Source organism: Rhinolophus hipposideros, assembly GCF_964194185.1.
Source record: "Rhinolophus hipposideros genome assembly, chromosome: 11".
Lineage (NCBI taxonomy): Eukaryota > Metazoa > Chordata > Mammalia > Chiroptera > Rhinolophidae > Rhinolophus > Rhinolophus hipposideros.
In genome coordinates this window covers 3032337-3176515 of record NC_138057.1, presented here as the reverse complement: position 1 = coordinate 3176515, position 144179 = coordinate 3032337, and the positions used below count along the sequence as shown (strand labels likewise).

General features: G+C 42.9%; 1 protein-coding gene across 2 annotated transcripts; it reads left to right on the top strand.

Annotated features, from left to right (window-relative positions):
- The first annotated feature begins 42148 nt into the window (after positions 1 to 42148).
- Positions 42149 to 134677, top strand: SYK (spleen associated tyrosine kinase). 2 transcript variants are annotated; one of them, XM_081066434.1, is made up of 14 exons: positions 42149 to 42230; positions 79530 to 79982; positions 82096 to 82256; positions 93159 to 93297; positions 96423 to 96504; positions 96891 to 96940; positions 98613 to 98681; positions 106418 to 106505; positions 107694 to 107871; positions 121216 to 121425; positions 122224 to 122413; positions 127833 to 127973; positions 128640 to 128752; positions 134035 to 134677. In XM_081066434.1, the coding sequence occupies exons 2-14, from the start codon at positions 79569 to 79571 to the stop codon at positions 134105 to 134107; spliced, it is 1908 nt and encodes a 635-aa protein (XP_080922560.1). In that variant the 5' UTR covers positions 42149 to 42230; positions 79530 to 79568; the 3' UTR covers positions 134108 to 134677. The 2 variants fall into 2 exon arrangements, with proteins under 2 accessions (XP_080922560.1, XP_080922561.1); XM_081066435.1 differs by lacking the exon at positions 98613 to 98681.
- The last annotated feature ends 9502 nt before the right edge of the window (positions 134678 to 144179 follow it).

Genomic DNA, 144179 nt, shown 5'->3' with positions numbered 1-144179 from the left:
CTATCTCTTTGTTGAAATTCTCACTAAGTTCCTTAAGCATTCTTATGACCAGTGTTTTAAACTCTGTCTCTTGTAGGTGGGTTGCCTCCATTTCATTTAGTTCTATTTCTGGAAGATTTTCCCTGTTTGTTTGCTTTTTATTATTTATTATTATTATGTAGGACATTTGTCTTTGTTTCCTCATTCTGGCTACCTCTCTGTGTTTGCTTCTATGTATTATGTATTATGTAGATCTCTTATGTCTCTCAGTCTTTGCTGGTTGGACTTATGTAGTATGTATCCTGTGTGGTCCAATGGCACAGTCTCCCTAATCTCCTGTGAGTGTTTTCCAGGAGTGTCCCTTGAGTGTGTTGCATGTATTATCTTGTATTTGAGCCTTGATGGCTTTTGGTACATCTGTGGGTGGCATTGACTCCCATTCTTACTGACTGAGAATTGGTTATGCCCACACTCTATGAGCCGCTGTTTGGGGGCTGACCCCTCACAGGGGGATCTGCCCCAACAGGCTATTGCACCTTTTGAGACCACCCTTTGGGTGTGCTGCTTGTGGGGCTAACCAACTAGTTCTCTAATGTGGTCTGAAGCCGGCCCCTGGTTGTGTTGCTTCTGGTGTCTCTTGGGATGAGGTCCTTTGCAGTCCAATTTCAGCCTTGCTTGTGACCAGTCTGGGGCTACCTGGTAGGTGCCACAAAGCCATATGTGGTTGGTAAAATTAATTTGTTTGTAAAAAAAAAAAAAGCCTAGTCTTACTAAACATAGCTTGATTATTTATATAAATGTAGTAAGAATAGTGATTCTATGCATATTCTCAAATAGGACATTTCAGTCAAAGATTTTGTAAGTTATTGTTAGCTTAAAAAAGAAGGAAAAGGTTTTTTGTTAAATCTGGTAAACAAAATATAATGTTATATGAGAGTTTGATTTTGTCAGTAATATTCACTTGTCACTAATATTTCCTATTTAAAAAAATATCTATTTACTTTGATTCTACTCTATTAGAAAACATATTTTACAATAAAAGTAAGGAATGGGAATCTGTAGGAAGCTCATGCTGACCTTCTCAGGACCAGTTTCTATCTATAGAGTCAAAGCTCTGCACAATGTTGTCACCTCCTTGAAAGATTTCCCAAAGGAGTCTGAAAGAGTTCAAAAGGAAAAGAAGCATCTGTAAACCTAACTTTTTTTTTTCAGAAAAGCACTGAAGTGAAATAATGAGGCACACCTGGAATTTGCTGAGAAGAAAGGATGGAGTTGTGACGCAGCACATAGTTTACCTTGCTGTCTCTGATTCTGTGAGCAGTTGTTAGGCAGTGATGGATTGAATGCTTATAAAGGCAGTGCCGTACTTTGCTCCCAGAGATGTTAATTACTGGTGCGTCGTGGATTGGGAATGTAGAATTGGTAGCCATTATTCATTAGTCCACGTGATAAATTACTCTTGACATGTCACTCATTGAGTAAATATGTATTGAGTATTTGTTGCCTTCAATGGGAAACTAAGATGGATAATACAAAACTTCTGCCATTGGCTGAGGTAGCTTGAAGTGTTAAGGAGCAACTTCTTAAGTAGATGTGGCCATAGCAACAAGGCCAGGGTAATTAATTGTTCAGTGGTACTTGGGAAAGCAAGTGAGTTACTGTTTCAATTGGATCTACAAGAAGTAGAAGCAGTTTACCAAGCAGTTAAAAAGAGAGTGAGTCACTATCAGGCAAAGGAACTCAGCAAAGGAAAAGCCACACAGCTGCCGGAGAGCTGGACCCCTGTGGATGGGTGGGAAGACTTGGATGGTTTTCCAGCCAGCAGAGGCTGGAGAAAGCGAAGTTCACTGTGACCGTATGGGCTGGGAAGTGTTTGCTGAAGCAGCCCAGGTGCGGGACTTGTGGTCCCAGGAGGAAATGCTTGCTGGGTCCTCATGGAGCATGCAGGAGAGGTCAAGGTCGTCCCTCACACCCAGGTTGGGGAGAACTTGGAGCCCTCGCCCTGTGGAGAGGGCACACGTTGTGAGGCCAACACACAGCCCTGGTGAATGACTGTGGACTATGGAGAATTGCCTTCCATCCCTGATTTGATGGACTGCTTGACTATTTGGTTGGGAACGTACCACTACATAGTGGAACTGGCGATGTTTACTTCCTGTGTCTTGCCTGGCCGCCAGCAAGACTGTGGTGCAGGAAGACCCCTTGTTGGGCTGGTGGCAGATGCTTGCTTTTTGCAACTGGACCAGCTGCCATCAAGAATATGTAAGCACCTTGGTTGTGAGCCACTGTTGTTCCAGCACAGAACCCTGAGAACCCCTGGCTGTGCCCAGGAAGTAGGTGGACATAGAGGGACACCCCCTGGGACTTTACTTGAAATGGACTGAAACTTTTTCTCGTGAGCTGGGTTCCTGACACAGGGACCCTCACAGAAGACGCTTGTCGCGTAGATTGTGAGGCAAGACCCTGGAGAGGTGGAGCGTGGGGACAGAGTCCAAGAAAGCAGTTTCCAGGCTCTTGACCTCGCGTGGAAAGGTGCTAGCTTGGTTATTAGATGGTCATCAGCTGTAATCAGATGGCCATCTGCTGTGTCTGGGTGGCCATCAGCTGTTACTGGTTAGCCATTAGCCACTAATATACCTGCTGTGGCCACACTAGGGGGTTGGTTGGTTGGTTCGCAGAGAAGCAGACAGTAGATTGCAGATTGTGTTACCCCTGCTTCCTGTATATCTAATGCAGCCGCCAATGGGAAATAGTGGTATGAACCCCCTACCCATGGTTCCGTGGATGTTCCTTTTTGGCCTCACTATATTCTGTGTTCTTGTGCGGGGAGTGGGATGTGAGCCCCTGCATTACATATGTCTACATGGACCAAACAAGAAATAGAGTCTGAATGCTGTTTAAAGTTAATAGATAAACAGTGGAGAAATTGAAACAATTCATGTCAAAAATTAGAAGTAGGTGAAGACAAGTAATATAGCAGGTAAAAACAATAAAGTAAGCTAAAATGGCATCATTAAGAATGTTCAGTCAATGTGTGAAGTCTAAAGAAACAAACTGAAGAACTCAAGAAACAGAGCAAAAACATATTTAGAGCTATGGGAATGACCACTAGAAGAATTAAAAACAATCTCTCTCTCTCTCTCTCTCTCTCTCTCTCTCTCTCTCTCTCTCTTTTTCTCTCATTTTTGGTTAGCTTGTTTGTACTTTGGTTTTGCTGGAGTACAATGTCCAGATATAGAAAGCATCTTTCTGAGGCCTTGTTTATGGAAAATTCCCTTTGCTGTCTCTCACAGAACAAGATTACATTTTCTGGAAATTAAGAAGCTCTAATCTGTTGATATTCTTTCAGTGGTCTGTGCTATAATGTTTTGCTTCCTCTCTTCAATACTGGTTGGACTCAGGGGTGGAGAGAGTTAAGCACATGTGCTCAACCAACTGCATTGAACCAGAAATTCCGGAGGTGTATGTGTGCATGCTTGTGATGCTTTCTCAAAACCAAGGACATTGTTGTTTCAGACGATGTAATCAAAATGGCGGCGTGAGGTGAGCCTCTGTAAAGCTCCCCTAAAATTTACAACTAATCGAACAATAATAACTCCACAAAGGACTTCCTGCACAGCAGACAGGCAAGACGAAGAGGCCCACTACTGAATTCACTAAAGGTGGGAGAATTGTGCGAGCATGGAAAGAGGGAAAGGAGAAGAGCGGAGAGTGAGCCACACAGGCACAAAATACAGACCTAGCTCAGTGCTCCGAGCTCGGTGCATCCCAGAACGATCGCCGCTGTGGGAGAGGGAAGAACTCTGACTGCTAGGGCTCCGCTTACGGTCCAAAGGGCTGAGGGGGCAGCATATAACACGGCTGAACCCAATGCTCATGGCAGAGACCTCGGAGAAAAGACTGACGGAAGAAGGCTGAAAACGGTGGTTTAAGCCCTCACTGCCAAGCAGAGAAATGAAGCCTTAGGCACTGAGACTAGCCTCCTCCTCCCTACCCTCCCAGAGCTCACCCAACCCCCACCTGCCCAGTGCTAGAAGTGGAACAGTAGCAGTGTCAGATCAAAAGAACAGAATATTTGCTCTTCTGAAACTGTGGTCCACAAACACAGATTCGCAGCCCAACTAGTTCTAGCAAAGGAAAGGGATGTGTGGAAGCAGGACCAGCTGTGGTGGTGGTCGCCACCATTGCTCTGGGCCACCTCTCACAACTCACCACGCCCCTGGACCCACCTATCTGGGTGGATCCCTGCAGGAGTAAACAGAACTGCTGAAACATATGGGCTCTGAATCTGGTGCAGAAAGAGCTTTGGAACTTCAGAAGCTCTCCGCATACCCACACGGACACTGCGCCCTGTGATCCAGGCAAACTATTAACTGAGAAGAAGCCCGTCTCCTTGGGAATCCCCACATTGTGTGAGAAGCTGGAATAGTGCAGAGAAAACATAGCACTACTGTGTGAGAGAGGAAAAAAAAGGCTGCAGTAGGAGAGAAAATAAAACATTCTACCAACAAGTATTGGAAAACAAAAGAAAGACCTCTAACTACCAACCTGTTGCAGAAGCCATTCCTGTAGATGTCTAGGAAGAGAAATAATAAATCAGTAATTGCCATGAATAACCAAGGCAACAAGACAGCTTAGAAAGAAAGTGAAAAGTCTCCAGAAAAGGAACTTAAAGATATGGAAATGTGTGACTTAAATGACAGAGAATTCAAAATTGCCATTCTGAAAAACCTCAAAGAGATGCAAAAAAACACAGAAAGGCAATTTAATGAACTCAGAAACACAATCAAAGAACAACATGAGCATTTTATAAAAGAGATCGAAATTTTAAACAAGAACCAAATGGAATTTCTGGAGATTAAGAACTCAATAAGAGAACTTAAGAATGAAATAACCAGCTTAGGTAGTAGAGTTGACCAGATAAAAAAAAGAATCAGTGACATCGAAGATAGAAACCTAGAAATACACAGATTTAAGAAGAAAGAGACTTGAGACTAAAAAGACATGAAAGAACTCTACAATAACTTTCTGACTCTATCAGAAATATCAATATAAGAATAATGGGCATACCAGAAGGAGAAGACAGAGAGAAGGAAACAGAGAATATATTCAAACAAATTGTTGATGAGAACTTCCCAAACTTGTGGACAGAACTGATCCTCGAATCCAAGAAGCAAATAGAACACCTAATTACCTCAATCCCAACAGGCCTTCTCCAAGGCACATTGTATTGATGCTGTCTAAAATCAACGACAAAGAAAGAATCCTCAAGGTAGCCAGGGAAAAGAAGACGGTAACCTACAAAGGAAAGCCCATTAGATTATCATCAGATTTTTCAGCAGAAACTCTACAAGCCAGGAGAGAGTGGAACCAAATATTCAAACTATTGAAAGAGAGAAATTATGAGACAAGAATAATATATCCAGCAAAGATATCCTTTACATATGAAAGAGGAATAAAGACATTTGCAGACATACAGAAGCTGAGGGGATGTTCTAATGCACTACCTGCACTACAAGAAATACTAAAGGAGGCTATTCGACCACCATCAACAGGGACAATTTGTGGCAACATAAAAAAAGGGGAGAGTAAAGCCCTGTGGAATATGGGAATGGAAAAAGTAATATGGGAATGGAGAATATGAGAATGGAGAAAGTAAGCATGCTGAAGAAAATGGAATGCTCTAAATATCAAACTTTCTTTTACATAAACTGAAGGGTAGCCACTCAAAAAAAATCCAGAACTGAAATATATACTGTAATAAAAGAAGAAACAGAGGGAAACATCATAGAATACCACCACACAGAAATAACAGACAACAACTAAAAATCAAAGAAACAATGGAGACACAGCCTTACCAGAAACCTAATATATAGAACGACAGGAAATCCTCACGTATCAATAATCACCCTAAATTAAAATGGATTGAACTCACCAATAAATAGTCATAGAGTAGTAGATTGGCCAATAAACTTAACCCAACCACATGGTGTCTCCAAGAGACACATCTCAGTACAAGGAAAATCATAGCCTCAAAGTGAAAGGGTGGAAATTGACACTCCAAGCAAATGGTACCCAGAGAAAATCAGGTGTTGACATAATGATATCAGATGAAACAGACTTCAGGTGAAAAAGATAGCAGGAGAAAAGACGAACATTTCATCATGGTAAAGGGGACTATACAATAAGAAGACATAACAGTCATCAGTATTTATGTCCCCAAACAGTGAGTACCGAAAATACCAAGCAACTACTAAAAGAACTAAAGGGACAAATTTACCAAAACACAATTATATTAGGGGACTTAAATACATCATTGACAGCTATGGATAGATCATCCAAACAGAAAATAAATAACAAAATAGCAGCCCTAAATGACACATTAGATGAAATGGACATAACTGACATATATAGAACACTTCATCCTAAAACATCAGACTATACATTCTTTTCGAGTGTACCTGGAACATTCTCAAGGTTAGACCATATATTGGGACATAAAATGAGCCTCAGCAAATTCAAGAAAATTGAAATCATACGAAGCACATTCTCTGATCACAAGGCTTTGAAATTGGATATCAACTGTGAAAAGAAAGCAGGAAAAAACACAAATACATGGAGATTAAACAACATACTTTTAAAGAACGACTGGGTCAAAGAAGAAATTAGAGGAGAGATCAAAAGATACATAGAAACAAATGACAATGAAAATACATCCTACCAAAATGTTTGGGATGCAGCGAAAGCAGTTTTAAGAGGGAAATTTATATCATTACAGGCCTATCTCAAAAAACAAGAAAAATCCCAAATAAATAACCTCATGTTACACCTTGAAGAACTAGAGGAAGAAGAACAAGTGAAACCTAAGGTCAGCAGAAGAAAGGAAATAACAAAAATCAGAGCAGAACTAAATGAAATAGAGAACAAAAAGACAATAGAAAAAATTAGTGTGACAAAGAGCTGGTACTTTGAAAAGATTAACAAAATCAACAAACCCCTGGCTACACTCACTAAGATAAAAAGAGAGAAGACACTAATTAATAAAATCAGAAATGAAAAAGGGGAGGTTATCACAGACACCACAGAAATACTAAGGATCATGCAAGAATACTATGTAGGACTATATGACACCAAATTCAATAACCTAGAAGAAATGGACAAGTTCTTAGAAACATATGGCCTTCCAATGCTGAACCATGAAGAACTGGAAAAATCTAAACTGACCGATCACCAGTAACGAAATTGAATCATCCAAAATCTTCCCAAAGCAAAAGTCCTGGACCAGATGGCTTCACTAGTGAATTCTACCAAACCTTCAAACAGGATCTAATCCCAATCCTGCTCAAACTCTTCCAAAAAAATTGAAGAAGAGACAGTACTCCCTGGCTCATTTTATGAGGCCAACATTACCCTGATACCAAAACCTGGTAAGGAAAACACAAAAAAAGAAAGTACAGATCAATATCTCTGATGAATACTGATGCAAAAATCCTAAACAAAATTCTAGCAAATCGAATACATCAATGCATTAAAAAGATTATTCACCACACGACCAAGTGGGGTTCATCCCTGGGGCACAAGGATGGTTCAACATCCGCAAATGCATCAATGTAATACATCACATAAACAAAATAAAGGACAAAAATCATATGATTATATCAATTGATGCAGAAAAAGCATTTGACAAGATACGACATCCATTCATGATTAAAACACTTAATAAAATAGGTATAGAAGGAAAACACCTTAACATAATAAAGGCCATATACGACAATTCTTCAGCTAATCTCATAATTAATGGTGAAAAACTGAAGCCCTTCTCTCTACATTCAGGAAACCGACAGGTCTGTCCCGTATCACCTCTGCTTTTCAACATAGTGATGGAAGTCCTTGCCAGAGCAATCAGGCAAGAGAAAGAAATAAAAGGCATCCAAATTGGGAATGAAGAAGTTAAATTATCACTCTTTGCAGATGACATGATGCTATATATAGAAAATCCTAAAGACTCCACCAAAAAGCTGTTAGAAACAATCAACGAATACAGTAAAGTTGCTGGCTACAAAATCAACGTACAAAAGTCCATTGCATTCCTATATACTAACAATGAAATCTCAGAAAAAGAAATGTGAAAAACAATTCCTTTTGCCATTGCAGCAAAAAAATAAAATACCTAGGAATAAAGTTAACTAAGGATGTGAAGGACCCATATGCTGAAAACTGTAAGACACTTTTGAAAGAAATGGAAGAAGACACAAAGAAATGGAAAGACATTCTGTGCTCGTGGATTGGAAGAATCAACATAGTTAAAATGGCCATATTACCCAAAGCAATATATAGATTTAATGCAATCCCCATCAAAATCCCAATGGCAGTTTTTAAAGAAATAGAACAGAAAAATCATCAGATTTGTTTGGAACCACAAAATACCCTGACTAGCCAAAGCAATCTTAAGAAAAAAGAACAATACTGGTGGTATCGCACTCCCTGACTTTAGCTTGTAATACAGGGCTACAATAATCAAAACAACATGGTATTGGCAGAAAAACAGACACATAGACCAATGGAATAGAATTGAGAACCCAGAAATAAAACCACATAAATATGGACAGATAATTTTTGACAAAGAAGCTAAAAACATACAATGGAGGAAAGACAGCCTCTTCAATAAATGGTACTGGCAGAATTGGATAGCCACGTGCAAAAGAATGAAACTGGACTGCTATCTGTCACCATGTACCAAAATTAATTCAAAATGGATCAAAGACTTAAGCATAAGACCTGACACAATAAACTGCATACAAGAAAACACAGGTACTAAACTTATGGACCTTGGGTTCAAAGAGCATTTTATGAATTTAACTCGACAGTCAATGGAGATAAAAGCTAAAATAAACAAATGGGACTATATGAAACTTAAAAGCTTCTGCACAGCAAAAGAAACCATCGACAAAATAAAGAGGCAACCGACTGAATGGGAGAAGATTTTTGCAAACAGTGCCTCTGATAAGGGGCTAATATCCAAAATATATAAGGAACTCCTGAAGCTCAACAACAAAAAAATAAACAACGCAATTGAAAAATGGGTAGAGGACCTGAAGAGACATTTCTCCAAAGAGGACATACTAATGGCAAATAGACGTATGAAAAAATGCTCAACATCACTAATCATCAGAGAAATGCAAATAAAAACCACAATGACATATCACCTCACCCCAGTCAGAATGGCTATCATCAACAAGACAAATAGTAACAAGTGTTGGAGAGGCTGTGGAGAAAAAGGAACCCTCATCCACTATTGGTGGGAATGAGACTGGTGCAGCCGCTATGGAAGTCAGTGTGGAGGTTCCTCAAAAAATTACGAATAGAATTACCATATGACCCAGCAATCCCTCTCATGGGTATCTACCCCCAAAAATCTGAAAACATTCATACATAAAGACACATGTGCTCCAATGTTCATTGCAGCTTTGTTTACGGTGGCCAAGACATGGAAACAACTAAAATGTCCTTCAATAGATGAATGGAAAAAGAAATTGTGATATATATACACAATGGAATACTATTCGGCGGTAAGAAAAGATGATATAGGAACATTTGTGACAACATCGATGGATCTTGAGATTTTAATGCTAAGAGAAATAAGTCAGACAGAGAAAGCAGAGAACAGTATGATTTCACTGATATGTGGTATATAAACCAAAAACAACAAAAGAACAAGACAAACAAATGAGAAACAAAAACTCATAGACACAGACAATAGTTTAGTGGTTTTCAGAGGGTAAGGGGGTTGGGGGTGGGTGATGAGGGTATGGGGGATCAAGTATATGGTGATGGAAGAAATACTGATTCTGGGTGGTGAACACACAATGAGATTTATAGATGATGTAATACACAGGTGTACAATTGTACACCTGAAATTATGTAATTTCACTAACTATTGTCACCCCGATAAATTTAAAAAAAAAAGAAAAAAAAAGAAACCAAGGCTATGAGCCTTGCAGACAGCCCGTGTGTGAATCAGTGACCCTGACACCGTACTCTGCCAGGTATTCTGGGGTACACTGTAGTACCAGCTAAAGAAAGCAGCTCTTGAGGATTTACTTTAAAAAAAAATGGTAAATTTTTGTGTGCATTGATTTGATTTTTAAATCAGGCCCAGCTGTTTTACTGGACAGAGAACTAGGTAAAAGACATTGCCGGATGTGTTACTGCAAAGGGTCAAGTGTGAATAAGAAACAGAGGAACTCTGGAACCTCTTTTGACTTCTGTTCCTGTCATTTGAAACTGTGAAACAAAAAGTAGTGGAGAAGTAGTTACAAACAGGATCTGAGTGAGGCAGCCTGGGTTTGAAGCTCAGTGGACACCACTCATGCATCGTGATTAATTTAAACAAAGCACTCATAATAATGCTTGGCACATAGTAAAAAACCAACCAGTGTTATTAGACAGACCAGTTCAGACATACCATGAAATAACTATTACCATTTATAATGTGCCCTTGCCAGGCAGAAAGTGGTCATCCAAAGAGAATGCTGGTCAGTGCTGAATCCAAGCACAAGAAGCTCTCTCTCCAGCAATGTCTGTAAACAGTGCCCTGGCCCAGGAAGATGGAAGAACCAGCTCCCTGCGGAGATGATCTGGAGACCCTGTTTATTTTCTTTGGATTGTCATTTTTATTAGCATGTTCATTAAAATGATGTCAGCTCTAATTCCAGAATGTGAATTCAGTCATTCCCAACAGATCCTTTGGTATCTTGAGAAAGTCCCAAGTTACTGTCAGATGTGGACAGTACACCCTTTGCTGTCCTCCTTCCCCCAGAAGCAAAGCAGAGATGAGACCCCTAGGAGGAGTTTATCTGGCAGGTGCAGGGCAACTCAGAGGGAAGCCAGGAAAGGGAAGGGCAGGGACTTGAGAAGGCAGCAATCGAGGGTCATGACCTGGCCAGCACCACTGCAGGCCCGTAGAACTCCACCCCACCAGGATCTGCACACCTCAGAGATATCCCAGAGGAGCAAGGGAGCTGCATCTTCATACACCAGCCCATCAGGTGTGGTGGAAGCACAGCAGAGCTGCTCACCCCCAGCCCTCAGACTGTGGGGACATGGACAAAGGACTTCCTGAGGCTTAGGAGCCTGCTCTCAGGCAGAGAGGAGACACAGATGGAATTGAGGTAGAGCCCACAGGCCAGGCAGGTGTGTTGGCCACCCATCAACAGGTTCTGCTATATTTATGTTTAGGGAGAAAGTCCTGGATCCAGGTGAAGACCACTCTTCTACAAAGGTGACCTGGACATACCAACCTCACCAGGTTTGCTGGGGCTGACATTGAGGGCAAGAGAAGGAAGGAAGAGCACAGGCTCTACAAGCAGACCGTCGGGGCTGAATCTCTGCTCGGTGATCTTGAGCAAGTTGCTTATTATCTCTGTGCCTTACTTTTCGCCCCTGTAAAATGGGGATGATAATAATAATTCCCTGGTAAGATTGTTGTGAGGACTTAATGTGTTCATATAGATAAAGCACTTAAAAAGTACCCAGCCATAAGTGGGTACAAACATTTTTTATTCTGTCTTTTGTGAATGGCTTTTGTTTATAAATGTGACATTGTGAGTGCTCAAAGGTTTTAACAGCAACACATTCACTATAATGAACCAAGAATTGATGAAGGCATTGCTGTGAAAATAACAACATGGCATCCCTCCTGTCATAAACTGGTATCCAGAGAACTAGGGGAAGGTGACTCGCCAATTAGCTGGAGGTAGAGGTCACTTACAGAATAGCTTTGTCACTCGAAGAGCCCCCATTAGTTTATGTGATAATCTGACATTCAGTTCTGCGTCCTAGAAGCTCGTATAATAGATATAAAAGAAAATAACCTAGAAAAAATGAAGTCTTAAAAACAACTTGTGACATGCACAAACTCTTTAAATTGGTCATTTTCAAGGCATTTTACCAGAGCTAATGCCGGGCAACAGGGCTCCACTGTGCCCTGTCATTTAGTGTCACCAGCGAAGGTGTGCTCTGCCATCAGTTCCAGCAAAGGCGAAATGTTTCTATAATAGGCATGTTAATAACTTCTATAAATAGAGGTGAGAGAAAGCACAAAACCTTTATCACTTTTTTCATGCATGGGATAAAATGAGAACTCTCTATTTAAAAAAATAAAAATTAAAAAATTAAAAAAGTCTTTCTAATGCTTTCCGAAGAAAAATGTTCAAATTGTATCTCCTAATAAGATAGCATTTCATCTGAATCTATTGCTATGCACTCTTCCACGTCCTCTCCAGGTGGATTCCACCCATCCCAGATGAGGCTGGTTTTTGCCAGAAGCTCCTGTGAGATTCGCAGTTCCCCACCCAGAGGATGGAAGGGCACCGCCCTGAAACTACACTGCCCTCTGCTGGGCATCAGAGGCCCATCAGGCAGGAAAATTCTCTGGAGGAGTTATTCTTCGTTTTTAATAAACTTTATGAAATGTATACAGGAGCTTTGCATGAAAAGCAAAGTTGGACTGTAACAGTTGCAAAGTCTCTCACTCTTCAGAGGCAAAAATTAAGGGTTAGTGGGAGAGTTGGACCTGGTGGGACTGTAGGGTTTGCACAGACGGCTGGGGTTTGGAGTCACACTCAGGCAGGGTCCCAGCTTTCTGCCTGTCCCAGTTGTGCCAGCTTGAGCAAGGTGGTCAACACTTCAGTTTTCTTATCTGTGAAATGGGATAATCATAGGGATACCCAAAGATTAAAAAAGAAACTGTATGCAAAGTCACCAGCAGAGTGTGTGACATTTAGTATTTCAATGAACATTGGTTATCATTATCACTTCAATCTCCTCCTTTGTAGGGTAGATGTTGAGGAAAATTTGCCTTCATTGGTTGATGTGAGCTTTCATCTGTTAGCTTTTATCTGTTCCTGCATGTGAGGTGATTTCTGGGCTGTGATCAACAGTTGAGTAAATTCCCCCTTTGGTCTCATTCACCCAAGCAGGGGAGACATGAGATGAGGTTTTCTGTTTGGTCTCATTCTCCTGAGCAGGGGAGACATGAGATGATGTTTGTTGTTCTGTCTGTGCTGTGAGGTGATGGTGAGCTTAGAGTTAAACAAATTCTTGATCTGGAGTTGAGAGAATTCCCTCTTTGTTCTGTCTGTTTCACCCACATCAACAGATGAAGTGAAAAAGTAGCTAAGTTATATCAGGACGACGTGACAGGCATGTTGCCAGGCTTTCGAAGACCTTGGACTGATGGTCCCAAGCAAGAACAGTAGATACCGCTTGTCCGGATGAACTAGCCCTTCAGCCAGATAAGTAATATGTTTTCTTTTTTTTTTTTTTTTTATCAATGACTGCCGGACCCTCCTGGAACTGGCCATTCCTTGAGAGGGGAGGCAGGAACACAAAACTTGGCTCTGGGTGCATCTAAAGAGATATATAAGATAGACCTCAGGAGGATTGATTGACTGATTGCTGTCTCAAGGGATTGCTATTCAGAAGATTTGCCGTTTCAGGACTGCTTTTCAGGATTGGATTGTTGCAGAGGAAGGGATCGGAACTTGTCTCAATGAACAGTAGAGACTTCTTTTGTTGGTGAACTGTCATCATTCTAGCAACTTTGGGAACTTGTATGCAACTTGCATCTTGCACTCTCAGAAGACTTCCTAACTTCCAACAACAATAACAATAACAACAACAGCAGCAGCAGCAGCCTTGGGAACTGACAAGCAGCGGTGTGGGAGACGCCTGAGTTTCTCTCAGCTACAGACCTGGCAAGGCTTTGATTTATGACTATTCCAGTGCTGTTCCCATCGCCCCCCCACCCCCAGTTTGGTGGGTTTTTGACATCTACTGTAATAATTACTATCCTATAAATCTTATTACTGCTTTTAGATACTCCTTACTGATGTTATTTGTGTATTTAGCCAAGTGATTTTTGATCAATAGTAAACATATGTTGAGGTCTCTTAAACTTATATGTATGTATATTCCTTTGACATGATATTGTTATCAATGTATATAGTTTAGTCTTAACCACCTTTACTTTCTGTTGTTAGTACATTCTATTAATTGCCTTTGTCTTTTATTATTGCATATTGCTAAATAAATTAATTAGATATTAAATAAATAAATTAGCCCCATTCTAGCGTGTGTCTCCCCCCCCTTTTTCTTTTCCCCGCTCATCATTATAGCCTTAAAGAAGCAGAAACTCAGAGGACTTGATCAAGGGTCCCACGGTCATATGTCTGCGTAAGGATGAAGGAGGGGTAATCTCAGGCCAGAATGCCCCATCCTCCCATGTCTGAGCTCCCATGAGCTCCTTTCACTCCTCAACCTAGTTGCTGCCTCAGCAGACACCTGGCCTTGACCCTTTGCCTGACCAAGCCCATCAGCCCACATAAGGAAATGTTGCCTTCTCCCCCAGCAGAGCAGATCCCCAGAGGTACTACAGGTGCTATTCTGCAGAGGGCAATGTGAAATTCTCAAAGTGGGGAGAAAATTCCATGTGCTGTGAACAATTGGGTTGGGGCAGTGGAGTCTGATGAGAGGGGCCATCAAGTGAGTAAATTTACTGAACTGTAGGAAAGTTCAGTCATTCATTTTTGTATTCATTCATCTGCAAGTATTTATTGAGTACTGCCACTTGCCAAACAAGTCTTCCCGCACTCACACTGAAGAAAAGAGCATGAGGGGCAGGGCTGCAGATGGGGCCTGCAGCACCCTGGAGCACCTGGTGGGTGGACTGCTTCCCCTTTCATGTGGTTTGTCACACCCCAGTGTGACCGAAACTCATACTAGGGCATTCCCATAAGATCCTGTGGGGTGAGCAGGCCCTCCAGTAAACAAGTCCGACAAAGTGAGGGTGCATCGTGACTTCAAACCTTATGCCACCAAAATAACACAGGTGCTAGCTAGCAGGAGCCATCCATTCATTGTCTCAGCACCAGTGGTTGTCCTTTTGGGGTCCTTCCAATAGATCCCATAGGTAGAGCACTGCTGAGGACTGAACCCTTGCAGCACCCGGGGGCCATTGCACTAAGACAGCTCTAAATCACCACTGCTGATGAGTTTGGATTGGAATTCCAGAAACAAACCCAGCTCAGCCACTCACAACCTGTGTTCCTTCAGAAGAGTGTTTTATCTTTCCTGTCTCCAACTTCTCATCAGATCATGGGAATGATAATTTTTTGTTTGTTTTTTATGCAAAATTGTTGTAAGAACTAGACAGTAAATGTCAAGCCCTAGTTGCCTACAGAGAAGGGTGCTAAGTCAGTGGTAGTCCTGTTATTATTTCATACCTACACAAAATACAACACACGTGCACTGTGTATACAAGTATGTCAGTTTATAGCACACATTGATGCATATGAAAATATGCATGCCAATTTGTGTTTCTGTGTATAAAATATTTAATCTAATACTGGAGAAGAGGAAAGAATGTACCTTTTCAAGATTATAAGAAGTAAATATGTCTACTCGGCCAAGCGAAAATTTAAAAAGATACCGCTTTGGGTCATAAAGCAGTTGCTTCTTAACTTTGAGAAAAGGGAAATCTATTTTATTAAAAGCTATGAAGATAGCCACTAAATAAAAACTGAGATTTACAGTTGTTTTTTGAGGGATGAAATTAGTGTTTCTCTTCATTTGTTTTCTTAAATATTCTGAGCAAATAAAAGAGAAATCACATCTATCAGCATATATTTTTAGACTGACTTATTTACATTTTTCTGTAATACAGGAAGTTAGAACCATGCTGTAAAAATGCACTGCTACTGACACACTTGGCAATCATCTCTTCCCCCCGCCCCGCCCCCACCTCCCAGAAGATACTGTTCTTCTACTATGTTATTGTTCTGCTACTTTCAGATGGACAAGTGAACTCAGGATGGCATTACAGTGACAGCATGAGGGTATTACAGAGGCAGCCAGCCTATCATCTTAGGTGCCAGACTCTTCAGCTCTGTACTTCCTAGCTCTCTGACCTTGGGCAATTTCTCCACCAAGCTATGTCTCAGTGTCCTCTGCTGTAAAATGAAGATAATAGCACCCCAATCTTATTTATTTCAGGGTTAAATTAGTTAGTACTTAGAGAATAGCACACAGTACTGTTTGTAGAATAATGCTTTTGACTTTATTGGACTTTTAAAATTTCTTTAACTTAAAACAGACCCTAAGGTTTCTTGGAGAAGTTACACTTGACAATAAGGGGATAGGAAACTTTCTCAATCAAATGCATCTGTGGAATATCTATAGTTAACATCACACTTAATGGTGACATAGTGAATGCAAAATAAGATTGGGAAAAAGATAGGAATGTTGACGCTCACCAACTCTATTCACGATGTACTGGTCTTAAGCATTGCAATATGGTGAGAAAAAAGAAATAAAATAATTTAAAAAAAAACAAATATAGGAAGAATTAAACTGTCCTTATTTGCACATGACATAATTGTTTACATCAAAAATCCTAAGAATCTACAAAGAAACTACTATAATACATAAGTGAATTTACTAAGGTCTCAGGACACTATGTCAATCTACAAATTTTAATTACATACCGTATTTTGCCATGAATAACATACACATTTCCCCCAAAATTTGTGAGAGAAAAATAAGGATGCGCATTATACATGGATAGTACTAATTCCATATCTATATAAATGTTTTTAATTATTTTATTTATGCTAAAAAAAGTGTAAAAAAAGTTAAAAGTGTAACTCTAGAAATCAATAACGATATCCTTATGTAAAATAATACCCTGGAATACAACAATCGGTTTTGTTAAATTTACGGCAAACTTGCAATGACAAAGAATTCTTGACCTTCCATGATGCATAAATATCATAAATTTGTTACCAGTACATAACATTTCTTGTACCTTGTATCTATTCTTGTGTTTATAATTATTTGTTTCATAAAATTTCTTATACCATAATATGTTAAAAAAATAAATACAAAAATTCTTTTATAATACAAAGAAAAACAAGTACCTAAATGTAAACAAATAAAAATTTGAATTAAAAAACTAAAATGAAACATTTTTTCCCCTGAAAGTTGGGCCAAAACGTGGGTTCACATTATACACAGGAGTACATTATACATGGCAAAATACAGTAACTATGTATTATCAACAAGTATAATAAATAAAATTTCCAGAAGCCTATGCCATTTTACAATACTATAAAGTTCTTAGAAACACATAAATGAAGTTTTGCAAGACCTGCATACTCAAAACAGCAAAACACTGCCAAGAAAAATTAAAGTGGACCTAAATTAATGGAGAGATATACTATGTTGATCGATTGGGAGATTCAACCATTAAGGTGTCATTTTTTTCAACTGTTAATGTATCATTTCTTCCCAAAGTAATTTATGGAGTCAAATGCAATGCCAATCAAAACCCAAGAAGGGTTTTTGGGTGGTTTTTTTGTTTGTTTGTTTTTTTGTTTTTTTAGGAAATAACAAGCTATTTCTCAAATTTAAATGGAAATTAAAAGGTCCTAGAATAACCCAGTCTCAAAAAAAGAAGCAGTTACGGGAGGACGGGTGGCTCAGTTGGTTGGAGCACAGGTTCTCAACCACAAGGTTGCCGGTTAGACTCCCTCAAGGGTTGGTGGGCTGCACTTAAGATTGAAAGGACAACTTGACTTGGATGGAGCTGATGAGTCCGGGGAAAAACACACTACTGTTCTCCAACAAAAAGTCGTGGAAATACACACTGTTCCCCAATAAAGTCCTGCTACCCTTCCCCAATAAAATCTTTAAAAAAAAAAAAAGAAGAAGCAGTTACAATACAACAAAATGAAGCAGTTACAATACAAGATTAAGTCTTACTGTGGTAGTACAGTAATCAAAACAGCATAGTATTTGTGCAAGGATAAATAGATCATTAAAAATGAATAGAAATTCCAGATATATACAGTTATTAATAAGTAATTTATGACAAAGTCATCAAAGCAATTCAAAGAGGAAAAAGAAATTTCCTTCAAGAAATGATGCTGGGCGGCCGGATGGCTTAGTTGGTTAGAGCGTAAGCTCTTAACAACAAGGTTGGTTGCCAGTTCAATTTCCACCTGGGATGGTGGGCTGTGCTCCCTGTAACTAAGATTGAAAATGGCGACTGGACTTGTAGCTGAGCTGCGCCCTCCACAACTAGATTGAAGGACAATGAATGATGGGTCCTGGAAAAACACACTGTTCCTCAATATTCTCTAATAAAAATTGAAAAAGAAATGATGCAGAAAAATTGGATTACTACATAGAAAAACAGAGCACCTTATTACTATCTTAAACTATTAATTAATTCAACATGGATCAGCATTTTATGAAACCTAAAACCTATAAAATTTCTTAAAAAATAGAGAGAATCTGGTGGAGTAGGCAAAGAGTTCTTAAACTGGACAAAAGTAGCACTCAGGTTAAGAAAATTAATCAATTTGACTTAATCAAAATTAACAACTTTTGTTCATTAAAAAACAATAAAAGAATGAAAAGGGAGAGGGTGCTTGCCACATGTGTGTCTGACAAAGAACTTGAATCCAGAATATATTTTTAGAAGTCCCACAAATCAATAATCAAAAGATGAAGAGTCTAATATTTTTTAGGGGCAAAATACTGGACAAGCAGTTCATAAGAAAAAATAATGGAAGGGTCAATAAGAGCACAAAGGTATGTTCAACAATCATTGGTAGTCAGAGTAACTACAACCAGTGAGATATGTATCAATGAAGCCAGACATACAAGAGTACGTTAACTGTATGATCTCATTTAAATAGAGTTCACAAACAGGGAAAACTAATCTAAGGTGATAGAAATCAGAATTGTAATTGACGCTGGGAGAGTGGAGACTTGCTGTAAAGGGCCAATTTGTTGGTGATGGAAATTCTGTCTTCATTGTGGTGGTGGTTATTTACCTAAGTACGCACATACACACATTTGTCAAAACTAATCAAAATATGTACATGAGGTTTTTGTATTTACTGTATATGAACGATGCTTCAATTTTGTAAACAGATTGAGGTCATCCCAGTGAAATTAAAGTTTTATAATGCTATAGTTTCCCATGTTTAAAAACTTTTTAAAAAATGAGATGCAGTTCCTCTCCTCATTAAATGCTTCCCATGGCTTCTCTTTGGCTTTCTTACAAAATTAAAGTATTTACTGGGATTTATGAGGCCAACCTAATCTGACCTCACTCTTTCTCCCCACACTCTTCTCCCGTTACTCACCCTCATGCTCGCTGCAGTCAAATACCCTGACTGAACATTCCAGGCCCTCAGCACTTCCCTTTCCCTCTCTTTAGAACACTTTTGCCCCACATCTTCCCATAGATTGTTCATGCATGAATCTCTTCATTCATGCACGTGGGGTTGTCTTCACTGCAGAGACACCTTCCCTGACATTCTGTCTCTTCCTTCCCACTGCCCGTACTTCCTCATAGCACTAATTCTACCTGAAAATCAAACTGCATATTTATCAGCTTACTTGTTGATTGTCTATATGACCACTGAATTGTCAGCATTAGGAGACAGAGACCTTGTCTGTCCTATATCCCCAGGGCGTAGAATTGCCTGGTACACAGTAGATGGGGCACACACACACACACACGTACACACATACACGTGCACATGTACACATGCACACATAACACACATACATATATACACACATACAAAACATACCTACATACACACATGCATGCACATACACATAACACACACACACATACACACATACACGCATACTCACAGACACACATGCTGGCTGAACAAGGAGAGTGGGCAGAGCGATGTAATGATGACTTTGCATTGGTATGTTTACATAAAGTACTCACGTCTTCTACTGGAAAGTTGAGATCTTATAAACCTCTCCATATAAATCTCTACAAGAAGGTTCTGTTTCTCATGTGGGTGACTTCCACTTTTCATAGGAAAGATTACACAATGTTTTGAAGATAAAAAAATGTGCCAAGTTCATATTCAGGTTCAGCTGCTCTGGACCTCAACTGGGAAAATAAATATTGATTGGCTAAGAAGTATCCGGCTTGGGTCATTTTGCTTGAAAAATAAAAAGATTATTTCAATTATAGCTCAGTAAGAAAGAGACAGAGACAGAGAGAAAAAAAAAACACAAAGGAAGAAAGATAGAGTAAAGAGTGTTTAATTTGTAAGACTCCATCTAGGAAAGTTTTCTGGTAAGTTGTATAGATGCCATATCAATTTGCCTTGATGGCTAGATGTACCATAGTTCAATCAGTAATAGTCTTATCCACTATACATTAATAATAATATCCTTCATCAGCAATAACTAGGATCTTTTCAAAGGCCAAAGTTAACTGGATTTTACAAAAACATAGCATGCTTTCAAACAATGCTCCTAAGACTTGTAAATATACAAGAAAATCTAACACCTAGGCACACTTCTGAATAGCTATGCAAAAATAGCTGTGAATGTGAAACATAAATGTGACCACCATTCTAATTTGGGTGTTTCTTTGATCCCACAAGAAGAATGATAATCACCTCAGTTTCTCCCAGCTTTTCTGATACCATTCCAATATGCACCCTGGACCTCAAGGACTATTTCTGGTTTTTGTTTCCAGATAAAGGAAGTCACAATTCCTGGTACCTGGTGTGCTCTGATCACATGGAGGACTCAAGCTGTCACCCCTGATGACACTTCCCTATTCTCTTTTTGCTGAAATTACAATAACATCCTTATTATTTGTTGAACTCATACAAAGTGGTTAGTCTGTGTTTTGGACTGTGAAAATACATTACAGATGTTCTGAAGCAATTGTACTCTTACTCTGATAGCTGTTCTCTGGTTGGTATATATATATATATATATATATATATATATATATATATATATATATATATATACTCTCAGCTCCAGGAATATTAAAGAACAAAATTGGAAATGAGGGATCTAGGAGCAGAGAGATCTGGGTTCAAATCCTGATTCTACAACTTCCAGTCTGTGTGTCCTTGGGCATGTTGCTTCCCCTTCTCTTCTACAGGAGCTTCACTGTAAAATGGAAATAATCATGGAACCCACTTCACAGTCTATATTAAAGAAAAAGTTAGATAGTTAATTTTTATCTAATTTAGCAAAGTGTCTGGAGATTTCATATATAGATATTTAGTATCTCTTATAAACAAAAGTCTATGGTAGGTGCTCATAGCACATTGAAAAGAGGGAAGTGGTCTCTCTTGAGTAAAAGAAGCCATAGAAGTTGTTATGTACACTAGAAAAAAAAAAGGAACTGGAATCTAGAGAGATATAAATAAAATAAAATAATATTCATTGATGTCAGGGGTCTTACACAAGTTACCTCTTTTAGTTTTCACAACAACAAAATATAATAGCATATTGTTCAGGATACTTTCAATTGCTAGGGATCTAAACTTAACTTAAAATGGCTTAAGCCAAACAGAAGAAAGAGCAAGGGAGGAAGGGAGAGAGAAGAGAGAGACAGAGAGAGAATGAGATGTGTTGGCTAGCATGACTGAGACACCAAGGAGTTTTGATACAGCTAGAAGACCCACAGGTTAAATGATGTGTGAATGGTTTTCTCTCTTTCTTTCTCCACTCTCCCAGCTGCAGCTACATCCTTCTTTCTCCTTATTTGTATGCCTCATTCCCTCCTACTTCAGACAGGCTTTCTCCATGAGCCAAGAAACATGGCTCTGGAAGCCCCAAGGCTGTATTCTCACAACACACAATCCAATGGGAGGAGGGGCCCTTTGCCATGAGTTCTATGTCAAATCTCAAGGAAGCGTCTAGGTAGGCCCTAACTGAATTACATGCCCACTATTTGTCCAGTCACTTGGCTTAAGCACATGAGGTACCCTGACTGGCACTAGAAAATGAAGAAGAAACTAAGCCCAAAGTTAGCAGAAGAAAGGAAATAAAAGTAAGAGCAGAAACAAATGAAATAGAAATCAACAAAACTAATGGCCATTTATTGGGGTTTTTTTGAAAAAAATTTAAAAAATCTATAGACCAGAGCTACAGTAAGAAAAAAATAAACAAAATCATAAATGAAAGAGGAGACATTACAACTGATGCTTCAGAAATAAAAAGCATTACAAGAGCCTATTATCAACAATTATATGTCAACATTAGATAACCCAGAAGAAATGGATAAATTCCCAGAAACATGTAACCTATCAAGATTCAATCGTGGCAACCTAGAAAACCTGAACAGACTAATAATGAGTAAAAAGATTTAATCAGTCATCAAAAACCTCTCAAAAAAGAAAAGCCCAGGACCAGATGGCTTCACTGGTGAAGTCTATCAAGCATTTGATGAAGAATTAACACTTACCTTTCTCCATTCTTCCAAAAAAATTAAAAAGGAGGGAACATATTCTAACTCATTTTATGAGGCTAGCATTACCCTGATACCAAAACCAGAAAATGGCACTACAAAAAAAAAACTACGGACCGATATCTCTAATGATTATAGATGAAAAATTATCAACAAAATACTAGCAACCTGAATTCAACAGCCAATTTAAAGGATCAGACACAATGATCAAGTGGGATTTGTTCCAGGGATGCAGGATGGTTCAACATATGCAAATCAATGAAAGTGATACACAACATTAACAAAATGGAGAAAAAAATCACATGATCTTAAAAAATGCAGAAAAGGCATTTGACAAAATTTAACACCCTTTCATGATAAAAGCACTCAAAAAACTAGAAATAGAAGGAAATGACCTCAACCTAATAAAGGCTATATGTGAAAAGCCCATAGCTAAGATCAGGAACAAGACAAGGGTGCCCCCTCTGTACCGGAAGTCCTAAGAGAGCCCTCCAGAGTCCATGCTCTTGACTGCGCTGCTATGCTGGTGGCCGCAGTCTCTAAACTAGACTTGTGACAATGGACAGTTCAGCTTTAGCTGCAGAAGGCAGGCTTCACACCAAAGGAGAGCAGTCTTAGAAGTGAAAGTGTTGATCAATATGAGAGAAGACATCATAAAGATTAGAGTTCTGCAAAATGGAACAAGAAAACCTAAAACTACTCTGATCCTGATGCAGCCCCCTAGAAACAGAATCGCTGGATGGCCCATGGATGGAGCAAACAGGCCCCAAAGCAGAGATGAGTTGCCAAGGGACCCACATGTAGTCTGTTGGCGCCCACACTGGGATGAAGCGTGACTGCCACTGCATGGGGCTTGGAAGCGGTCCTGTCCCGCTTTCCAAATAGAAGCACAAATCCCCAACACTAGGCAGCTCATGATGGGCTAGTCTGCCTGAGTCCCACAGGGAAAGGATGTCTAAGCTAAGCCCAGGCTGGCCCTAGAGAGTGGATGGAGGCAGAAACAGCTGTGTTTTGAGAACAGAACAAACATCCGGATGGAGGGTGAGCGAAATCAACTCCCTCCCCAACATCATAGAAGGATGTCATCTGGAAACATTAGAACATGTAGTTTCTTCAAACCAACTTTCCCTCACTGTTTTAAAAAGGGAAACAATTTTAAATACAAAAGCACATGCTCAGTGTGAAAGCTCAGCGGGCAGGAGGAAGCTGCCCTCCCTGTGGCATAACTGCCACTTTGTATGAGGGGGTTTTTTTTTGGAGGGGGGGCGAGTTTTTAGGTTTTTGGCTCCTGACTTTGATTTCTAGGCATCTTTAGCTAAACACCCCCTCATGTTTTCCTCACCCACCTGTTCTCGCCCACCAGCCTCCAGGGCTCACTCACAATCACAAGGTAAAAAGAAGGGGTGCCTTGGCAATGCCCTGCCTGAGGGTGCGCTTCTGTCTTTCCTGCCATAGCTCCAAAACTGTGTACTTATGCTTCTTGACTTTGCCTCTCCTCTCCTCTCCTTCAGCCACCAAGCTCCCTGCCACGTCCCTGATTCTCAGGACAAGTTAAACTAAACAACCAGTGATTATATTTTTAATCATTACAGTGAAAAAGTCTTTGTTGTTTTTGCTGAATTTGATTGTCACAGAAGGAATTTATTTGGGACTTAGGAAGAACTTTCTAATTATGAGAGTTTTGTCTAAGAAAAATTACTAAGGGTTTTCTTCTGTCAATATGGACGGAGCATTCATCCAAAGGTCTTTAAAAGCACTGAAACGTAAGCAGGGGCATTTTTAGAATCTCTTTCTTTCATGTGGTTTTTATGTTATATATATAAAAAAAAGACCTGAAAGGAATCTTCAAAAGCAGAAGGTCCTCCCGTCTTCTTGCTATAAGAACCTAAGTGTCAATGCAATACGGTTGGTAGTGAATTTTAAACACGAAAGACACTGAGTGCAGCGAGGGATCCCAGGCTGGATGCTGACACAGAAAACGGCCATTGTGGAAAAGCTGATGAAGTCTGAACAAAGTGTGCAGCTTAGTTAAAAGCATTGTACCAGTGAGAATTGTTCCGTTCGATAAGTGCTCTGTGGTTATATCAGATGTTCGCATCGGGGAAGCTGGGAGAAGGATGTGTGGTGCCCATCTGCACATCTCCGCAACTTGTCTGTAAATGTGAAATTATTACCAAGTCAAACTTTAAAAAAAAAATAAAGAACAGATTTCCATTTATTAATATATTTCTGAGTCAAATTTGTCTTTCATATTGAGTAATAATACATTTTTAATCCTTTGACATGTATTTAAAATAAGATCTCCATTCAAGATTTCCAAAGATTAAATTAACCCACACACTTCTTTCTCATTGCCATATATGAGATATAAACGAAAAATTTTAAACAAATAAAATCTTTATATAAGTTTAAAAGAACTTAAAGTGAACACCACACATTGATACAAAAAGTAATGTTTGAAGCTGATATTCCTATGTAAATAAGTTCACACCATCACTTTTTGAACACAATCACCCTCTGAAAAACTTTATCTCATAGCAACACCTCCAAATGCAAGAAAACGAAACTTTCTGTTTGCCTTTTATGTTTTCATGTTTCCTTCTTTCCATTATTACATATGAAAGAGCAAGAGTGGGCAAGCCTACAATAAATATTTCATATTTAAAATAAAAATTAATATAAATCCAGACATAATCTGGCTTCTGGGGAGTGTCAGGCAAAGTACGGAGTGGGGGTGGGGGGACCAGGTCCCTGAAAGGACCACATGGAAAAGGAAGGCAGGCTTGTGACCAGGGACAGCCTCAGTGGGCTCTGAGGGGAATGAGACCCACGTTTCTTTTTCCTATGACCAGGGTAACCCCACTCAGAAAAACTGCTCAGTTGGAGGTGACTTGAACGTGCTTTTCCAAGTGGAAGCTGACTTCCCTTTAAATTGTTTCTTCCTAATAAGTTTACGTAACGCATTATCTCCAACACTGCTCTGTCTGTGAGTCTGTTTAAGGAATCCATGCACCATAAAGAAGGATGAGAACACCTTACTTAATAAGCTCCTTGAATAATTTGGATGATCTATGTCAGAGATCAGCACTGGTTCTGTGAGGAGTCAGATAGTAAAAACGTCAGGTTTGCAGACCACACAGACTCTCTGGAGCACAGTCTACTTTCTTTCGTTTTTGTGTACTTTAAGAACCATTTTAAATGGAAAAACCACTCTGGGCATGGAAGGGGAAAGGGCATGCAAGACGCCACTGGGCAGACATGGTCGGCGGCTGTAGTTTGCTAATTTCTGATTTCTGTTTACAATATGTCTCATTTTTATTTTTTAACAAAAATGTCTCAAAGGACAAAGAAGAATTAAAGTCCTATTATAAACTGTTCCCAGAGATGACAAACATTCCCAGATTTATAGGGCCAATTTAGAGGTCAGACCCTGTTCAGATTGTGACTTTGGTGGGTTCTAGGCAGGAAGGTTGTGGTTTGTGTGGTTTGTGCTGAAGGTCAGAGGCTCACACGACTGCTTGTCAAGGATCTTCCTGGTGGTACAGAGGGTCTGCAGAGTTACTTGGGCTCTGAGGCTCCAGTCCTAGATGCCTGGAGGACTGGTTTCCCTCTGCTCAGGTGCGGCTCCGAGTTTGAAGGTGCTCACCTGAGCTCAGTGGTCTGGCCGTTGCCTCCCTAACTCCTTTCCCTGGCTTTTACGTGCCCTCCCCATCCCAACCTGTTCAGACAGCACACTCAGGAAGGACCTTCCTAGCTCTAGGCCCTGCATCTCTTCTGAGACCCACCTGGACTACAAGGACGCTGACACCAGATAGACAGCAGAGGACCTTCCGGTCCTGCTGGGACCATCGTTGGCTTCTTACTGATGGTGCTATTCGAATGCTCTGGTTGCTTAGGGTGTTTGCAGCCTCTGAGGAGGAGGGAAGTATTGGGGATGCCCCAAACCACACCTCCCAGGTTACCAAGTTTGATGCCCTCCATTGCTGAGAACTCCAGGAAGGAGCTCCCTTCCCATCACATGGCAAGAAGTGGGACACTGACAGGTTCTCTGCTTCCTGCTGCTTCAAGCTGCCCAGCCTCTGGACGTGACCATGATCACTGTCCCTTCTAAATGCTCCACAGTCCCAGCCGCATTCTAAAAGTTACCTCTCTAATCAGAAGGTTTAGAGTAGGTAATGTGTTTCTACGTTGCTTTGTGAGTTGTATTCCTCTTAGCTGCAGGAGAAATAAGTAGCAGAAGCCTCTAAGCACTTAGGTTCAATGTAGTCCTTGCATCTGTTTTATTTAACAGAAAGGCTGCTCCAATGTACACTTCCTATTATTGCACCAATTATTGCTACAGGGAAACCCCAATTTAAGGTACAGTGAAGAAGGAATCTTCATTCAATGCAAAAAGCTCATTGTGATACAGCAGGCTATGGAACAGCAAGGCTATGAGGAGGCCCTGGGGCTAGATAGATCCACTCTGGCCAGATATTGGGGTTTCAGCTCCAGCCAGGAAAACAGTCTTCATGGGAAATGGAAAGTGGGCTTTCCCAGCCAATGGGAGAGCTGATTTATACAGACAGAAGTCCCCACCCCGTTCCCTGATTGGTCTATCCTCATGCAAATGAGGAATCCAAAACCTCGAAATTTGATTGGTCCAAAAGGCACTGTTCTGATTGGTCAGAATGGAGCCACTCTGATTGGTTGGTGAAGATGGCGATGCGGTGGGGGGAGGGGGGAGAGAGAGAGAGAGAGAGAGAGAGAGAGAGAGAGAGAGAGAGAGAGAGAGGTACAGCTGCTCAGCTCCGATTAGATGGAGAAAGTGTCAGTCTTCCTGGTTGAAATACAATTCCAGGAACTCCCTTATAAGGTTTGGCTCAGATGGCAGGAACACGGTGCTGGCAGGCAGTTCAGTGCAGGCTTCTTCCTGAAGTGTGGTTTGCATGATAGGCTCCTGCTTAGAAATGGGTGCTAAGCTCTGTTTTTAAATTTGAGCCCAGTTAGCCACCAGATGCCCCCCCTTAGTGAGTACCTTCTTTCTCAAGGTCCACATACTGAAAGAGGGAAAAATTAAAACTAGTTTCTCAAAAAGATGTAGGCAATAACCATCGGCCTCTGAATTATAAAGTTAACTAATGTAAGCACAATCTATATCATCAAGCGGAATCTAATGAATTTATTTAAAAATATTTGTGTCCAACTACATTTGTAAAAAGACAACAAAGTGTAAAGGAATTTGCACTTGTCTTTTAGCTGTTCACCCTGCTGCAGGTCACCAGAAACATCAGAAAAAATTAACACTCAAAATAGATCACTATTAGAGAATTGTGTTGTACCACTGTATCAGACTCACTTTTCCACTCAATAGCCATGAATTGGAGGAAAATGTCCCTCTGTTTCCTGCTTTATCTCCTCAAAACTGAGTCAGAGAATCTGTGATCTAAGAATTCATACATATGTATTTTCTCAGTCTCCTGATAATAAAAGTAAAAATACTATCATGTTGGAGGAGGGGTTTTGCTATCCAAGAATTGTTTCTCAAATCCTGAAAAAAGAATTATAATAATGCAAAATTACAAAGCTGCAACAATTAAAGTAGTAATATCCTAGTATACTAGACAGATGAATGAAACAGAACAGAAAGCCCAAAAATAGACCCAAATGTTTATGCAATTCAGTATTTGACAAAGTTTAATTACCAATCAGTGAAAAGATGGACCCTTGAACAAACTGACTAAGCACTGCATTTGGGGAAAGAGATTGAATATCTATTATGGCTTATGGCCAAGTAAATTCCAGATGGATTATAAAGATTTAAATGTAAAAGGCTGTGAGCATTTTTATATATTTGGTGGTAACAAAATATAAAAGCTAGAAACAACAGGTGATTTTTCCATATAAAAATTTGAAATCTTATTTTTGGCATAAATAAATAAACAAATGAAATATAAAAAGTTAAAAGACAAAGAACAAATTGGAGAAAATGTTTATAACATAATTGGTGAATATAGATAGGAATAAGGTTTATAATCCACCAAAACTTTTTATAAATTATTAGAAAAAAATTAGCCTCTGGTGAAAATATTGAGAAAGGCGATAAATGGGCATTTCACAAAACTAGTCAATAAGAATAGTCAACAATCATATAAAATGATATTCAATCTCTCTAGTTAAAATGATACACGTTAGTAACAAATTGAGACTTTTTTCACCTCACATTGCATGGGAGAAAAGCACGGATACTGCTTGGAATTAATTACTGCAGGAGAGGACCACTCTCCCAAGCTGCAGGCGGGCATCAGGGCCTGGTTTGCCATGTGGTGCTGTGTGTCAGGAAAGGTCAGGCAGCCTTCCTCGGGCACATGCCACTCCCTGCTGGTCCAGTGGAGTGTGGTGCTGTCTTGAGTCCCACCTGACCCTGTACTGAGCACCAAATCAGAATAGCACCCTTCCAGGGTGCAGGTCAGCAACAAGTGTATTTTCTGACCCTCTGAGTCTGCTTTCAGGAATTCATCCCAGAGAAATCGATCCATCAAGGATGAAAGATGGAGATGGAGAGGTATTTGTGGCAAGGTTGTTGGTAATAGTGAAACCTGGAAACAATTAACTGTGTATCAGTGATTGGTCATAACTCATGGTTCATAACTCATAACATATTCAAGAGGATACTATGTATGTCCCCAAAAAGAGATGGAATAAAAATATTTCCATAACATGCTTTCTAATCCAGTAATCAGGGGACAAAACAACATATATAGCCACAAATATATATATATATATATATATATATATATATATATATATATATATATATATATATAATCACAAATATGTGTCTTTGTATGCAGAAAGATGACTAAAACCACACCAAATAAAGTTTGAGTAGTTGCCTCTAAAGTTATGATTTGGGGTGACTTTTACATTTTACCCTCTTTACTAAGGTTCCTATTAGATATATATTATCTTTGGAAAACAGAAGTTCTTTATTGAGTCAGTTCTATTTATAAATTCAGTCCTCATTTATCCCCATCCATCTAGTGATCCCCAGACTTTCCTGGTAATCTATTTTGTCAGTTTGACTCAAATCAAAGAGCCCTCATTCGGAGAGGAGGAACCTGAGCCTTCAGGATCCACACCCAAAGGTCAAAATATGTAGATAACTTTGGTCAATTACTCCTTCTTCAATTTCCACTAAGCAATCAAATTTTATAGCAAACTGTATTAATAATTACAAAAGATACATTAATTTGAAAACTTTTCATTATTTTTTAATTTAAAAAATAAATATGATTTATTAATAGAAAATGCAGTTCACACATTTCTCCCATCCCTTAACCCTGGGCCTCTTGGAAGTACCAATCTGTTCTCTGTATCTATGAACTTGGTTTTATATACATTTACATTCCACATGTAAGTGAGGTCATACAGTATTCGTCTTTCTCAGTCTGACTTATTTCACTTAGCATAATGCCCTCATGGTCCATCCACATTTTCAAACATGACAAGATTTCATTCTTTTCTATGGCCAAATAATATTCCATTGTGCGTGTGTGTGTGTGTGTGTGTGTGTGTGTCTATATATATATATATATATATATATATATATATATATATTACATCTTCTTTATCCATTCATCCGTGAATGGGCACTTGAGTTGTTCCCATATCTTGACTATTATAAATAATGCTAATGTTGCAATGATCTTTTTCAGTTAGTGTTTTTGTTTTCTTTAGATAAATATCCAGAAGTGGGATTGCTGGATCATATGGTCATTCTATTTTTAATTTTTTGAGAAACTTCCATCCTGTTTTCCATAATGGTTGCACCAACTTGCATTCCGACCAACAGTTCACAAAGCGTTCTCTTTTCTGCATGTTCTTTCCAACACTTAATTCCTGTCTTTTTAATAATAGTCATTGTAATGGGTGTGAGGTGATATCTCAGCATGGCTTTGATTGGCATTTCCCTGATAATTAGTGATGTTGAGCACTTTTTCACGTACCTGCCAGTCACCTGTATGTGTTCATGTACCTACTGGCCATCTGTAGGAAAAGAATGAAAACTTCATTCTTAATTGAGTTTCAAGGTGGTAACTTCAACCCCAGATCAATCCTGAAAATTTAAGTCAGTCAAGTTTTTCAAATATTATAAATAAAACAGATGTGTGGGCAAACAGGAAGTGGCCACTCAACTCATGGAACTGAAACATATTTTGAATCAGAAAATATAATTTCTCTTTTTTTGTTTTTAGGCATATTTTTTCCTGGGTACACTGAAAATAGATTATGATTCCTGGACTAGTAATATTTAATAGGATTTCACACCAACACACTTAATGCTTTACATTAAAAGACTCTCCTAAAATAATGTTATATTGCTCATCAAGTTAGTTACTTTATATTTAACTTAATTTCCACTACGAATAATTTGCCTTCCCCCTAAGACCACATATAAACTTAAAGGAGTAAAGCAATTTGAGTAATACTGAAATGAAAGAAAAATACCAGTGATTTGTCATACAGTGTCAATTTTTTAAGTTTAATTTTCTATTGTCTGGAATAGGCATTTTTAATCTCTAGCATGCATTCCAAGGCGGGCACAAAGATTACTTGTCTTGGTGGGCATGAGTAGGCTTTGTTACTAATACTTCAGCCCCAAGGACATCATAAACAAGCAGCCTGACAAAGAGTCTATTCAAACTAATGTTCAACAAGAACTTCCCAAACCTATGGAAAGATCTGGATCCTCAAACCCAAGAAGCAAACAGACCACCTACTTACCTCAATCCTAACAGGCCTTCTCCAAGGCACACCATATTGAAGCTGTGAAAAAAAATAATGATAAAAAAAAGAATTCTCAAGGCAACCAGGGAAAAGAAGACCCTGAGATTGTTATCAGACTTTTCAGCAAAAATTCTGCAAGCCAGGAGGGAGTGGAGTCAAATATTCAAACTACTGAAAAAGAGAAATTACCAGCCAAGAATAATAGATCCTGCAAAGTTATCTTTTAGATATGAAGGAGGAATAAAGATTTTTCCATATATACAGAAGCAGAGGGAATTTTGCACCACAAGTTCTGCATTACAGGAAATATTGAATGAAGCTATTCGACCTGAAACTAATAGACAAAAGAATACAAAACCATGAGCAAGATTACTAACAGATGGACAGAAGCAGAAAATGGCAACCCCTACACAGAATAGGACACTATACACTTAAACACAACAGAAAGAGTAAAAAAGATAAAATATGAAAAAAGAAAAAGAAGACAGTTTGCTACTGCAACTCAGAAATGAACTCATAGCATAAATAGGGATAATGTGTGATGACAAAACATAAAAGGGGAGGGAGGAAAGTTCTGAATTTGTAAAGGAGAATGGAGATAAAATGCATACTAATGAAAAATGACTACCGTATATGTGAAACTTTTTTTTTTACATAAACTTAATGGTAACCACTCAAAAAAACCCAAAACTGAGACACATAACATAAAGAAAGAGGAAACAGAAGAAAAAAATCATACACTAACACCAAACTAAAGTAACAGACAGAAACACAAAGGCAAAGAAACAATGGAGACACTGAGCTACCAGAAAACAAAAGATAAAACAGCTATAGGAGAGCTGTATCTATCAATAATCACCCTAAATGTAAATGGACTGAACTCACCAATAAAAAGGCACAGAGTCACAAACTGGATCAAAAAACAAAACCCAACCATATGCTGCCTCCAAGAGACACATCTCAGCTATAAGGACAAATACAGACTCAAAATGAAAGGGTGGAAAACAATACTCCAAGCAAATGGTATCCAGAGAAAAGCGGGTATATTGATGCTTATGACAGATGAAACAGACTTCAGGATAAAAAAAGGTAACAAGAGACAAATATGGACATTTCATAATAATCAAGGAAAAATACAACAGAAAGACATAACATTTACCAATATATATGCGCCCAATGAGGAAGCACTAACATGAGATATATATATATGTATATATATATATATATATATGTATATATATATGTATATATATATATATATATATGATATATATATAGCAACTACTAATAAAACTAAAGGGAGAAACTGACAAAAACACAATTATAGTACGGGACCTAAATACATCATTGACAGCTATGGATAGATTATCCAAACAAAAAATCAGTGAGGAAATATCAGCCTTAAGAGACACACTAGACCAAATGGACATAATTGACATTTTCAGAGCATTTCATCCTAGAACACTACACTATATATTCTTTTCTAGTAAACATAGAATATTATCTAAGATAGACCATATTTTGGGACACAAAACTAGCCTCAGGAAATTTAAGTAGACTGACATCATACCAAGCATATTCTCTGACCACAATGCTTTGAAATTGGATATCAATTGTAAAAAGAAAGTGGAAAAACCACAAATACGTGGAGATTAAATAATGTGCTATTAAAAAAATGACTGGGACAAAGAAGAAATTTTTAAAAAGATCAGGTGATACATAGAAACAAATGAAAATGAAAATACATTGTATCAAAATTATTGGGAGGCAGCAAAAGCAGTATTAAAAGGGAAATTTATATCATTACAGGCCTATCTCAAGAAACAAGAAAAATCCCAAATAAATAACTTAACATTACATCTTAAAGAACCTGGAAAGAAGAACAAATGAAACCCAAAGTTAGCAGAAGGAGGAAAATAATAAAAATTAGAGCAAATTAAATGAAATGGAGAAGAAAAAGGTAATAGAAAAGAATTAATACAACAAATAGCTGGTTCTTTGACAAGATTAATAAAATTGACAAACCCTTGTCTAGACAAAGGAAAAAGGAGAAAAGACACAAATAAACAAAATCAGAAATGAAAGAAGAGAAATTATGATGGATACCACAGAAGTACAAAGGATCATCGAAGAATACTATGAAGGTCTATGTACCACAAAATTCAATAACTTAAAAGAAATAAACAAGTTCTTAGAAACATATAGCCTTCCTAGACTGAATCATGAAGCACTGGAAAGTCTAAATAGATCAATCATCAGTAAGGAAATTGAAACAATCATCCAAAACCTCCCCAGAAGCAAACATCCAGGACCAGATGGCTTCACTAGTGAATTCTACCAAATATTCAAAGATGATTTATTACCTGTCTTCCTCAAACTCTTCCAAAAAATTGAAGACGAAGCAATACTTCCTAACTAATTTTATGAGGCCAACATTACCCTGATACCAAAACACAGTAAGGATAACACAAAAAAAGAAAACTACAGACCAATAGCTCTAAAATATACAAACACAAAAATCTGAAACAAAACACTAGCAAATCAAATACAACAATTCATTAAAAAGATTATACATCATGATCAAGTGGGGTTCATCCCCGGGGCACAAGAAAGGTTCAACATACGAGGAAGGACAATTAAGTTTGCAAACTCATCCTAGAAAAAGTGCTACATGCCTCATTGCTGAATATCACTATGGTCACCTTCAAAGTACTCCCCTTGGGAAGCTATGCACCAACACCAGCACCTAGTCCACCCTTCAAAGCAACTTTGGGACTCTTTTTCTGGAATGGCCATCAGAGCTGTCGTCGTATTACCCTTGATGTCCTGAATGTCCTCAAAATATCTTCCTTTCAATATTTCCTTTATCTTTGGGTAAAGAAAGAAGTCATTGGGGCCAGGTCAGGTGAGTAGGGAGGTTGTTCCAATATAGTTATTTGTTTACTGGCTAAAAACTCCCTCACAGACAGTGCTGTGTGAGCTGGTGCATTGTCATGATGCAAGAGCCATGAATTGTTGGCGAAAAGTTCAGGTTGTCTAACTTTTGCACGCAGTTTTTTCAGCACTTCCAAATAGTAAACTTGGTTAACTGTCCAGTTGGCACAAATTCATAATGAATAATCCCTCTGATATAAAAAAGTTTAGTAACATCATTGCAACAAGTTTGCAAACTTAATTGTCAGACCACATACACAAATCAATCAATGTGATATACCACATAAACAAACTAAAAGATAAAAATCATATGATTATATCAATAGATACAGTAAAAGCATTTAACAAGATACGATATCCATTTCTGATTAAAACAGTTGATAAAATGGGTATAGAAGGAAAGTACTTCAACATAATTAAGGCTATATATGACAAACCCTCAGCTACTATCATACTTAATGGTGAGAAACTGAAAGCTTTTCCTCTAAGATCAGGAACAAGACAGGAATGCCCCATGTCATCACTGTTATTCAACATTGTATTGAAGTCCTAGCCAGAGCAATCAGGCAAGAGAAAACAATAAAAAGCATCCAAATTGGGAATGAAGAAGTTAAACTGTCACTTTTTGCAGACGACATGGTTCTTTATATACAAAACCCTAGATTCTACCAAAAAACTATCAGAAATAATAAACAAATACAGAAAAGTTGCAGGATACAAAATCAATTGTGCAAAAATCCATTGTGTTCATATATAGTAACACTGAAATTTCAGAAAAAGAAATAAAACAAAAATTCCTTTTGCAATTGCAACAACAACAAAATACCTAGGAATAAACTTAACAAAGGATATGAAGGACTTATACAATGAAAGCTACATGAGATTATTAAAAGAAATTGAAGACACAAAGAAATGGAAAGGTATTCTGTGTTCATGGATCGGAAAAATAAGCATAGTTAAAATGACCAGTCCAGGCAAGTTCATGCAAGAGACCTGGGGCTCCCTTCCCCCACCCAGCCCCCACTTGTAGGGCAGGAGTCTACATGGAGAAGACTAAGGCTACCACCCCCACCCAGTGTTCTGCTAAGAGAAGGTATCACTCTAGCAGAAGCAGGCCCTTGTCCTCAACCCCAGCTTCAGTGCAGGAACACAGAGGTTCCTCCCAGGAGAGACATAGGTTGTTAGAGCTCCCCAGCTCTCCCTACAGAGGCTGATACTAGTTCATTGGAATAGAACATAAGGAAGCTCAAACCTAAGAGTGTTGTTGAAAACAACAGAGATCCTAGAGGTGAACAGTTACAAGGAGGCTGGTAATTGATGGTTCTAGTAACAACAAGCACAACATAGACCAGCTGAAAGATGAACAGAGAGAATCAGCACAAGAGGCAGCTGAAAACCCTTCTGGATCAGAGCAAGCTTCAATGACTGGTGATATCTGTCCCTGGAAAGAGTATGGACTTTAACTGGATCAGACGGTGAAGCAAGTTATACCCCAGAGTGTTGGTGAAAACAACAGAGCAACCAGCGGGCAATTAAAAGAGGTTAAAATCTGGATATGATACCAACAGCAAACCAGCCAGAAGATCATCTGGGAGATCAGAGATAGATAAAGAGAGCCCTCGCAGGCCACAGCCATTCCTGGTGTCAGAAATACTGTCCCACATCCAAGGTGGCATGCTCGGAGGACCAGCTCTCAGGCAGCCCTCAGCCAGGGGACTCATCCAGCCAGGACACTACAGAGATGCGCAACAAACAGGCAAACATCAACAAACCCTGGGGGAGGGATCAGTCTCCAAACTTGCCATCTATATTACCTAAAATGTCCAGTCTTCAATCAGAAAAGGAAATGAGACATGCATAGAATCACGAAAGTATCACCTGTACACAGGAATAGAAAGCAGGCGACAGCAAGGGCCTTTGTAGGACCCAGATGGTGAACGTAATGGACAAAGACTTCAGAGGCGTTATTATAAACATGTTCGAAGAAGTATTACAGAATACTTAAAAAATATTTAGAAATTAAAGAAATTCTAAAAACAAATGGACCGTGTTCATGGATGGACATATTTAATAGTGTTAAGATGGCAATACTCCCAAATTGATCTACAGAGGCCCTGTCAAAATCCCAGCTTCTGTTTTGGCAGAAACTGACAGGCTGATCCTAAAATTCTTATCACAATGCAAAGCCAAAATAATCTTGAAAAAGAACAAAGTTGTAGGACTCAAACTTTTCAATTTCCAAAGTAGTACAAGACTTCAGTAATTGGACTGTAATTTTGGAATAAGGACAGATACGTAGATCATGAGAATGGAATTTAGAGCCCAGAAATAACTCTTGCATTGATCTTCAACAAGGGTGTGGCAAGACAATTTATTGTGGACAGAATATACTTGAACCTTGAACAACATGGGTTTGAACTGCACAGGTTCACTTATAGGCTGATTTTTTTCAATAAGTACATACAGTACTGTAAATGTATTTTCTTTTCCTTATGAATTTCTTAATAACATTTTCTCTAGCTCATTTAAGTGTAAGAATATAGTATATAATATAAAATATGTGTTAATCGACTGTTTACATTATTGGTAAGGTTTCCAGTCAACAGTAGCCTATTAGCAGTTACATTTTTGAGGAGTCAATAGTTATATGCAGATTTTTGATTGTGAGAGGGTTTGGCATCCTTAACACCTGCATTGTTCAAAGGTCAACTGTAGTTGTTTCGATAACTACTGTTGTGCTGGGACAACTAGATATGTGCATGCACAAAACTGAGGTTGGACTTCTGTCCTAAACTGTACCCCAAAGTTAATTCAAAATGGATCTGAGACATAAATGTAAAACCTAAAACTATAAAACTAGAGAAACACATAGGAGTAAATCTTCTTGACCTTGGGTTAGGCAATGATTTCTTAGATATAATACAAAAAACACAAGCAACAAAAAAAAAACTAAATTTACCTTCATCAAAATTTTTAAAAAAAAATTGTCCTGCAAATGATACGATCAAGAAAGTGAAAAGAGAACCTTCAAAATAGAATACTATGTATCTAATGAGGAACTTGTATCCAAAATATGTAAAAAATTCTTACAACTCAATAATAACAAATGAGTCAATTGCATATAACCTATATTTTCATACCATTTCATACCATTTGTGTGGATTCAGTGTAATTCTTGGGTGTGACAAATTCAAGTTTTGCTTTCTGGAACTTTCTGTGATTTTTTTCCTCCAATATTTTTGCTACTTGATTGGTTGAACCCTCAGATATTAAGGGCCGCTGTAATAATATTTTTAAAAAGTAAACTGCTAGACAAATACATGGCTACCTGTTGTGGTATGTGAAGGAGTTATTTTTGAGCACATATTTTTCCATCCTTTTTAATCTCCAGGGTATAGGATCACGTCTTGCAATAAAGACATACAATACAGTGTTGCCTCGGTTTTCGAACGTAATCCGTTCCAGAAGACTGTTCGAGTTCTGAAACGTTTGAAAACAGCCAACAGCCAGGCCTCAGGAACTTTCACGCGGAAGCTGCGTGACATATTCGACTTCCGAGGCGTGTTCCAAAACCAAAGCATTTACTTCTGGGTTTACGGTGTTTGTAAACCGAAGTGTTCGTCAACAGAGACATTCAAAAACCGAGGTACTTTAATAAAAAATAAAAATAAAATAAATAAATAAAAATAAAAAAATTAAAAAGAACCCGAGGTACTACTGTAATTGTTTGCCAACTTGAATTTCACAGAAAATAAGAAATCAGAGGTATGCAGAGGAGGCTTGACTTCCTCAGAGCCACACGCCCAGGGAAGGGGCAGCCTTGGGAAGATAGCCCGTGTTTTTGACCCCTGACCAGAGTTCTCACCACTGGGCTATGACGTGTGGCCTAAGTTCAAATGCTATCCTTAGTCCTTAAGTAACTTTTTTCTTTCTTGTTCAAAACCTCATTGACAACAGAAAAAGAAGGAAGTCCACCATTTGTAGGCGAAAGGTCCCTTTTAAATCAGGGTTGAACGGGTGAGGGAGCCGAGCAGCAGAAGAAGGCTATTCCTCCAGTGACATTCTGTTGCATTTTGGCAGATAGATGTGTCCAGGTGGTGGCCACCACTGAGATTCAGCGAAGCTGGTCTAGCAAAAATAACCTGCCTTCTTAAGACAAGATAGGGTTAAGTAACTACATGTTGTTAAGGTACACCTACATTTTAAAATTGTTAAAATGGTGAATTTTGTGTTGTGTGACTTTCATCTCAACTTAAAATGATTTGTATAAAAGTACACCTGATGCTGTCCTCACTCTGGAACTTTCCCCTTTTTTTGCCAATCAAATTTTACCATTTCAATAGTTGGAGTTGAGTAGTCTTTTATTTGCAACCTAAAGCATCCTAACATGTCATGTGTAACTCATGTATTTTTAATTTGAAAGAGTTAAATATGAGGACCTTGCATTCTAAATATTAAAATGTACAATGTACGGATATATTCTACAGTAAAAAAAAAAATGTCTGGCATTAAATTCTGGATAAAAGTAATGAAATATTCATGGAGTTTCAAGGTCCCACTACCTAGAAAAAAAAGATCCCCTCCCTCTCTGCCACCCAAGCAAAACTGGAAGAGAAAACAAAAATGTAAAAGTTACCAGTAGTAACCAAACAAAAAAAGGAGAAGGGCTTAATGAGATGGACTTCAGAAAATGCTCGCTCATACAGAAACCAGAAGTTTGAGGGGATCAGGGGGAGGTCATGTTCCCACCTCCCAGAAACCATAACTGGTGAGTCTACAAAATTTTGACAATTCTCATTTAAATCTTGATAGAAGAAAGAGGAGTGATAATTTATTCTTAGCTTTCCCCATTTTTGACTATGAGGTAGTGAAAATGTCTGCAGTGGAGAGCAGAGAAAAAAGAGAAATGTCAGTCTTCTGTATGACTGTCAGATGTCTGAGGACTCCGGGGACCCACATTAACTGGGGGACGGAGCTGAGGCTCAAAGTTGCCCCCAAAAGAGTGGGGTAAGCTCTTCCCTCTCCATCTCCCAATGAAGAGTGAACCCTCCTGCCTTCAACCCATTCTCATGCAGGAAGGAGGACCCAGTTATTGCAACGCAACTCCATAACCAATGCCCAAAGGTTATAGAAAATCAGGCATAAAGGGACAAATAAACCCTAAAACTGACGCCCAGAACAGAGAAAGAATCAATGATTCTTTGATCCTGATGTAAGGATCAAGGAGCTGTCACCCACAGAGGAGTAAACAGAAGGCCTGGAGAAAGCTAGCAAGTGTGGGCAAGTAAAACACCCGACTAGTAACTATGCTCAAAGGATAAAGAATCAGAATGAATAGACAAAGGAAAAAGACTCAGAATGGTTTGGATTTCTCAACAGCAACACTGCAAACAAGAAAACAATAGAATAATGGCTTAAAATTGTGAGGAAAAGTAATTTCTGAACTAGAATTCTATACAATCATGCAGGCTGGAAGAGCACATCCAAACCATCAATAACAGTTGAAGATAGAACTTTTTTGGATATGGAAGGTCTTTAAAATATCTACAGAAGTATTCAGTTTTCGAACGTCTCCATTGACGAACATTTTGGTTTATGAATGCCGTAAACCCGGAAGTAAATGCTTCTGTTTTCGAGCACAACTCAGAAGTCAAACATGTCACACGGCTTCCGCTGAGTGCAAGATCCTGAGGCCTAACGGTCAGCTGTTTGCGAACGTTTCAGAACTCGCGGATTACAGTCGAAAACCGAGGTACCACTGTACTTCCATTTCTCAGGAAACTCCTGGACATTGTGATCCACCAAAATGACTGAGTCAACTAAGGAAGAGAAAGGCATGGAATACAAGAAACAACTCCAAAATAAAAGTGAAAGGAAGCACAGAACAGAAACAGAAGAAATGCATCCTTGAGAAACTGTAACTACAAATTGACCAAAATTGTGCCCAAATTTCCATCTCAAATTCATATCACTTTGGTGATCCAAAAAAAAGAAAAAAGACAAAAAAGTAACCTGAGGACTTTTCTTAAATTGTCCAAATACTCGTTAAACCGTAGGCTTCGCACAGAAGCAAAGAAAAGTTCTCTCTGAAAGAAAATACCTTCTTCCCAGGCCTCAACTAATTTCCACAAATATTTCAGGGACAACAAGTGGCCAAGCACACAGTCTAACATGACCAAGTACACAGTAAGGCATGAACAAGAACCACAGAAACCCTCAGACAACACAAGCAGATATGCGAGACCTCAGGTGGTGGAATTAACACAACAAAACCAGCGGAAACAATACTGACTGCTTTTAAAGAAATAAAAATAAGATTCTGCAGGGAACAGGAGACTTTAAAAAGTGACTGTGCGTGGTGCCCTGAGATCATCCTGGTACGCATTTTGCTAGAAGTGCTTCCAGGACTCAGCACACAATCACAGCGAAAAGATAAAAAGCACTCAGCACCTGGGGGGAAAGAAGAAAGGCTGGGAGAAATGTGTTGAGTTTGAGGAAGATTTTTTCTATTCATAGGAATTTGTGTGATAATTTTAACATTGAAAAATCATTACAAGAACACTAATTAAGTTTTTAAAGACGACTCAAAGGTGGGAAGGACCCAGTGCTACAGTGAGGTGGGCAGATGGATCTAGAACATCACCTACCTCACCGCCATTAGCGACCCTAAGGAAACATGTAATTTCAGTAAACGCGAGGCAGGACCCCTAGTCTTCAGCAATATCGCCTACTCTAAAAGCCTCCTGCAGCCTCCACTCTTTTAGAGAACAACCGCTATTTTACTGGCTCTTTGAAGCAACAAGTCCAGTGGTTAACAAATACAATCATAATAAAAACCCTTCCTTGGGTTAAAAATTAAATGGCAAAATGACTGGAAGAGAATGGCCAAGTGGAAAGTCTGAGGGGCTCCAGTCTAGTGTAAACACTCCCTATGGCCTTATTCTTCTCCATGGCAATTATAATCTAACACACTATTTTGTATTGGTTATTGTGTTTTGGCTCAGGGTACAGCTTTTCAAAACAGTGTTACCAAAAATGTGAGGGTCTGGAAACTTTCAGGGGAACCGACATTTCAAAGAGGGCTGTCCAACAGAAAAAGAAAAAAATGCGGAGAGAGGATGGGGGAGGGGAACCAGGTCGGTGCTTTAAAACCATTTTAAGGACTACAGAAAAGGGTTAAACTTAACAATTTATTTAGTTCCGGACTGCAGACCGCAGTAGGGATTACAGAAGGACGCAAGTCAAACTCAGTATCAAGAACTTGGTCGTCATTGAAGCCATCCGAAAACTGGCTGTGTTGGACAGGCTGAGCCCACCCAAAGGTGCGCCTGAAGTGTGGCGTGCATCTAAGGCAGGTCACCTGGCGGGCCTGCTGGTCACCGGTCAGCGGGGGTGTCTGGGGACACGCCGCCCAAGGGGAAGGTTCTCTTCCCGAGGAATTGCGCGGGGAAATGGGCGCGCCCCTGACAGCTGTGGTCCTTAAAACAGGCGGCGGGGGGAGAGGTTCCCGTTGTTGGCAGTGCCCCGCCAGGTGTCTGACGGCCCCTGTCCCGGGCTTCCGTGCCTGGGGCGCGGGTGGAGCGCTCACCGGCCGCCGTCCCCCCCCGCCGGCCTCCCAGGTGGACCCGGCCCCGCGTTCTCGGGGCGCCCGCGTTCTCGGGGCGGCGGCCGGGAGGAAGTGTGGGGCCTGCCCGGGCGCGTTGAGGAAGTTGCCCACAATGAGGAAGCGCCGCGCGCGGGGCGGCTGAGGCGACTCCCGTGGCCCGCCCGCTCCGCCTCCGCCCTGCCCGCGCCCCGGCCCACGCGCGCTCCCCGCCCCGGGACCCCACGCCGCCCGGGACCCCACGCCGCCCCGGACCCCACGCCGCCCCGGACCCCACGCCGCCCGGGACCCCACGCCGCCCCGGACCCCACGCCGCCCCGGGACCCCACGCCGCCCGGGACCCCACGCCGCCCGGGACCCCACGCCGCCCGGGACCCCACGCCGCCCCGGACCCCACGCCGCCCGGGACCCCACGCCGCCCGGGACCCCACGCCGCCCCGGACCCCACGCCGCCCCGGACCCCACGCCGCCCCGGACCCCACGCCGCCCGGGACCCCACGCCGCCCCGCCCGCGCCGCCCCTGCGCAGGGGGCTCGGCCCGCGGGGACGCGGGGGAGGCGGCGCGCGGGGGACGCGGCCTGGGAGAAAGGACGGACGTTGATGCCGCCGTTGGACGAGAAGCAGGTAGGTGCTGCCCGCGTCCCTCCTAGCCCCGGGGCCTCGCGCGGTGCGACGCCCGGACGACGCGCCAGGCCCGGGCCGGGGGTCAGTGCCGGGCGGGCCCCCAGGTGGCCCGCGGCGCCGGCCGCGTGGAAGCGGCGGGTCCTGGGAAGCGGGAGCCGAGTCCGCAGGCGCCGCAACTGCAAAGTGAGAAACTGGCGTCCGTCCCTTCCCATGAACGCCCTGGAAAATCCCACGGCATTTGTGGAAGTGACTCGCTGTTCGCGTGCCTGCTCGGGTTCTGTATGTCCGACGCTTCGTACACGGCACAGAGAACGAGCGCGGGCATCAGCACAGGAGCTTTCTTAACTACTACCGAAATGTAGCATGGTTGCTCCTTTTACGGCACGTTTTCATGGTAAAGGAACTTAACTAGCCAGTGAATCACGGGGGGCGCACGGTAGTTTTCTGTAGTGAAATGTAAATGTTAAGTGTTCTTTGTTTTGTTTTTTTGTCAATATGGTTTAAAATATTAAACCCACCTAAATAACTATGCAAAGGCAATTCTTTTGTTCGTTTGTTTGAATGTTGAAGTATTAGAAAGGCTTCGGTGGAGAAATTAGAGTTTAAATCGTTCCAAGTTGGAAACAGTGTTGCAGATTACTTTAATGAGTTTGCCTGACTCCCCAAAGATTTCACTGAACCCAAGTGGAACTGTTAGTGGAGGAATTGGTCTGTCTCTTAAACCCTCAACATTTCAGCGTCTAGTTGAAAGAATTGGAGTTGTCCCACATTTGAATCTTCATACTAAATAATACAACAACAACAATAATAATAATAATAATAATAATAAATAATCGTGATGATGGAGAATTTCCAGAAGAAATGGAATTGACTCTAGTATCTAATTTGTTTGTTTTAATAAGGACAAATTCATTGCTATTTCACAGGCAGGATTTCAATTAAATGCAATTAAATTCATTAATGCCCCTCCCCGCCAAAAGTCTGGATGGTGCATAGATATATGTATTTGTATTTGAGCTAAAAGATTAAAATACTTGTAAAGTGTTAGGTGTTTTAAGTGAGAAATCTTGTCAGTTGAAACGATTTTATCAACTCATTGTGTTCTATCTACAATGATGTAGATGGGTGTGTTTAGAGAAATTTTGCAATAAAATAGAAGTTGATTTGTATTCTCTATGTCTGTAATGCTTAGACATGTAGGATTATATAGTCGTAACTAGAATGTTTTTAATGTTTTAAGGCAGGATGAAAATGACGTGTGTACTTTAGGTCCTTACCTTTCCTGGGGGATGAAATTGGCGGGAAGATCATTTGATTGGTAGATTTGCACTTCAGAAATAGCTCACTTTAGCTTTCCTTCAGCTCATATTTAATATTCTGAGTGCAGGTCTGATTTCTCTGTTTTTAACCCAGACTTCTTAGTAGGACACCACTTAGGCAGCACACTGCATGTTGGTGATCGTTTAAAACACTTGTGCTCAGATATGTTTTGGAATGCAGGATTTTTCACAATTTAGAATTCCAAGTTAGAATTTTAGCATTGAAAAAGACATTTCTCAGAATTCTTTTTAATTTATTGGGGTGACAATTGTTAGTAAAATGACATAGATTTCAGGTGTACAATTCTGTATTACATCATCTATAAATCCCATTGTGTGTTCAACACCCAGAGTCAGTTCTCCTTCCATCACCATATATTTGATCCCCCTTACCCTCATCTCCCTCCCCCCACCCCCTTTACCCTCTGGTAACCACTAAACTATTGTCTGTGTCTATGAGTTTTTGTTTCTCTTTTGTTGTTTTTGGTTTATATACCACATATCAGTGCAATCATAGGGTTCTCTGCTTTTTCTGTCTGACTTATTTCGCTTAGCATCATACTCTCAAGATCTATCCATGTTGTCACAAATGTTCCTATATCATCTTTTCTTACCGCCGAATAGTATTCCATTGTGTGTACATACCACAACTTCTTTATCCATTCATCTATCGAAGGACATTTTGGTTTCCATGTCTTGGCCACCATAAATAAAGCTGCAGTGAACATTGAAGCACACGTGTCTTTATCTATAAATGTTTTCAGATTTTTGGGGTAGATACCCAGGAGAGGGATTGCTGAGTCATGTGGTAATTCTATTCATAATTTTTTGAGAAACCTCCGCACTGCCTTCCATAGCGGCTGCACCAGTCTGCATTGACATTTCTCAGAATTTAGACAGGTATGTGTGCACACTGACATCGTATGGTAGCTACCACTGCGATACAGCCTCCTGTAATGGCACATATTAATGTTTGTGCATTGATTGACACTGTGAACAGCCTTACTACGTGGAATAAATAAAGACTGTAATTAGCTGTGTGTCAGTTTAGGGCAGGCATTGTCCCTAAATGAGAGTCCCTAAAACTTACCAAAAAAACCTGTTTTCAGAGCATTTTGGAGTTGGACTAAAGGACTGAGTCTGTGTGAGACTCTATCAAGTTACTGTTTGCTTTTGAAAAGACATTGCTTTTCTGTTGCCCAGTAACACACACTTTTCAGTAATTAGATAGGCAATTCCCTTCTTGTCAGGAGGTCTGAAATAGCAGAACTTCACTGAATTTTCAGTGATAACCATCAAAACATAAATCCTGCAAGTAAGAATAGGATGTTTCATCCTTACTGATGTACTTTCAAACAGCAGATTTTCTGACAGTCTGGGATTATAGAGCAAGAACACAGTGGTTACTCAAGGAAAGGGTACTATCACCATTTCCAACTGCAGTATGTGCTTGGAAGAAATGTCTCCTGTTCACTGTGCAGTTGGCTCTGTCCTCTGTGCCTAAGGAATGGCAGGACACTCCAATCTGACCTCATTTTTGCTGAGAAAGCTTTCACTGTAACAGATTTTTTCCAACTAACTCATCTTCTCTCCCCTGCCCCTCGTTTGCAAGTTTTAACATTTTCTTCCACTTCTGGATTGGTTTAGCTATAAATGAGTGGAGAAAAAATTAGAAATTTAGGCGTTTGGGGAGAATTTTTTTTAAATGTGTGCATACTGAACTTTTTTTTCTTTAAAAGCAATTAAAATCAAAAGGCAGAATCTTAAAGAGAGATTGGTATTAAATTGCCTGATTTAATTATGTCCTATCATCTTACTCTTCTACTTTGATTTGAACAGGTTTGTTCCTTTTCACGTGGAAAAGAGTTAAAAAAAATTTTTTTAACTGAGGAATTGTGGGAAAATTTTTTAAAAATAGGCTAAATTTTAAAGGAAAAAAGAAATCATCCATTTTGACACTACATTATCAGGGAAATTTTCTATTAGCTTGTAAGTTTGTCTGACAAAGTTATTTTGCATCATTTTGACTTTTTTTGCCCTTAAGAATTAATTATGTAAGTTTTGCCATGTGACTCTTGATAGGTGGTTGAATTGGAATATTAAGTATAATCAGATTTAGTCAAGGCCATAGATACCAATAGAAAGAAGAACACTTAGTATGTGTTAAAGTAGATTTAATAAATCAAAATTGACTCCCTCTTGATTCTTTTATTCTTGGAAAAACCATGTGTTTATTTCTGGAGGCCACCAAAGACTGACGATGAGAGGAGGAAGAAGGTAGGAATGATTTAGAGTACTGGTGATGCCACGATGACCATGCAGGGTGTACTGTAAGCTTGTGTGATGGGCAGTGCCTGGTGAGCACCATTCTCTCTTCTGGGGAAGCCAGCTAGCTCTGACAATGGAGTCCTTGTTTCTGAAGCTGGGGGCAGTACCCCTCGCTGCTGTGCTGGAGCACTAGAGGAGAGTACGGACGCAGGAGCGTGCTAGCCTTCCAGACTGGCATGCTAAGTGTGAGAAGTATGGTATGAGACAGCTGAGCAGGCAGTAGGCCCTATGGGGAATGCAGGCTGGTGTGAGGGTAAGTGAGGCCCAGGCCTGGATGGGTCAACGGAAGAGGCCCTTAGGGCAGCAGCGTTTCAGGAAAAGCCACAGTTTAAGTATTGGTTTGTTTTGTTATACTCTGCATGGCATTTGATGTCCAATACAGGACATTCTGTTTGTCTTAATTGATAAATCTTCATTCTGTTTTGGCCAGTCTGATAATTTATTAAATCTATCCATTTCTATTGAGTTGTCATGGAAATGTTTTGGTGTGACCAGAGTTCATTTTTATTTTTTAAAATTTTAATTTGTGACAATATTTTCCCATCCTCTACGACTGCTCCCTAAAAGCAACCATTTTATATTTTTATAGCTATTTTTCTTCTAGAATTCTCTCCCTTTATTTTCTTATAATGTGCTTATTTGCTAAAGTTTTGGGTGATCACATTTAGACAGTGCCTGCTGACTTCCTACTCTGAGAAATGAGCACTCGGCCATCCTATATGCCCCACCACCCAGGATAATCATCCTAGAATTTGCGGTGAAGGTGCTATTTGGTGTTTACTTCATTGTGATGATGTTTACTGCTAAAGGAAGGTGTATAATACAGTTTCATTTTCTTTCTCGGACCCCTTGCTGCTCTTCCTGGGGTAAACTCTCGTTCTGGTTTGGCGTTTTTTCAGTGGGCTCTGTGCCTATTACAATTTTCTCCCCGACTCTCTGACACTAAGATAAAACCCTTATTGACTCAGTTTCCCACTGAGTCAAACATACCACGCAATCTATCGGTTCCACTTTTCTTCCTTTGTTTCTGGAACCTTCTGTCTTCTTGCTCCAGTCTGACAGTTTCTCTTCCGTCTTGCTACACAGATACTAATAACTGAAGCATATTTTTGGGAATTGGTTGACTAAATACATTTCCTACGGTTTGACCCTTTGTCTTATCCTTTGAGGTCTTCACATACCTCTTACTAATATTCACGTACATTTTATCTATTATAAATCCATTGTCATAACTGTTGAAAACACTTCCCCAGACTTGTCATTTGCAGGGTTATTTATTTGTAGCATAGAACTTTTGTAATTTCTTCCAACAGGACATATTCTGAATCATACTTAGTGAAAGATTATTTTTAACTCCAGTTTAGCAGTTGGCATCTCCACTTAAAATCAGTCTCAGTGTCACCTCTGTATTTGATGTGACACTGATGCCTTATGATCTGATTGATGGGAACCTGTACTGTCCCAGGAATGTTGGGTCCGAGTCCGGAGCTTTCGTCACATGGCTGGCCTGGATGTCCTAGATTCCTGGAGTGGGTTCGGTTTGATTTTAAATGGTATTCCTGGGGAGCTTTCCTTGCTCAAGTAAGTGAAATGCTGGGTGGAATCAAGTTGGGCAAGCAGGAATAATGCGGTGGGATTCTTCAGAACTGCTGTGCAGCTGATGTGCATGGAGGGGCTTGTGTCAGCCTGTTCTCACACCTCCATGGCCATGGGGCATGGTTTTTGGAGCATGTAGGGAACAGGCGCTCCTGACGTCCACTTTCAGAAGCACTGGGTGATCTCCTGCTGCCCCTTTACAAGATTCTCAGGCTTTGCATGTGTGGAGGTAGAAAAACTGGTTGATTTCATCTTAAATGCTAAGAATATTTTAATCATTTGATTGCTATACTGCCTCAAAGTCACATTTACTGAGTATTTTTATCAACATGGTTGAGAGTTGAGGTTTGAGGTCCCACAGAGTTTAAATCCCATTCTGTGTTTTTAAGCTACTCTTTCAGTCTTCGTAGATGGGTTCACAGTGGATTTTACTGTGATACACAACAGAGAGCATGAGGGCAGTGCCCGCCCCTACCTGGCCTGTGGTTAGAACTGACATAACTGTCACGGCCTCTCCCAGGTGAGTGGAGCTGGGCGTCTGCCCTGCAGTCTTAGCTGGAGGCTGGTAATAGCACCCCCGAACAGGTCACAGATGAGTAAGTCCTGTTTCTCAAGTTAGTTTCTCTGACCTCCTAGGTGGGAGAACATCATTTTCTTTTTGAAAAGTGTTAAATTGCTTAACTGATGCACAAATACAGATCCATTTGTGAAGAAAGAATTCAGGTCGGACAGGCAGCACTAACACCCTTCTTGACCTCTGCCCTCAGCCCCACTCACACCCACTGTGGGAGGGCAGTTGGGCGTGTTTTCTTCCCCTCATTTGTCCTGTGTACATATGCATGTATCTTCAGAAGGTACGATTTGGTGTGTGTGTGTGTATTCTTAATACTAATATCATTCTGCAACTTTCTTTTTTTAATCAACAACAACAACATGCCAGGGTTGGGGAAGCCCTTCCTAGTTGTGATCATTGTGTTTTATTCCACCGCGTGGAAAATATCATTTATTGACAGACCCTTTCCCCTAATTTTGGTATTATAAACAGAGTTGCAGTGAATGGCCTTCTTTCATTCTGTCCCTCTCTTTGCCCTTTGCGTTGTGTTGCGTGAAACCATCAGGTCAATCTTCGTCTCCAGCAAGAACGTCAGCCCTGGCTATCCTGTCATTCAGTCCATCTGTGGAATCTTACATTTCAGCAAGCAGGTGCTTCATTTTCAAGGAATGTAGCTTATTCTTTATTTTTTAACAATTCATTAGACTCTTGGTTTTTATTACAGTTGGTCCTTCCTATTACACTTGGTTCCAGTTTGGACATTCTCTTCCGGCTCCCTGACCGGTCTTCTTTGGCATCAGCTCTTCTACTCATTTGGTGGCTTTCCTTCATGGGGTTAGCTTTCATTGTGTGCCTGGTATTTCTAGGTATTTTATCCCACCCCAGGGCTGGTCTTCCTTTTTTTTTTTTTTTTTTTTTTGAGGTACCCTAGGAGTTAGATTTTTAAGGCTTAATTTGTTGTGTGGCCCTCTTGTAGCCTGTTCCCTGTGAGAGAGGAGGTGGGTGAGATGTGCAGCGGGCAGGTGAGCCAGTGACCAGCGTGTGGGTGCCAGGGCCCTGTTCTTCACAGAATTGGCCATGCCCTGCCTCTCCATATGAATGCCTTCCATGCAGAGGGACTTCTGTTGCTCTTTGGGGTGCCCACAGCTGAGGGTTTGGCGAGAGCTTGACTGCTCCTACCCTGCCCCACCCTACTTCACCCCAGGGCTCTGTCGTTTCCAAGGCTTCTCTCACCTTCACTGCTCTCCCCTCTGCCTGCACTTCTGCTGTGGTTTCCCTCTTCAGTTTGAGCCCACCTTGCTTTGCATCTTTCTAGGGTCACAATAGTTTCCAGGATACTAGTGATATCCCAGAGTGGTTATGGATTTATATTCTGTGTTATTGGTTTTAATACTGTTTCTTCTCTTTCTCTACATTTATAGCGGCTGCATGGGCTTGAAGAGGAAGTCCACCACTTCCTTTTTTTTTTTTTTTTTTTTTTTAGCAACACCAATCAGCTGATGGTCTTTGCTGTGTGGAGGAAGTGACAGCAAAGTGGAGGGAGAGAAGCTCACTAGAGCAGGGGCAGAGCCCAGAGCTGGGGCTTCTCTGGTCTTCTCTGTTGCTCTGGGAGCTGGGCTGGCCATCCTGTAGCTCAGGCAGATAGTATGTCCAAGGAGAGGGTGGCATTGTCAAGTCTCTACTGATTTTTAGGAAATCACCAGTCTAAAATTTCTTAGCAGCATGTTTAGTGATGCCTGGAATGTTAGAGGTGGCAGGGATCTACTCCAACCTGCTGAAAAGCTGTGAGACCCAGAAAGGTGAAATGACTTGTCCAACCACTAAGTGACGTTGATGGGATTCGAGGCCTTAGAGCTAGGTATTTCTAATCCAGAACCAGAATTGGTATCCACTGCTCTAATAAAGACTAGAAAAAAGAATCTGCCGTCGCGCCTAGTGGTAAGAAGTTGTAGATTCAAGTCATATCGGTGGACACGAGGAAGCCTGAGAAGGCAACACGAGGTCATAAGCTCAGTTTGATATGTTGATTTCACACTTTTCCCAGCAGTTATAGAAAACATTATTATCGTTATAGCTTTGTCTTGAGAAATTAAGCAAATTCAATAGCAACTGGACAAAAAGTCCTGAATCAATGTGAGGTTAATATGAAGACTTCTGATGCTTTTGCATGTTTCTGTTCAGCACAGAGTAAGCTGACTTCCCAATTTGCCATCCAGAGTGAACTAGAACACTGTGGGAAGCTCGTGTAAGAGGCTGCAGCAAGCCGCAAGCCGTGAGCTCAGGCGTCCTGCACGTCTGCTGTTTTCCCCACACAGGGAATCTCTGCTGCTGTCTGCACACATTACTGTCAGGAGGGTCGGGAGAGGGAGGACAAGGTGTCCTGAAGGGTTGGAATAGAGCAGGGGGGCGAGGTGGACAATTTCAAATTCATTTCCATTCCATTGTGGAAATGTTTGTGGTGCAGGTGGAATGTCAGTGGTTCAGTCAGAGAAAGGCAGCATGGTAACTGTGGCGAAAGGATGCATTGTAGGAAGAAGGTAGAAAAGTCATGTGATTTTCCTGAAGAATGCAACAATGTCTGCAAAGAGATGTACGAGATATTCCTTCTAGCTTATCTCTACTCAGAAAACTCTAGAAATTGTGTCAGTATCAATGGGAGGATAGCGTACAGTGTTATATCACTTAACAACAGGGATATTTTCGGAGAACTGTGTCGTTGGGCAGTTTTGTTGTGCGAGCATCACAGAGTGCACTCACACAAGCCTAGATGGTACAGCCTACGGCACACCTAGGTGTATGGTCCAGCCTGTCGCTCCCCAGCGACATGTCACTGTACAAAGCAACATCAGATTAAATCAAACACAAAAGAAGGGATTCAGTCAAGCGATGAGGTAGGCATGAGATGAATGAAGCTGCTGCCGGCATAACACCACTACTGTTTTACAGCAAACGTGGTTTTGTTTCAGTAAGTAGAAAGCGTACACTCAAAACTAATGATAAAAAGTATAGTATAGTAAATGTGCCTGCCAGTACCATAGTAGTTTATTGTCTTTCTCAAGTACTTTGCACTGTACATATTAGATGTGCTATACTTTTATATGACTGGCAGTGCAATAGGTCTGTTTCCACCAGCACCACCACAGACACGTGAGTAATGCCTTGTGCTAGGACGTTTTGATGGCTGTGAAGTCACTAGGTGATAGAAATGTTCCAGCTGCATTATAACCTTATGGAACCGCTGTCCTATATGCAATCTGTCATTGACTGAAACATCGTTACCCAGTGCGTCACTGTATTAGTTTCCTAGGGTAGCTGGAACGAATTCCACAGCCTGGGCAGCTTAAACAATAGACATTTATCATCTTCGTTCTGGAGGCTGGAACTCAGAGATCAAGGTGTGGGCAGGGTTGATTTTTTCTGCGGCGCCTTTTCGGCTTATGGATGATGTCTTCTCACTGTACCTTCGCATCGTCTTCCCTCTGTGGGTGTCAGTGTCCTGATTTCCCCTGTTTAGAAGGACAGCAGCCACATTAGGGCCCACCCTATGAGATCATTTTGATTTAATCACCTCTATGAAGGCCCTACTTCCAATAAAGTCCCATTCTGAGGTACTGGGGTTAGGACTCCAACATGAATTTGGGGGACATGATGACTCTGCCCATGACAAGTGGTTAAGTGGAGTCTGGCCGCTCCTTATGGTGGCCTTGCTGTGTGATGGGGCAATGTCTGGGCCAGCCGAAGTGTCGTGCACAGATGGTTATGGAACATTGTATATGTAAACACCAAACAAAACGAAGAAAGTTAACATGCTTGGATACAATTTTTTCCACTTTCGATTGACCAAAAAAAAAAAAAAAAAATTAGAGTAACTTGTGAGAAGACTCAGAGAAAAAATGGTGATGGATGAGACAAATTCTACAAGATCTTAAGGCAAAGCTACAATGGAGAATGGACCAAGAGACCCAAATTAGATGTGGAAAATGAGTTTAAGGCCAGGATGGCATTTCCTATCGGTCAGGGGAGGGAGCATGGGTTATTAATTAATGGTCTTGGGAAACCTGTCTAATAATTTGGGAAAAAGAAAACTTCGCTTTTTATACCAAACTAAGTTCTAGAATGAACGAAGAATAACAGTGAAATCATAAAAGTACTAAAAGAAAACTTACATGAGTTTTTAAATAACTGTGGAGTGAAGAAGAAAATATGAAACCGTAATAGAAAAAGAATGATGCCCATGATTTCCTAAAATTTTAAACAAGTCCCCATACAAATGAAAAGTATGTATAAATGAGTGGGGGGAAAACCTGTAAGATATGTTGATTTTCAGTGCCTGTGGTAAAGTACCAATAGACTTAATACGCACTGAGTTCTTTCTATGTGAGAAAAATAAACATAGCCCAATAGAAAAATAAATCAAAGACACTGATAAGCAGGTAGAACTGCAGAAGAACCCAAAAGGCAGGAATATGTGCTGCTTCTCTGCAGTTTAAGAGGTTACTGTGTGACGAGGTGTGGGGACAAAGGACACTCACAGGTGGATAATGGCACTGACCTTGGGCCAATCTGAAACACACATGTGCTTTGACTCAACAGTTTCATTTTTAGGAGCTTATTACACACATACATTGATAAAAATGGAGAAATATATGCATACAGTAATTCATTTCAACATTTTATTTTGCAATAGCAAAAAAAAAGGGGGGAAGGAAGGGAGGAAGAAAAAGAAATACATACCAGTAGGAATCCCATGTGGTCTTTTTAAAAGTGTGAAGTCTTTGTAGATGAAAATATAAAGATGTCCAAATTATTTCAGTTAAAAAGCAAGGTATAAAGTGTTTTTTAAACACGTACGTGCACTTGATGTAGGCTACATTGGATTGTTATTTACTTTGTGTAGATGCAAATCAGCATATACAGGTGAGAGAGAGAGAGAGAGAGAGAGAGAGAGAGAGAGAGAGAGAGAGAGAGAGAGAGAGAGAGAGAGAAGAGAGAATATATGGAGAGCCAGACATCAAACTGTGAGCAGCAGTTATCTGGGAAGGGCAGTCGGATCAGTTTGGAGAAAAAGGTGAAATATACATTTTTACTCTGTACACAGAAGTTTGCTGTACTCATAACAAAATAAGGTTTGCTTGGGGCCGGGAAAAGTGAATAGGATGAGACCAGGAACAGAACTAATTCAGAACAAAGCATCCATCGTGGCTTTTGGAATCATTCTGTCTCTAGGCGAGGAGTTAGGCTTAAAGAAAATGGGTGGCTTGTGCAGAGTTGTACAGCCAAGTTTCTCCAGCTTGCCTGCACACAGCCATAACCCATGCTTATCTCACCCACTACTGCCCAGGCCACCTCCCAAGATTCTGATGTGGTCTGGCATGTGGCCTGCCTCTGGACTTTAATTATTAAGGCCTTCCACTACCGCTCCCACCAAGTGCAGCTGCCAAGGCTAAGAACCACTGGTTTAGAACTAGTTAGTAGGACTTTATAGCATGCAAGTTCATCTTTAAAGCCTAACAAAATTTCCACCAAATTTGAATTTATTGGTATGCTGGGTATAGTGGCAGCTGTGTGTACCTTTCACTGCAAAGACTCTGGATGTGTTAGATGTTAGAGTAGTACATCCTCGTGTGTGTGTGTGTGTGTGTGTGTGTGTGTGTGTGTGTGTGAGAGAGAGAGAGAGAGAGAGAGAGAGAGAGAGAGAGAGAGAGAGAGCGCGCACTAACAGGTTTTTATTTGTGGACGCTGTTCCTTGGGAATTTGTATTCAAGAGGTTGCAAGTTTAGGAGGAAGAGGGCCTAGCGAGAATGGCTGTGTTCTCAGCACATGCCATGAGACCTGTAGATGAATGAACATAAAATGACTCTCAGAGAGAGAACGTGTGCACTGCTCTGATAGAAAAACCCACTTGTAACATTATCTGCACAAGATAATTTGAATGGTTTCCATCTTTAAGATTCGTGTTTAGCATTATTCCAAGTCCACTGTACTTATTTTCTGCCAGACAGTTTGCTATCTGTTTCATGTGGGATTTTTTTTTTTTTTTCTCATGAGAAGGACATGAACAGTCTTGCTCTGGGTTGAAGGCTTGGCCATGGTTTCTTGGTCTCTGTGACTTGGCTTCTTAGCCTCAAAGGCTGCGCATATGGTGACGTGAGGGCTATTTTGGGACGCTCAGCAGCTGTGTCCTCTCTGGCCGGGACTCTGTCTATCCGCAAACACACATGGGAACACTGTGCAGCCCGCACCTAATTATCCCCAGGGCTCACCCATGCACTTCCATTTATACCTTGTAATAAAACTTCTAGGACCATGGATTTGATCTGTAAATGTCCAGTTCTGAGAAGTGGCTCTAACGCCCCTCTCTGGGGCTCGGGGGGATGGGCATGGTTGGCAGAAGCAGACCAGGCAACGCCTCTGGATTCCGTAATTTGTTGAAACCGCACAGGCTCTGGCGACCTCACGGGCAAAACAAGGGTACAGATGCCGCCCCTGGGGGGTGTGGAGCTCAGCGGCATGGCAGTCATGACTGGCCACGGGAAACCAAGGAGCTAAGTAACCTCTGCTTCCACAGGGATTCAAAAAAGGATTTAGGGGCAACAGGATCTTAGAAGACTTGGTGGGAGGGTTTCAGAAAGAGTGGCTCTTACTCAAGAATGTCACTTGACTCTGAAGCAAGTCTGTTCCCTAATGATGCATTTGGAAATCCTGCTGAGTTTTAACAAGAAATACTTAGGGAGTGAGTTTGCCTCAGTTGTCTCCTGTCCCCAGACATTGGACAAGAATACCCCCTCCCCAGGGGGTCATGGCATCACTCTTACCCTGAGCCACTAAAACACTTTGTGATGTTGTCTTGGCCCCCTTCATGCACTGTCAAAGCATCCAGATGGAGACCATGCTGTAGACATTTTCTGTGCTCTGTGCTCCCAGCGTTGCACCTTCGCACATGTTGGCTCTTAAAGTTCCTTCCTTAAATTTCAGTAGATCAGATGTGATTTGGATACCGTAAACTACATATTTGGTGTAAAATGTGTCTCTCCATACCATGTTTCCCCGAAAATAAGACCTAACCGGAATATAAGCTGTGGCATGATTTTTCAGGATGCTTGTAATATAAAATAAACCCTAATGCGTCTTTTGGAGCAAAAATTAATATAAGACCTGGTCTTATTTTTGAGGAAATACGGTAGGGCTGATTTTATATTATGAGCATCCTGAAAAATCATGCTAGGGCTTATTTTCCAGTTAGGTCTTATTTTCAGGGAAACATGGTAGTAAAAAGAAAACCTCGAACTTCTACATGTGGCCCAAGTAGGAGAAACATCTGGAAGAGAAAGGTACCTGGACCACACAGCCTGTTCCCGGGGTGAATGTGGAGGGCGCCCTTTGTCCAGATTCAGTGTCTTCATGTTGGCCCAGGGGGTGCTGTGTGCTTCTCCACCTCTGACACCTGGCCCCGGTGAGGACAGAAGGCCTTTCCCCAGCTTCTCTGCCAAGGATCTAGTACTGTGCTGTTCAGTACGTCTTCACCAGCCACGTGTGGCCATTGACATTCAAGTACTTAAAATTAAATAACATTTAAAATTCAATCCATTCGTAGTCACGCTTGTCACATTTTGAGGGCAGTGGCCCCACATGACTAGTGACTCTGTGAGGGGCAGAGTAGAGCAAGCATTTCGGTCACTGCCGCTCAGTCTACGGGACAGATCCAGAGCGCCATGCTTTAGCCAAGCCACACACAGCCCTTCCTGGAGAGCCAGGGGGCGCTGGAGCTTTTACCTCCTCACACCTTTCCTAGCTTAATGCCGCTGGGCATGGTGATTGCACCGTAACGCTTGCCACAGGTCCGCGTGTGGACCCTGGGTGCCTCCTGTTTTTTTGAGGGGACCTGACTATGGTCAACGATGGTAGTACCAGGAAATTCAAGTCATGCCCACAGGCTCTGGCCTGGCCCTTTCATCCTCAACACAGGGACAGTCTCCTACTCAACACAACAGTCCCCCCCCACACACAGTGCATGTGCGCACACGTGCGCATGCACACACACACACACACTCACACACACACACACACACACCATTACAGCCTGTCTCTGACAGGTTACAGATGAGTCCCACAGGAGCTGAAATGGCTCCCAGTTCTGGCCCTGGAGCAGTGTAAGGGGAGCCCAGTCTTGGAGGACACCAATTCATGTATCCTTACAGTGTGTTAGCACACTTGGTTCATATGGTTTCTGAAAGAATAAACTGGTTTTCTGTTCAAGAGGATTTAGAGGTAATGGAGAAAACCTTACTACTTACTAATTTCTCTGCAGGAAAAAAAGTCCATCATTTTCTCGAAATATTTGTGATGTAATGCTCTGTCCATTTAAAAGGAAGACTTGAAGAGGGAATGTGTTTCTCATTAAGGTGAGGTGAGGAAAGCGTGATGCTTATTGCTTGACCATGTCTATTCTTTCAAACAAAAGAGAACAAGACTTTTATTTCTAGAAATGTGCGCTTTGTGCTCATTTGAGAGCAACAGAAGAATCGGAGGTGGTGGACAGGCAGGTGCACGTGTTGGGTGGCAGCCGAGGAGCCTGAGGCTGGCTGAGGTGACGCCGGTGGGGCCCACCAGCTGGGACTCTGCCACTGTCCCCTAGGCTAGTGCCCTGGCTCCTCCTTATTCTGGGCAGCGGGTGACAGAGGTGCAGTTTGCCTGTCTCTGGAATTCCGGTGCTGCTCAGTTTGAGGAAAGATAAAATACCACAAGAGAAGCTGCTTGGTAGGGTTGCAAATTATTGACCTTCCTTTCATGATTCAGCCAGACATCAGGAAGTGGAGCAACACATGTGCTCTCCCTAAAGTTAGCTTCAGGCCCCAGCCCGCCTGTATGCACCGTCGACAGAAGAACACGGCAAAAACCTTTACCGGAATTACTGCGTTAGCAGAATCCAGGTGTCTAAAAATTAGTGTGTATATTTGGGGTGGGGGTGGGGTTAACTGAGAGTGTTTTCCTGAATGATGGCTTTAATATACTTTCAAATTCTATGTAAAACTTCAAGTTCTTCACTCCTCTCTGCCATGACCCCTCAGTTGCTACCACTCACGTTGCTGCCTACTTCAGCGGCCAGCTGTGTTTGGGTCAGTTTGAGCCCCTGGACCCTCACTAGAGAAGCGGTCCTGCTGGAGCAGTGATTCTGCATCTGGGCTGCCGGTGAGCATCACCTGGAAAGTTTTAAGCATGTTGAGGTCTGGGCCCACTCCTGAAGGTTCAGAGTAAGTTTGGGCTAGGACTCTGTCACCAGTACTTAAAAAAAAAGCACCCAGGTGATTCTAACCTGCAGCCAGGATGGAGAGTCACTGTTCTGGTCTAGAGCTTTCCTTTGTTTTGCTGTGAATGGAGCTTACTGATGATGAAAGCAGTCACTCTTACATTTTTATGTGCATAGGAAACAGCTGGGGTGGCTGCCAGGCCCCGGGGTCAGTGTTTACGAAGCATCTGCAGTGATTTTGAAGCTGGTATCCAGTGGGTGTGATAACCCTGCTCTGGCCTGATTCTTGATAGAGCATCAGAAACTTCCCACCATCCACAGTTGTTTAAGTCAGCGTGCTGAAATTGCGCGGCTTACGGCCAGCCCTGAGCCCAGCTGGACCATTTTTCTCTGGGCTGGACATGCTTGCCACCTCTGGGGATGTCACTCGTCTATCTGCTGGCTTGGAGTGTGGCCAAGGAGAAGGCCCAATGATTTATAAGGGAATCCAGGAGAAAAGTGCTCTCTTATTTCTGGACATTTGCTTTAATTATAACTCTGAACACATGTGCTACTCCCTTATTTCAATTCTTGACTTCAGGGACATGCATCTTGCGTATTGTGGATCTCCTTTGTCCTAGTATTTTTCTGTTGAATTCTTTCACTCTTTGTTAATTCCATTCCATTTTTCTCAAGCTACTCCATGCTGTCCACTATGTTCTTTAAAGTTTAATGTCTATTCTCTTTGTGCTGTTGAAATAACACCATCATTTCTTTCTTCTTTGTCCCCTGATGACTTTTCTTGCCTTTCCATCTCATCCCTTATGTATCTCTGGTTTGAGCTGTTGTTTTAACAAAGTGACTGTTTTCTTAACTTCTTTGATTTCATGGCTATATGTATAGTCTTGATTTCATCTGCCCTTTGGGACAGTTTTTTGGGCATTTGGGCCAATGTTCTTTAGGTACCATATGTTTCTCCTATTGATTCTCTCCTTTTATTCTTTTAGTGTAATTGCATACACCCGGGATAGGTTCTTTACCTTGGAAATGAATCATGTTAGGGAGCAGCCCAAGATGTAATGCTGTGTGTGTGTGTGTGTGTGTGTGTGTGTGTGAGTGTGTGAGTGTGTGTGTGTGTGTGTGTGTGTGTGTGTGTGTGTGAGAGAGAGAGAGAGAGAGAGAGAAAGAAAGAGAATGTTAGTTTAATATTTTTTCTTCCCAGGAAGACTGCTGGCCATTCCAAATCTCTTCACCCTCAAAATACTGGCTCCCCACTGCCGTGTGGAACCCCAGCTCTGTAGGCTTTATCTGAGGGCTGCGGCTGCCCTCCTTCCTTGACCATCTTCCCTAAGGGTCTCCGTGTTCCCAGGTCCACCCTTTGCTGAGTTTGACTTTGTTCATCTCAGGTGGTTGATTGGGGTGTTAGGTGTCTACTAGTCCCAAGGCATTTCTCTTTTCTTATTTTTGTAGTGGATGATTTCAGAGAGAATGGAGTTGTGAAATCTTTACTCTGTCAACACCCAAGCTATCTGATATTTTGGTATTTGTCTTACAGAGTAACTTAGAGTCTTTGGTATTTCTGTTGAACAACTAAGTTTCCACAGGAACAGTTCAGAACAGACAAACACAAAACCACTTCAAAATGGCCAGAAAAACTCATGTGGTACTTGGCTTCTGTCAGCCTCTCTGATCAGCATGGCCAACCAGGGACATGGTGTTGGCTGGTTCTCTGGTCTGTTCAGCACGTTGATGTATAGGCCACCCCCTGCAGCCAGGACGGTGCCACGTGCTGGGGCATAACAGGAGCCAAGACGCTTCCCTGCACTCCAGCTGTTTACGGTCAGATTGGATGAAAGAGTAGCAGCCAAGCACCAGGCCTAGATCAGATGTAACTGCATTTATTTTTCACAACAACAAGCTTTAAAAAAAATGCTTTTTTTGAAATACTGGAAAGAGCGAAACCACTCATAATTAATAAATGTTGCATTTTACCATTTTGCCCTTATTTATCCTAAAAGAAAAACCATCCAAATAAAGTAGAAGCTGTACCCTTTTTATAGAGAGTAACTTACCAAGGCTGGAGAGCTGGTTAGCAGCGGAGCTGAAGTTTACTCTCAAGCACCCTATCCCTAACTCTAACTCTAACCAGGACCCTTTGGGTGCAAAGGCTATTTGGATTAGCTAACAAATAAGACCTGTGTTTCTGAGGGTGCCCGGAAGCATTTTGTTAGAGAGCCAAACAGAGGAGATAGGTTATCAGGAGCTGTGGCTAATTGAGATTCGAATTTTCCAAAATGCATATCTATTCACCCTTATAATGATTTTTCAAGTAACTTGTACTTTCCCATCCTGTTTGTTTGTGATGAACACGGCCTCATGTGAATATTCTAGAAGTCATTCAAAATGGGTAAAGAGTGACTCTAAGACCTACATTTAGCATCTTAGGTGAGATAATGTGCAGTCAGTTCTCGTTATTCGCAGGCTTTGTGTAGTGATTTCGCCTGCTTGCTAAAACTGATTTGTGACTGCAGCAGCAGTACTCGAGTGCTCAGGTGGCCCTTTGTGCACCTGCCAGAGTGGCACAACGTCCCATCACCTGCTGTGCATGCCGCTGGCTGAGGAGGAACAGGCACGCTTGCCCACGTATCCTTTTCAGGTCAATCGAGTGCCACGTTTTACAAATTTTTGTTGGTGTTTTGCTATTTAAAATTGCCTACAAACATAGGACAAAGTGCTGTTCAGGGTTCCTCCTAAGGGAGGAAGGATGTAATGTGCCTTGTGCAGAAAATAGACATGTGTTAGATGAGCTTCATTCAGGCATGAGTTACAGCACTGTTGGCCATGAGTTCAATGACAATTAATGAACAATATATATTAAATACAGTGTCTTTAAACAGAAACAATGTTATATATTGATTGGTTGATGAAATATTGGAACCAGAGGCACTTGGAAACCTAAGTCTATGTTTCCCCAACAAGCGATGTTTCAGTATTTACTAATTCAGTGTTCATGGCAGTGTTATAGGACATACTTATCACAAATAATGAGAATTGACTGTATTTTTTTTCTTTCTTGTACAAAGCAGGAAAATAATTTTTAAAACCAAGTTAAGTTTGACTGTTTTTACAAGAGACGTATGACTTTGAAACAAATGAACGTTTTAAAAATATACTGCAAATCCTTACCCTTGCATTTCACGTTAGTTACATTGGCAGATTTTTCTTGAGCTCCTACTTTGTGCCTGGCACTGTTCTGGTACCAGCAGGACCGAATCACTGAATCATTGAGCAGGTGCAGAGGTCACATCGCAAGCATCAGGATTAAAAGTAGTGTCATCTCTTGATATTTCTGTTTAATTATGGTAGCAAGCCCAATGAGTTCTCAAAACAAGAATCTTAATTTGCACGCAAGTGGTTTTCTCGTGAAAGAATAATTTTTCATAGCCAGTATTTCTAAATAAACATCTTTCTCATCAGCAGAGACTAATCTTATGGCAGGTGGAGACTGACGATAATGTAGTATAATGCCCACCCACCAGGAGGTCCCGTAGCCCGCAGTGTTCAGACCCACGGGTCATGTTGGATGGGCAGGCTCGGAGGGCTGCCAGGCAGAAGCCCCTGCTGTACAACAGGGAAACAGTAGGCATTTCCTTCAGTGGATCTTCACCGCATCAGACAGCACAGGTGGAAGGGGGCAGGTGCACACCTCGAGCATGCCCCGAAAGCCAGCTATCCCTTTGAACAACACTTGAGGCAGAGCTCTCAGGTCCCCACCAGAAATAGGCCCCAAGCTTTAGTTTTTATCAGGTATTTGTAGTTCCTCCGTTCCAGATGCAGTTTATACATGAGGCGTCATTTTTACCACACACAGTACTACCTGGCAATAGGCGGTGGCAGATGGCCAGCAGGCGGGGAGGGCATCCTGTGTGGGCCAGGCAGTGCCTGCTCCTTCTGTGGAAATGCTGAACACAGTCCATTCCTGTGATGAAGCACTGTGCCTCTTGGAGGATCAAATGCTGGTCATTTGAGCAGTTGGAGGTTTAGTGAACAAAATACTTTAGGTAACGCCACAACAGAATTTTTTGTTGAAGGTTCTATGTTTTCAAAGTGTCTTATACACTATTCTTTGATGCTCTTTGTCACTCAGTGTGCTTGGAGGGGGTTTGGGTCTAGGGTGCTGTGTTCACCCCCACTTTTCTAGGGAAATCCATGAAGCACAGAGTGCCTTTATCACTCATTGTGCCCGGCTGCCCACAGTAGATGTGCCCGTGGCCTCACTCAGGGGCCCTCGTGCAGTCAGAGCGGTGGCCAATGGGGACATGCTCTAAACCTGCCATTAAAACTCCTATTATGCAGGGTGAGTTTTATGCTTTGTTTTTATATTTTTGCATGAAAAAAACTTAGGTTTCTTGTAATGAGTATTTTCTAAGACGCGGGTACCTAGAATAGTGCAGCAGCCATGCGTATAGTCATGACACATGTGGTAATATTTTGCCTTTTTTTTGTGGACAGTGTGTAAACTACAGAGATCATAAAGTTTCACCCCCTAAACATTTCACTATACCTCTCCTTAGAAAGACTTTATAATAATACAGTTACCCCTCCTGACACAATTAGCATTAGGAGAACATTTATGACAGGGTAGTCCCTGAGCCTGCTGTGGCAGCCGAACCTAGAGGCTGGTGAGGAATAATGTGTGGACTTGGCTTCCTGGGGTGAGTGGGAAAACCTATGTGAGGAGGTCTTTTCCAGCTCAAGAATGAAGTCGTGCACGGGATATCATCCTGCCTGTCACTGGGACACCCATCCTCACTGCCATCCCAGGGCACTTACACTGGGAGCACGTCAGGTGGCATGGCCATAGAATACCACACCACTCTTTGAGGTGGGTTTGACCATGATCCTCGTTTTGCAGGTGAGGAAACTGAGGCTCAGCGGTATGGCTAAGAGCAGTGAAGCCAGTGTTTGTGCCCAAGGACTCTACCTTGAGCTGGGACTCATGACCATTCCACAGACCACCTCTCTATGACACATGAAGGCTTTCTGTCACTCCGTAAGACGGTTCCGCCTAAAATAAGGCATGGGAAATGCAGCTCACCCTTACGATGAAGGTGAAGAGAAGGGAACATGGCCTGCACAGCACAAGGTCCTGAACTTTGTAGAGTCATTGCCGTTTTCATGGTGTAGACCTCCAAGTTTCTTAAAGGCTGTGCATAAGAAAAAGGAGGAAATGAGATGATAAGGCCCGTGATGTCTTTGTAATTTTGGACAAGGTTATGCTTTATTAATTAGCTTAGAGGAGAATAATACTAGATAGTAGTATCTAAATGGGACATACCAACATTTGCTAACTATATTGTATTGGGGGGAAGTATGAAAAATATATATTCTTTTCTGTCTACATTTCAGACCTTCGTAAAAACAGGAACCTAATTATTTGAGGCAGAGATAGTTTAGGACTACTCAGAGCTCCTGGGGAGAAAATATGGAAAGGGTGTGTACTGCATGTCAGAGAATGAGCTCAGGGGCCCTGGAGGATGTGGGGCTCCCTAGTGACATGGAATGAAATAGAGTGGATTGGAGCCCAGCACCTGTGGCTGCCTCAGACTTGAGATGAGCAAGGAGGGCACCTGTCTGAATGAGACTGCGATCACCTCTCAATCACTGACTTATTCATTTATTACTCATTTGACAAATGTTTGTGGACCAGATAATCACATCTGAATTATTCATTTATTCATACACTTGACATGATTGTGGACCATCTATTATAGGATGATCACATTGGATCATTTATTCTTTCATCTGACAAATACTTATAGACCACCTATTATAAAGTAATCATCTAATTAGATGACCGTTACCTACAGAGGAACAAGGGTAAGAATTATAGCAGACTTCTCATCACAATGCAAACCTGAATCGAGCAGTGAAAGATTTAAAGTGTTGAAGAACAAGAAAACACAAGCACCAACCCAGAATCTTATATCTAGTTAAATTATCCTTCAAAAGTGAGAAAAAAATAAAGACTTTCTTAGAGAAACACTGAGAAAATTTATCACTAGCTGACTGGCCCTACAAAAAAATATTAAAAGAAGTTCTTCAGGCAGAAAGAAAATGGTACAGGTCTAAAACTTGGATCTGTCTGAAGAAAGGAAGAGCATCAGAGAAGTAAAAAAATGAAGGTAGATGAAACACTGTATTTTTCTTAATTGATCTTTAAAGGTAACTACTTGTTTAAAGTAACAGTGTAGTATAGCATATTGATAAGTTAAATGAATGGCAGGATTGTCCTAAAGGATGGGAAGAAGGAATTGGAAATACTCTTTTATGAGTTATCTGTACTTTATGTGAAGCAGTAGAGTGTTACTTGGAAATGGAATATAGATTTTAAAATATATGTTGTAAACTAAAGGGCAACCACTAACATTTTTAAAAAAAAATATACTGAGAGTATATAAAATGGGATCATATGAGATGCTTGATTAAAACCAGAGAAAGAAGAAAAAGAGGAGAAGAAAAGAAACAAAGAACAAATGCACTGAATAAAACATAATTACAAACATGGTAGATATTAATCTAACTAAGTCAATAATCACTTTAAATGTAAATTAACTACACCAGTTAAAACACAGAGTTTGTCAAAGTGAATTAAAAAAAAAAACAAGATCTAACTATATGTTGTCTACAAGAAATCCACTTTAAATGTAAAGACACATATAAATTAAAAGTAAAGGAATGGAGAAAGATATTCTATCATAACACTAATCAAAGAAAGATGGAGTAGCTATATTAATTTTTCACAAAGCAGACTTCAGAAAATGGAAGATTATAAGAAATAAAAAAGGGTGTTGAATAACTATAGAAAGATCAATAATCCAAAAAGGCATAATAATCTTAAATGTTTGTGCACATAACAGGAGGGCATAAAAACACACAAGGCAATACTGATAGAACCAAAAGGAGAATAGACAAATGCACTATTGTGATTAGAGATTTGCATCACCCTCTGTCAGCAACTGATAGATTAAGTTAATGGAAAATCTGAGAGATGTAGGTGACCTGAGCGGCACTATCAGTTCACTGATCCACTTGACGCTTATAAAGTATTCAACCCAATAACAGAAAAATACATATTCTTCTCAAGCTCACACAGAACATTCACCAATACAGAGAACATTCTTGGAAAGCATACATAGTAAACTTAAATAAAAAGTCATACAAATTATGTTCTCAGAACATAATGGAATTAAACTAGAAATCAGTAACAGAAAGATAGCTGTATGTACCCAAATAGTTGGAAATTAAGCAACATACTAATAATTACCCTGTGGATCAAAGAAGAAATCTGAAGAGAAATTTTAAAATATTTTGAACTGAATAAAAATGAAAATACAGTTTATCAAACTTTGTGGAATGCAGCAAAAGCCGTACTTAGAAGGAAATTTATAGCATATTAAATAAAAGGAAGAAATAAAACCAATAACCTGTGCTTCCACCTTAGAAAACTACAGAAAAAAAAAAAAGCAAATTGAGCCTAAAGCAAGAAGAAGAAAAAATTATAGCAGATATCATTGAAATTGAAAATAGAAAAAAATTGAAAAAACTATTGGTGGCTTTTTGCGAAGATCAGTAAAACCAATAAACCTTTAGCCAAGGTAAACAAGAATAAAAAGAGAGAAGACACAAATTATCAGTATCAGAAATAGAAGAGAAGTCATCATTACTGATCCCATGGACATCAAAAGGGCAATAGTGGAATGCTTTGGACAATTCTGTACTGTCAAATGTGATAACTTAGGAGAAATACACTAATTATTGAACGAATAAAAACTCACAGAATGAAAAGCATCCTGAATAGCCCTGTCTTTTCATTTAAAGCAGTAACTAATACCCTCCACACTCCCAAAAGCACCAGCTTATATGGTTTTGTTGGTGACTTATACCATACATTTAGGAGGCAATTATGCCAATTTTAAACAATTTTCTCTTCCAGAAAATAGAAGCAGAGGGATGCAGACATCGGTATGAATTCACATTTACATGAATATAGACACAGATGGATATATATAGAAATACTTTACATGTGTGTACATATACAGGTCAAATACTGGCTCTGTCATCTAAGAGGGTCTAGAATCAATGACATCCTTGTGGTAACGAGCACACCTAGCACCCAGATCTTGGTTTCTAACACCACTCTTAATTAGAAGGATTGAGAAATGAGATATTCTAGGACTGGAGTATTGTGTAGTCAAAATAAGGAAGTGCTCAAAACCCAAAACAAACCAACCCACAGTGGTGGAGGTGTAGCAGAGGGACACAGAGACAGCTGGATGTGCTCTCACTGGCCAGACTGGAACAACAACAACAAAAAAACGTACTATTGGATTATAACCTAATGTATAAAATAAATATCCTTGAATTCATATTTAATAAGTGATTGAATGAATAAATGGGGCAGAATAGACAACCCTGCTCTGCAGAAGAATTCCAAATAAGTTGAGGACTCACCATTCTCAAGGAATTGAAACATTCCTCTCCTCTCCTTAAGTGTAGACTGCACAGAGTTTCTTCCTCCCAGAGAGGCTGGGGTGGAAAGGGCATGACTTCCATGGGGGAGTGGCTTTTCCGTGGAGAAGCCTGACAAGCGCCACCTCTGCCAGATGTCAGAGGAGTATCAGCAGTGATACGCCATGTGACAGCATGCACCCTTGGCTTGATGTAAGGAGAATGACACTTTACTTCCCTCGTCTTCCTCCCCGAAACACATAACCCCAGTCTAACCAGGAGACAAACATTAGACAAACCCCAGTTGAGGGACATTTTGCAAATTCCCTGACCAGTACTCTTCAAAACTGTCAAGGTCATCACAAACGAGGACAGTCTAAGAATCTGTCCCAGTCAGTCGGTGCCTAAGGAGGCATAAAGCTGGTATTAGGGGAAGCCGCATGTGGGTTATATGGAAGCCCTATACTATCTTTACATTTTTTCTGTAAATCTAAATATCTCACATTCTAAAATTAAAAGTTTACTTAAAGAGTGAGAGAGAGAGAGAGAGAGAGAGAAATACAACCTCTGCCGTTGTTGGGGAGACACATTCATCAAATAATCACACACATCTAAGTAAAGGTAAATTAAAATTAAGTCAAAACCATGGTCAGTACTGCAAAAGAAAGGCACAGGGAACCTTGAGGGGGATGACATGGTCTGGATGTACCCGAGGATGCTGTGCGAAGCCCGGTGGGAGCAAGATCTGAGGAGCAGCTGTGCTGGGAGACGGGTGTTTTTCCTGACATCGAGGTGGACCTTGTGGGTCTTTAGCAGAGAAATGGCATGGTCGGGCTTTGTGTGAAGAGTGGACATGGTTGGAAGGTTGGAAGATAAGATGGATGGGACCCGGTGCGTTACTTCCGGGAATGTGGAGGCAGAGCTATGTAGGAGTGCCTAGTGTTCTGTCTTGAGCAGTTACCTGGATGGCATTCTTTGGCCAAAGTTCTCAAACACGAATTTGTGAAAACAGAGTGCTGGGCCCCACTCCCAGAGCTTCTGACTCTGCCGGTCAGGGTGGGGCCCCGAGCATTTCCATTTCTTGTGCGTTCCCGGTGATGCTGATGTAGCTGGTTCTGGGGCTGTGCGCTGAGAACCGCCACTGTTAGGTGAGGAGGGGGGAGCTCCGGGTTTGGCAGGAAAGGCTGGGCTTACATTTGGCTGTGCCGCTACAGAGAGGTGCCTGTTCACTCACACCTGCAGGTCTCTGAATGCTGTAGTTAAGAGAAGGGCTGGCTTCTAGCACAGACTCTGCCGCTGGTACCTGACCTTCCTGAGCCTGGGGTCATCTGTGAACTGGGGATAACAGTAGCCATTCCATTCAGGAGTGTTGTGCAGGTCAGCTGACACCCTGCAAGTGGGTGCCATGGAAGAGCTGCTTCCGCTTGCTGTCCTTGTCACCTTTGTCACCATCAGTCGCATGGTCATCCTGACCAGCTGTACAGATGTATACCTAACCTCTTTTTGGCTCAAGTTTATTATCTGTAAAATGGTAATGCTTTCGTCATAGAGTTGTCATTTTTTCAGGCTTGGGGTGCAGGTTGGTTCCTGTCACTTTTTGGAACACGTCCTTGCAAGTCCCCTTGCTGCACCCCGGTAAACCTGTCCCCAGGACTCCTTCCAGCTTCCCGAGTCTGGAGAGGGTTTCTCTCCTGTGCGCATCTCCAGTGATGTTTCCTTACCCGCTGCGGAGTGAAGCCTGGCTGGGCTTCTCCTGGCTGCTTTTCCAAGTATGGGAGATGACGCAGCCTGCAGTAACAAATTCAAAATCTGCTTACTGCAGTGGGTGTGCATGTTTAGTAGATGCTTGAAAAGTCCCTCGGGTCTCAATTGAGGGACCTCGCCAGAAGCCCTCTGTAAAGTTGAGACCCCTGCTGCGACCAGGAGCAGCTGTGTGCCAGGGGATCTGGGGTCAGGTTCAGAGAGCTGGCACGTCAGTTCTGACCCTGAACTGACCCTGCACGTCATTGTCCTGCCAGGAAGACCAACCATGCTGGCCCAGCCTTGCCATTCCCTGCTGTGAGTTAACATCTGAGGGCTTTGATAAAGCTTTTATAGGATTTATCTCGTATTTGGAATTTGATACTTAAAATGTCCTAGGATTTCTTAAAAATATGAAATAACCAAAAATTTTGGGTGTGCCCTACCTAGCAATTCGAGAGAAAGTTCATTTGGTAAGAACTCTTGGGAGAGTGCGTTCCCGGCTGCCAGTGCTAGCCCGCTCGGCAGAGTCTGTTGGCCTGTTGTTTGACTCGAGTCTGTTCTGGTGGATCTATGTCCCGGCGTGTCATTGCTTCACTTGAATGTGCAGTTAAAAGAGGCCCGTTGCCTGGGAGACCTGCACTTCTGCTTTCTGGCTGGCTTTTCTTGCTGACACCGAGGAGAAGCCCACTTCCCGAATTACAGGAACCACAGCCGGAAGTGCTCCTGCTCCTAGGGCTCTCCCTCCATTTCCGCTCTTCTCCCTTTAAATACTTCTCTCCATTTTGTGGGTATTTTTTTCTTCCCATACTCCATGCTGCCTTGGGCTTCTGATTCCAGGCCTGCATTTGGATCCAGTAAAGGCAGGTTAGTCAAATGTGTAGGAATCAAGTAAATCCAGAGCAGCGACCCCAGAACTCTGCACCCCTGGGGGTGCCTGTGCTCCTGTGTTTCATCCCCTGTGCAGCCAGCGCTCTCCCACTGCGCACCTGCCAATGAGGGCCGCGGTGGTCAGCCCCCGGCACCCTAGTTCTGTCCTGCAGTTATATGTGACCAAACCATCTTCCTCCTATTCATATAACCTTTTGCCATCTATTTAAACATTGGGTATACTGATGTCATAGGTTTATGAAATCTCAGGACACTAGCATAAGCTTTGGTAATGTTTTGCAATGAGTCACCCACAATTATTCTTTAACTGACTAGAAAAAACTGATGGTGATTTTTTTTAAATATATATTCAGTAGAACTGTCTGTAGATGTCGTAATCCACCGGCATGTGTCCTTTTTGTTTAAATCAGGTGGTTTGCTTTCTGCAGCAGCAGCAGGGTCTGCACAACTGAGGGGAGGGATGGGAACATAACAGAGTTCCTGAGGCGGAAAACCTTAGCAATCTACCTGCAGATCAGACAGACGAAGCCACAGCACTGGGAGATGACGTAGGCCTTCCCAGGAGCCTGTGTGCTCCTGGTGGAAAAGGGTCTTCGAGAGTCATCTGGAGCAGGACCAAGGAGGCTCGGTCTCTTGGCTGCCTGTCCATCTTCCCCGTGTGGTTTGCTCACGTGAAGAGAAGGCCAGGGAGTTAGCGGCCACTTTCAATGTGTGTTCTCTTGTCTATTATTTTGTCTGTTGTTTCTATCTGTCTCCAGAGGAGAGTGAGTGATGAGGTGGCTTTTAGGACATAGTGGCTGGATGACATTCATCAGGGAGATGCCCTTGGACCCAGTCAGTGTCGATCTGGGCCTCAGCCCCTGGATGCGACTCCCTCCTTTCTCTTCGGCTGGAGAGATCACGAGAGGGACATTGCCAAGTGATACCTGAGATGTGATCCCGTGTTCACTGATTATTTACTAAGCCTAGCGCTCTTTTTAATAACCAATTCCTTGTGCGTGTCCCTTGACTCATAGTGGGCTCGCCTGTGTCACGTGGTTCCCAGTGGAGAAGTAGTGCAGGGGGAACTTTCTCCCCACAGTGGAGTCAGAACTGGGTTTGCCTGTCCGAGTGTCAGCAGACATGCACAGGAAACTTTGGCCACCTCAGGCCGGGCGCCGTGGGTTCTGTTTCTCCATGTTGAGGCCATGATTCTGTGTTCATGTGTTTTCTTTTGGGTGGTAAGATTCTGCTGCAGAGAGCAGTGTTCCCAGCTCTTTGCAGACCAGTCAAGTGTGGTGGTCGGTTCTTGGGGTGGCCCCCCCCTGCCTCTCTTGTGGCCTGATTATTTCCTTGAAACCGACAGCCAGTCCCTGATTGGCCCAGGCAGATCCATTCTCCCTCTGGGCTGGGCGCTTTCCTCTTTCTTATGCAAATTGAACTCACACATGAAGTATTTTCTTTTGCCCAAGTCTTGACACTTAATTTTGTCAGCTTCAAGCTGCAGAGGAAATTCCCAGGCAAATTTGGTCAGGGCTGCTTTGCATTGAGGTTGCTGTGTGGCTTTGGGCACGATAAGTTCAGTTAGCTTTTTGCATCTTCCTGATTTTGTTCCCCTACATGGTAGGATGTGGCAGAAGTTGTCCCCAGATGTTGTTTCCCCAGAGCACCCTCCACTTCTTCCATTGTCACCTCAGTCCATATAGTATGTGGAGTCTCTGTGGCCGGCGATGTAAAGCAGCCACCTGAATGTGCAGACACTGCTGGGAATGTTCTCTACAGGAAGTGGAGGGGCTGCACGCTGTGGTTTGGCGCCATGGTCCGGTGAGTCTTAAGCAGAAGCCCTGTATCACAGGTCTGTACTTCTGATAACCAGACAGATAGGGTTAGAAAAAAGAAGTGCAAAGACAGACTGCCTTTTTTAGTTCCATGCCAAGTTTAAAAACACTGAAATGAACACAGATTTAGGGAATAAGAATAACACATTTAGGAACAGTCTAGAACCAAGCCAAAGTGGTGTACCTTTATTGATGAGGTTGGGTCTTTTTAGGAGATGGAGCAGAGCGGAAGAAAATGACTTACAATTGACCCTCATTATTCATGGAGTCCATATTTACAAATTTACCTTCTCCCTAAAATGTATTGCATCCCCAAATCAGTACTCACCACACTTGCACGATCATTTGTGGACACACACAGAGTGGTGAAAAGTCTAAGCCACCCAAATGTACATTCCCAACTGACGCTGGAGAAGGCTATTCCTTGCCTTGTCTCAGCTCGTACTGCAAAGAGTCTACTTAGAGCCACATTATTTTGTGTTTTTTATGCTCTTTGTTAGGGATTTTTGCGGTTTGAATGGGTCCCAAGGATGGCAACGAGTGATGTCCTAAGTGTCAGAAGGCTGTGATGTGCTTACAGAGAAAGCACACGTGTCAGATGAGCTTCTTTCAATAATGAGTTACAGTGCTGCTGGCTGTGAGCTCAATGTTAATAAGTCAACATAAATGAAATCAGTTTATTTAAACATAAAACAAGGCTATATATTGATCGGTTGACTAAAATGTCATGACCACAGACTTGTAGGGAGATAAACTCTGTCTTTCCTTAGCAGCAATGGCTCAGTATTAGAACATAACTACCATGATAATGAGAATAGACTGTAAGATGCCTAAGGTGCAGAGAACAGAGCCAAGGGTGGTAGTATTGATGAAATGGACAGAGGAGAAAGAAGGGAACGAAACAACGTTGTGGAGGTTGGTGAGTTACCATGTTGTTAGTGACAACAAATTAATCTGGACTTTGAGATCTGCCTCTAGTCCTGGTTCCCAGGCTCAGATATCATGGCCCTTGCATGGTTTCAGGACCAATGCCTCTGATCGTCTTCCACAGGTAGGGGTGGGGATGAAGGAAGACAGAGGGAGGTGGCAGCTTCCAGGAGTGCTCCCTGGCTCCCTCCTTTCGGATAGTTTACATCCTTGTCCCTCCTCATACCAGGAAGTTTTATTCTGACTCTGCCCTAGCCCAGCCTCTGGTTACCTCCCTCCCCAGATGCTCAGGCCTAATGTCTCAACAAATCATTCATATTTTTAAGCACCATTGCTTCTCTCACTTGGCCTGATTCCAAATGCTGTATTAGTTTTCTGTCTCGATGTAACAGATTATTCTAAACTTAGTGGCTTAAAACAAAAATATCACGTATTACTTATAATTTATGAAGGACCAGAATTTAAGATAGCATGGCTCAGCTCAGGTTCTCCCCTGAGACTGCAGTCAAATGTTTTGCATCATCTGAAGGCTTGACTGGGGCTGGTGGACCATCTTCCCAGGTGGCTCCTTTCTGTGGCTGGCAAGTTCATGGGGCTGTGGGCAGGAGACCTCAGCTTCCCAAAGAACTGCTTGAGTGTCTTCACGACATGGCCCCTGGCTTCTCAGGTTAAAATCCAGGGACCAGGGGAAGCTCCACGGGCTTCTGTGGGCTTGCCGTAGGCATCCCACACTGTCATTGTGCAGCCAGGCCCTGGTCAGTGTGTGAAGGGCTGTGAAAGGGTGTGGATACCAAGAGGCAGGGATCTGTGGGGCATTGGAAGATTCTTGGAGGCTGCCTCTCATGTGTGCTTTCTAACTTTCCACCAAATGTTGCAGGGTGGAGACCCGTCCTTAGGGTAGCCTGTGTTCTGGACAGAAGGGAACAAAATGGTAACCTTACAGACCCTACTGGAATGTCTGTTGTGATGGCTTTAGAAGGTAATAAATCTGAACTGGGCTAAGGAGTTGGGTGGGCATGTTGACATCATCATTTTGACTTTGCTCTGGTTCTCCCTCTGCAGGGGATGAAGTTTCCTTCCACCAGAGTCATGGGTTCCAGTCAGTTTTTTCAGCTGCTGGCCCACTGTAAGCATCTGGACTTAATCCTCCACTTAGGCTGCCCCAGAAACATATTTTAAATATCTAAAACGTTATCTGAAACATTGTGTTTATGATGACAAGTGTGGCCTCTTCCTCTTAATCTTTGAAATTGCTGTCTGATAAGATAGAACTACACACAAATCGTTATTTTTTCTAAGTGATATTTTCTAAGCTAAATGTGTCTTAAAGAACAAAGATTGTGCAGTCAGCTTTCATCCTGGGACTGGGGAGATGGACCTTGAAAGAAGTTGGAGGGTGGGAGGGGTGAAGTTTATAACATGTCAAAAAGTGCACGGGCACAGGAGAGCTTAAGAAAAATGTGGAGGACATGAGGGAGCTGGTTGGATACAAGGGGATCACAGGATTCGTCTTTGCCAGCTCTGGGAGGGCTGTGGTGGGGCGGGCAGAATCAGAGCCCAGAGAAGACAACGGCTCTTTCCTATTAATAGATGTACCTCTCAGAGTGTATTGCACGTAGGTGGGAGCTTGACTGGCACTAGGCAGGATTTGAGGTAAGAAAGCATTGTCTCTGGTTCGCTCCGTCTCTGTCATCCTGTGTGGATGCAGTGTGTCGGTGCGTGTACACACACACAGACACACACACATAGACAGACACATACACACACACTTTCTCCTATGAAATGCAGCTGCCCATGCCTTTCTCTTCTGCATCCCATCATGACCTAATCCTTCTCTTTTCTACAAGTTGACCTCCACGTTCCCCATCATGACTGCGATTAGTTCTGGCAACGTTGGTAATACTTCCCTCATCCCCTGCACAGGTGCCTGGGTCGCACATTCTTGGATGGGATACCAGCCCTTTCAACTCTCAGCCTCTGCTGTGCCCCCAGCTCAGCCATATCTGGAGCTGATGCGCACTTACCTCCTGGGGGCTCCTCCCTTTGCGACCCTCTGTGTGCTTTGCTCAGAGTGATGATGTTAATAAATTAGATGAGGCCGTATTACCGTGTTTCCTCGAAAATAAGACCTAGCCGGACCATCAGCTCTCATGCATCTTTTGGACCAAAAATTAATATAAGACCTGGTATATTATATTATATTATATTATATTATATTATATTATATTATATTATATTATATTAAAGACTGGGCCTTATAGTATAGTAAAATAAGACCAGGTCTTCTATTAATTTTTGCTCCAAAAGGTGTATGAGAGCTGATGGTCTGGCTAGGGCTTAGTTCAGGGAAACACGGAGTATATCTAATTTGCTGATGAAGAGCCCCGCACGATGGAACACACACATCAGGTTTGTGGGCAGGCCCAAATAGCTAACATAGTGGTTTCCCATCAAGATAATGTTGCCCCCGGGAACAGTTAGCAATGTCTGGAGGTAGTTTGGGATTGTCACAATTGGGGAATGGGGATGCCTCTGGCCTTAGTGGGTGAAGGCCAGGGGTGCTGCTAACTGCCGATAATGGACAACAAGGAATGATCCAGCCCAGGTGTCGTGAGTGCGAGAGGTAAGAAACCCAGAGCAAAATAATGAAAGGTGGCGTGGAAATGGGGGACATGGAAACCAACAAAAGGAGTGTGAGGGCATGATGCCACCATCCTAGTGTGTAAATCAAGGCTGCGTGTAAAAAGGGCAGCTTTTCACTAGCAGAAGCCAGGCGTGGATGCTGGGGTTGAGGCCACCCGGCTGCATTTGTGGACCACATAGTGCAGATGCAGGAGAGGCTGTCCCCATGTGTGTCTAGACCTTGGCAGTGGCAGAATCAAAGCTGCAGCCCTTTCAAGAGGGTCTGGGCAAAATGGAACTGCATGGAGCAGTGACCAGAATAGTGAACAATATCTGTGACGGCTTCTCAGGACTGGCTCCCACCAGTGCCCACCCAGGGCATCCATCCCAGAGTGGAACAGGTCGCTTAGGAGGAGGTGAGCCCCATGCGGACACCGTGCTTCCTTGGGGCTGCAAACCTAAAGGGGGCTGGGCGAGTGTCTCCAGTTCTCTGCCTCTGGAACCATGCTCTCTACCCGAGCGCAGCAGCCCCTGCACACTGAGATTTTGCATTACAACAGCAGTGTACATCCACTGAAGAAACTCAGAAAAGGACAAACCCACGTGTTTTCATTGAACAGGTGTTTACTGAGCACCTGGGAAGCCCCTAAGTGTTGGGGGTGTAGGCCAACACTTCCAGACTTTGGAGCTTAAATTGTAGGGCCAGTAGGGCAGGGTTTGTGTTGAACACGATGAAGGAAATAAACCTTTTGGTGAGATAAAGATAAGCACTTTGGTGAAAGATAGCGTGAAGCCATCTGAGACACTGTCATCAGCTTACACCTCTCTGAGGTGACACGAATTGAGATCACAGGCCGGAGGAGGTGAAACCAACCAGGGACAAGTGTGGTGGCCTGGGACAGGAAAGGTCCTCACACGTTAGGACAGGAGGGACCCGGTGTGGCTGGACGTGGTAAGTGTGGGCATAAGTAGGTACGATGAGGAAGGAGCTCAGGCCAAACCACGTGAGGGAGTAGGGTTCGAAGAGGGTTTTGGATGTGATGGGGACAGGAGATGGCCTGCCAACCTCATGCTGCCTGCTGTGTAGGGACTGGACCGTGAGGAGGGCCAGTGGATGAGAACTGATAAAACGTCCATCGATGCGAGTGAGAGGTTGTACGGCTTCCACCAGGGTGGTGTCAGGGGAGGCAGAAGCCATGGTTTGGGGTGTTTTAGAGAAAACGAGAGATCCCTAGAGACCAGCTGGTCCAGTCTCTTGCTAGATGGCCCAGCCCTCAGTGGAGCATGGCCCTGCACAGAGCTCATGCTTCCTAAGGGAACCCGTTCCAGTATGCGATGGACGCGTTGGGTAGAAGACATGTCTTTTCTGACTCAGTGGGTTAGACGTGCATGATGCGTGAGGGAGGAATCCTGAAACGCGTGAGCGTCTCATCCTGAACTATGAGTTATGGTTGGTGTCGCTTGCTCAGTCAGGAGAGGCCCTGGAAGAGCATGCGTGAGCCCTCGAAAGCCCCATTCTGGGCACGTGAAGGATGAGTTGTTCCAGTCAGGTGGAGATGTCAGATAAGCAGCATTCGGGGCAGGGGTACAGTGGAGAGAGGTGAATGTGAAAATACTCCTGGGCATTTTGTTGGTAGTGAGGCCGTATGGAAGGACCAAATGGGGCTAAAGACCCAGCACTGGGTTGCAGAGTAAAAGAAGAAAGAAGCCACTGAGGGGAGAGGAGCACAAAGATGAGAGATTGGCTCACTGAACTTCATGGGGCGCTGGGCTGCATCCCGTGCTCCTGGGAGATCAAAGATAGGGCCAGACAGGTGACCTTGGGTTTGACCACTTAGAGGTTGGTGACACTGGGAAGAGAGACTCATGGAGTGTGGAAGTAAAGGCCAGCAGAGGACAGGGGGTGGAAGAGCAGAGGGGTCGTGCAGAGGTCTCGACAGCAAATACAGAGTCAGTAAAAGAACCCATGGTCCTTCCACGCTACCCACCATCCTTTCAGACTCTCCTTTCTCCCCCTCATTGTGTGTATTATTACACATGTGTGTACATATGACTTTTTTATTAACAAAACTGGATTGCTCTATATCACTTATTTTGAAATTGTCTTTCACTTAATCGTACTTGTTGCTCAAATATTTTTGACAACCTGCTTTGTGCAGGAACTGCTCCAGGGGGCCAGATAGGGCAGCAAACAAAAGCACCCCCTTCTCTCCTCCCCTCCATGATGGGGGAACCAAGACAAGAGTCAAGTTCAACAGTAAGTTAGTGTATTAAGGGCTGTCACCTATGGAGAAATGCTATGGAGAAAAACGAAGCAGCGTTCACAAAATATTGTTTCATGTTATCATGAAATGTATTTAGCCTGCATCATACAATGGCCCCAGAAGAGCAAGTCGCACTGCAGGTGTCACTGCAGGAGCTCACCTGACAACCTGAAGCCTCACCTTCCTGAAAAGCTACCTGTGAAGTGCACCAGCTGAGGTACTAGCAGGGTTTGGAAGGAGAGAAGGGAACCCAAGGCCTCTTTTGTTTCTCAATTTTAAGCTTTTGAATAAAGTGGTTTCACACGTGGAAAATAATAAGTGGGAATGTTGAAGTAGACCAAAAAAAAAAAAAAAATAGGTAGCAAGTTGTATGGACTGTTGAGGGGAAAATTTTCCCGGTGGGTGTTAGAGTTTGAACTTCGGACTTTCAAGGGGGTCTGAGGAAAAGGCAGACTTAAGCAGTGCCTGTAAGCAGGTACCAGGGCTGTGGGGCGGCTGAGTCGGTGGGTGCAGGGCGGAAAGTGCGCAACGAATGCCGCTGTCTCTTCCTGTCCCAACAGTGGCAGGAGCGCTCCACATAACAGCTGTGTCCCAACTAAGGTGGAACACAAATGCAAAACTCTTGGGATGTGCCATAGTAAGTGAGAACTAATATCTGAAAAAACAGGGCGGAAAACAGTAGTGTGGTGACAGACTGCTGTGGACAGTGGCTACAACGGAGGTGACAGGCCCCACCACCAAGGCCTATGTTGCAGAAAAGAGGTTGGCGGGGCGGGAGAATGTCCTGGGGGGGCACTGGTGGGAGCCAATCCTGAGAAGGCATCACAGATGCTGTTCACCCTCCAGATTAAATACTTCCAGGCTATGCCCTGAGCTGTCCTTGCAATAAACCATCTCTACTGTCAAAACCACCAGCAGCAACAACAACGCACCAGGCATCACCTCTAGCACAGGAAGTCACACCTGGGGTCAGGGGGCTGCTGACACCCAGCTCAGCCAGACCTTCAGCCTCAAGGGAAGCCAGAAGTGTCCCCTTGGAGCCGAGTCTGCAGTGTCCCCTTAGAGCCACACAGGAGAACCCGCATGTGCCTGGAGGATGGGCCCTGGCAGGCTGCCTCGTCACAGCCTGTCTGTCTCATCTTAGTTAGTCGCTTCGGTGTGGGACTCACAGGACAGGTCAGCACCAATGCAAATGTTAGTGACAAACCGGTGAATTTAACAAATAATCTTATTAAGATTTATGTAAATTAAGAAGTATTTGTTAACACTTAAAATATTGTTCTTGAAGACCTAAGGTTTTACTTGCGGCTCATGGTGGGTGGCAGCTCTGTCAGGGATCTGGAGCTGCAGGACGTGTCTGAGACAAGTCTCTAAGACTGTGCACCCCCTGCCCCCCTCCCCAGTCAGACAGCGTGAGAGCCAGGCCCGCAGAGGGCAGCTGTGGCCTGGGGACCAGCCTGCTAGGAGTGAGGCTGACAGGCAAGGAGAGATGGCAACGGGAGGGACAGGGACGGTGACATGCTGCGGGGACCTTAGGACCCCTGGTGGGGGAGGAGCAGGAAGGGAGGGGACACAGGCCAGCAGCCAGAGTTCTTGTAGCCGAGCAGCTGGGGATGATGCGGGTCAGCCAGATGGTGGTAACGGGTGCAGAACGACAGGAGCTCACACCTAAGCCAGTCGCAAAACAAGCCTGAGAGAAAGCAAGGGCTCCGAAAGGACTCCGGGATTCTGGCCGGGCAGCACCTGGGTGGGGAAGGCAGGCAGGTGGCAGTGGAGATCTCAGCCATGGGTGTGGTCAGGGACCAGCAGCAACATCACCAAGATTTTTGGCCCTGCAATGCCATAGGCCCCTGCAATTTCAGACTCCAGGTGATGTGCACACATGTGGAAGGTTGGGAAGTGCTGGGCTGCAGGGGAGGAGAGTTAAGTGCAGTTGGGCCCAAAGCACTGGGACTTGGCATATGGCTTCACCAACCTGTTATCCACGCATCTGCTCACATAATCATTAGATTTTCAAAGACGTTCCTAATATGGAACCCACAAACAGAGCATCAGACAAATGTGGCCACAGGAGACCTTTTGCAGGAACAGAGCAGAGTGTGAGGAAAGAGCGCTTAAGGCCTTACTGTTGGGGAGGGCTGGGCTGAACCTGCAACACAAGTGTCCCAGACGGATTTGCCAGAGAGGAAGAAAGGCACAGAAGAGAAGCAATGCTTCCAGAAGACACACTGACTCGTGGTCTCTCCAGAGATGTCTTCCTTCTTAATAGTATCCTTAGACTAACATGTACATGTGGACTGTACTTAAAACAAAAACAAAACAATACTTACTGAGAGATTAATTTTTAGGACCTAGACAAAGAAAAATTGATCATTGATAATCATATGTTAGAAGCAAGCAAGAAAATTATTTGTACCATCAAATTATAAACTCACATGTTTCTGCTTTGGCAATGTTACTTAGAGAGGTCTACTGCCTCTAGTGGGCAGATATGCTTATGTTTACAACCACTGGTAGGATTAGTCGTGTTGACAAGAGGCTGTTTCACATAATCACATCTCTGTGTTTGTTTCTGCACATCTCTGTGTCTGTGTGTCTCTGCGTGTCTCTGTGTTTCTGTGTCTCTGTGTGTGTGTGTGTTCCTGTGTGTCTCTCTGTGTGTGGCTGTGTGTCTGTGTGTGTCTGTATGTCTCTCTGTGCATGTCTGTCTCTCTGTGTGTATGTCTGTCTGCATGTCGATGTCTGAGTTTCTGTGTGTGTCTGTTTAGTGAAGAAGTATCTTCTCTGTGACAGGTATCCTCATCAACTGTGGGACCTGCACTATTTCTTCAATATGGAATGGTACATGGTGGGTATCCGGAAGTGGTCTGGCAGAGGCAGGGAGGAGACAGTGTGCAGCCCAAGGCCGGGGGCTTTCTGAGGATGTTATTGTTCAGGCCTCAGGGCAACGGCTTGTTGGTCCCATCTCCGACCCAAACTGGACAGGCCATGGTGACTGCCTCACAGTTTTAAATGGTGTGTACCCGTGCCTAGCACTTCAGCTCCCAGGGTTCTAACTACAGCGTATGACACAGTAGACCCTTGACATTCAGGTGAAGAGTGTTCAGTGCCGTCTTCACTGCCCATAGTGCTGAGCAGCCGCTGTCTCCATGTGCAGAGAACGGTGGGCATACGCTTGTCTGGGCCCCTCCCAGTGGACCAGCTCCTAAGCCCTGCTTTCAACAGGACTTCTCTTTTTAGTGTGCCTTTTAGAATTCTCTGTTTCTACCAAAGAAAAAAATAAACTTCCTGTGGCCACATTCGTCTAATGCTCTGTTTATGGGTTCCATATTAGGAACGTGTTTGAAAATGTAACGATGATGTGAGCAGGTGGGTGGATAACAGGTTGGCCCAGGAGGAAAGGGCTTCCCCTGACGGAGGGCCTGTCTCCAGTGCTGGAAGTTGGCGGTGCTACACCTGGTCCGCTGCTTGGGTGCTGATTGATGTGCCTCCTTGTTTTCTCCAGGCAGACCTCGTGGGCCCTTGGCCTTGAGGGAAGACAAGCATGGCCGCAGGCATGGCCGATAGCGCCAACCACCTGCCCTTCTTCTTTGGCAACATCACCCGGGAGGAGGCAGAGGACTACCTGGTCCAGGGCGGCATGAGTGACGGGCTCTACCTGCTGCGCCAGAGCCGCAATTACCTGGGTGGGTTCGCCCTGTCGGTAGCACATGCACGCAAGGCGCACCACTACACCATCGAGCGGGAGCTGAATGGGACCTACGCCATCGCGGGCGGCAGGACGCACGCCAGCCCCGCCGAGCTCTGCCAGTACCACTCCCAGGAGTCGGATGGCCTCATCTGCCTCCTCAAGAAGCCCTTCAACCGGCCGCCTGGGGTGCAGCCCAAGACCGGACCCTTCGAAGACCTGAAGGAGAACCTCATCCGGGAGTACGTGAAGCAGACCTGGAACCTGCAGGTGGGCCACGTTGTCCTCCCGCCGCGCGTGCTCTCATGTGCTCACGGGCCCTGCAATTCCACACAGGCCCCCAGTCCGTGCAGTGGTGCCTCAGATAAGCAGCCATCCCCTTAGTCATCAATTTGGACAAAAAAACGCCTCGCTCCAAGAAGGCAGCCTTTCCTCTTTTGTGGTCACAGTTGAGAGGGCAGTCCTTGCATGGCAGCGATGTGGGTTTCTCCACACAGGAAGCCACTGTCACCCAGTCATGCTGGGCCATTTCAGTAGCAACACAGGCATCTTCTGTTCTTCAGTTACCTGAGGAGGCCATCCCAGACATATTGATTTTACAGTTTCTTAACATCTCCTGCAGACCTTTCTGTGTCAGCACACACATGGTTGCACCAGCCTGTTTCTGGCTGCCTCCTGTCCTTCCTGTGCACCATAATTTAACTAGTACCTGTTGATGGACACTTTCATTGTTCACAAGTAATGCTGCTAGTGACATCTCTCTATACCCCTCCTTCTGAGCTTTCAGGCAGTATCTGCAGATAACTCTGAACAGGTTGGGTTTAATTTGTGTATATTGACAGATTGTCATCCAGAAAGGTCCCAGAGGCTTTGACAACGTACGTTCCTGCCACACCCTCAACAGCCCTTGATATCAGGAGCCCACAGGCTGGTTGACGGTCTCCTGCTCAGCCCTAGGTCTTCGGCCATCCCTCTTGCACTTCCTGGCAGTGTGCGCCCTGCGTTCTGCTTGTTCTCTGATACAGAGTTCAGACTGCACAGGCTTTTGAGGATTATACACAGCGACTGTCTTTTTTAATGTGTTCTGTACTAAATTCAACCTTGCAGACAGATAATACTGTGTACCCAGTATTTTTCACTAGCATTCATTGGACATGTCTTAGACCATCCTTTTACTCTCTCCAAAGTCAGATAAATCAGATGTAATTTATACACGGTAAAATTCATCCTTTGTAGGTGTGCAGTTCTGTGAAATTTGACAAATACATAGCATAATGTAGCCCTCACCTCAACCAAGATATGCACAGTTCTATCACCCATCAAGCACCCTCATGCCACCCCCTGACCCTAACCCCTGGCAGCTCCTCCTCTGATTTCTGTCCTGTAGTTTTGCCTTTTCCAGAATGCTATCTAAACGAACTCACATAGCATGTAGCCATTGGTTTCTTTCACTCAGCACAATGCATTTGCAAGTCTGCTGTGTGGCCTCACCTGTCCGCAGTTTGTTCTTTGTCATGGTGGAGTACTATTCCACACCCTTTCACTTTGACTTCTACTTGCTTTGTTTCAGAAAATTCTCTCGTGTGTAACTTATTGCTGCTTTGGTTTTTCATTTCATCTGTGAGGTATGACAAAATTTCCATACTCCCCTTCTTTCTAACCTCCTCCCTTCCTATCCTTAGTTTGGTTCCTATTCATAATTATATTTATATTTTTTACTTCTTGTGGTTCTTTTTATAACGTCAAATAATTGAACTTTGGTTCTCCATTTACTACTGTGCAGAATTTGTTTCTCTCCCACTAAGAACAATGAGGAAGTGAATTCACCCAGCTGTCAGCCTCTCTCCCATTTTTCTTTTCACGGTGTCACTTCCGCATTGTCTGTCTCCCACACTTGGTGTGGTCACATTGCCTGCAGTTACAGGCAGCTGTGTGTGTGAGCTTGCAGGGCGCACCTTTGTAGAGGCAGACAGAAGGCGCATGTCTCCTTTGTTGCACACATCTTAAGGATTCTTAATTGTTAATAAACGATCAGGTTAGGTATAGAACACTCAGTTCTAGTAAACAGCGGATCTGAAGAGGGCAGAAGGCATGTTCTCCAGACCTTATGGATTATACCAGATGGTTTCTAAAGCTGGTGTGGCTTTTAAAAGTATTTTAAAATTTAATTTATTAATTATACCCTTGAAGGTATTTAAATATTATATAAGATCTTATTGAACAAATGAATGAGTGAATGAGTGAACGAATGAACACGAACAAAGAAACAAACAAAGGTGATTGTACTTTGCCATGTTTGGACTTAGGACAGATTGGAAATGATTTCTGTGTCATTTTTCATTTAACTTGGTGTCATTGCTCTGCTTTCCCCCACCTGTGGCAGGGTCAAGCTCTAGAGCAGGCCATTATCAGCCAGAAGCCTCAGCTGGAGAAGCTGATCGCCACCACAGCCCATGAAAAAATGCCCTGGTTCCACGGAAAAATCTCTCGGATTGAATCTGAACAAATTGTACTGATAGGCTCAAAGACAAATGGAAAATTTTTGTAAGTATTGTATCTTTTCTTCTTACCCCATACTACCAGGCCTGCTTGGACAACCAGGGGTAATAGGCTTTCCATTACTGGATCCACGTGACGCCGGGAAGGGGCCACACGCTGTCACCTGACAACACACATAGTGGCCTGCCGTAAGACGATTCCAATCAAAGCCATAACTTTTAATTCAGTGTTTGTTTGGCTCAGTCTGACCCCAAAGTAAACATTCTTCTATGGCCCTGAGGGGCATAATTTAGTTAATATTATTCAGCCACAGTCTGCTTTTAATGGCAAACATAGGGTGTGTAGCAATGTCTGTGGCTATCCATTTAAACTAAAAACACCACAGTTTGTTCATTCTCGTTTTCCCCAAGATCACAGACTTTACTTCTCCTTTTACTTGGAACTCAGTGCCGGTTGGGCGGATGCTAAAGGAAATATGCTGAGTGTAGCTCATGTGAAAGGTAGTGCAGGCTGCTCACAGGCCGGTTTGCGGCCTTCAGCCTTCTGGTCCCTGAGGCAGATGAGTAGCCCGAGTAGTGCGTGTTGTTGTCCGTGGTCCATGAGCCTCCGTGCTCAGCTCCTGGGAATGCAGGCTGCCTCGGGCTCCGTGCTCCAGAGAAGGCGAGGAGCTGTGTTGGGCAGGTGTCAGCCGTATACCCCGAGGTGCTCTGGCCACGGTGACAGTGGCCCTACTGGCAGGGCACGCTCACCTGTTTGTCGCTGCTCAGTGACCCTCCGAAGATGCTAACTGGGTGCCTCAGTGGGCAACTTCTCCATTCTCACGTTGGACACTTACAAAGGACAGGGCAGCCCTGTGATCAGGCAAGCAGAGTAATACCCAGCTGACTTTGCAAACTTTTCCTGGAAATAAAATGTTTTTCCCTAAGTATCAACATAAAGAATTTTCCTCAGACTTTACCATAATACCGATTATTGAGAAATTATCTAACACATACTCTTCTTTAAAAAAGTGATCCTGAAAATAAGTACAGAGCAGCAGGTTGACAACAGCAGTGATGGCAACGATGGGTTAGTGGACGTGGTATCGGCGGGCAGACACCCCGGTGGGGGACATTCTGTCCTCGGCGTAGCACCCGCCAGCTCATTTTCCCCTGAGGTTTGGACTTTCACCATCTTCCTAGGAATAATTTCCACCACAAATGTCATGGGGCTGTGTACATAGTGTCATAGTGTTAAGTCCGCCCCAAGTTGCATAACCTAAGCAGTGATTGAGGGCTCCCACCTTCTTGCTGGTTCAGACATCTGCTCTCAGGCTCGCAGGGGAACGGCTGCGGTCAGGGAGGGCCACCCACTCCCCACTTAGATGGGGGTGCTGCAAGCAGCCTCTGCCCTGGGACAGCCCAGGGGCCCTGCCCGCTGCTGGGTCCTGTCCCACTGATTCTTCTCTGGCCTCATTCAGGCTTTCCTCGAGAAGGTGTCTCCTGCCTACTTTGCAACCATTTAAATCGGCTAGTGTATCAGTGGACCAACATTTACTGGTGTCCGCGCTTGTTTGAGGCAGCGAATGCCTGCACCATTCTGGGCGTTGGCCGTGGCAGCATGAGCCACACAATCATCTGCCTTGTGGAGCCTGCGTCTCAGTGGGAGAAGCAGACATTGAGCAGCTGGATGGCAACTGCATAGGATGTTGGTGCACATAAGGAAGATAGTAGAATAGTACTGGGTCGGAGTACCTGGTTCTGTCTTATCGTGGGTGGTGAGGAAGGCCTTCTTGCAAAGGAGAAATTTGAGCAGAGACCTGAAGGCAGTGGGTGATACCCGGCAAGGGAACAGCATGTGTGAGGGCCCTGAGGCCAGAGTGTGCTCACGGCTTTCTAGGAATGATAACGGGAAGGCTTGCTTTGGGCAGGCTGGTCTGTCCACTTTGGGGAGGATATTAGGGAGGACCCATCTGGCTGAGTGTAGAAAAGAGGCAGTGGGCAGGGTCTGAGTGAGCATGCTCGCACTGCACACTGTGTACATTTGAACCACAGTGCTGTATTTGTTTTTCTGCAGTGATTTCGGGGCCCCCACCTTGTCACGCCTGAGCACAGGACTGCATTCAATGCTGGCTGGACAAAGGAGGGACATGGGTGCTAGTGTGCGGCCCTGCTGTCTGCTCTGCTCTGTGTGCCAGCCTCTGCCCCCGACATGGTCAGGGCACACTCTGTGTCTCCTCTGTGCAGACATGCTCTATTGTGGGGAGCAGTGGTCCTTCCGTGTCCTCTGCTGTCCTCTGCACACACTGCAGCGAGGAGGAAGGCAGGATTTCTGGGTGTGGACGGCCATGCAGGGATGCTGACCTTGGTAGATGGACCTCCTGCCAACCCTGTCTTGTCTCAGTGATTATGGTGCCTTGTCCAGCCTCATCTGGCCACTTGTGTTCCCCACTGGGGACTAAAGTTCCCACTCCTTGTTGCTCATGGTTTCTTCTGCTGGTTCATTTCCAGCTCTTTCTGGATGCAGTTTGGCTCCAGTCAGCTACCCACTGCACGCTTCTCATTCCCCCTCAGCTGCCCTCACCCCCGCTGTACTCAGGGTATGCATTTCCTGCAGGACGCCGTCTGAGACTGGCCACGGCTGCCCTGCCTGACCCGGGACATCGCAGCAGTGCCTGCAGACATTAGAAATCCAAGGAGGCTCTCAGATCCAGAAACAGAACCTAATTTTTGTGACACTTAATGCGGGACTTCATGAACTTGATTTAAGTTATGTTTATGTGTGTGCACGTGCCGTATGCTGTAAAAGGTTAGGACATACGAGTTGATTTGAGTTGTGGATGAGCACAGAAGTAAAGGCCAAGGGAAACCCACGGTGACGTTGAATGCTCACAGTTTCCATTGAGGGGAGGACATAGAGTGGCAGATGTGGAAATACAAGAATTCATTCTGGAACCTCTGATTTACACCAAAATTCAGTGTAGCAGACCTTTCAGGAAAACACGCATTCTCGTGGCCCCAGAAAACACAGATGGAAAGGTAGCATATTTCAAAAAGTGTGAGACCTAGGTTAGGTTATAAATCCTCCCTGACGCAGTTTCAAATGCAGTGGACATGCCTCAGAAAATATGGATTGTGTCTGGGGGATGCTGGCCAACTTAGATCCAGTTTTCTCTCCTTGTGAATTATGCTGTGAAATCCATTTGCGGTGGCAAAACTCCTGAGCCAGAAGGGACCTTCTTGTTAATGGGTCTAAATCCCTCAGTTTTTCAAGGAGGACTTAAGCACAGGGGAGCTTGCCCAAGGCTGTCAGGCAAATGGGAGATGAGGCTGGAATCCAGCGTCTGGATGTGTCTGGGCTGAGAGGAGACAGCAGCAGAAGCCACCCCATCCAGGAACTCCACTGTCACTGCATTACCGGGGACATGTCCAGGAGAAATGGTAGCTTCCCCTCTCTTGTCTCCTGATCACACAGCTTCGCTAGGACCACTGAGGGAGTGACCGTGAAGGCAGCTATCGGGGCCTTCGTGCTGTGTTCGGAGAATAAAGAATAAAGGGGTGAGGCTGTTTATGGAGGAGATGGACAGGGTGGGTGCACAGACCCTCTCGTACTGCCTGCCGCATTTCTAGCGATGGTTGTTCATCACCTGGTGCTGTGCACCCCCCAAATCCACCTGTTGGAGCTCTAACCCCAGTGCGATGGTGTTTGGAGGTGGGGCCTTCGGGAGGTGATTAGGGTCAGATGGGGTCGTGAGGCTGGGGGCCTGTGATGGGATAAGTGCCCACAGGAAGGGAAAGAGACTGGAGGCCCTGTGAGCACACAGCCAGATGATGGCCATCTACGAACCAGGAAGCAGGTCCTCACCAGACACTAAATCTACCAGCATCTTGATCTGGGTCTTCCAGCTTCTAGAACTGTGAGAAAGAATTGTCTGTTATTTCAGCTGCCCAGTCTGTGGTTTATGACTGAGACACCTGTCCTTGTCTGAGGTCTTACGGGCCCGATGTGAGCCCTGGACAGGAACACCCAGCCCAGGTCCTGAGGGTGGCGGTCAGAGCGCAGCCCATAAGTGACACCTGGGATTGAGGCTGTGCTGGGAGCATCCCCTCAGCTCTCTGAGGCCATTTGGAGAAAATAGTCATAGCGCCAGTGTGACTGAGAAATGAACTTGTTAGAAAAGGGAAATGAAGCTTATTTTCCAAAAATTATGTATCCACTCCCCCACAGGAAGGATTCAGGATTGGTGGGGTACAAAGCATATATGATTTGGAGACCCTATTTTTAAAAACATACAAAATTAGATACAAAATACGTTTTTAGAATAAGGAAAAAATCACAGTAAATTACAATTTTTTAAAGCTGGTAAATACTACAAACATACAAGATTTAGAAAAAAAATATATACTTTTTTACTTAAATGCCTGACACGTCTCACTAGCACTTTTATTTTCTACATTTCTTGACTGCATAGTGTTTGAGGGCCTCTTATCGGTCATAATTAGTAATGTTATTTTCTGAGTGTAGAAAAAGAAAACTCAGTCCTTCCTCTAGCTTCACAACTCGTTGTAGGTAATGCATTCACAGTCTTAGGACTGCTGTCAACTTTGGGAAAGGAAGTTGGAGTGGAAGAAAGAGCAATCTGTGGTCCTGATTAAACATCTTTTACAAATAACACAGATCCTAAGGCCATGTGGTCACACTGCAGGCCCGCTTGGCTGGCCGCGGCTGGGGGCCCACGAGCCCCCTGTGCAGACACACCACCCCGTGTGGTTTGTGTGGGGCAGCGTAGAGCCCTGGGTGTGAATGCTTCTCCAAGTGCACATCACATCTGCTGACATGCAATGTGCTGTGCCCTCCATTTCATCATGTAAAGTATCTTACAATGAAAACGGTCCAAAAAAATCCCATGTCCTGCCAAAAAAAAAAAAAGATGTTGCTTTCTTTGTGTTTATTACCCAGACAAATATTTTACCATTTTTGGCTAAAAGTCCTTGTAAATTTTACAGAGCCAAGAGTGAGTTCAAGGTGACCTCTAAAATACACAGGTGGCAGCTCTCCAAATAGCTGAATTAATATGACAAAGAAAAGGTGGGATTATAGATTTGGTGAGGGAATCATTAAAGCAATAAGTCACCAATATTATTTTCATAGTAGCTTCTACTTCCTGACTTTTGAAGTATGCTGTTAAAAGAAAAAGCTGCAAAGATATTTGTTCCACAAAATATTCATGCAGTCCATCAGATATATGTCAGGCATTGTGATAGGAGCCATGGAGACTGTGACAAACAAGACAGATGTCAGTCCCTGCCCTCACTATGCTTCTATGTCAAACACAGAAAGACATTGCGGAGTGTGTGATGAGTGACAATATGTCATGTTCTGTCCATCACCGTCACCTCATGTAATAAATTAATGACACTGTTGACTATCCACTGTTATCTCTATTTTATTTCTCTTATTTATTGTCCATCTGTCCCACTTATTCTGAATGCCATAAGCTTAGGTACTGGCTGCCGTCAATCAGAACATTTATTCTTTCAGAGGCACATATTAAATATATTTTAGACATCATCAATTCACCCTCTACATTCTTTCTTATTTTCTATAGTCTTTTCTCTGTATGCTACACTATGGTAATATCTTTAGATTGGTCTTCTAGTTCACTAATTTCTGCTTCATCTGTGTCTAATTTGTGTTAAACTCATTCACTGATTTTTTCCCCCTACCAATTACATTTTTTTTTTATTTCTAGCAGTTCAGTTTGTTGTCATTGTTGTTTCAAATATTCCTGAGAATGTTTTGAGAGTATCTGATTGCTTACTAGATTTTGAGATTCCACCTTTTGTTTCTTTGAACATTTCATACATAGTTAATGAATATTCCATATCCAGTGATTACAGTTCTTGAGGATATAAGTTTCAATCTCTCCTGCTCTCTTTCTGTTCCTAGTCCTGTTGCAACTCATGCTTTTTATATTTTGGGTGATCTTTTTAAGCTCACATTTGATTAATATTCATCTGTGGGAATCTGGGGCATCCTACATCGGGAATGCTGTCCTCCAAAGCTGAAGAAGTTTTCTTCTTCACAAGTTCTTGCTTTAGGATGGGAATCTCAGGTTCAGGTGTCCACCTTGCTACTGGCCTAGGATGTTGTTCCACTGAACACTACAGTGCTGATACTGCATTTTTTGCAGTATCAATACTCAAATTTTTGCTCTTATTTGCTACTCATTAGTCTCTATTCAAGTTTCAACTCACTTTCTTTATATACATAAATTTCAAAAGCAAATGTGGGTTTAGAAAAAATTTTACCTTTGCTCATTGATGAATGAGACTGCATGTGGCTGTCTTGAGCCTCAGATGTGATAATAAAAGTTAAGTTCTACTAGCACTTTCATGTGCTGCCATCATTGATCAAAACACACAACTTTATTTGACATGTGTGGTTCTGTGGCCACAGGTTAGCAGAAATAGTCACAACCAATCTGAAGTAAAAAGTTCAAAGGGGGTTGTGGACTAATGTCAATATGAGTTCACTGGGCTGATTAAGGTCCCCATGAAGCTGACAGACGAAGCATGACCTAGTTCCATCTCATGAACTAGAGCACAGGGAAAGGGAGAGGGGAATTTGTGATATAATCTTTAAAGAGGCAGATATGGCAAAGAAGCTTGGTGTGGCACCAGATTTGGATGTGGGTTCTGCAATGATCCTGCTTTCATTGTTTGTGTGGAATGCATATGTGCCTAAATTTTGCTATAGTGCCAGGCAAAAGCACCCAGCCATTGCATTTTCTTTTGTCTTTCATGGGTCATTAGGGCTGGCACTTCTCCTTAATTAGGGGGCTCTTGTCCTTGTATCAGCATGCACACTGTCTGGCATGTCACTCCCACATACTCTCCTTCCCTACTCCCCAGCTCTCTGTCTCTTGAGAAGCTACTATTAAGCTCCATGTGGCAATATCTGACCACCTGATACAGCATCAGGCCTGGATGGAAGAGTGAATGCTGGCCGTGGGCACCCTTCTTGTCTCTGTATGGCCTGTCCCAGCCACAGTGACCGTTCATCATCTGCATGTGGCCCGTGCCAGGTGCCTTCCTTCCCCTCCAGCCAGCCACGCTTTTCTCTGCCATGGGAAAAAAATGCATAGGAGAATGAGAATGCCTGATGGGCTAGGATATACCCCAGCTGTTCTGCTCTGTCTGCAGCAGACACAGTGCAGTCTCCCGGGATCTTGGTGGGAGGGGTCTGTCTTGAGGGACCCAAAACCTACAGAGTCCTCACTTCCCTGCCTGTGTCTGGGCATCACCACTACACATTCTCTGACCCAGGAGGGCATAGGGGTTCAGCCTCTCCTCGCAAAACCAACACTCTCCCCATCTGACCTTTGCCAAGTGTTTTGATATCTGTGAGGGGGAAGGCCTGCTCATCACAGAGCCCAAGGCTGTCCTCCTTGGAGGAGGGTGGTTCTCCTGCCCTCTCGCCAAGGAGAGTCGCCATGCCACATGACATCAAGACAGTCTTAAGGCCAGTTAAGACAACTTCGCAGCCTAGCTTCAACTCAAAGCACTGAAATCCCATGCTCTGTAATAGCAAAACACAAATCTGTTGTGAGCTTGCCTTTTCCAAAAAACTCATTGGGAAAAAGCATTCTGTGACTTCTGTGAACAATGCCTGTAGCCACTGACCCTGAGGTTGGAAGGCAGCAGCCCTGAGAGGAGTCAGAAAATGAACCTTTGCTCCTCCCCAATTGGGGCGCCTGTGTGACAACCTGGTGGGTGTATGGGGCAGAGAGGTGCTTCCCTGAGAACAGGTGGACCAAGAGAAGGAGGTGCTTCAGCTTCCAAACCAGTACTTCCCATATTTTAGATTAAAAATGGCCTCGCCCAGGTTCTACCTGCACCCAGCAAATACCTCACAGTTACTGGCCGTTAGTGTCACCAAGGCTCTGGTCTTTGCCACCTACAGCTGCCAGGCCTGTGGGTTTCCCTCTTCTGCCCTCGTTTCCTGCCAGCTGCCTGGAGGGTTGCTAGGCTTCATGTCCACGGCCCATTCCTGTGCCTGTTGTCCTGAAGTGAGTGCTTAGTGTGCTCACAGGGTCGCTGTCGCCGCTGCTGTCCTAAGGGCTGGCACAGGCTGTCTGGCTGGAGCTCCGGGAGAGACTCCTCCAGGATCTTTTCTCTGGGGAGCCTCAAAGTAATGTGTGCCTTTGCAGAAATCGCCTGTCTAAAAGCAAGGACGCTCTCTTTCCCCTTAGCACCGGGTCTCTTTTCATACTATTTTTATTATGAAATATGAAACACACAAAAGAATGCATCACTCTATGTGTGCACCTTAATGAATATTAACAAGCAAACACCACCAGAGTGAAGAACACCAGCATGGCAGAAGGTCCCTTCCTCACACCCCGCCCCGCTAGAGGATACCACTTCCTGGACTCTTGTGTCCAGCATGCACGCCTTCAGTTTCTTCTTCTTCTAACTTGTTTTAAAATTAGTTTTACCACCTAAACCCTAGTGTATACTTCTGAACAAAACCTCTTGCTTTTGCCTGTTTGGGAGCTTTGTGTGTAGGCTCTCTGCTTGTGGAAGTCCTCTGTGCTTTGTATCAGTGCTGCTTATCCGTTGTTTGTCCTGTGAGAGTCCGTGTAGAGTATCTCACAGTTTATTTACTCAGTCTTCAGTCCGTGAACAGGCAGGTTGTTTACAGTATTTGCTAATCACTGATAAAGTTGCTCTAAACACCCCAGCATACCTTCCAGGTGCAGAGTGCATACATTTTGTGCACCTAGGAATAGATTGCTGACTCACAAAGGGTGAATACATTCGATCGATTTCAGTAGAAAATTCCAAATTGATTTCCAGAGTGGTTAGCATCGCACTCCCATTGGCAGTATACCAGGGAGCCTATGGCCCCTTTCTCAGCAACACTTAGTGTTATCAGTCTTTTTGATGTTTGCCAGTTGGAGTGTGTCATGCTACTTCCTTTGTGGTGTTAATTTGCATTTCCCAGATTCCTAAGGAAATGATTGCACCATCTCCCTAGGCAATCTGTGATCTGTCTCAGTTGCAACAAGAAAAGGTGAATCAAGGCATAAGGCAAGATGGAGTGGTAGAGATTGGACACAAGTTGGAAAAGCAGAGTTCAGATCCCATTTACTGTGTCTGGGACTCTGAGGTCAAAGTTGTGAAGAACTCTGGATGAAGGAGAGTGATATTTTGGAATGGCCTGTGGACATCGTGCTCCTGAGGTCACCTTTCATAGGACCCTGCATACATTCTTAATGCTTGTTATGAAGAATTTATACAGGTTTTGATACCTCCAAACTATCCTATTTGTTTGCCACTAATGCTTATATAATAAACAATATAAACAGCCCCACGTCTCACATTATAAAATACATTCAGTTCTTCCACCTATAAAAATATTTTACCTTTTCTGTGTGGTTGGTTTGTAGTTTGGCAGCAACCAACTGGCCTGAATGGGCTGAGGGACCGAGAAATGGAGCTTACGCTTCAGGGTGCTGGCCACCTGCTTGGGTTGGGACAGAGGAGCTGTTGTCACGGTACAGAGTTTCAGAATAGGCCCCAGTGAGGACAAACAAGACCCGCATGTGTCCCTCCCCGTGCACCCGCCTCTCTGGGCAGTGGGGTGTGGAGGGAGCCTGTCCATCGTGCACAGCTGAGCATGACTTGAAAAGAAATTTATTTTTAAAACAAAGTTCTCACCTCACACAACACAGCTCAGCTCTCAAGTGTTGGGTTAGCTTTTTGAGATGGATCTACAAGACCGAGGACAGGAAAGTAAGACCACATCTGTTTCCAAACCATCTTGTGTGAGAGACCTGTTGCAGCTGGGAGGTGGCATCAGAAATGACCCCAAAACCCAGAAGCCCCTGGCATCTTGGCACGTTTGAACTCTTCCCCGAAGATAGTGCATTGAGGCACATTCTTACCATTTCGGGCTTCAGTTCCCTCATTTTAGAAAATGTCAGGTCTGGACCATTTTCTAGGACCACTGGGTCTCAGCCTCTCCCAGACCTCATGATCTGAAAGGCTCAAGTTGCTGGAAGGAGACAGTGGGCTGAGGGTGGGGATGACTAAGCAGCTGGTTGGGGGAGGGGTTGGACCCACTGGCTGCCTTTGCAGCCCCCAGATGCCCCAGGCGGCCTCCTTCTCCCCGTAGGCAGAAGGCCCTCTCTGGTGTATTGTAGTGGCATGTTCTCTGCTTGTTTGGGGGCTCACAGGTCTCACTCCCCTGGATAAGGGGGGGCGCGGTGCCCACTCACCCGCCAGGGTGTGGAAGCAGAGCCGGGTGCTCCGCTCAGCCCAGCATCACCCTCATTTCCCCCGCCCCTTCCACCCCACAGTGGATGACATTTTCTTCTTCCAGTGACTTCTGACTGTATCACGTGGACCAACATTTTAAATCCCAGCCCTGCCTTCCTCTCCCTGCAGAAGGGAGAGTGTGAGGGAGAGAAGAGGGCCCTGGGAGTGGGGGGGGCCCTTCCACCCCCATCTGTGGGCCAGAGGCTCCTTGTTAGAATGCCCATCAACACCCCCACCCCTCGCCCCTGGGCGGGGTGGGGGAGAAGCCCCTCTGGTCTCTGACCTCAGTGAAGAGAGGAGGTGAGTCGGGGCTCCGCAGACCCTCTGCCCAGCTCTGGGGTCTGTGGGTCTCGCCTGCTGGTGCCCTGACAGCGCTGCTGATCCGAGAGAACCTCGGCCTCTCCTGACCCCCACCTGGGGCATGAGTCTGTAGGTCTTGGCTGCAGCCCAGCCCAGGCCGTAGAATCTCCTTGTCACAAGCTCTTGGCATCGCTGAGCCATGAGTGGGGCCTCCCTGGGCATGGTGGGCAAAGCTCTTGATGCTGAGGTGGGCGTGCTGCTGCCGGCTGCCCTGTCAGGGCACTGCTTCCTGCAAGAGGTTGCTACCTTCTTGTGGGGGTGACAGGACCGTCCTGTCTTCCAGGATCAGGGCCAGGGACAACAACGGGTCCTACGCGCTGTGCCTGCTGCACGAGGGCAAGGTGCTCCACTACCGCATCGACAAGGACAAGACGGGCAAGCTCTCCATCCCTGATGGCAAGAAGTTCGACACGCTCTGGCAGGTACACAGCGCCCTGGGAAATGAGGGGGACGGGGCACCTGGGACCCGTTAGAGTTGCCGCCTGGGACCCTGCCCGAGACCTTCCCAGCCAGAGCCTACCCTTCAACATCCAGGTGCCACTGCATACCAGTAGCCAAGTTTGCAAAGTGCTTACCTAAAGTCATCAGGTTAATGAGGCTCCAGAAGGTTCTGTGGCTTCTCCAGGGCCAGTCAGTACTTGGCACCTTAGGGCAGTGTCCACTCAGGGCTGTGTTCAGAGTTCAACAGGGACCCTGCATTGGGGACTAGAAAACATTTCTCTCTAAAGCATTCTAACTGGAACCCAGAGCAACCTTTCTGACAAATATACACAAAGTAAAGATGTGGATGGCTGGGAAGGAGGCACGATGTGGTCGACCCAACTGTTCTTTCTACTGTGAGAGTTGAATATAAAATGTCAGGTGCCATTCTTGCTGCAAGATGAGCCTCCATTGAAATTAAGGCAACGTAGAAAGTAAGGCAGCACTTCCCATGCTTCCGGCCACAACCTGAACAGGATTGTTCCACCTTGATCTGAAAAGTGTTTATTCTTGACCCAACTGTTAGTGAACCCGAAACAGCTCACAATTTGGGTGTTACTTAGACACAAGGAGCACTAAACCAGTGCTCACTGCTGTTTTCCATGAGGCTGTTGTGGGCATAACTAGCTTGTCTTCATTTTAAAGCACAGCTACCTGAAGAAATGACATCATTTTAGTGAAGGATGCTGTTCACTGTAGTGGGGCAGAGATGGAGAAAACAAAGGGACTCTGCTACCCCAAGAGCAACAGATATGTTTTGCTTTTGTGAGTGAGGGCCTGGCCAGGAACCTCACGTGTGGTAACACCAAGGAAAGGTCCCAACTTAAAATCTCATCTTTCAAAAAACTGAGACCAGGGATCCTTGTTACCTTTAATGCACTTAGGGTAATCTCCACCTAATGTATTTTGGTTTCTAATGCTGTAGTTGGAACAAGAAATGCTTCTTTTCTGACCGCCAGGTGTTGTCATATTATTCATATCAATTATAACATTGACCTTGTTGTTTGATTCATAGCTCATTAGCATCTGGCTCATTATCAACCACAGGCTTTGCTTTATTTTAATAGCATCGATTTGAAAGAGTAGTTAGCTATCAGGTAGCCTACTGCAAATCAGACAGATGAGTAGAGAATACTGCCATCTGGAATTAATTTCCCATCCAACTCTCTCAACTTTTACATGACACATTGATGGTGCATTTAAAGGCTGAAGGCCCTGGGCTCCCTCACCAGTGCACAGCCATCCGGCTCCTCCCAAATGACCATTTTCTTCCTGAGTCCACTCACAGTTTCAGAGTCTGTGTACTCACTGTAGTGCTAAACATCTCTAATCACTGGGAAGTTCTTTTCCAGGACTCTGTCTTAGATTTATTGATTTCTCCAGGATATCATAGTATTCAGCCCTAATTAAATCTTTCCCGTTGTATATTTTCTAGCTACAGCATTTAAGAAGGAGCACCAAAATTGCCAGCAGTATCTTCCATTTTTACCAGCATGATTTCATGGATTTTTCTGACAGCAATGTAGCAATATAGGGTACCTCTGTGTCCTACCCTCACCCAGGAGTCTAGTACTATGTTTCTGAGAGTTGTTAATTGCTATACTACTCTTATATTCCTTACTTTGGCGCAGGAGTTAGCAAACCCATAGACCAAATCTGGCCCCGATGTGTTTTTGTATAGTCCTTGAAGAAGTTTTGACACTTTAAAAGGTTGTTTGAAATAAATAAAGGACCACACAACAGAAATGGTATGTGGCCTGAAAAAGCCTAAAATGTCACTATCTGTTCCTTTACAGATAAAAGTTTGCAGACCCCTGCCCAAGAGGGAAATCCCTACAAGTACGCCTACCCTTATGGAATAGATTGTCTGAAAACACAAGCATCAAAGGAGATACTAGAATGACACTGGAAAGATGGATGAGATGTCTCATCTGTTTTAGGGACCTCAATACTATTAGCCTGAGAACATACTATTATTTCATTTAACAGAACAGAGAGAGCTTTGGTGCCCATTTCAATAGCATGTTAGGACTGGTCAGACTGAAACATTTGTTAAGAGGGTAGATCTCATGTTGTGTTGTTGTGTTCTTATCACAATAACCAATTTTTTTTTAAAGTTTGTTATCTGAAAGGTAAAATATATTCATTAAACAAACATTCACCCAAGTAGGTAAGATTTGGTACTGGAAATGTTACCGATAAACAGACAAGAGATATCACATGAGAAGATTTTAGGTTGTCTCAAGAGGAAATATTTGTGTGACAAAAGAAAATGTGACATACTAAGACTGTCTTCTTATATAATTTTGATATAAATAAATCTACTTGTCATTGATTTGTTTTTAATGTAGAAATAAGACATCATGATTCGCAGTTTTTTGGGAGCAATTAGCCAAGGATGTCCATGTCTTGTCAACATAAGGCCATTTTCCAAAGGGTCACCTTTCCCCATGTTCTGACTCCTATATCACCTTCTCTCTGAAGCTTTTGGGCCGAATGGCTTGGCCCCTCCAAAGTCTTTGCCCACAGGACTGTTAACAACATTACTCACTATTTATCTGTCTTTCCACCAAGAAAGTAAGCACTTCGAGGGCAGGAAATATGTGTTATTTACCTTAGTTTACCCTTGTTGTCTTTTAGGGCCTAGTGAAGCAAAATGTTTGTTGAATGCCTGACTGAATGACTGAATGAATATTAGCATGCTGAGTTCATTTTCATAATATCACACAGATGTAGGAAAATATAAACAAATTCTGCAAGTGCAATTTACCATCAAAAAAGAAAGAGAAAAACAGAGAGAGAGATATATAGAGAGAGGAGAGAGAGACGAGTGGAGTAGGGTCCCAAAGGGAAGGCAGCATGTAAACTGTCCTGTGTCTGAAGATGGGAGGAGAGAGGCATGAGGATGGATCAGGCAGATGACCCAAGAAAGTTAAGGGTTGTCCTTGTTGTTCAGGATTGTCCTTGAATCACTTTAAAGTTCGAAAGGGGAGTCTACTGCTCTAGGTAAGATTCTATTTCCTGCCTCTGTTATTTATTGCAACTTGTTTCCTTTCTTCTCTTTCAGCTAGTCGAGCATTATTCTTATAAACCAGATGGTTTGTTAAGAGTTCTTACAGTTCCATGTCAAAAAATTGGCGGACAAACTGGTGAGTCACTAAGATGTTGGAGTCTCAGTCTTTTAGATGATAATAGTCTGCTAACAGTCAGCCTCCTTTTAGATTTGGCCTGTTGCAAATTCAGGTGGGATGGTGCCTTATTTTTACTGATTGATTAAAAATGTCAGATTGCTCCAGTTTGCACATATCATTAATCAACAAATAGCCAGTAACTTTAACTTTAAAAAACTAATTAGCTCTAATTGCATGAATGAGAAAGTTGAGTGAAAAAGAATAAAAAGAAATATATGCAGAAAATATTTCTACTTTTCAAGCAGCAGTATTTTACAATCAAGTTGATCGATCTGCAGTGGGGAGAGAGTAACTGAGTGGTTTTCAGTGCTGTAGCAGTAATCGTCCATGTTGTTTCTCACCAGGAAGTATTAATTTTGGAGCTCGTCCACAACTTCCAACTGCCAATCATCCGGTAAGTGTTACTAGAAATACCAGTTTAGGTGAAGCAGCGTATATTAGCATAATGAAAGCATGTTTTGGCTAACAGGAGTAGTGGTAATTGTTGTTTAGGCTGGTGTCAGCTAGATTCAGGGTGTTTTCAGTTCTAAGCTAGCCAAGTTAATTTCTTTGGTAAATTAAATTCCCTCCATTTGCTAACAGTATGCACAATGATCACGAAACCCAAACGTTAATCAGAAATATGCCTCCTGGCAGATTTGGGAAATGGTAGCACATTGTTCAGGCTCAGTCGTGAACTGTCTATGTGGACCTTTGGGCACGGTTGACGTGACCACACAAGGTCGGTATAACAAGTCTGGTATGTAAGGTTTCTCAGTGGCATTGTCTGCCCAATCCTTTGGGTTAAATCAACCTGGACATTGTTATTAGAAGATTTGCCCTTTCCAGAAGAGTGGTTTGATGATAGCTTAGCAGGGAAAAGCTTGGGGAGTGCTTGATGGCATCAGAGAGAAGCCCTAGAGAAGGACAGAGTCGGGCACTTGGCCAGAACCCACACTCACACCCCCCTCCAACATCAGTAGGAGGTGACAATGTGGCCTGTCCAGAATGTGGCCTGACTTCTCCACATGCGTTTGCCTGAAAATGCCTGATGCACCTAAAAAGAGAGATTTCTGCCTCTTTTCTCCCTCCAGACTTATGAGCTGACACATAAATTTATACACAAAGCATGAACTGGTTTCCTATTCCTTTTTGGGGACCTCATTGTGGACCTTTGATTCCCTTTAATACCATCAGTGAAGTGTAAAAATTCCCCCATCGTGAGCAGTCTGCTGTACACCTCACTTTTTGCCATTAACCCTTAAAAAAAATCCAGCATGGACTTTCTGCCCCCAGTGGGAACTAGTAACTGCTTGGAATCTGTGCTGTGATGAAACTGGGAGGCTCTCTGGGGGCAGCACTGGTCTCCAGATTGGGAGACCCGGAATTTGCTAAAATAACAGTGAATTTTAGGATTAACATCTTTATCCTACCTTTAAGGAGTAAAGGCTCCTTTAAGGAGTCATTTTATGTCACTCTTTACGTGGCTCATGGGCCTGGTGACATTCCTTTCACATGTATGTTCCATAAGACATCCATTTTCCTCTAAGACAGATAAGCACTGAGAACTCCTAAAAGAATATCAAGCCCTATATTTAGCCATATATCACCCAATGGCTTCAAGAAGTTAGATATTTGGGAAAACTTTTTATTGACTGATGAGATACATACATGACAAAATGCACATGCCCTAAGTGTCCAACTCTATGGATTTCCAAACGCCGTGGAACCAGCACCCCAAAGGAGTAATAAAGTCGGGCAGTCAGATTTACTTTTAGTTTCTTCAGGATGACGTTCCTTGAGTTTGAAATTCAAGAATGATCTGTGAAACATAGGCTATGTAATGTAACAACTCTAATTCTATAGCCTTTTGTGGAAAATAATTTTCCAGATCCTCCTGCTCAGGTACTTGGCTTTTCTTGAGGCCTTCCTCACGGCCAAGTGTTGCCCATTGGGAATCACATCGGCAGGACCTGGAGGGGCTGGCAGTGTAATTATAAAGCAAGTTAAAATAGCATGTCATGTACCATAGCCTGTATTTGTTTTCTGAAACATTTACTGTTCCTCTTTGCCGTTATGGTTTCTAGAGTTGGTCAGCGGGTGGAATAATCTCCAGAATCAAATCATACTCCTTCCCAAAGACTGGCCTCAAAAAGGTGCTAAAGCGTCCCCTACTTGCTGTCCTTGACTAAGTGGTAGGACTGGCCCGCACTCAGCGCCCACGCCGCCACCCCCTCTGGCTGCCCTCCTGTGCGCTGCCCTGACCCGCCCGCCTGCTGCTGTGGCCTCACATCTCTGTGCCGTGTATAGCCTCATGGGCAGCCCACCCGGGTACACACTGTGCTTTCCATGTGGGTCCTTGTCACTTTGCTGCAAAGTGTATCTCTGTGCGTGTGCTTTCTCTGCTCACGTGTGTGCCTGAGATTCATTTGGGTCAGTATGATAGGTGGGAGCTAATTCTCATATTGGAAAATCCTTTTGAAGTGAGCCAAGTGACTTTTGAGTTACCACACTCATACGTTACAGTATTATGGTAATTGATGATATAAATCACACGGTGATGGAAGAAACACCACGGTGTTGTGGGTGCTGCACAGTGAGGGCTTCAGGTTGTTTATTTCATAGGTATCAAGTGCCTCAACAACTTCATTATGGCTATAGGTTCCCAAGCAGAACTTTAAATGTAACATGTATAAAGACAGGAATTTGAGGATTAGAAACACCATTTATGTTTATGAGGCAGGAAGGTTGACATAGGAAGCATTTTTATATTTTGCTGTATTACTGAATTAAGAGGGAAATAAAAAGCTCTTTTTTAATGACTCATTTATAATGAATCACCTCCCTTAAAATATACATACATCTATATAATGTATACATCTATGTAATTGCTTTTTTCCCCTTTCTATTTTATCGTTGGTGGTGTAAAATTGATTTTTTTAATTAATAATTCTTTCCATTTTCATATCAGTTGGTATTTTTCCAATCATTTCAGCATATCATTGGGTATCAGCTCACGAAGCAGATTACCTAAAGTACTTATGAGAAACAGAAATTAAAAAGCATGAAAGCCATGAGATTTTATTTAGTATAAATTTTTCTAGTGGGCAGTCATACTGAAGACATTCTCAATCTTGTTGACCATAGAATATATACCATAGAGAAGTGAGTTTAAGGTGGTGTTTGAGGGGAAAAGTTACGTGATAAACCTGAATGGAATAACTATTTTAATGTCATATTCCCAGTCAATGTGCATCAGCCCATGGAAATGACAGCTAGGATGGAGCATTGCTTTTGGGGGCGACAGTGAGGACTGCCCATGCCAGGGGTGGCATCTTAGGAGCTGAGGACCAGGTTGTTAAGGTGCTACATTCTCTATGTCAGTGTCCCTTTTGCCCTACAACCTGGTGTTTGTTTCCAGGCCAGGGCCAGGAGGTGATTGAGGCTTTGCCCTGATCACATCAACGTTCTCCATGATCCAACGCAAAATTCTCTTCTGGCCCACCTGGCCCGGGATCCCTATAGGCATTCAGCCCTTCTCCCAGGACAGGGTTCCGCTGCGTTGCCAGGGTGGCACCTCACAGGACAATAGTCCAGTGGTAAATAGGCCAGATGGTGTCCCATCAACTGAGGTGACTGAAAAATGTATTCTGATGCAGGGTGCTTTTCAGCCATGAATTGTGTTTGCAAGGTTATGATTGCAAATTCAGTTCTAACTAGTGACTTCACCACCTTGGTGTGTCAGTGAAACCAAGGTGCGAGGTCCTTAAGCAGAGGCTGCATTGACGAAGCTTCCTAGAATGACTCTGGACAGGATGCGCGGCATGCCCGGTGCCCCATCAGCGGCCCCAGGGTCCCTCACTCGCAGGCTTCCTTGGCTGCTCCACTCACAGGGTCTGCCTGGAGCCACAGAGGAGGCCCTGTGGAAGTGGGCCACACCTCTAGTTCCCACCCATGTCTATTCATCACTCTCTTTATGAAGGCCAAAGCCCGTGTTCCGACACACCGCCCCCAGCCCAGGTGCAGTCCCAGCAACGAGCAGTTTCATTGTGAACAGGACAGACACGGGATTCCACATTGATCTCAATTCTGTGGTTTCCAGGTGTATCACTCAGGGTTCAACCAGGGGAGTGTGACCAGTCGGAGATTTATGTATAAAACAGACACACCCCCACACACACATAGGTACATATATAACACACACATGCACTACATATTTATACCTACACACATCTATGTACAGGTACCCCCCACACATGCACATGTAGATTTAACACAAGAACTTGGCCTACCCAGTTGTAGGGACTGGCTAAGTAAGTCTGACGGCTGTAGGGCAGACCGGCAGGAAGGGACGATCAGGATGGAACTCCTCAGGAACAATTGCAGCTGTCACCCACAGCCAGGGGTCAGTTGTGCCCCCACCCCCACACCTTTTACTCTCTTGGGAAAGCCTCCACCCTCTTCTAAGGGCTCTTGACTGATTAGGCCAGGCCCACCCAGGATAATCTCGCCACTTTAAATGAACTACTTAGGGATTTTCACTGCAGCTGTAAAATTCCTCCCTAGCAGTACCAAGATCATGGTTTGATTCAGTAACAGAGGATTGTAGTTCAGGCTAGCTAGGATGACACGTCAAAATGCCATCACCCCAGGAAACAGTCACCCAGCATTGTGAGGAGATAAGCTCTACTCCCACCTCCATCATTGTCCTAAGCAGGCTAAAGTCAGGTCAGGTCACTCACATTGACTGATGAAAAATCCAGAAAATAATTTTTAATAGATCTTTAGACTAAGGGAGAATATGTCTAAAAAAGGTTGAAGAAAATATCCGTAAGGCTACCTAAAAATAAAGAAATATACACATGGATAAGAATCATAACATCATCCAAAGAGAAATAATAAACTGGGAATAAGTATTAGTAATGATGACAAATATATAAGGTTAATATCTTCAATATATAAAGAGAGTCTATAAATCAGTCAGAGAAGTTTTAGCTTTCTAATAAGCTATTGGTCAGAGAATGTCAGTAGGCAGTTTATATTGGGCTGGTACAAAAATAATTGTGGTTTTTGTAATTATTTTTAGCCTTTTCAACCGCAATTAGTTTTGCACCAACCTAATAGTAAAGCAGATATAAACGTCTCTTAAACATAGGGAAAGCTGTCCCATTTTCTAGTAAGAGAAATGCGAGTGAAAACTATGGTGCTGTGTTATGTCCACCTGTGAAACAGATACAAGTAAAAAAGCCTAGTGACACAACATGCAGCGAAGGTGTAGTACATAAGCACTTTCAAACTTAGTTGGAGAAGTGTGAAATGATACAATCTCTGAAAAAGGCAATTTCACAGCATCCATCACAATTAAAGGCACATAGAACTTCTTAACCACAATTTTATTTTTAGGTATGTACCATACAGATACTGTTGCAATTTTGTGTAACCATGTATATATGAAGGTGTTTATTTCAACATGGTATCATTGACAAAGTCTGGAAATAATTTAAAAGTCTACCAATGGGAAATAAATGCAGTCATTTACAATGAAGTTCATACTATGGGAGGGGACTGAGATCTAAAATTGTTTCAAAAATACAGTATTAATTGCAAACAATAAAGTCATGCACATATATATGTGCTGATACAATGTAGGATATTCTAGAAGAATATAGAAAATACTGGTAATACTAGTTGCCTCAAGAGAAGAAAACAGGGGATGTCAAGGAGACCCACTTTTCATTTTAAACCCTGTTGTGCTTTTTAAAATTTCCACCTATTAAAATTATTTAATCAGCTTTTAAAAACAGAACTTAATAGTAGAACTAATCTGATTAACGAATTAATTAAACTAATTAATTCTGTGAAAACACTTTTCTGGCCCCCCAAAAAAGGTTGTTTATTTAAATTTATAACCACTTTGAAGTATGTATTGAATTTTTGCATAGATTTCAAAAATATCAATAGTTAATTGATAAAAGAAAGGGATTGTATAATTTAAGCTATGTATTAAAAATATTTTAATTGCTCATCAGAAATAGTTCAGGAGAACTAATATTTATGTTTTCACAAAAAGAAGGGGAATTTTCCATTATCTAACCAGTTTTGAGAAAAGACTAGTGGAAATTATGTTGAGTAATTGATCTGCTTAGCTAAGGTGTAAATAACTTTCTTGAATTTGATCGATTTGATCTAATAATTTGATTAATTTGATCAATATAGTTTTTAATAATTCAGGCTCAAAAAGTACATGCTAGAACTTGAATTAAACTAGCATATAGTTATATAATGAGAAGTATGGTTTAATTTGAAGATTATTAATCAAATAATCTAAAATTTCATGACAAAACTTAAGGGCAGGTGTCTTTTAAACTTTTCTTTAGAGATTAGTAACATGTCAGTACTTAAAAATACAACTGGATTTAACTGAGGAATACAAGTGTGATTCACCCTCTCCCCACCTCCCACCGTACACTTACTTTAAGGACTGGGAGTCCTTAAATGAATAAAATCCATCCTGTTATTGGTACTGGAACATTTTTCTTTGCTACTTTAAGTACATAACTAACTTGTCCTTCTATCAAGGAAAAGTGTCAGTTTGACCAGCATCCTTAAAGACTTACAGATAGCGTTTCAGGTCCACAATTCAAAGGCACGTTCTCTGAGACACGGCATTCACATTTATCTAAGTTGTGGAAAATCCAGAATTTCAAATGAAAACTCATTTTTCATGTTTTATTCTAGCACATGGATTATTAGAATATTTTATGACGTATTTAAATACAGACTTCACTAGGATTTAGCTGGCAGAGAGAAAAAGAAAAAGGAGTTCTCAAGCCATACTCATTTGGTAATGCCAAAGCGGTGGGCCAGGCCCTGATCTGTTTTTACCAGAATTTATAAAACTTAAAAGAAAAATCACAAATTGCTTTTTGGAAGGTAGAATGCTAAGGTGGCTGGTGCCATCTAGTGGTATGCTACAGGTTTGACTTCTGTTTTGAATATCAGCAAAAATGGGGAAAAAGTTATTGTCAACATTCATCTACACCTTGTTCTCTAAGCAGAAAAGGTGATACTGTTGATTAGGGCAGAATAAATCATGAACTACAAAAAAAAAAAGAATATGATGAGTGATGTAATGAACGAACAATGTGCTTTTCATTAAATTAAAATTTCATTAAATTTTAAATACTAATCAATATTTTTAAATACTAATCAATATCTTAAGGCATAATTTACTATTATGCCTTAGAGCTCATTCTTTACAAAGTCCTTAAATTCTTCTTTTCCATTGAGCATTCAATTCCAGAAGGTGTTTGTTGTTGCTGTTCTACTAACTGACATATTCATCCAGTGTTTTGGGAAGGATTAAACTTGCTTTTTGTATCTTCATCCTCCTCATAAAGTTATGACTGCCCTTTTAACTGACACAACAGAAAACCTCCCATTCCTTCCAAAGACTGTTCTCCTGAGCATAGTGCCGTCTTCTGTCCCGCTATGGGTTTGGGATAGGGAGCTGATATGGTTATTTAGGGAAATGTGGAGCTGGGCTGAGCTCTGAAGGCTATAATGGTGTGGTGGTCGGTGCAGGCAGCATTGAAAACAAGCCCTGATATGCCTCCTCTGAAAGCATGGAGCCTCACCTTTCAGAGGGGACCCTCAACCCGTTTCCTTCTCTAAACAGAATCGGGTGAACACCACACCACCCATCAGAGTAAGCTATGTCCCAGGCTTTAAGTTCACTGTGTCCATCACTACCCATCCTGACTTACTCCTGATGCCCTGCCATCCTTGTCACTATTTTTTTACAGCCCCACCTCTGTTTTAAAATTCTTCCTCACAGGATTTATATGTCTGGTAATTGCATTCTGGCTTAAATGTAACAGCTTTTATGAAGTCCTCCTGCTCTGGAAAATATTTAATCAGGGTGGAGAGACTGCAGCCCCATGATATGGTCTTAAGTGGGTAAAGGGCAGAAGGGTGTAAGCTCACGAGAAGGGTTCCAGTGCCCCCGCTGTCCATGAGAGATGGCCCTGGTATCTTGAAGTTTTGTCTTTGGATCTCAGAACTTTCCTACCTGCAGGGAAAATCGGAGAGGTTAAAATGATAGAAATGTAAACCTAAAAGAGAATTCTTTTTTAATTTGAAAGCTATTTCCATCTTGGAGTTTTATTTCAGGAGGGAACTGAGCAGAGGGGGAGGATGGAAAGCCTTGGGAATTACCTAGTTTCTCCTGTGACAGTTCTGCCATGACAGGGTAATTATATTATAAATGAGACATGAATTCACAGCATATCCAATAGTGCTGTGATCATGAAAATTTCTAAAAGAGGTGGATTATAATTTGGAATTATCCACACCTATTTCCCTCCATTGATATATCAGACTTGAGAGAGAACTCCTGTTTATATCACATTAGTTTACACCTCATATCTCCTAGGTTTAAGAAGTTTCTTCATTCATACATTCGTCGTATGTATGTTTGACACATTCTTATTGAGCACCAACAGTGAGCGGGACAAAGCTGTAATGCAGTGAATGAATTAGTATGCCCCCTGGAACTTAGGGTTTATTTTCATTCTTGACATGGCATAACTGCTTCCATTAAACAATTCAGTAAGAATGCTGCTGATGTAGTACTGGGAAAATGGATCTGAGGACATCCCACTGACACGTAAGAGTAGGTATCCTTTAGCCAGGTCACACAGGTCTTTGTCACTGTAAGCAGTGGCTCTGTAGCGCTCAGTAGGCAGCGTGAAGAAGGAAGTCCAGGGTGGGAGACGAGTGGCAGTGTGGCACATTGTGACTTCATTATTGTACTTCTGGTTCCCGGGACTGTGAGTTCAGGAAGGCAGATGAGGATATTCAGTGTGTGCCAGAAGACAAGTGAATGTGTACAATTAAGCTTACTGTCTGTTTTATACATTTCTCCAAAATCTGGCGGTATCTCATTTCTTCGTGGTCAGTGCTTGGGCACTGATAAGGTAAATGGATATATAAATTTTCTACAAAACTCAAGCCCCCAAAATGGATTGAATTGTGGCTTTCCCAATGAACCAGATTTAGTAGCAACACCCTTGTTTTACATGAGGGTGGGTAAGGAAGACAAGATAGAGACTTTCAAAGGGGAAATGTTATAGGAATATAAGGAGTAGATTTTCTCCCCATTATTTCATGACACAAATTGATATAAATCAAATAAATACTAGGGAAGGTGGCCATTAATAATGGCCAGCAAACTTTGCTTTGATAAGCGTCAGTTCCGTGCTCTAGGTTGAGGGAAGACTTACCTTCCATCCGGTTAGCATCAGAGGCTCCTTCCTCCCAGGATGGTGGTGGTGATGACAATAGTGTGGCGGGGGGGTCACCACTGGCCAGTGCTACCTCCTGGCCTCCACCCAAATGCGGCTAGATCCCCACAGAAGCTACAGATAGAGGCAGAAACTAGGGCTGCATAGACACTCTGGAGTTGGGGAGTAGGTGGAAGCACTTTGTTTTTAAATAACTTATGTATGCTGTAAAATTGAAGAGAAAGAGTTAATGGATCCAAGGGAATAATGAAAATCTGCAGCAGCTTTTGGGAGGTACCAGTAGGATTTGAAAGGCTTCTAAGTAGGGAGGGAATTCCTGTGAATTCTCTCCCAACAGCCTAAGACCCTCACAAGCCCCTGGAATTGTGGGAGCATGAGCTGTATTTTGCCCTCACAGGATCCAAGCAGTTGCCCGAAGAATGAGATAAAAAGCCATGTTGCTTTTGTTTCCTGTCTCTCATCCTTATTCTTCCTTTTGTCTTCTCTGCGTAAGTTAAATTGTGATTATTTGAAAAAAAAATAATTACGCAAATCAACTTAGCAGTGTATCAATGAAGAAAAGTGACATGTTTCTTTGTGTGCTTCAGCCTCCCTCATCTCAAGGGAACCGGCCAGAGAGTTCTGTGACGTTCAATCCTTATGAGCCAGACCGAGGGCCCTGGGCCTCGGAAAGAGGTGAGAGATGTCCTTTTAGTCACCAGTTAGTCGCAGCTGGATGGGATGGTCTGTACAGCCTCCCTCACGATGAGTTGGCCACATCGAAAATGTTTCTCAATGCTGCTCCTTTAGAAGTTCTCATTTCTTGTAGTACTGATACTACTCGAAGTTCACGAGAAAGATGTTTGTGTCCAGTAATGTATTTCAGCGGCAGGTGCAGCAATGTGGCTGGTAGAACCTGAAGGGATGTCTGAGCTATGGCGATTGCGAACATGTTTAGGGAACTGTGGTGACTGGTGAGCCCATGAAAGGATTACCTCAGTAGTCCTCTACTAGACATGTTACCAGAAATGGGGCTCTGGACGACCTTCTTGGGTTCCATAGGTGACCCCAGGTCATTTTTTATTGGTGAATTTGGTCTGTCTATTGCTACAAAAAACACCCCAAAATTTAGTAGCTTATAAGGACAATAGTCATTTAATTATGTCTCATTTAATTATCCAGTGCAGGTCAGGAATTTGAGCGGGGCTCACCTAGGCGGTGGCTCGGAGTGTCTCTCAGTAAGAGTGGGGCTGGAGCTGGGCCAGCAGGGGAGGAGGCCACGGCGAGGCCATGGTGAGGCCGCGGCTCTGGGAGCTGGCCAGCGTCTCCCCATCTCCATGTGGTCTCAGGGCCTCTCTGCCTGGGCTATCTCACAACATGGAAGGTGTCAGGGCAGTTGGACGCCCTGCATGGCGTCTGAAGCTTCAAGAGCCAAGTTTCCACCAGACGAGCTTTTGATAACCTCTCCTGAATACATGACAAACATCACTTCTGATACCCGCTATTAGTTGACACAGTTACAAAAGCCACTGAGGGGAGGTGGCATAGACTGCATCTCTCACTGGAAAGAGGATCAGAATTTGCAGACATAGTTAAAGCTACCACGACCCATGAGGAGGGCCCCATCTGTTTTTGCCTCTGGAGTGAAAGACGTTTTCTTGATAAACATTAATGCAAGAATGACAGTCAAGTACAGTGGAGATGAGGGGCTTGTTTCTGCCCCCCATGAGCTGGGTGAGACCATGCCTTGTGTACTCACTGGCACCGTAACTACCCAGAGTGACCAAGGTCTTGAGAGGCAGGCTGTGACCACAGGAGGTGAGAGTGGGAGATGATGGGATTTTCACAAGCCCCAGGGTTGTATGTTCCTTGATTTGATTGCAGACACTCAGAGAGAAGCGTTGCCCATGGACACGGAAGTGTACGAAAGCCCCTATGCAGACCCTGAGGAGATCAGGCCTAAGGAGGTCTACCTGGACCGGAAGATGCTGACCCTGGAGGACAGGGAACTGGGCTCTGGTAACTTCGGGACTGTGAAGAAGGGCTACTACCAGATGAAAAAGTAAGTCGGAACCGTGTACCATCACAGCACACTCGTTCTCATGTGAGCTTGCTCACATGCTAGAAACTGTTACATATGCAACTGTTATGTTCATTGTACCCCACACATAAAATGTAACCCACCACAGCTAATTCCTTTTTCATTAACAGTAAAATTTTTGTTCATTTTGATACAATTATCACAAAAGCACTCATTATGCATATTAACTATGTATATGATAAATTAGTTTAGACATAGTACATTGTCTTATAGAGAATTAGAAAATAGAAATATAGAAAACAGAAAATTAAAATATAAAAACATCATATTTGTACCACCTAAATGCCACTACTGTTAACTAACCTTAATATACGAGGTTGAACAATTAAGTTCGTGAACACATCCTAGAAAAAGTGCTCCATACCTCACTGCTAAATGTCACTACGATCACCTTCGAAGTTCTCCCCTTGGGAAGCTATGCACCAACGCCAGTGCCTAGTCCACCCTCCAAAGCAATTTTGGAGCTTTTTTTTTTAAATGGCCATCAGAGTTGTCATTGTATTACCCTCGATGTCCTGAATGTCATCAAAATGCCTTCCTTTCAATATTTCCTTTATCTTCTAGTAAAGAAAGAAGTCATTGGGGGCCAGATCAGGTGAGCAGGGAGGGTGTTCCATACAGTTATTTGTTTACTGGCTAAAAACTCCCTCAGAGACAGTGCCAGGTGAGCTGGTGCATTGTGGTGATGCAAGAGCCATGTATTCTTATAGCAGGAAGACGTCATAGGAATGGCGGCAGCGGGGCACATTTTCTGAGTTCTCCTCCGGATTTTATTACAAACGGGACATATAACCCATCAAACAACTCTTCGCTCATCACGCAGAACAGCTAAGAGACTCCTAAGAGACTCGTGTAAGGATTACTTGAAGCTGCGCAAATTGGGCGAGCAGGGGAAGAAAGAAGGGAGCGGAGAGGAAACGCGCGGTCGCGCGGTGGAATCAAGCCGGCGGCGGCGGCTGGCGGTAAACTGCAGCTCTAAAGACACAGGGAGATATAGAACACGCAGAACAGCGGGGAGACTCGTGGAGGAATTTGCCTGAAGGTGTGCGCGGATTACAAGCAGGGGAGGAGGCGGGACAGCGAAGTGGAAGCGCGCCCACCCACGCAGAGCCGAGGCCGGCGGCGCCGGGACTACGGAGCGCAGACTCCTGGAAGCGGAGCACAGGCCGTGCAGCGTTGCTGCGCGGCTCCCAGGTCGGACGGAGGCTCGTGGAGGGTTTGCTTTGAGGTGCACTAGGTGGGCGAGCGGGGGGGAGGAGCGTGCCCACAGAAAAAGTGGAGGGCAGCACCCAGGGCTCTAGAGTCCCACGGGAGCCCAGGGTCCAGCGGAGAGCGTAGGGTCCAGGAGGTGAGCTCTTTCCCTGCGTCCCACAGTTGATCGCTCCCGCCGGGGCGGGCAGCTCGTGGGCCCTAGGGCAGACAAAGAACTGAGACGCCACACCTGGGCCCCTCACCGCGCTTTTCGAATCCTCCCCCCGCCCTTCCAGAGACTTAAACTACCCCTAACTGAGAAACAGTGTCAGATTACAGAGGGGCGTCTGCGCTCAGGCGCTGGGAAGATTGGCAGCCGGCTCTGACCTTCGGAAGAGGCTGGGAGGAGGGGATTTTCGCTGGACGAGGAGAGAGGAGACTCCCACACCCCCAGCCACCACCTTTTCAGGCCTGCGGGAGGAGTGTGAGTGGCTGGCCTGGGAGGGAGGAGACCCCTCCATCCCCAGGCCCCACCCTTTCTGGCTGGCCTGCGGCGGGGCAAGGGCAACCGCGGAAGCAATCCCTGAGTTCAGCAGTAAGCGGCAGTCGCAGCTCCCGGCTTTCAGCAGCTTAGAGATCTCCCGCCCGCCCCCTCCCACTCATCCTTGGAAGGAGGGCCCTAAGACTCAGGAGTACTGGGCACAGGGCTGTTGGAGCTACTCTCAGCATGCATTTGTGCAGGAAAGGACAGAAACTGCATGGTCTCTCTGAAAACTGTCATCCAGACCCCTCAGCCCCTCGCATTTAAATCTACACTCCCAAATTCACTCTGGGCACCAGGTGACTAACGATGCCTGCGCACTAGGCAGGGAACTCTTTGGCACAGCGGAGGACAACCTGGAGATCACCTGGTGGGCTTAAGCCAAGACTGGTGCTGCTTTCTGTTTTGCTTTGCTTGGTGGTCTTTATTTTTTTTATTTTTTTTTATTTTTTATTTTTTATTTTTTTATTTTATTTTATTATTTTTTTCTTTCTTTCTCTTCTTTTTTTTTTCTTTTTTCTGCTTGCTGTGATTTGCTTTGTTCTGTCTTTATTTCTTTGATATCTTTGCCTATGTAGAGTGGGGATTGTCGGTTGTATTTTATTTGTGAATGTACTTGATTTGTTTTCTTTGTTGTTGTTGTACTTGGTAACTTGATTTGTGCTGAAACTGCCCTACCAGGGCCCAGCTTAAGAGGCACAAGATTCAACATATCCAGAAGCCAACTCTGGACCAAACCAGAGTACTACCGGGTTTGACCTACAAGTCACCCACGGAAGGAGGGCCCTAAGACTCAGGAGTACTGGGCACAGGGCTGGTGGAGCTACTCTCAGTGTGCATTTGTGCAGGAAAGAACAGAAACTGCATGGTCTCTCTGAAAACTGTCATCCAGATCCCTCAGCCCCTCGCATTTAAATCTACACTCCCAAATTCACTCTGGGCACCAGGTGACTAGCGCTGCCTGTGCACTAGGCAGGGAACTCTTTGGCACAGCGGAGGACAACCCGGAGATTACCTGGTGGGCTTAAGCCAAGACTGGTGCTGCTTTCTGTTTTGCTTTGCTTGGTGATTTTTTTTTTTGTTTGTTTGTTTTGTTTTGCTTTTTTGTTTTTTTGCTTTTGTTTTTGTTTTGTTTTGTGTTGTTTTGCTTTGTTCTTCTCTTTTTTCCTTTCTTTTCTTTTTCTTTTTTTTCTTTCTTTCTCTTCTTTTTTTTTCTTTTCCTTGCTTGTTGTGATTTGCTTTGTTCTGTCTTTATTTCTTTGATATCTTTGCCTATGTTGAGTGGGGATTGTCGGTTGTATTTTACATGTGAATGTACTTGATTTGTTTTCCTTGTTGTTGTTGTTGTTGTTGTTGTACTTGGTAACTTTATTTGTGCTGAAACTGCCCTACCAGGGCCCAGATTAAGAGGCACAAGATTCAACATATCCAGAAGCCAACTCTGGACCAAACCAGAGTACTACCGGGTTTGACCTACAAGTCACCCATGGAAGGAGGGCCCTAAGACTCAGGAATACTGACCACAGGGCTGGTGGAGCTACTCTCAGCGTGCATTTGTGCAGGAAAGGACAGAAACTGCATGGTCTCTCTGAAAACTGTCATCCAGACCCCTCAGCCCCTCGCATTTAAATCTACACTCCCAAATTCACTCTGGGCACCAGGTGACCAGCGCTGCCTGCGCAATAGGCAGGGAACTCTTTGGCACAGCAGAGGACAACCTGGAGATTACCTGGTGGGCTTAAGCCAAGACTGGTTCTGCTTTCTGTTTTGCTTTGCTTGGTACTTCCTTTTTTTTTTTTTTTTTTTTTTTCTGCTTGTAGTGATTTGCTTTGTTCTGTCATTATTGCTTTGATATCTTTGCCTATGTTGAGGGGGGATTGTCGGTTGTATTTTATTTGTGAATGTACTTGATTTGTTTTCTTTGTTGTTGTTGTTGTTGTACTTGGTAACTTGATTTGTGCTGAAACTGCCCTACCAGGGCCCAGCTTAAGAGGCACAAGATTCAACATTTTCCAGAAGCCAACTCTGGACCAAACCAGAGTACTACCGAGTTTGACCTACAAGTCACACACCCAGAGGGAATTCTCTGAAGGCACAAGAGCCCATAGAGGCCAAACCTCATTTAAGTGGCCAACCCTCACCCAGCAGAACACCCTGTGGTGAGCAGAGCCAAGTTTCACAACTAGACGGCCTAGGAGTTAAGCCCACCTACTCACAAGCAAAAAGCAATCAAAGTTCTTCTTGAACAGGACGATATACTAAACACACGAGCCTCCTGTGGAGCACATGCAGAGAAGAACAAAGTAGTCCAAGTCAAATATAAAAGACACATACTACATAAGATAACCCAGCAAGAACTAAGAGCTCTAGGGGATCTTCCTAATACATCAAAGCAAACACAGAGAGTCAGTCAGAATGGGGAGACAAAGAAACATGTCCCAAATAAAAGAACAGAAGAAACCTCCACAACTGGAACCAAATGAAGCAGAGGTAACCAACATGTCAGAGACAGAGTTCAGAACACTGGTGATAAGAATATTTAAGGAGCTTAGAGAAGACATAAAGAAGGATATAGAAATCATAAAGAACAACCAGTTAGAGCTAAAAAAGGATGTAGAAATCTTAACGAACAACCAGCTAGAACTAAAAAACACAATTACCGAAATTAAGAACTCACTTGAAGGAATGACCAGCAGGTTAGATGAAGCAGAGGATCGAATCAGCGACTTAGAAGACAAGTTAGCAGAGATCACTCAAACTGAACAACAGAAAGAAAAAAGAATAAAAAACAATGAAGATGGGTTAAGAGACCTCTGGGATAACATCAAGCGCAACAACATGCGCATCATAGGAATACCAGAAGGCGAAGAGAAGAAGCAAGGGATTGAGAACATATTTGAGGTAATAATGTCAGAAAACTTCCCTAACCTGATGAAGGAAACCAACATACAAGCCCAGGAAGTGCAGAGAGTTCCAACCAGGATAAACCCAAACAGGCCCACACCAAGACACATTATAGTTAAAATGGCAAAGCTTAAAGACAAAGAGAGAATCTTGAAAGCAGCAAGAGAAAGGCAGAAGGTTACATACAAGGGAACTCCCATAAGACTATCAAATGACTTTTCTACAGAAACATTGAAGGCAAGGAGGGAGTGGCAGGAGATACTCAAAGTGATGGAACACAAAGGCCTACAACCTAGATTGCTTTATCCAGCAAGGCTATCATTTAAAGTTGATGGAGAGATAAAGAGCTTCCCAGAAAAGAACAAACTGAAAGAATTTATGACAACCAAGCCAGCATTGCAAGAAATACTAAAAGGACTTCTGTAAATAGAAGAAAGATGAAAACAATTTACTACAAATCTAAAAATGGCAATAACTATGTACCTATCAATAATCACTTTAAATGTAAATGGATTAAACGCTCCAATCAAGAGACATAGGGTGGCTGAGTGGATAAGGAAACAAGACCCTTGTATATGCTGTATACAAGAGACTCATTTCAGATCAAAAGACACACACAGGCTGAAAGTGAAGGGTTGGAGTAACATATTTCATGCAAATGGAAGCAAAAAAAAAGCTGGAGTTGCAATACTTATATCTGACAAAATAGACTTTAAAATGAAAAAAATATTAAAAGACAAAGATGGGCACTATATAATAATAAAGGGATCAATCCGACAAGAGGACATAACCCTAGTAAACATCTATGCACCTAACATAGGAGCACCTAAATATATAAAACAGGTACTGATGGACATAAAGACAGAGATCAACAGCAACACTATCATAGTAGGGGACTTCAACACACCTCTGACAACAAGGGACAGGTCCTCCAGACAGAAAATCAATATGGAAACAACAGCCTTAAATGATACTTTGGAGCAGTTGGACTTAATTGATATTTTCAGAGCATTTCACCCCAATGCTGCAGAATACACGTTCTTCTCAAGTGCTCATGGAACATTTTCTAAAATAGATCATATGTTAGGACACAAGACAAGCCTCGATAAATTTAAGAAAATTGAAATCATACCAATTGTCTTCTCTGACCACAGTGCTATGAAATTAGAAATGAACTACAGGGGAAAAAAACCAGGAAGATACACCAATTCATGGAGGCTGAATAACATGTTGCTAAATAATGAATGGGTCAAGCAGCAGATCAAAGAAGAAATCAAAAGATATCTTGAGACAAATGAGAATGAGAACACGACGACCCAAAATCTATGGGATGCTGCGAAAGCAGTCCTAAGAGGGAAGTTCATAGCACTGCAGGCCTACCTAAAGAAACAAGAAACATCACTAATTGACAGTTTATCTTCACACTTAAGGGATCTGGAAAAAGAACAGCAAAATAAACCCAAAGGGAGCACAAGGAAGGAGATAATAAGGATCAGAGCAGAAATAAATGAAATAGAAACCAGAAAAACAATACAAAAGATCAATGAATCCAAGAGTTGGTTCTTAGGGAAGATAAACAAAATTGACAAACCTTTAGCCAGACTCATTAAAAAAAGGAGAGAGAGGACCCAAATTAATAAAATCAGAAATGAAAGAGGAGAAGTGACAACAGACACCACAGAAATACAAAAAATTGTAAGAAATTACTATGAGCAACTATATGCCAACAAATTTGACAACCTTGAAGAAATGGACAATTTTCTAGAGGCGCACAACCTTCCAAAGCTAACTCAAGAAGAAACAGAAAGCCTGAACAGTCTGATTACCACCAGGGAAATTGAATCAGTAATCAATAATCTCCCAACAAACAAAAGCTCTGGACCAGATGGCTTTACAGGTGAATTTTTCAAAACGTTCAAAAAAGAATTATCACCTATTCTCCTCAAGCTCTTCCAAAAAATCCAGAAGGAAGGAAGACTCCCAAACACTTTTTACGAAGCCACTATCACCCTGATCCCAAAAGCAGACAAAGACACCACAAAGAAAGAAAACTACAGGCCGATATCTCTAATGAACATAGATGCAAAAATTCTCAACAAATTATTAGCAAACAGAATTCAGCAATACATTAAAAAGATCATACACCATGATCAAGTGGGATTCATCCCTGGTATGCAGGGGTGGTTCAACATCCGCAAATCAATTAATGTGATACACCACATTAACAAAATGAAAAATAAAAATCACATGATCATATCAATAGATGCAGAAAAAGCATTTGATAAAATACAACAACCTTTTATGATAAAAACCCTTAAGAAAGTGGGAATAGAGGGATCATATCTTAACATAATAAAGGCCATATATGACAAACCCACAGCTAACATCATACTCAATGGGGAAAAGCTAAAACCATTCCCCCTAAGATCAGGAACAAGACAAGGTTGCCCACTTTCTCCACTTCTATTCAACATAGTGCTGGAAGTTCTAGCCACAGCAATCAGACAAGAGAAAGAAATAAAAGGCATCCAAATTGGTAAGGAGGAAGTAAAATTATCATTATATGCAGATGATATGATACTATATATAGAGAACCCTAAAGACTCCACCGAGAAACTATTAGAACTGATAGATGAATTTAGTAAAGTAGCAGGATATAAAATTAATATTCGGAAATCAGTTGCATTTGTATATACCAATGATAAAATAGCAGAAGGAGAAATTAAAAAAACAATTCCATTTACAATTGCTCCAAAGACTATAAAATATCTGGGAATAAATCTAACCAAAGATGTAAAGGATCTGTACTCAGAAAATTATACAACACTGAAGAAAGAAATGAAAGAAGACATAAATAGATGGAAACACATTCCATGTTCATGGATAGGAAGAATTAATATAATTAAAATGTCCATACTGCCTAAGGCAATATACATATTCAACGCAATTCCTATCAAACTACCAACGACGTTTTTCACAGAAATAGAACATATAATCCTAAAATTTATATGGGACCATAAAAGACCCCGGATAGCCTCAGCAATCTTGAGAAATAAGAACAAAGTGGGAGGTATAACGATACCTGATTTCAAACTATACTACAAGGCTACAGTAATCAAAACAACATGGTACTGGCATAAAAATAGATACATAGATCAATGGAACAGAATAGAGAGTCCAGACGTAAATCCATGCCTATATGCCCATCTAATCTACGACAATGGAAGCAAGAATGTACGATGGGGTAAAGATAGTCTGTTCAATAAGTGGTGTTGGGAAACCTGGACGGACACATGCAAGAAAATGAAGCTGGACCACCTTCTTACACCATATACAAAAACAAATTCAAAATGGCTTAAAGACTTAAATGTAAGATCTGAAACCATAAAATATCTAGAAGAAAATATAGGAAGAAACTTCATGGACATTACCCGGAGTAAGATTTTCACTGATATATCCCCTCGCGCGAGCGAAGTAAGAGAAAAAATAAACATGTGGGATTACATCAAACTAAAAAGTTTTTTCACAGCAAAGGAAACCATCAATAAAACAAAAAGGGATCCTACTGTATGGGAAAAGATATTTGCCAATGATATATCTGATAAGGGATTAATATCACAAATCTATAAAAAACTTACTCAACTCAACTCCAAAAAAACAAACAACCCAATTAAAAAATGGGCAGAGGACTTGGGGAGACATTTCTCTAAGAAGGACATACAGAAGGCAAGAAGACATATGAAGAAATGCTCAACCTCACTAACCATCAGAGAAATGCAAATAAAAACCACAATGAGATACCACCTCACTCCAGTCAAAATGGCTATTATCAATAAATCAACAAACAACAAATGCTGGCGCGGATGTGGAGAAAAGGGAACGCTAGTGCACTGTTGGTGGGACTGCAGATTAGTGCAGCCACTATGGAAAACAGTATGGAGGTATCTCAGGAATCTGAAAATGGAACTACCCTATGATCCAGTAATTCCACTCCTAGGCATCTACCCGGAGAAATCCAAAACTCCAATTCAAAAATCTGTATGCACTCCTATGTTTATTGCAGCACTTTACACAATAGCCAAGATATGGAAACAACCAAAATGCCCATCGGTAGATGACTGGATTAAGAAGCTGTGGTACATTTATACAATGGAGTATTACGCAGCCATAAAGAAGAAAGAAATCTTATCATTTGCAGCAACATGGATGGATCTAGAGAACATTATGTTAAGTGAAATAAGTCAGAAAGAGAAAGACAAGTACCATATGATCTCACTTATATATGGAATCTAAAGAAAAGACTATGTGAATGAACTAATCAGAGACAGTTTTGGGGACGCAGAGAAAAAACCGAGAGTGGTTAGATGGGTGTGTGGGAGGGGGTTGGGGATAAGGGGAAAGGTGAAGGGATTTGGAAGCAGCTGGTAACCACAAGATGGCCTTAGGGTTTTTCTTTTGAAAATTAATTTGGGGAAGGTATTCTATAATGTTGTAAAGATTTTGTTGGGTATCCGATGGACATGCGTCCTATTTGGGAGACCACCTCAGGGATACTGTGGATACCTGATCATGGCATTGTACATCAGAAGCTAAACATTAATGAATGCCAACTATAATTTTATATATATAATGTGATGGTTCAGTGTGAGGTCGGAGGGATAGTGGATGGGGGGAGGGGGGTTCACAGTATGAGGGATATAAATGATGAACGTCTAAGTATTACCTTGTTTTGTACACCTGAAACTAATAAATAAATTAATTAATAAAAAAAAAAAAAAAAGAGCCATGTATTCTTGGAGAAAAGTTCAGGTCATTTTCCTCTAACATTTTCACGCAGCCTTTTCAGCACTTCCAAATAGTAAACTTGGTTGACTGTTTGTCCAGCTGGTACAAATTCATAATGAATAATCACTTTGATATCAAAAAAGGTTAGCAACATTGTTGCAACGAGTTCACGAACTTGTCAGAGATCGTGTGAGTGTGTGTGTATGTGTGTGTGAATACATACACGTATGTATTATTTAATTAAAATGCAATCATTCAGTGACAGTGTTTTCACTTATTTTCTTTGATTTTTTAAAATTTTGTCTCATTTCTCTTACCCAGAAAATTCCTAATTTCAAACATCATTAGTAGAATTATTTATTTGCTTTATCCTATAATTTCACATAGTAGTACATATTATAGAGCAGTTAGAAGTACTAAACTACTAACTTCTCTTTGTACTTCATTTGGTCTTGAGAAGGCAACCCACATAGAATGTTCAGTAAAACTAGTGGTTTCTAAATTCCTTTGAAACAAACTCTCTCTTTGAATATATATATATATATATGTTTGAATTAGTATGTTACTGACCTGAATAATGTTGGCTTTGTTGTTCAATGCTATATTAAATTTAAAGAATGTTTTTCTTGAATAGGTAATTTACATGATTCAGGGGTCAAGGGTATAGAAAAAAGTATGCACAGAAAAACTTGCTTTCAATCCTGTCCCTTCTGTGTGTGTGTGTGTGTAAGTGTACAAGGCGTGATCAAACAATACAGTGAATGTTTTAAAAAAATTATTATTAGGTTGGTACAAAAGTAATTGCAGTTTTTGCAATTATTTTTAACCTTTTAAACCACAATTATTTTTGCACCATCTAATACATTAAAAAACACATTGCCATTAATCTCCCTGAAAATACTTCCCCTTGCTTTGAACACACTTATCCCATCGTTCTTGCCACTTTCTGAAGCAGTTCTGTAAGGCCTCTTTCCTGAGTGTCTTTAGTTGTGCTGTTGTGACTGCCTCAATGTCCTGAATCATTTTGACTTCGGGGAAGAGCCAGAAGTCACACAATGCCAGATCCAGTGAATGAGGATACACTGTATAATGTTTTTTATTTGACAGAAATTGCCATGAACCAGAAGTGATGTGTGACACTGAGCATTGTCATGATGGAGGATGACTTACAGCACACTTTAAAACACTCCTTCTTTCAACCGTAGCTCATACCTGACTACACCCAACAAGTTGAAACTTGTCACACATTGTTACTAAGGTTCGACACACCACTTCCCATATTGAAGACCCCTGCCTTTCTGTTGGATGGCACTCGACAGCAGCATTCACCGTATTTTGTGATCACGACAGAAATGCTCCATGTCACACATTGCTTCTGGTACAGCAATTTCTGTCAAATAAAAACATTACAGTGTGTCCTCCTCCACCTTATTCACTGAATCTGGCAATGTGCGACTTCTGGCTCTTCCTCAAAGTCCAAATGATTCAGGACATTGAGGCAGCCAAGACAGCACAACTAAAGACACTCACGAAAGAGGACTCCAGAACTGCTTCAGAAAGTGGCAAGAATGATGGGATAAGTGTGTTCAAAGCGAGGGGGAGTGTTTTGAGGGGGGTTAATGGCAATGTGTAATACTGTGATACTGTAATAAATTTTTTTAAATTAACATTAACTACGTTTTGTGATCATACCTCATATATATAAAATTGAATAATATTCTTATTTTAAAATATATGTATGTATATCACAATCATTTCATAAAATGAATTTAAATTATCCTGTAGTTTGTGATCCTTAAATTTCTTGTTTAATTGTATATGTAAATTAACATAAATATGATTATAGACACATAATTTCAACTAGAGAGTTTGCGGAGAGAGAGGCCCTATGGGGTCATTTGGGGCACAACGAGGTCTTTGCAATATTGAGTCTTCCAATCAATAAATGTGACCCATCCTTCCATTTACTTGGGTCATCTTTAATTTCTCGCAGGTCTCTCAGCAGAGTTATTTAGTTTTCTGTGTGGAGGTCTTGCACAACTTTTTTTTGTTGGATTCATGTGTAGGTATTTAGTGGTCTTGATATTAATGTGTATGGTATGATTATTTTTGAATTTTATTTGCTAATCCCTGGCATTGGTTGAATGTGGAAATATAACTGGTTTGGCCGATTGACCTAATACCCAGCAACCTTGCTGAATTCACCTATTATCTCACACTTATTATTTCTAATAGTGATTTATGCAGTCTTTGACCCAGAAATGTGTCATCTATGAATAATGACAGTTTTATTTCATTCTGTCTAATCTTTGTACTTTGTATATTGCTTCCTTGTCTTATTGTATTACCCAGGAACTGTGGCTCAATCATAGGATAAAAATGGCAGTAACCTCATTCTTCATTCCTGATTTCAGGGGAAAACTTTCAATGTTTCACCATTAGATTTGTAGCTGCTCTTTATAGGATTAAGAAAGTTTTCATCTATCCTTACTTTTCTGAGAGATTTGTTTTTCATCACTAATGTGTATTACATATTATTAAATTTTCTTTCTCTCCTGGATAAACGTATGGTTTTTCTCCTTTATTATGTTCACTGATTGATTTTCAAATATTAAACACACCTTGCATTTCTGGAATAAATCCATCTTGTTCATGAATTATATGTACATAATATCTTTCATAATTCACTGAATTTCTCTTAGAATTTTTATATCTATGTTCATGAGGGATATCAGTAAATTACTTTCTTATAATTTGTCTGGTTTTGGCATCAGGGTAATGCTAGCCTCATAAAATGAGTTAGGAAGTCTCTTTCTTCTTTTCTTTCCTGGAAGAGGCTGTGGATGTTATTTCTTCCTTAAACATTGGGAAGAATCAAGAAGTTTTTGCTTGTTAATTTTGACCCCTACCTCACACCATATACAAAACCAGATGATAGACTGAACTGTGAAGGTAAAACAATGAATTGTGTAAAAATAACATAGGACAATATTTCCCTGACCTCAGGAAGAGGAGGAGGGTGGCGCTCCTGGGGTGCTGGTGGTGTTCTGTGTTTCCATCTGTCCAGTGTGTAAACACTTGTTGAAGTCTACCCTGAAGTTGTCTGCTTTTCTGAATGTATGTCAGACTTACTCTGCTATTCTCTTATTTTACCTGTATTATTGGATAGTTCTGTTTTTTTTTCTCCCACGTTGGAGTTCAACAAAGGAGGTATACTTCATGTATTTGTGGAAATTGTATCACAGAGAGACACAGTTTTTCAAACCATACATAGTTAATTTTCATTCGTTTATTTCAGCCTCACTATATCAGAATATTTCAAGTGTTCAAACATGACCTTTGTGATGTTTTTATTAGAAAATAAAAAATAACTCTTTGTAAATTTGTTGAAGCTTGCTTAAAATTAGCAAAACTCAGCTTAAAAGTGTTTTGTAAACTATGAGCTTTAACAGTGTGTGCTCTTTTTAGTTCTGCATCCAGAAATCTATATTTAACATGTATTAATGGACTGTTGTATTTACATATGCTACACATAACTGAGATGGTAAATCTCAAGATTTTATAGGAATCCATGTATGTCATAGTTTGTAAGGTTTATTTGAAAGTTATTTAAGTATTCTATTAGGCTTTATACTTGGTTGGGGCATTCTGCTGCACCATCCCCATTCTTTTAACTAGTGACACGTTACTCTCTTTGTCTATAAAATGAGAGAACATGGTTGGAAAACTAGTCACTTATAACATGGCTTCTCAAGATGCATTTCCATTCTGTTGCAGTTATTTGCATAACACCATTTATAACATAGGAATTATGCTTCATGGAAGATAATTATGTAGAAGTGAGCCACTATAAAGTTTCTTATGTGTTATGATGTCTTTTCTAGAGTTGTGAAAACAGTGGCTGTGAAAATCTTGAAAAACGAGGCCAATGACCCAGCTCTTAAAGATGAGCTATTAGCAGAAGCAAACGTCATGCAGCAACTCGACAACCCTTATATCGTGCGCATGATCGGGATTTGCGAAGCCGAATCCTGGATGCTGGTTATGGAGATGGCGGAACTTGGTCCACTCAATAAATATTTACAGCAGAACAGGTATCGTTAGGTACCCCAGAAGTTGATACTGTAAGGGACAGGGCTCACCTGCCAATGTGCGTAGTGGCCTGATTTCTACGGGAAGCCTCTCTCTGCCCATGCCATCTAGTGTCGGTCCACACTCAGCGACCTTAAGAGAGGAGGGAAGAGAGCTGTAGCCTTTGGATCAAGTGTTCTTTTAGCTCATTTGCACAAAGAAAAGCTCAATCCAACAGGCTGGTTCTCATCCTCCTTTGATCACTCTGTATTAGCCTAGTGATAGAATCAGCTGTAGAATATCTTGACGGTCAATCTGCCCTCACTATGAAAAACCTGCTCTTTTAAAATAAGTATTTACTAAATATTTTATAAGGGATAACAGTGATGTTTTACATGTCTGGCTTACCTCTACAGTTGCATGAGTAATTCTGAAAATATCTGTTGCTATTAATTGATTACAGCCATGGATGAAGTTATCATGCTGTGCTTCTCTAAAGCCATTGTTGAGATGGAAGAACTCATAAGAGTAGCCACTGGTTACCTCCTCCCATTTGTTATATTATGTTTGTACTTTATTTAGATTGTGTCTTTAATCTCCATAGAAGGGAGGTGCTGTTACCACCACTTCACAGGTAAGAAACTGAGACTCAGGGTTGATTTTCTTACCTACTTAATGTTGGAAGAAGGATTCCAACTGAAGCCTGGATCTTCATGACCAGGTCTGATCACACCATCATACCTTCTGTCTGAGGAGCACGGTTGGTTTTTCTGAAATGTACGACCATTCCCTATCACTAATGACACACTTGTGACTTTCAGGCACGTCAAGGATAAGAACATCATAGAACTGGTTCATCAAGTTTCTATGGGGATGAAATATTTGGAGGAGTGCAATTTTGTACACAGAGATCTGGCTGCAAGAAATGTATTGCTGGTTACTCAACATTATGCCAAAATCAGTGATTTTGGACTTTCCAAGGCACTTGGTGCTGATGAAAACTACTACAAGGTAGGAACAACTTAGCCAATATTCAAAGCACCAGGTAGTAAAAAGCTAAAATGCAAATGTATGTCTTCTGTGTTTTATTATGTTTTATGTATGTTTTATTATGGTTCAAGAAGCAATTTCCCTGTTTAAAAATAACTATGTAAAAAATTTTCTTCTTACACTTTGATTCTATTATTTTAGAAAAGAAAAATACTCCAATATATCACAACTTGAGATTTACTCAGAATAGTATCTTCCAAACTATATTCCTTGGAACAATGGGAAATCAATAATTAGCTATCAGAAAGAGAAATTAGAAAAACAATCTTATTTACAGTTGCATCAAAAGAATATGTAAAATACATAGGAATAAATTTAACCAAGGAGGTAAAAGACCTGTACTCTGAAAACTTTAAGACACTGAAGAAAGAAATTGAAATCAACACAAATAAGTGAAAAGTAAAAGCATACTTGTGCATTGAAAAAATTAATATTGTGTAAATGTCCATATTACAAAAAGCAACCTACAGATACAATGCAATCCCTATCAAAATTCCAAAGGCATTTTTCATAGAATTAGAATAAATAATCCTAAATTTGTATGGAACCACACAAGATCCTAAATAACCAAAGCCATCTTGAGAAAAGAACAAAGCTAGAGTTATCATGCTCCCTGATTTCAAATAATACTACAAAGCTCTAGTAATCAAAACAGTATGGTACAGGCACAAAAACAGACACAGAGATTCAATAGAACAGAGTAGGGAGCCCCAAAATAAACCCATGCCTATGTATTTAACTAATATTTGACAAGAGAGCCAAGAATACTCAACAGGGAAAGGATAGTCTCTTCAGTAAATGGTGTTGGATAAACTGGATATTCACATGCAAAAGAATAAAATAGGATCCCTATTCTATACCACTTACAAAAATCAACTCAAAATGGATTAAGGACTTAAACATTAAGAACTGAAGCCATAAAACTCCAAAAACAAAAAGAAATGGAAAAAAGAGGTTCCTTAACATTCAGTATGGCAACAGTTTGTTTTTTTGTTTTGTTTTGTTTTTTGTTTTTGGCTATGACATAAAAGCACAAGAAACAAAAGCAGAAATCAACAAGTGAAATTATATCAAATTAAAAGTTTTCTGTACATCAAAAGAAACAATCAGCAGAAGAAAAAGGCAGCCTACACATTGGGACTCATATAACTCAATAACAGAAAAAAACAATCAGATTTTAAAACAAGCCAAGGACCTGAACAGACTTTTTTCCAAAGAAGACATGCAGATGGCCAACAGGTACATGAAAAGAAGGTACTTGGCATCACTAATCATTAGGGAAATGCAAATCAGAACCACAGTTAGATATCACCTCACACCTGTTAGAATGGCGATTAGCAAAAAGACAAGAAATAACAAGTATTGGCGATGATGTGGAGAAAAGGGAACTCTTGTGCATTGTTAGTGGGAATGGAAATTGGTATAGTCACTATGGAAAGTAGTATGGAGGTTCCTCAAAAAATTAAGAATAGAACTATTATACCATATGATCTAGCAATCCCTCTTGTGAATATTGATCTGAAGGAAGTAAAATCACTATCTGATGGAGATGTCAGTACACACCATGTTCATTGCAGCACTATTTACAACTGCCAAGGTATGGAAACAACCTAAATGTCTATCAATGGATAAATAAATAAAGAGAATGTATACACACACACACACACACACACACACACGCACACACTATTCAGCTATTAAAAAAGAAGCAACTGTTGCCATTTGCGACAACATAGGTAAAACTTGAGAGCATTATGCTAAGTGAAGTAAGTCAGACAGAAAAATATCTTTTCTTCGTGATATTCCATGGTCTTATTTATATGTGGAATATATATAAGTAATAGCCAAAAAATCTGAATACATTGAAACAGAGAGTAGATTGGTGGGGTAAATGGGTGAAGGTGGTCAAAGGTTAAACTTCCAGTAAGAAGATGAGTAAGTTTTGGAGAGCTAATGTACAGCATGGTGAATATAGTTAACAATACTGTGTTATAGACTTGGTAGTTGCTAAGAGAGTACATGTTAAATGTTCTCAACATAGCAACAACAAAAATGGTCATTATGGCAAGTGAAGGAAATGTTAACTAATAGTATTGTAAATATTTTAAATATGTGCATCAAATCATCATATTGTACACAAAACTATGTTAGTTGGTACAAAAAGCCACGTTAGGACCTGCAAAAAAGAGACTAAACACTCTGGAAAAGATAGTGACACAGGATTTTTCTTAATAAAATAGAGCAAATGAAATGGAAAAAGTAAAAAGTTAACAGGATTGAAGAGAAATTATAATAATGGAAGTGAATGAGCTTGACACGCAGAGAACTGCGCAGCAGCTGAAATTGTGCAGTACCAAGGCTGAAAAATGCCCTTTGACTCAACATCTCCTTACAAGTAGCCTACACACAGCGCAAACACAGGCAGACCTCACTGTATTGCGCATTACAGATACTATATTTTTTACAAATTGAAGGTGTGTGGTAACCCTGCATGAAACAAGTCTCTCGGCACCATATTTCCAACAGCATTTGCTCGCTTTGTGCCTCTATGTCACATTTTGGTAATTCTTGCAATATTTCAAATATTTTCATTAATTTTTTTTGTTATGGTGATCGGTCATCAGTGATTTTTGTTGTTACTGTTCTAATTGTTTTGGGGCACCATCAACTGTATCCATATAAGACAACAAACTTAATCAATAAACGTTGTGTGTGTTCTAACTGCCCTACCGACCAGCTGTTCTTCCATTTCTGTCCTTTGGGCCTCTCTATTCCCTGAGACACATTAATATTGAAATTAGGCCAATTATTAACCTCACAATGGCTTCTATAGCTGTCATAGATTGTGATTCCTCTGATGGACCTGGACAAAGTACATTGAAAACCTTCTGGAAAGAATTCAACATACGAGATGTCATTGAGAACATTCATGATTCATGGGAATACATCAAAATATCATCATTAGGAGTTTAGAAGAAGTGGATTCCAACCCTCATGGATGACTGTGAGGGGTTCACAACTTCAGTGGAGGAAGTAACTGCAGATGTGGTGGAAACAGCAAGAACTAGAAGTGGGGCCTGAAAATGAGACTGAATTGCTGCAGTCTCCTGATAAAACTTTAAAAGATGAGGAGTTGCCCCCACAAAGAAAGTGGTTTCTTGAGATGGAATCTACTCCTGGTGAAGATGCTGTGAAGATTGTTGAAATGACAACAAAGGATTTAGAATATCCCATAAGCTTAGTTGATAAAACAACAGCAGGGTTTGAGAGGACTGACTCCAATTTTGAAAGTTCTACTATGGGTAAAATGCTATCAAACAGCATCTCATTCTATAGAGAAATTGTTCATGAAAGGAGGAGTCAATCTATGTGGCAGACTTTATTGTTGCCTTATTTTAAGAAATTGCCTCAGCCACCCCAACCTTCAGTGAGCACGACCCTGAGCAGTCAGCAGCCATCAACATCGAGGCAAGACCCTCGACCAGCCAAAAGTTTACAACTCGCTGAGGGCTCAGATGATGGTTAGAATTTTTTAGGATAAAATATTTTGTTAATTAAGGCATATACGTTGGTGTTTTAGACATAATGGTATTTATTGCATACTTGGAACTCAGCATAGTGGAAACATAACTTTAATATGCACTGGGAAACCTAAAAATTCATGTGACTCGCTTTATAGTGAGCCTCACTTTGCTGTAGTGGTCTGAACTGAACCTGCAGCATCTTTGATGCCTTTACACTCTGTCAGTAATGTTCATTCTAGCCCAATGTGTAATAACAAAAATCGGAAACTACTTATCAGTCTCTCAGCAGGAGGCTGGTTAAATCAGTTGTAGGTTTATATGAAGCATGCAATTAACTTTTCTAAACATGACTTTATTTACATGTGCTGACAGAAATATATCTACGATACATGGTTAAGTAGAAAAATTAAAAAGTAAAATGCAAAAAGGGTATGCCTCCAGCTTTATTACTCCCCCAAACGTATATGTTACCTGTTTTTACTTGTGTAAATTTTTTTCTGGAAGACTCCAAGGAAAACTATCACACATGGTTGTCTCTGTGGATGAGAATTTGGAGCTGGTGGTGGAGAGAAACTAACATTTCATCATATTTAGGATTTGTCAAAGGTTTATCATTTTATCAGTTCAAAATTCAACATAAACTTGAAATAACACACATGACTATATCGTTCACAACTTTTGACATAAAAATCTAAAAATAATACGTAACGTGAATGAGACTGTATAATCGGGGTGTCATACAGAGAAGTGCCATGGCACTTATGGTCTCAGATTGACGTCCCCAAGTTGCCCCCTCCTGACCCACCATGGGGCAGATCACTTCCTTCCTCTCACAGGAGACTTCACCCAGATTAGAGTGACATCCACAGGAGACAGCAAGACTTACCCACACAACACTGAACCCCAAGGCCCAAAGGAAAGGGTTGGGTAGGCATGATTTTGATCTCTTTACTACCACTTCCCTTTTTTAATTAGAAAGTTTAAAACATTTTTTAAATGATATTAGTGAACAGTCTGTCTGAAAATAATTAGTTTGGCTTAAAACTGTACACAGTAATAGTTATCCAGTATTTCTTGGAGCATAGCCATGCAGTAATATTCAAGCTTGACTCGTGGGTTGTGACCACAAGCTCTCCATGATGCTGTGAGTGGCCAAAGGAAGAGGTGAGAGAAAAAGACTAAAAGATACAAGAAATTCAGTCTGAATCTTAAAAAAGAGGTATTTAAATCTTAAGATTTCAGGATTTAATCATGTTTTTAAGATTCAGACCAAATACATATACATGCACACACACCTAGTATTTCGTGAGCCATGATTTTATTCTCTTTTTTTAATTGAGGTAAAATGCACATAACATCAATGTTACCATCTTAACCATTTCCAAGATTACAGTTCAGTAAAGTACATTCACTTTGTTCACAGCCAATCTCCAAACTTCCCTTCATCTTCCCAAACTGAAACTCTGCACCCATTAAATACTAACCCCATCCCTCTCTTTCCACCCAGCCCCTGGCAACCATCCTCCTCCTACTTTCTTTCTCTATGAATTGGACTCCTCTAGGGGCCTCAAATGAGTAGAATCATACAGTATTGGTCCTGTAGTGACCTGATGGGCTTATTTCACTCGGCATAGTGAAAGGTAACCACGTGGTTCATCCATGCTGTAGTGTGTCAGACCCCCCTTCCTTCCCAAGGCTGAATGGCATTCTATCGTGTGGATAGCCTCCTTATGTTTCTCCATTCGTCTGTCAGTGGACACTTGGGTTGCTTCTACCTCTTGGCTGTTGTGCTGCTGTGAATGTGGGTGTCCACAATGTTATTCTTAATGGAAGTTCTCCATTTGCATTGCTTTCAGGCCCAGACCCACGGGAAGTGGCCTGTGAAATGGTATGCTCCAGAGTGCATCAACTACTACAAGTTCTCCAGCAAGAGTGATGTCTGGAGCTTCGGAGTGTTGATGTGGGAAGCATTTTCCTATGGGCAGAAGCCATATAGGGTAAGCGACTACTGTTTTGTTTCCTAATGATGTGGCCATCAGAACAGATAAGTACCAGATTTTCAGGACCCTACCAACCATAATCTGGGCACTCTTCCTGAGTCTTTCACTCTCTTTTGACAGTGGGCAGTTAATATGACCTCAGTTTATTCTAAACTGGAAAAGAAATATTGGACGCTAACTGAACAGTATGTGTTTATTCATTGTGTTTTTCACATATAAATATGCATAAAACATCCAGATCAACATTAATTACAGTTGAAATAAAAAACAGTGGCTAATTCCAGTATCAAATTGGCAGCTCATTACATTTTTTAGATATTTTAAAATCAAAATACACATACCAAAAAGTGCACAAATGCTAGGATATATAACTTGATGAATCTTCACAAATGAGACATACCCATGAAACCAGCCCCCTGATGAAGAAACAGAAAAGAACCCCAGGACCCCCTTTTCCCCTGTATACACAAGCCTCCCCCCACAAGGGTAACCCCATCTGACTTCTAGGTCACAGGTTAGGTTCTCCTGTTTTTGTACCTTTTATCATTGAAATCCGCCACATGTTGTCTTTTGTTTCTTTTGGAGGGGATAGGATTTATTTGTTGTTTTGTTTTGCTGAGTGCTATGTTTAAAAAGTTTGGGTATATTTTTTGCATGTTTTAGGGGATGAAAGGAAGTGAAGTTTCCGCTATGCTAGAGAAAGGAGAAAGGATGGGGTGCCCTCCAGGATGTCCAAGAGAGATGTATGAGCTGATGAACCTGTGCTGGACATATGAGTGAGTAACCACCCCCCTTCCTGTGATTTATCCCAATGTCCAGAGGCATATGGAATGGTTGGGCACTAAAAGAAGCATGAATTCTGTCTTTTCATGAGGCAGGGATGGGCTCCCTTCTAAATGAACAGGAGGGGAGATATCTTGCTTTCTGGACTGTGTACTTCTAGTCCTTAGTCTAAAGAATACGTTTAGACAATTATTCTAATCCAGGATGTCAGAGTTAAAATGTAGGTAATGTGGCCAGAGAGTGGGGTGGTCAAACCAGAAAGATGTTCCTAAGAGTCTGGCCTGGCCCTATGGACCTTTTTGGGTGACGGAGAATGTCTCACTTTTCTAATTCCTGATCTTTTTTCAGAGTGAGGCATGACCATAGATGTTGGCTGGCTCACAGATGGATTGGCTAAAGTAACACTTCATGGGGAGTGACTCAGACCTAGGAAGAGTGGCCCTGAGTCTGCCCTGAGTGCCATCATGTGTTCTGCCTGGAGCAAATAGGACATTATGGCAGGTGATGTTCAGGGCAGGTCAGCAGGCAAAGGAAACCCATCACACCTGGGAATCAGGGACGTGGCCACGGCCATTGTTGCCCAGGTTTGGCAGCCTGTGAGTGCTGCCAGGGAAGCCCTGGCCGTGGTCTCTGTGCCTCTAGCTTTGCAGTGTGCACTCAGAGCCCTTGTAGCTCGGCCATGATGCAGCTCTGTGATTGGGAGGAGCTCGTATACTGGCAGGAGATTTAATATTTGGGGGATCAGGTTTGTGTCAGATATAATAGCTGGTGATGTAGGAGCATGTTAGGATGAGGGATATTTCAAGTGCTCTCAGATGTCATCTGCAACTCAGCAACACCCAGGGAGCACCATTTACCACCACAATTGGGAGTGCAAGTAAATAATCTCATTATCATCTGGAAGCACCAGGGTGTCAGCCCCAAAGAGAGCGGGCAGGTATTTCTGTCTGCGGGTGCTGATTCTGTTCAGGGAAAGGGCCTACCTAGGTCTTTTGGTACCAAAGGTGCCCGTCTAGGCCCTGGGGAGTGTCTCTAACCTGAGTTGTTTGTGCTGAAGGGATATCAGAGTATTGGCAAGAGAGGAATGCTAGAAATAGATTTTAAGTGGGGGAGGGGGGTGTCCATTCCTTGTAGTCTTGACTTAACCCCCACACCTCCACCCCACCCCCAAGTGCCCAAATTAGAATCATTGGCAGGTAGGGCCCAGCCATTTTCAAAATTGAAATTGAAGGTCTGGGCTTGAAACTCTGGTTGGGGTGGGGGCATATAGGAAACAGAAGACAAATAACCTCTGAGATGATGTTACAGACCTTGGTATTGTCACTCGCACCTGCACTGAGGCTAGTCCCAGCTGTCCTATTAGGAGGTGCCTCTGAAAGGCAGGGGCAGGGAGAACAGCAGCACCTTCCGAGACTGTCCAAAACCCCCTAAATGAGTGTGGGCCGTTAAGCTTTTCCTTGCGTCACAGTCCCTAAGGATCTGTACAGCCACAGGAATAGCACAGGCTTTCCTGGCACTGTGCACCCTGCACCCTGCCGGGTTCTGGAGACCTGGCAGGCTGTGATGCTTCCCTGGGAGCAGAGCAGACCCCCAGGTAGGAAGATGTGCAGCACCATGGGCGTGGGCAGCCTGTGAGCGTTTACTAGAAGTCCTGCCTGCAGTTCCATTTGAAAGGTTTCACTTCCTCTGAGAAAAATGAACTTTAAATCATTCTGAAACAAATGAAAAAAAAAAAAAAAAAACCTAGAATCTAAATGGACTCGGGGAGATGGTCAAAGTTAGTGTTTTTCATTTGATGTTAACACTGACACGTTTATTCCATGGTGTATGCTGACCAGTGAGGGATGGAAGGGTGGGCAGGGAGGTGGCTCAGGGTGGGGTGGGTGTTAGGGGATACGCAGGTGGGGTAAACCATGCTGGGTAGGGTGATGCAGCCAGGACACTCCCCGCTCGGCTTGAGGGCGCCCAGAGAGCCTACTGTTAGCACCTGAAGAGTTCTTCTTGTGACAGGAACTAGAACCCAGTCTGCTTACCTGCCTCTGTCCTTGTGACCATGCACAGCTCCTTGTGCTGTTCTTGCCAGGATGGTTCAAGAGGAGAGGGCAGGAAGGGGAAATGTTCTCTGTGTTCACTGGAGTTGGACACTGGACTTCACTAGGTAGAACACTCATCTTTAGGAGAATGTGTTTTCCCAGGATATTTTCCCACCTAGAGATTTCAATTATAGTCTGAGTGAGGTTTACAGGCAGTGAAGGTCTTTTTCATCACTTCCAACCCCAGCAGTGCTTCCCATTGAGTTTCACATAGATATCCAGGAACCAGCAACAGGGTTTAAGTGTCAGTGGAGTAGAAATAGCGAAGGCAGCCCATGCCTAAAATTAGACATGATGGCCCCTCATCAAACTTTGACTCTTTCCCCAATGAGCTTTATTTCTGAAGGTTCAAGTTTTTCTAGTAAGCACCTGAAATGATGCAGGCACGGCAGGGAGAAACAGTCAGAGACTTTGTCTAAATATAAGTAGTGACATGATGCACAGCTGAATGGAGAAAACAAAACATTTTCTGGAGTATGGCCAACACGGAGAAGTCAGAAGCACCAGGAGCTGGTCTGGCAACCTGAGTAATTGCCTTCACCAAATTTCTCAGAGAGCCAAGCTCCTGCCCCTGTACGAGCCTGCAGCTGAGGGAGGGGCAGCAGGCAATACATCATAAGCTATAAAATAAATGTGCTCTATAGTGTGTTCTCGTGAAGAGACGAGTTTAACAGCAATTCAAAGCCAGAGGACAGAGGACCCAGGAGGGTGCTACACCTATGTGTGAAGACCTCCCATGTTCCCCTCGATTCTCACAGAAGGAAATGAAATAGTTTCCTGGGGCACAGAAGCATCTGGAGCTTCCAGAACCTGGTGGATTCAAAGAAGCAAATACAAATGATCCCTGTGTAGTCTCCAAGCTTTCCTTCAATGTAAACAGTTAGCCACCTTTGCCAAGGTGATAGATTTTTAGGCAGATGAGATAGGTAGATAGGTAGATGATGATAGATAGATAGATAGACACAATAGACAGATAGATGATAGATCAATCAATCAATACATGATAGATGGATTGATGGATAGGTAGGTAGGATAGACAGATGATAAATAAAAGTTTAGACAGGCCAACATACACATATCCACATTTAGATTTATCACTGACACACCCTATTGGCTGCCATCCATATACTGAGCACTGTAAATAAGCACTTAAGCTGTCTTCCTTAGCTGTCACTTCTTCATAGAGTTTATACTTCTGGGCTGGGTATTACTAGACAAACATGAAACAAATGAAGTCCCACATAAACATGGGATGACATTATGGCTGGTGCTGTAGAGCAATTATTGGGGGTCATACTTCTGTTAGGAGGTTCATATTGGCCCCTAGGAAAGGGAAATTGACCTGAGAGCTGCAGGATGGGGAGCTCAGATGCAGGAAATGAGAGAAGAAGGAAGCTGCTGGGCACGGGGCAGAGCGGACGAGGCTCCCCAGGCCTGGGTGGGCAGAGTGGCCAGGAAAGGGGTGGACAGGAAACTGGTACATACACAGGACACTCGGTCACCCACCTCTGCCCAAGCTCAGGGTCATCCTGTGTTCTGGAGGCAGCCTCACCCATGGTGTAGAGGAGAGGAAACCTAGCCATGTGTCTTCCCTGAGGCCCCATCTGTACTCCTGATTCTCTACATTAGTTTGCTTGGTGCTTGGCTGCTGGGTGAATGAAACCCTCACAGCAAGATTTAAAGGTGCTCTTTGTGCGTTCGGATCCCCACAGGTGGAGAAGAATGCTCTATTTTGCAAAGATGATGAAGTTTGTGTTCTCTGGCTGTAGAAGTTTAGGAGCAGGGTGGAAGTTATGTGTACACAGGTCTCTACATGTGTCCCCACACGCCAGGTTCTGGCCATCAGACCCCCTCCTAGAACACAACATGGTGACCAGAGACATGCCCCCCATAGGGAAGGCTGGGTCCCCAGCCATGACCACAGAAGGCTAAAATTTTCAAGCAGTATTTGCTTGTTCTTAAAAACTGTGGGTACAACCATTTACAGCAGGTACTCAAATAACATCAAAACGTTCAATGTCATTTCGTTATAATGTTGATGAGATGCCATAAGAACTTAACTCTTGTTTATATTAGTTAGCCTATGGTCAAATTGGTTTCATTATACATCGTTTCGTTTAATGTCGCAGAATTTTTTGATGATGTTTAGTGAAGACTTACTGTATTTTGATGCCATTTGACAAAACAAGCCATTTTGGTTCTGTAGAACCACTCTGTCCTGATAGTGGTGAGTAATTCCTGGGCCTCACGCATGCTCCCTTCCCTGGCTGTTCTCTGTACCTTAAACTGAACCATAAAAGTTGTAGATCAAAAAGGTTGAATGTGGACAGTTCACAGTTTAACTTCAAGTTCTGTTTCACTTATTGGGCAATTTTACCCACTTGTAATATAGCCAAAAATCTTGCAAAAATAAGAACAGTAACTTCCAAACAAGGATAGATTCTTACAGTTTTAAGAAATACTTGCTTCCAACAGATCCTGTCAGTGTGCCCATGTTACAGAAAACAGAGATGTCTGTAAAAGCTTGTTTAGAGATAGCAAATTGTTACAAACTTTTACCCATAGTTTACTTACCTCAATACCTCACCTGACAAGTGACAGAAAAGTAAGGCCTTGCTGTGTTAAGATTTACAATAGACAACACCTCCATCTTTGCCTCTCCTATGACAAATTTTGAGTTTTAATAAGAACCTATACCAACAGCATGTTTTCAGAAATCCAGAACTATCTGATTGGGGTGTGGGGAGGGAAAATTTAAATTGTGTGTATGTGTATGTGTGTGTTTATTTTTCTTAACAAGGTTATCACTCAAACTTTAAAGGTATAATGAAGCATATTGGCCAACTAAGTATTTCAGAAACATATGTTTTGCTAGATCATGGTCTCTGGCTTAAAAACCTTGACGTCCAGTGCAGAACTTCTCCATCTTTAAAGTGGACCTGAGTCACCTTGCGGTCTTGTTGAATGCAGATTGGGTGTTGTCAGTGTGGGGTCGGCCTGACATTTTATTCCAGACAGGCTGTGGTCTCCCTATGCCAGGGAGCAGGGAAGCTCTGTGAGCCACAGGCAATGGACGGAGCCTCCAGGGGGCGCAGCATTCACACTTAGCCTGCGGGTCCCAGCTGGGATCACACTTTTTCACCAGTGTGTGACAAACAATAACGCATCTCTTGCCTTTTCAGTGTGGAGAGCAGGCCTGGGTTCGTGGCGGTGGAACTGCGACTGCGCAACTACTACTATGATGTGGTGAACTAAGGCCCCTGTCTCTGGCCGTCTCCGAGCAGATAAGCCATCACAGGCCAACGTGTCAATTTTAAGTCTCCATCTCCCTTTGCCCATTGGGAGAGCCAGCCACAGGTGAATATGCGTGACTGGTTCCCCAAAGCCTGTTCTGGAACAAACCCTGCACGAAGCAGACTCGCCCCAGAAGATATGTGGGAGAAAGACAAACAACAGGGTCAAGGAGCCCTTGGATTCCTTTGTGTTTCTTTTCTGTGTGGTTTTCATAGCAGGTTATTTTCAGGGGGTGTTCCCAGATTTCCTTGCTGTCTTTCCAGTTCTCTGGCGCCTGGGCTGCTTGCAGATCCCCAGCAGCCTGGAGACATCGCTACGTGGCACTGAGTGCTGACCTGTGTTGCGTTGTCCTCAACCAGAGGACGTAGTGACACCTCTTATGCCTGCAGTGGAGGGCAGGATGGGAGAGGAGAAAGGAGTTTGGCTCCGATCGGCTAAAAGACTGAGCCTGCCCCTGAAAAGCTTTCCCAACGAGCAAAGTGCTTTGAGGCTTAAAAATATTAAATAAATAAATAAAAACAATCAAGCTTGACCAGTGTAGTTTCTAAGTTAAAGGGAAAAAAAAAAAAATGTCTGGATACTGCTTTTCCTGTGTGTGTTGTGAGACAGAAGACTCGCATCTGCATGAAAAGTAGGCCCTGCTGGAAAGAATTGGCTTGGCTTACCCCTGAAAGCCTCTCTCCCGCAGACTCTCTGAAGACTGAACGTGAATGAAGACTGGTAAATAAACTTCTTCGTGGGTACGGCATAGGGGAAAGCAAGTCTGTCATCTCAAGTGTGCCTGAGGACAGACTGCAGGGCGTGTGAGCTGTTGTCCACACTTCTTCCCTTCCTTGAAGGGGGTTGGGGGATGCACCCAGAATTCCTGTCTTTTTCTGTATTCATAGTGAGGGACACCCTGGTGGCCAAGGGCATCTAAAGATGCATTTCTAAGGAAAGTACTAATTCATACACAATAAAGTCACAGACCCTGATCTCGCCACAGGGAGGCCTCATTGAGTGGGACTTTGGGTTGACAAAACAAAACCCGAGAATCCCCTAATCCTTGACTAATCCTTGACTAATGTGTGATCTCACAAAGGTCGTTAGCCCATTGATAGCAGTTTTGCTGTGGCCCTTGAAAACCCAAGATAATTACCCATCGTTCTTAGCTCAGTCAAGACACAAAGAGAAGGACCATGTCCTCTGCAGCTACACCTAAGACATATTAATGTTTCCTCCAGCCCATTCAGAAGAAGCAGGCCCTACTCCCAACAGGGGAGCCAGCATAAAGGCAGCCGTCACACCCTTGCTTTACCAGAAGCAGCAAAGAGTCCCTTGGAGAACTTGTGTTAAGGAACTTCAGAAACCATCCATGCTTTTCAGAATCATGCTACCTCTTGGTTTAACCATTTTGTTAAAGAGAGGAACAACTGTCCACAAAGCAAAGCTGTCCCAGGGGAGCTTAGGGAGAAAGATGGACAGCAGCTTCAAAGAGCCTGTGGTTCCTTCGTGTTTCTTGTCTGTGTGATTTTCATGGCAGGTTATTTCCCATGTGCTGAGCAGATACTCTAAACAGTGGCAGTACACATTTAGAGTCCCCGAAATTAAATAGATTCATGACAAGATCTCTGTGGTAAGGCCACGTGTAGATTTAGAATCATAGAAGGAGGGATTGGACACAGTGGTGATGGCATCTGGGAAAGGCTATGCTGCTGCTTCACTCTTCCTTCTTCTACCCCCCCAGATGTGTCCTTAGGAAAGGCCCCCTGCTCACAGGAATGGGGGCACGTGTGCAGTATGTGTGTGGAGCTCGTCGCCCTCTTTTTGGGGGTAGTTTCCACGCTTTAGTAGCACCGCCCCTCCCAGGAGCCTGGGGAAGAAGAACATCTAGAATGTGAGTGGCCAGAGGTCCAGTCCTGGAGCAGCAGGCACGCCTGGCCCCCACATCTCCGGCACCTCCCCAGAATTCTTCTGTGTGGAGTGTGTGCGAGTCTTGTATAGTGAAGATTGTGTCCCGTGGCAGGTCCTTTCCCCTGTCGTCACAGAGGAAGGCGCAGAGGGAAAGGCAACTTCACTGAAGAAGGATTTATAATGTGAATGAGCTAAGTGCGGGAAAAGTAAGGGCTTTGTACTGGGCATCTGGCCGGTGCCAGATTTTCACGAGCATGTTGTCCTTATCATGGGTTCTAGACAAGTCGTTTCATGGGCCTGGAATCACTCCAAGTGCCTTCACCTCTGGTTCATGTTTACTGGGAACAAAAGGACGTCGCGGACAGACAGACTACCATGGCTAGGCCAGCACCAGCTGACTGTGGAAGCCATAAACACCTTGACCCCAAGTGGGGTCGAAGTTTTCCACAACAGAAATGTAATCCACTCTATGACTAAAATAATCACGTGTGATTTTCATTTGAGTGTTTTCTTTCCCCACACTTGCTGTCACCAGCCTTGCTTTTATGTGTTGGGTGATGACTTCACATTTACACCAGCCCAAGGACCGCAACTCCACCTGGATTTTCACATGCAGGGGTGACTAGAGGGTTTTCAGCTCCCAAGAGCACACTCGGCTGTTTAAGCAGTATCCTCCATTCATTTCAGAAGAGCAACCTTTTGTCACTGGACTTTGTTAAAACTGATTCTAAATAAAAATTTTAAATTAGCTTTGTGATCATTTACATGGACGTTATTAGAATGATAGGTCACACTGTCAAATAAACAGTGTTAAGCAGTATTGTCAAATGTGTGTGGGGTTTTGCTTTGTTTAGTTTTAAATGTTAAGTCCCCAGCCATGTCCTAAAAAGGTAGATGTAGAAAGCTCCCCCGCCCCCCGGAGCAGGTCTGTGAACTTCTGCCTTCCACGGAAGGCTCAGGCCATCCAAGAGGGCCCTGGCCTGCCATGAGCCTCTGGTGCATGGGCAGGGGACCTGCCCAGTGAGAGCCTGACAGCCCATGAAATACCCTAATGGAAGGTGGACTGATGGGACTCAGAAAGGCCAAAAGGGGCCAAAGCAGGGTTATGAGCTTTCCCTTCCTCTGTGAAGACAGTGTACACTGGGGGAGTCTGGGAAAGAAGTCCAGGGCTCCCATCTCTTCCTCTTTTAAAGGAAGTTACACACACACACACAGGCATACTCCAATACATGGTATGCACGCCACATACATGCATGTCACACACCACATAAATACACATACCCCATGCTTATATACACCAACATTCTACACTGTACACACACACACACCACTGAACCTTATTCCAAATAGCCACTTAAATTCCAGTGTGGGCAGGCATCTGGCCCTGGGGACATGCACTTGTGGCTGTACTCTTCACCCTTCTGCCCACTCTGGGCCTGGGGTCAAGCATTAGAGACTCTCCTGTTCACCAGCCCCACTAGAGGTCCCTCCGGGCCTAGTGGGCAGAGGTTTGGAGGAGACCCAGTTGGTAAGCCTCACACTCCCATGGTGAGCTCTGAGATTGGGACAGCTCTAAGGTGGGCATGACACAGACTTCTGGACAGCTCCTTGGCCATAGCTCCATAAGCAGTGAGAGTGTGAGGGCAAAATTGAGTACAATACAGACAGCTGGTCTCCAGCAGTGACCTTGGGTGAGTCACGGAACCTCAGCCTTGATGTGCACAATTGCAGGTGAGGGTTGTCCACTGGCCTATGCTGACACACATAAGGCCAGACACAGAGGCCAGGGGCCATATTCTCACAGTGTCTGTGGGAGCCGGGGTCTGGGCCCCAAGGCCACAGCTGAGGGCTGCCTAGCCGGTGGGTATTCTTCGGGCCAGCAGATGGCGCTGTGGGACGGCTCAGGCAACAGGGGCCTTTGACTTCTGATTCCTTCAACCCTGGGGAGGGGCAGAAAGCACTCATTTTAAGACTGGAGCTTGTCTTAACAAGGTTAGGGGAGGACTTCAGAAATGGTCAGTAAACATGTTCTCCTTTCAGGGAAGGAAGGAAGCATTTTGAAATTACCAGAATGAGATTTTACTTTTCCTAATTTTCTTTTAGTTCAGGACAGATAGTGCAGGTGTCTCCCGCTTTACGCAGCAGTTACTTCCTGCTCCTGGATCTGATTTGTGGCCTTAGCATGGAGATTCGTCCCTGCTTCAGGGACAGCAAGTCCCCTGAGTCATGGCATTTTCTCAGGTGTGAACCCAGACGAGAGGGAGTGTCCTCAGTCCCCCTCCCTCGTCTTCCTCCTCCTCCCTGCCGTCCACCCCAAGAGAAGCCCCCAACCATCTCACAGCTGTCTTCCAGCAAACCTGAGTCTGGACAGCAGAGCCATGCTGTGCAAACAGGAGGTTCCCCGATTAGATAACTCCAAGTGTGTTCCCACCAAGGGTCCCGTGCCCGCTACCCACTCAGGGTTCCAGGAGTGACGTGACAAAGGCCTTTGTACATTTGTTTTAGCTTGACAGTTTCCCCACTTCTTTGACCACAGAACCACCATTGTGCTCAATGACTATTAGCAAAGCAGACTGGTGTTCCTCACACACTGGGACATGCCACACGTACTGCCCAGTGGGATGGACACTGGGCACTTCTAGAAAGGTATTTCTGTCACTGAAACCTGCCAAGGAAGCAAAGCTGGTGCCCATCATGTTCTTGTTAGCTGAAAACCCAGCCTGTCATCTTCTCAAATGTTGGTTGTGTGTACATCATGCTCTCTCTCTCTCTCTCTCTCTCACACACACACTGGTAGCCTCGTAGTCTGTGCTGCAGTCTCTTCCTGCAATTCCGGGGGACTAACCCCCAAGATCTCAGACCCCCAGGATCTACCTGGCACTGACTGAGGCCTCCGCAGTAGCCGTGGCACGAGCCACGAACAGAGCACGCCAGACCTTGAATGCCTTTCAGTATGCTCTTTACTCAGACATCACTCACCAATGCACCACACAGTAAAGCAGGCACAGTAATCCAGTAATCGGGTAGAATAGGGTAACGAACCAGTCCCAGGACTGTGGTGAAGCAGCGTCCTGGGGGAGCAGGGCGGCTGGTCCGGCAGGTTGGTCTGGCAGAGGTTCAGTCTGAGTCTGATGGAACAAGCAGGTTTTTGGAGCAGAGGAGCAGCATGGGCCTCTCGGTTGGGACTGGCTCTCTGAGCTGCAAGAGTCCTTAGTTCTTACACAGTTCTGAGTGCCTTCCTGACATCACCTTATCAGGGCAGCTAGTCAGTGACCCTGACATCATATCTTCAGTAGCAGATCTTCGCGGTGTAATTGGGGACACCCAATTACCAGGGCAACTGGGCAGCCCCCTGGGCGTTGTCTGCTAAGTTCTTTGCGCATGTCCAAAATGGAGTTACTCTTGCTCATTCAATCTGGAGTCACTTGCTCACACGAAACTCATTCTAACAGCTTCCAGGGATGCTCTCCTATCTCTGTCTCTCTCTGTCTGTCTCTCTCTCTCTCTCTCTCTCTCTCTCTCTCTCTCTCTCTCTCTCTCACATACACACACACACACACACACCAGGACACATAATCAATTTCTCCTTCATATAAAAAGAAAAGAAATGATAGGATTTTAATACAGCAGGAGAGCCCAGGGCACTAACTTATGTTTCATTACAAAGAGCTCTTTTTAAGGCCCCTCATTATTTTCTAGTTTTACAAAATTAACCTAGAGGAAGAAAGAGCCGTTTCCAGAACCACCACCGCCAAATGCAGTGAGCACCCACCTGGACACCCAGCACAGCCTGGGCTAGTATTCAACATATCATGTGCTTGTCTGAACTCACAGTCTCCCTGGACAGTGCTGAGGGTCACTGCCCCCTATGAAGTATCAGCTGACCAGGTAATGCTCTCAGCACGCCCACCACCCATTCCACTCAGCTGGGGATATTTCCAGGAGCTGTTCTTCTAGCTCAGCATTATTGTACCAAAGCCATGAGTCATAAGACTTCTTGACTTTGCAATCTTTCAGGGTTTTAAATGACTCCACTTTTCCATAATTGTCCTGAAACTGGAATAATGAGAGAAAAATGCATGTTGTTCATAAACAACTCTTCCTCATTCATAAAAATAAAGAGCCAGTGTTTGGTACTGTTTTTCCTCCACAGCTCATATCAAATGACATCATGAGTCTCCGTAAGCCACCAAGGTTGGAATACGTGCTGTAAATACTCCTTCCTTCCCTGCTCAAGGGCAGAGGAGAGGTGGGGTCTCGTGGGGAGTGACCGCTAAGGAACTGTAGGAGCCATCACTCATCAAGGAAACCATTTCGCTAAGTTCCAGCCCTTATCAAGTGGGTTGTGCCCAAAGAAATGATTTCGTAGGAGTGTGCAAGTCACTTGCATGTACTGCTCAGGAAATTGGTTTTCAAGTTCATAATGCACCTGAGGTTCCCAGAGAGCATGAAGGGCAGGATCTCCTCTCACACAAAAGCTTGGCTTCTGGCACTGGATGTGTCCCCAGGGATGCCAGTGAGCGGCGTTCTGGTGGTCAGTAGCTCCCAGCTTGGTGAACTTACACAGCAGCAAGCTGTACCCAAAACACCTGTCAGATGCAGGGACATGAGCTGCCCAACAGGCCCCCACCTCACCACCTTCCCTCCTTGCTCTGTAAACATTCAATCCTGAAGAGAAAAGAAAACAAGATGCTTGATAACGCCACTCCCATTTATCTCAATTCTGTACGTCGTCCAGGGCAGGAAAATCCTAACAGAAAGGTGAGTGAACGACACAACAGACCAGGGTCCCAGCAGGCTCCACTCCACACAAAGATGAAGCTGACCTCCGGTGATGGGTGGAAAAGCTGAGGAGATTCCCGCAAACAAAAGCACTGCCCAGTTAGAAAGCACAGCAGTGAAAAAACAGCCATGTCAATCGACTTTTTCTGAAATCAAAACATTTAGACATTTGTTCATTCTGGAACACTCATCTGTTAAAGTCAAGAAGATATACATTCCTTAATGTTCTTCTATGGCATTTTTTTCTTGGGGTCATTCCAGCACTTTATTCTTGTACCATAAGTAACAATCCCCCACAGGCTGCTTTCTCATGTAGGGCGATCGGGTGCCCTAAAGTGCCACTGAGTTCATTGTATCCAGAGTGTATCGCAGTTGGAAAATTCAGGGCCCAAAATCTGCTAGCGGGGCCTGCACTCTCGTATCTATTCCCCCAGGAGTGTGTGACTGTGTGTGTGTGTGTGTGTGTGTGTGTGTGTGTGTGCTTCTTTGTTAAACAGGAGTCTTTGTCTTTTTTTCCCAAATCTTCTTGTACTTCTAATACTCCTTCAACACAAAAATAACTTTCTAGTATTCACCAACTTGATCACTGCTTCCCCCCCCTGGTTCATAGTGTGCAGAAGCGTTTCCCCACGTACTGGCAGTCACAGCAGTTAACTCTCCTCCCCACCTCCCTCCCGGTCTGGACCTGGGGCAGGACACACTTTTACTTCAGTCTCCCTAAGAACCGAGTACCTCCATTCACAATGAAAGGTCTGCTTTGCTCGTGGGGGGCCCCTGCTCCAGCCCATCTGGTAGGGAGAGGGTGGGGTGGGTGCTGGGCACAGGAAACTCACACACAGGTAAAAGGTGGTTCACTGAGAGCAGGGGGGTGGGGAGGCTTCCTCTCCAGCCCTGCAGACCCTTCCTCAGTGGCACATGGCCTGTTGCTGTGACTACCTGCCGTGCCCCCTGAGAAGCCTGCCTAACCTGCAGATGAGGCTTCACAACAAACATTTCATCTCTCACTGGTCCCCTGAGGGGTGAGTGGCCTGAAGGAGGGGTGCCAGCTCCACAGTTCTCCACACCCAGCAGCCAGTTACGGCCTACGTGGTCCCAGGGCAGTTCCCCAGACCTCAGGCCACTGGTGGTTCTTGCAGGCTTCACTAGGAAAGAAAACAGATTTAGACTACTCGCCCATGTCACCTGAGAGTGACATGAGAATCTGTGAGTGTGATTCTTCCTCTCCCCATCTCAGCCTTTGGAAAGCACCAGTGAGCCCTTTGGGTCAGAGGAACGAATGCCCACGTGGTGCCTCCATCATTGTGTTCATTGGTTGTGTCTCTGACCACTAGAAGACCAGCATGCAACGAGCTTTGTGAATGCCCAGAGCATGGCTCACCCATACGAATCGCTTAGCTTGCTTTGGTGGGCTGGAATGTGCAGTGTTATTTATGAGCACTCTGTAATAGAACTTGCATTTGCATAACATTTTCCAGCTTGCAAAGCATTTTCAGTTATATTTTCTATTTTAAGTCTAAAAACAACGACCTTTCGAGATTGCTGTTATTAACTCCTCGTTTTAAAAACAAAAAGGCCATGACTCAGAAAGGAGCACGAAGGAGGAGGCCCACCCAGATTTCCCTGCATAACACCAATGGTTTCTGGTCTGACTGCCAGTCCATTCCCAGGGCATGGCTTCGTTGGTCTGGAGTGGGCGCAGGGGGACAGCCATTGATAAGCTTTAAAAGTGTGCCAGGAGGCAAGGTGTGCAATCCATTGCCCTTGTGTGACCTGTCATGATGCTCCTCCTTGGCAGCACTCGGACATGGGGGACTTGGAACCATCTGGAAACCTAGGACAGGAAGCTGAGGGTCAGAGTCAGACCTAAGTCAGTAGGTTGGGTTTCTCCACTTGAGGCTAAGTGGTGTTGACCTGAAGACAGTGGGTCAGTACAGTTCTCTAAGGGGTCCCAGAAATCCCACACTGGCTCGATGATGAGGGCCTTGAATTCCCTTGGCTGATAGAAAAGTTGACTCAGAAGTTTACACTGTACTACTTCCTCACTTTTCTGTCATTTAGGTCCCAGAATTCCATGGAAGAACAGGGAAATCTATAGCACAGTGAGGTCAATGTCTCGAGTATCTCATCCACGTTGGCTCGGCAGGTCAGAGAATAGAGCTAGAAGGCAGGCAGCATCCTTCACTCCCTCTCTGTCTATAGAGTCTGACAAATCAGGGGACAGGGTGTCAGTGGGGACCTGAGAAGCTGCTGGGACTGTGGTCAGCCCAGGACGACTCAGAGGAAACTGTGGGGTCCAGGCCTTGCTCAGGAGAAGAATCAGGAGATCCCGGCCTGCATACCACATCCAGCATCCTCATCCCCAATGGCTTGGAGATGCCCCGCAGTGAGAAAACGCAAGGTGATTTGGGCCAGAAGTGATTCCCTTCTAGATACTGGCAGAGACTCACATGGGCTGGTTCAGATGTCCAGAAACCCTGGATGAGTTACCTGCCTCAAACAGGGGAACTAAACATTTCTCACGCCAGCCCAGTGCCAGGGCAGGGCAGGCTGCAGAACCTGATGCTCACACACATGGCGGTGCAGCTACCTCTAAGAAAGAGAATGTCATCAGTGCCACCAGAGCCGCTCCAGTCCAGGTGTGAACAGAGCTGCGGCTTGGCCCAGAGTGTCAGGAGATATAAAATGTGCAACTCCCACACTCCTACGGGACACGATTCTATGACCTGCCACCCCCAGTCTTAAGCCAGGGGCTCAGTAAAGTGGGTGGTGCCTTGGTACACTGGACCGCTGGGGTAACAAGTATGCATGGGAGAGACCAGAAACCATGTCCGGGCTGCTGGGTCCCGGACTGTTCTTTCCTTCACGATGCCCGCAGCTGTTCTAGTGCTGCCCACAGAACACGGAGGGGAAGGAGATACATTTCCTAGGAAATTACAGATTAAACTTCTCAATTTGGAAAATTTTGTGTTAAAAATGTGACTGCATAGGTAGGTCTTTCCCAGGAATTTGGAAGGAGCCCATGCAAACTTGGGCCCTGAGGATTACATTGCATTAATGTAATTACATTTCCTGGAGAATCCGCCTCTGCCAACAGCTGGCAAGGTAGAGAGAAGCTGGGTATTGGGAGAGCAGAAAGTAAAAAGAAAAAGGAGGAGGAAGAAGAGGAGGGAGAGAGAGAGACAAAATGAGGAAGGAGGAAGGGAGGGAGAGAGGGAGGGAAGAAGGAGAGAAGGGTAGAACTGAGTGTAGGTGGGATGGGAGGAGGTAGATAGGTACTGCCCCCAAAAAGGAGAGAAGTCACCTGCTAGGGACACACAATGGTGTGAGCTCTGCCTGGGTCCTCACTACTCCTTCTGCA

Coding starts and splice junctions, on each gene's coding strand:
- SYK (XM_081066434.1), top strand. CDS start 79,569: ATGGCCGCAGGCATGGCCGATAGCGCCAACCACCTGCCCTTCTTCTTT. Junction 96,505..96,890: donor AAAAATTGGCGGACAAACTG/GTGAGTCACTAA, acceptor GTTTCTCACCAG/GAAGTATTAATTTTGGAGCT. Junction 98,682..106,417: donor CAAAGACTGGCCTCAAAAAG/GTGCTAAAGCGT, acceptor TGTGTGCTTCAG/CCTCCCTCATCTCAAGGGAA.